The sequence below is a fragment of the Tenrec ecaudatus genome, chromosome 1 (genome assembly GCF_050624435.1).
Source record: "Tenrec ecaudatus isolate mTenEca1 chromosome 1, mTenEca1.hap1, whole genome shotgun sequence".
In the NCBI taxonomy this organism is placed as follows: Eukaryota; Metazoa; Chordata; class Mammalia; order Afrosoricida; family Tenrecidae; genus Tenrec; species Tenrec ecaudatus.
The window spans coordinates 24191161-24319510 of record NC_134530.1 but is presented as its reverse complement, the minus strand read 5'-3'; the positions used below and the strand labels follow the sequence as shown (position 1 = coordinate 24319510).

General features: G+C 56.1%; 6 protein-coding genes and 1 non-coding gene across 12 annotated transcripts; 4 read left to right on the top strand and 3 right to left on the bottom strand.

Annotated features, from left to right (window-relative positions):
* Positions 1-19486: 19486 nt before the first annotated feature.
* LOC142437768 (small nucleolar RNA SNORA9) lies at positions 19487-19621 on the bottom strand. Its single transcript, XR_012782289.1, has one exon. It is a non-coding gene; the product is annotated as a small nucleolar RNA SNORA9 (small nucleolar RNA).
* Positions 19622-45094: 25473 nt separating this feature from the next.
* Positions 45095-58846, top strand: HOMER3 (homer scaffold protein 3). 3 transcript variants are annotated; one of them, XM_075549132.1, is made up of 10 exons: positions 45095-45248; positions 47038-47103; positions 47187-47343; positions 47524-47655; positions 55622-55729; positions 56518-56642; positions 57129-57285; positions 57536-57643; positions 57727-57813; positions 58443-58846. In XM_075549132.1, the coding sequence occupies exons 2-10, from the start codon at positions 47090-47092 to the stop codon at positions 58632-58634; spliced, it is 1080 nt and encodes a 359-aa protein (XP_075405247.1). In that variant the 5' UTR covers positions 45095-45248; positions 47038-47089; the 3' UTR covers positions 58635-58846. The 3 variants fall into 3 exon arrangements, with proteins under 3 accessions (XP_075405247.1, XP_075405256.1, XP_075405266.1); XM_075549141.1 differs by having other exon boundaries at positions 45110-45253; XM_075549151.1 differs by lacking the exon at positions 45095-45248 and adding an exon at positions 45315-45778.
* A 544-nt stretch (positions 58847-59390) lies between these two features.
* On the bottom strand, positions 59391-65583 carry DDX49 (DEAD-box helicase 49). Its single transcript, XM_075549106.1, has 13 exons — positions 65431-65583; positions 64303-64426; positions 63453-63538; positions 63241-63362; positions 62884-63071; positions 62661-62801; positions 61489-61564; positions 61219-61295; positions 61015-61112; positions 60383-60457; positions 60155-60243; positions 59979-60050; positions 59391-59900 (listed from the first exon to the last, which is right to left on the bottom strand). The coding sequence occupies exons 1-13, from the start codon at positions 65543-65545 to the stop codon at positions 59718-59720; spliced, it is 1446 nt and encodes a 481-aa protein (XP_075405221.1). The 5' UTR covers positions 65546-65583; the 3' UTR covers positions 59391-59717.
* Positions 65584-65847: 264 nt separating this feature from the next.
* Positions 65848-73145, top strand: COPE (coat protein complex I subunit epsilon). Its single transcript, XM_075549119.1, has 10 exons — positions 65848-66027; positions 68743-68805; positions 69495-69595; positions 69820-69972; positions 70287-70340; positions 70755-70836; positions 70973-71128; positions 72302-72370; positions 72785-72859; positions 72953-73145. Exons 1-10 carry the CDS (start codon positions 65905-65907, stop codon positions 72998-73000), a joined length of 924 nt encoding a protein of 307 aa, XP_075405234.1. The 5' UTR covers positions 65848-65904; the 3' UTR covers positions 73001-73145.
* A 2082-nt stretch (positions 73146-75227) lies between these two features.
* Positions 75228-102571, top strand: CERS1 (ceramide synthase 1). Its single transcript, XM_075549092.1, has 7 exons — positions 75228-75467; positions 77642-77801; positions 87161-87341; positions 90281-90442; positions 90652-90799; positions 90902-91014; positions 102433-102571. The coding sequence occupies exons 1-7, from the start codon at positions 75228-75230 to the stop codon at positions 102473-102475; spliced, it is 1047 nt and encodes a 348-aa protein (XP_075405207.1). The 3' UTR covers positions 102476-102571.
* A 110-nt stretch (positions 102572-102681) lies between these two features.
* On the top strand, positions 102682-104222 carry GDF1 (growth differentiation factor 1). The gene is made up of 2 exons (XM_075549079.1): positions 102682-103014; positions 103381-104222. Exons 1-2 carry the CDS (start codon positions 102684-102686, stop codon positions 104169-104171), a joined length of 1122 nt encoding a protein of 373 aa, XP_075405194.1. The 5' UTR covers positions 102682-102683; the 3' UTR covers positions 104172-104222.
* Positions 104223-104474: 252 nt separating this feature from the next.
* Positions 104475-127204, bottom strand: UPF1 (UPF1 RNA helicase and ATPase). Of its 4 annotated transcripts, none has more exons than XM_075549055.1 (24): positions 126724-127204; positions 116735-116877; positions 115520-115609; positions 113965-114132; positions 113685-113865; positions 112893-113054; positions 112580-112697; positions 112300-112436; positions 111812-111927; positions 111560-111719; positions 111358-111476; positions 111034-111198; positions 110843-110957; positions 109802-109945; positions 109340-109553; positions 109138-109255; positions 108851-109007; positions 108452-108594; positions 107744-107918; positions 107585-107666; positions 106650-106811; positions 106349-106566; positions 106143-106265; positions 104475-105935 (listed from the first exon to the last, which is right to left on the bottom strand). In XM_075549055.1, exons 1-23 carry the CDS (start codon positions 126946-126948, stop codon positions 106146-106148), a joined length of 3432 nt encoding a protein of 1143 aa, XP_075405170.1. In that variant the 5' UTR covers positions 126949-127204; the 3' UTR covers positions 104475-105935; positions 106143-106145. The 4 variants fall into 4 exon arrangements, with proteins under 4 accessions (XP_075405170.1, XP_075405172.1, XP_075405171.1 ...); XM_075549057.1 differs by having other exon boundaries at positions 111812-111920; positions 112338-112436; positions 126724-127203; XM_075549056.1 differs by having other exon boundaries at positions 112613-112697; positions 126724-127203.
* Between the last annotated feature and the right edge of the window lie 1146 nt (positions 127205-128350).

The window sequence follows — 128350 nt, the reverse complement described above, 5'->3', positions numbered from 1 at the left end:
CCATGCCGCTCTTAAGGTGCTGCTACAGGGCCCTTGGCTTCCTCCTGGTCCAGTTCCTGATGCTGTCACCCTGGCTGGAGCCCATGTCGGGCTGGGATCCCCCACACGTTGTTTGCCACCTCACATGGTGGTGATGGTGGGCCGAGGGGCAGCAGCACCAACAGACATGCATACTCAGCCATGTTCCCCTTGCCTGTCCCAATCGGTAGCCCCTCCACCAGGGGTTTCACAGGTCTATCCACCCCTGCCTCTGGGGACCGGAAGCTTACCCAGAGGAGGGAGCCAAGGGTGCCCTGTGGCTAAGGAGAGCACAAGTGCCTCCTCAGAGGGCCCTCCCTGAATCTGCCCGAGGAAGGGTGGGAGGGGCCATGGGCACCAGTGACACCTGTGGTTTCTGCTGCATGTGTGTGGTCGCGTGACCGGCTTACATTCATATATATATAGAAGTACGAGTGTAAAAAAAAGTACAGGTGTGTCTATACGCACACATTTAAACATGCATGCCCATGTGTTCCTGTGTGTGCGTGCCTGTACATTCAAGTGACATAGAAGTACGTTTTCATTGTGGAGGGATCTAACAACTAAGACACGATGTATGCAGCACAGAGCACCACACTCCTCCTCCCTGCCCTGCCCCGTACATCTGAAAGCAGTGAAACAAGTCCCACGATTGGGGCTGGGGGTGGGCAAGAGGAGGTTCTTGCTCCATTACGTAGCAGTAGGTTTGATTTTAAATATTTGGGTGAGTAGTCGTAGCTAGGTCCCCTTGAGCCAGTCCTGACTCGTTGCCTCCTCGTGTACAACGAAAGCAAACACTGCCCGGTCCTGAGCGACCCTCAGTGCTGTGGATGTGTGAACGAGTGTTGCAGCCCCAGGGTCAGTTCGTATTGTTGACTCGTTTTCACCGACCCTCTACCAAACACGATGGTTTTCTCCAGGGACTGGTCCCTCCTGATAACAGGCCCCAACGCCCAGCTCCTTCTAAGGAGCATTCAATTCTGGCTGTACTTTCAAGACCGATTTGTGTCTTTCTCTGTCAGACCATGGTGATCTCAATCTTCGTAACACTATTCAGGTGCACCAATTCTTCAGTCTTCCCATCTCCTTGGTCAGCTTTCACATGTGTAGGAGACCAGTGAGAATACAGTGGCCTGCTTGAGCCCTCAAAGTGACATCTTTGCTCTGTAGCACTTCAAAGAGACCTGGCATTTGTGTTGCAGCTGAGTGAAAACCATGTGATTTGGGGGCTGTTGTTAGCTTGAGTGTTGCTTGTGTTCCCACTCATTGGCGCTGGACAAGAGAGTGAAGCCCGTGTGGTGTGAGCCTCCTGCTCAGCCACTGTGTCAGTCCCTGTCACCAGGGCCGTCTTGTTTTGCTGGCCCTCTGTCGAGCATGACGTCCTTGTCCGGGCACGGCTCCTTGACAACATGTTCACACCACCGACAGTCTCATCATCGCGTCTAAGGAGCACTCTGGCGCCTTCCAAGGCAGATGTGGTTGTTCGTTGGCAGTCTACGTTATTTTAAAGACTCTTCGCCAGCACCGTAGCTCAAACCTACTGGTTCTTCACGGTCCGACGCGCACATGCACAGGAGGCGGTAAAAGCCCAAGGGTCAGGGGCACCTTCGTCTTCAGAATGGCTTCCTTGGTCTTCAACACTTTAAAGCAGGGGTTCTCAACCTGTGGGTCGCGAACCCTTTGGAGATCAAACGACCCTGTCACAGGGGTCACCCAATTGATAGCAGCAAAATGACAGTGATGAAGGAGCAAAGAAAATCATGTTATGGCTGGGCGTCACCACGATATGAGGAAGGTTGGAAAGCGCTGCTTTACAGAGAAGAGGTCTGGTGAAGCTGCAGTGCAACTTGCTTGGCTTCTTTGTGCTGCCTCCGTGAGCATTGATGGTGGGTCCGTCCAAGCAACACGGAGGCCTTGACATGATGTCGGTCCAGTTAGGAGGATTTGGGTCTCTTTACAATGCATACTGGAGGCAGCAAATGCTTCAAGTACTTCCTCTCAGTGCACAGGTGTGCCATCTGCATCACGGGTTGTGAGTAAGCCTTCCTCCAACCCTGCTGCCATGTTCTTCAGCTAGTCCAGGTTCTTGCATTATTTGCTCAGCATGCAGATAAAGGATACAACCTGATTCCCCTTTCCTGATTTAAAACCGTACAGTGCCCCCCCCCCCCCGTTCTGTTTGATTGGACAATGACAGATTGCACACACTGTTCGGAGCCATCAGCTCGGTTCTGACTTAGAGCAGCCCTATGTCCAACAAAAGGAACCAGCGCCCGGTCCTGAGCCACCTCCCCTCAGGTGTTGAAGGAGTGTTCTCTTACAGACCCTTTGTCGGTCCACCTCGTTCACGGTCCTTTTCCAGGGACTGGTCTCTCGTGGTAACATGTCCAACGTACGTGAGACCAAGTCCCACCATCCTTCTAAGGACCATTGTGGCTGACCTTCTGAGACAGATACGTTTGTTCACTTGGCAGCCCGTGGGCCTTTGAATATTCTGCAGCAGCACCATAGTCAAATGCACTGATTCTTCTTTGGTCTTTGTATTCAACACCCCGCGTGAGTAGTCATCCCTCATACTCTGTTCACATCTGGGTTCTGATACCCACTGCGATGGCTGCACAAAACTCAGACAGTATCCTTGCTTAGAGGGTTTATTACGGAAGTTAGTAGGTGTGATCCAAGTGAGGAAGGCTCAGAATAGAGCTGTTCATCGGGACATGTCACAAAGGGTTTTTTGTAAATCATTTTATTGGGGGCTCTTACAACTCTACCACAATCCATGCATCCATCCATCCATTGTGTCACAGTTTTTTCAAGGCTGTTAATAGGCAAAGGGCTTACAACTCCACTGTAATCCTCAGTCCTTCAGACACTCAGCTGAAGCTCCATGGGTCAGCAAACCCAACTCCCTGAATTAAGTGCGCAGAGACACCCCATTCCACAAGCAGCCTCCTGTCCCAAAGCAGCTTGACTGGCTCTTGGAGCTGGGAAGCCTCCCAGTCAGTTCCGTACTCGGGCTCCTGGTTCAGACGCTGCTGCTCTGATCTTATAACTGTCTTCTGGATCCAGGAGATACACTGCACAGGGATCTCTGGTCCAGAGACCACGCTCCACTCCCGACCTGGCTGGTAGTGAGGAAACCTACCCTGCCATGCTTCTCAGAGGGCTCAGTCCCTCACAGGTGGATCCTTAGCAGACCCCTGCAGGAAGGGGTGGTTTGGCAGGAGTTCCAAGAATGGCTGGAAGATCCACATTACTTGATCCACTGCCCCCGCACCACTTCCATAGGCGTCTTCCAGCTTCGTAGCAACCCACAAACCACCACAGTACGGAAAACTGTGGGACTAAGTAATTTTTTAAAACCCAAACCCATGGCTGTCAAGTTGATTCTTCTGTCTCATAGCCCTGTAGAGCAGAGTGGCCTTTCCAAGGCTGCCCATCTTTCCGGAAGCAGATAGCCACATCTTCCTGGCAGCGGCTGGTGTGGGATAGCAGCTAAGCACTTTAACTGTTGTGCCATCAAGGCCCTGGGAAAAAATGATGAAAATCAAAAGGTACAGAGATTGTCCCAATCCCCAGGTCTCAGTCTCCTTCAAAGATGCTCCCCACATAGGTGACCAAGTGGGATATATTTAGCTCCAGCATTCACCTCAACTTCTGCGTGACCCCTAGGGGTCACTTAGTATTGCTACTAACGTTTCACAAGGTCGGCAGTTCGATGCCACCAGCTGCTCCCCGCGAGAAAGACGGAGGTTTCTGCTCCCATAAGCAGTCTCAGAAACCCACAGGAGGGCTCACTACGAGTCGGCATCGATTTGATGGCAGTGATTTGACTAAAGTTCCATTTCACATGTTCATGGCTTTATTCAGTGGATAGCTGCAGGCAAGTTCTCTCAGTATGACCTTGGTCTTGTCTCTTTAGGGTGCCTTTCACCAAAACCAACCCCCCTTGCTCCCCCAAACCAAACTCACTGCCTTTGAGTCAATTCTGACTCATAGCAGCCCTATAGGGCAGGGTAGAGCTGTTCCTGTGAGTTTCTGTGACTGTAGTCCTTTAAGGGAGTAGAAAGCCTCCTCTTTCTCCTTCTGAGCTGCTGGTGGTTTCAAACTGCTGACTTTGTGGACTAGCAGTCCAACGCGTAACCACTAAGCCACCAGGGCTCCTTTCCCCAAAAAGATCCAACCAAAGCAATGGCTTTCAAGGGGATCTATTGGGCCAGTGAAATTCAAGGCAGAGAGAACAGCTCAGAACCTTATGGTGTGTGTTTTTGAGTGTAAAGAGAACATTAAGTGTGAGCGGAGACAAAGACACAGCATCCGATGGGGGAGACCACTACCAGCTGGTTGAACTGCTATTCCATGGTGTCTGTTGTCCTGAGATTCCAATCTTGATGGACTTATCAAAGAAATTCACTCACAGGGCCTAATTAGAATTCAGTCTTAAGCCCATTGAAAACTGCACTGACGAGAAACAAGGTCAGGCGAGTTGCCTGAGGACTCCTTCACCACGACAGTGTTCCTGCTGACTCTTGGAGGATAGCAAGCGCTGTCCCAACAAGAGTTTTGCTGGGAACCCTAACCCCATCCTCCCTGCATCCCGGCCCTGTCCCTGCACACTTCTTTTCATCCCACAAGTTCAAGAACATTTCAAAGGAACATGAGTTGAATCTTTCAGGAAGACGGGAAAGACTGCTGTGAATCAGAGCGCGGAATTCCTCGGGAGGGTTGGGGAGATGGACACATCAGCCGCAGAAGTATACAGACCTAGACAGAGGTTACATTGAGAAATAATAGCTTCTCCTTTGATTGATCTTGTTCCATAAAGCTTTCTGTGTGTAGTTAGTTTACTGTGCCAACCTGACTGATAAACACATGTGGGGTTGATTGAAGGGCGGAGGGATAAATGGCTCAGTGAGCCTCGCCTTTCTAGTTCTCAGGCCTCTTGCTTTTTAATGGTTGGAACCGGGTGCAGCTGCCTTAGCCAGTTCCCTGCTTCAGCTGGCAAGGCTCACTTCCTGCGTGACATCCCTGAGGAGAAGCCACATGGACCTACCCTGATGCAGCCCTGGGTGCTGGAGCAGCCGTGTGGAGACCCCTGCCAGCGCTGAGATGCTTACATAGTCACTGACTCGGCTTTCCTCCTGCAGTCTGCATCATTGCGTCTGTTTTGTGAGATGGAGGAGGACTTTGTGGACTGGTGTTGGACACATGGGTTAATGTTGGACTTGTGGGCTTGGGTAGCACTGGGTTGGGATGTTTTCTTGATGCACACTTAAGCTATATATAAAACTCTCTCATACGTGAGTCTCTGTGGATTTGTTTCTCTAAAGTACCCAGACTAACACACTGTGATTTTTTTGGTAGTAAGACTTTATGATTTACCCTTATATATATCTTTTTGTAAGTTGGAGAAGTTCGATTCAAAAGACTACAAGCTAACTCTCTGAATCCAGGCTGTGGCAATAGAGAAAAAGGTGAGGTTGGGGCATCCTGGGAGGAGCTGAGGCTGTTCTGCATGACAATTATGGGTGTGGTTACACAGCTATATGCTAACAGGGTGGGTTTTATGATATTCAGTTTATGTATAGTTTATTAAGGTAAACGCTACCTTAACATCAAATTAAATATCTTAGATAGCCCCCCCACCCCATGCTGTGTCAGAAAGAGAGCCATCTGTTTTTGAGGATAAAATATTAAATACTTTTAATATTCTCTAACAATTTGCCTACATTTTTCTTCTAGATAAACTTCATCTTTTGGAGTAGTTTTCGATTTACCAGAAAAAACTCACACACTAGCACAGACAGTTACCGTGTACCCAAGGCTAGCCCCAGTTTCCTGCAATCGTAGTGTCTTATAGTAGCGTGGCTGGCAGGCATGGTGGTGATGGCGGTGCTGTCAGCAGTGGTGGCGGCGGTGGCGGTGTCAGTCACCATCAAGCCAATTTTAACTCAAAACAGCTTCGTGAAGGACAGAACAGAAGGTTGCCCAGTCCGGCACCATCTCACTATCATTCTCACGCAACTTGCTCAAGGCTGTAGGCTGTTGTTCCGCCTGCCTCACCAAGGGTCTCCCTCTCCTTTGCTGGCCCTCTCCTTCCCAAAACACAAGCCGGCCCCTCCCACAACGGATCCCTCCTGATAAAAATGAACGATGTACATGTGTAACCGGTACTCATGTGTCCCTGGAGGCTATACTTGGAGTGTGTCCCTAGTGTCCATTTCCTGTCCCAGGACCGGAGCATGGCCCTGTGACATTGAGTTTGAGCCGTCACCTCTCCTCGGGCTCCTCTGAACTCTCCTTGTTCCTGAGACTGTGATGGGTTGGAAGGGTGTTGATTAGATGTCTTTTAGGATAGTCCAATATTGACATTTTTCTCATGATTGGTCTGGGACGATTGGTTGTAGGGAGTAAAACCACAGAGGTGAAGGGCAACCCTCATCTCATATTCAAGGTATGTGCTTCCATCTCACCTACTGGTATTGACCTCGCTCACCTGGCCAGGTTGCTCCACTGTAGAGCTCTCTCTTTTTCCATCCCACCCTCTGGCGGATAGAGAGGAATCCTCCTTACCTCCAGGGGGCAGTGTCTGCACATGTCATTTGCCCTTCTTGGAGAGATCTCTTTTCCCTCAGTTTCTTCAGTTCTATCACCATCATTCATTTCTACCACTAGGAACTCACACGTATTTATACCCAATACTCAAACTGAACCGGCCTTGGCCCTCCAGAGCTCATGCGGGGAAGGGGGGGGGGGGTTTCCAAGACTATGAATATTCATGGCGGGTTTAAACCGCTGACCTTGTGATTAACACTCCAATGCATAACCTGTCGTGCCATCAGGGCTCCTTGTCACTATGGGTTATGTTTAAGACATAGCCTTGCTTTCTGACACTACAAGGGGCTCAATTCATCTCTCTGGTTCATGTTACTGAGAAAGCTGCTTATAGGCCAGCCTCTCTCTAGAAACAAACCAAAGAACCTTGTATGTGTACAGAAAGATATCTTTCTTCCCCCATTGAAGAAGTGAGTACATCCAGTCCACTTCAAGTCTGAGGGTCAGATGTTAGCGGAAGACTACTCCCGACTCCTGTAGGGGCGGATGAACAGGAAGAAGGGAAATGAAGCCGGAAGACCACAGGCTCGTGGCTGCTGAGGCAAATGAATGAAAGATGGGCTGAATGAACCCAAGGTCGGCAGTCTGCTGGTGGTTCCTGGGACAGGCGGGCTCTCCAACAGGAAGTGGACAAACGATGCAGGATCCAGACCCAGCAGTCGAAGTCTCATTCTGTACTGGGAAGGCCGCACCCTGATTGCAGCCAGACTAAGGGGTCTATTTGCCCCACACCACAGGTTCTCTGTCCGTTTGTCATACTGTAGTGGCTTGTGTGTTGCCGTCATGCTGGAAACGATATCACTGGTATTTCGCATACCAGCAGAATCACCCAAAGTGAACAGATGGCTTCAGCAGAGCTTCCAGATTAAGAACAGACCACGAAGAAGGGATTGTCTGCCCGCCGCAGAGGGATTGCACTGAAACATTGTCAAGTCCTGAAAACCAAATGAATGAAGGCCAAACACTGTCAGAGACAGTTACCAGAAGGCAAGCCCCTCTGGTCAGAAAACACTCAAAATAAGCCTGAGGAAGAGCTGCCTTCTCAAAGCCAAGTCGACCATAAAGACACAGATGGAGTCTAGCCTCTAGGACCTTCATTTGCTGATGAGAAATAACTCTGCCGCAGTCCAGCCGCAGCGGGTTCGGGTCCCCCGCTAGGTGGGTAAGGCTTCGACGAGTGGGAGACAGAAATCACACAACTCAAAGATTGCGGTGACTGTTCCAATTTTATTCATGCAAAGCTTCAGCTTATATATTCCTTTTCTTGGCTTAAAGCTTATGGCCTGAGATCATACATCAGGAAATTCTCAGGCCACAAGACCGTAACAAGTTACATCAATCACATCGTGATTCTTGGTTAAAAATAGTTCATCTTGAAACTAAAACTTTCTCATACAAAGGTGATAGACATAAACCTTCTAACAATAACTGAACACACTTCATCCAACTAGGGCGCATTGTTCTATGAAATCAATAAAGCATTAATACATTTCATTATAAAAAATTACTTGACAAGCTTTGGCTGTTCTTTCTGTTCCTTCTTGGGCTGTTCCTCTAGGGCTTTCACTTCTTGTTCTTTCTTTTCCACTAAGTTCCCGTAAATGAAATTCCCAAAAGTCTTTCTGTACCAAGGTATGAGTTGCCTCACAATAGGTAGTTTTGCTTCCGTGGACTTCAAACATCATGGAGGCCCTCTTCTTGCTAACCGTTCCATAAACCTTAAGCTACTAAAAGGAACTTGTACACCTTTCTTCATTAACTATTCTTATGCCATGTTCATTGTAAGCCCTCGTATAAGGTAAATCAGGGCCAGGAACTCTATTTCTCTTTGGGTTATTTCCTGGAGGGGGACGCCGTATTCTGCCCCCTATGCGCTAACCAAGATAAGGAAAGGGAAACACCGTGGGAGAGGATAAACTTTTTTAGAATCTTGCCCCAAAGAAGAAACAGCTGCATGCACCAATCGACATTGGAATTTGAAATGTATGACATACGAATCTAGGGAAATTGGAAGTTGTCAAATGAAATGCATAAAGATGAATGTTCTAGGCGTTAGCTGAAGTGGCCTGGAATTGGCCGTTTTGAATCAGGAAATCATATTGTTTGCTGAGAATGACAGATTCAAGAGGAATAGCATCGCATCCCTCATCAGAAGGGCAGGTCAAGGTTCATCTTGCAGTGCGGCGCTGTCGGGGATAGGATGATGTCTACCCACATACACGGGCACCCAAGTCAAGGCAACTGGGATCCAGGTGCGTGCGCCAATCACTAAAGCTCGGGAAGCAGGAGCTGAAGAATTCTGCCAACATTTTCCGTCTGAAATGGATCAACCATACACTCAAAGATGTATTGGTAATGATTGACAACTGGGATGTAAAAGGTGGGAACAGGGAGGAAGGAACAGTAGTCGCTGGAAGTAGGGTCTTGGTAATAGAAACGAAGCTGAAGAAGCAAAGCTGAAGGTCCCATGATAGAACTTTGCAAGACCAACGACTTCTTCATCACAAAGACCATTTCTTCAACAACACCAACAGTGACTGTACACGCGGACTTCTCCAGATGGAATGCACAGAGATCAGATTGACCACATCTGTGGGAAGAGAGGTTAGAGAAATTCAGTATCAGCAGTGAAAACCAGACCAACTGTGGAACAGATCCATCAATTGCTCATATGTAAGTTCAGGTTGAAGCGGAAGAAGAACAAGTCCACGAGAGCCAGAATATGACCTTGAGTCTAATCCAACCTGAAATTGGAGACCACCTCAAGAATCGATCCGACACATCAAAGGCAGAAGACCTGGAGCTGTAGAAGGACATCAAGAACACAAAGAAAGTCAAAGGACATTTAAAAAACAGGAAAGAAAAAAGATCAAAGTGGACCTCAGAAGAGACTCTGAAACTGGCTCTTAGTCATAGAGTAGCTAAGGCAACGGAAGAAAGGATGAGGTCAAAGAGCTGAACAAAATATTCCAAAGGGCAGCTGGAAAACACAAAGAAAACTGTTATAATGTGCAACAACCTACAGTTATAACGCCAAAAAGGAACACGCTAAGCATATCTTGTTGCTGTTTTTTCAATGAGCAACAATGGCGCCTTGGATAAATCTCACTGGCTATGATTAAGCACATCTTAAACTCAAAACTAAATTAAAAATTCAAGTCTTCACTGGCAATATTGAAAGATTCTATGAGCAAAATATTGAATGATGCAGGAAGTATCAAAAGATGATGCAAAGAAAACGCAGTCATTGAGACAAAAGCATTCATTGACATTCAACCATGTCCAGAGGTAGCAGAGGAGCCAGGACTGAAGGAAGTTCAACTGCTCTGAAAGCATTAGCCAAAAGCGAGGCTCCAGGAATTGATGGAAGACCAACTGAAATGCTTCAACAAGCCGATGAAGTACTAGAAGCACCCACTCGTCTATGCCAAGAAATTTGGAAGAAAGCTACTTGGCCAACTGACTGGAAGAGATCCATATGTGTACCCATTCCAAAGAAAAGTGACCCAAATTATAGAACAATATCATTGATAGTGTGTAAATAAAATTTCGCTGAAGACCAGCCAACGGTGGCTGCAGTCATGCATTGACAGGAATCTGCCTGAGGTTCAGGCCGGATGCAGAGAAGCCATGGAACAAGGGATGGCATTGCCGATTTCTGATTGGCTGAAAGCAGCAAAGGCCAGAAAGATGTTTCCTTGTGTTTCATTGAGCGTGCAAAGGCATCCGACGGTGTGATCATCACAAACTATGGCTAGTCTTGAGGAGACTGGGAATCCCAGAACACTTCATCGTGCTCTGGACCGCAGTAGAATCTGTGTGTTGTAATTACGATGCTAGACAAGAATACGGAAAGTGCCATGGGCTTCCAGAAGAACAAACCAACCGGTCTTGGAAGAAGTGCAGCCAGAATGCTCCTTAGAGGCAAGGGTGGTGAGACGTCATCTCAAGTATTTTGGGCGTGTTGTCAGGAGAGACCAGTCCCTGGAGAAGGACATCATGCTTGTTAAGAGGGAGGGGCAGCCTGGACAAAAGTGGATTGAGGAAAGAAGAAGGCCCTGGACAGATGGATGGACATGGAGACTGCGGCCATGGGCTCAGGCCTAGGAACCATTGTGAGGATGGTCCAGGGCCCAGCAGTGTTTCCTCCCCCAGCGGTGGGGCTCCTTCGCAGAAGAGCCCCTCACGGAGTTGACTGCACTCCCCTAGATGATGTCAAAGGAGTATCCTGGCCACCCAACTGACATACAACCTAACCATCACAGGGTCTTGGAAACCAAATCTGGGGCGGACACGTTTGAGGCAACTGAGTAGCGGTCTTTCTTACCCAAGTAACATCTCATCGCACCAGTGAGACCTAGCTTACTTAATACGGGGCCCGGACACTTTGCTGGCCTCCGGCTTCACCCGTGTAGACAGCGAAGGTTCTAGAATACACTTTGCGGATAAAGACCTAGAAATGGCATTTCTGAGGCCATCTGCCCCACCCTCCGCCCCTTCCACATCTCTAAGTGCTCCAGCTCTGGGACAGCCCTCTCATGGTGCCTGCCCTGCTCGTGTCCAGGCAGGTGCTTGTCTTGGGAGTGGGCTCTGCTACCAGCCATAAGCCCCCCACCCATCCACTGACCCCTGCAGACTGTCACCCTGTATTTTGCTCTGGGGATAGGCCCACCCCTCCAAGCCTCAACTTCTCCCTCTGCACCCACAAGGGCTCCTCAGGATTGGGGATGCACCCTTACAAGCTGCTTCCTCCCTTGTTGGGTTAAATATGGCGACAGGGCCACTCACCAGACAGAGGCCCCCAGGGCCCATCCTTGTCATCACTGACACTGTACTTGTCCCTTCGACAACCTGTCCCCCGGCCTCAGCTCCTCCACTGTGCCGCTGTCCTGGCTGCCCTCCCATACCCCTCTGAGCAGAGGCCTGACTGCATTTAGGGCATGGGGACCGCACCCAGGAATTGACCAAGCGCCACCCCCACCCCCACTCAGCTGATTGTGACTCTGCTGAGGATCCAGCCCATTTCTCAGACAGGGACACTGAGGCACACAAAGGGGAGAGTTCAGTACCTGGTTGTCCCTTTCAAAGACCTAGCCAAGCCTCCGTTTCCCCACCTGAGTACCCGCAACAGGTGGCTCAGGGTTCACTTGAGCCTTGCGGCAACAAGTATCCATTTCTATTCATGAGCGGGACGTGTTGGCAGGGCCTAGAGAGACCCAGCTTCCACCCGCAGGGTTGCTTTCAACCCCCCCACTACCCCACACCCTGCTGTACCTACAGACCTTTCCTCCATCCCCAGGGCTTCCCCAATCCCCCTTCTCCAGGCAGCACTTCCTGCTCTCCCCAGATACCGCCCCGCCCTGCCTCTGCTCCCTCAAGAGCACCCCTGCCCCACCTGTCCCCACCCTGGAGCTGGGATCCGGAGACTGGCCTGTCTCACCTGGCCGGGATCGTCACTCCAAACCTCTGGAATGAATTAAAAACACGTGGAGGGATGCACTTTGCATGAAGTCTGGAATCCTGGCAACTCGTCCTCTGGCCTTGCCGGGGCCGGACTCCGGGCAGACCCAGGCCGAGTCCCACTTTTGGGGGTGACGGTGGTGCAAGGCCCTCCCCTCTGGGGTGACCCTGGGCGAGGGGTGAGGAGAAGGTCCTGTTCATTGGAAAAGCTGGTTTTACCCAGGGAGTGGTGTGACCAAATAGAAACACAATGTGAAAAAACACGATCACAGACATTGCCGAGAATTCCACGGCCACCTAGTGTAAGGGTTCCCTTGGGTGGGTGGCTAAGGCGGCCTTCGCTGTCTGTGGGCTTTAGCCCGAGACACATCTGACCGTCACTGATTAGACTGAGCCTCTTGTCCCTGGAGTCCAGCCACCTTCCCACCGAGGAAACTAAGGCCCCGAGCAGGCTGACTCCAGAGCCCAGGCTCTAACCAGGATTTCTAGCTGGTTTTATCCGTTTCTAATCTCTTTCTACGGGGTCCCTAGTGGTGGAGCGATTACACACCGGGCTGCGATTCAGAAGTTCAGCAGTTCGAAACCACTGGTTGCTCCGACGGAGAAAGATGGGGCTTTCAACTTCTGTAAAAGCCTCTGAAACTCACAGTTCTGTCCTGTCCTATAAGGTCACTATGTGCCCATATTGACCCCATGGCAGTGAGTTTGTTTTTTAAATTTCTCCCGACACATGCTCACACGGGAACACACCATTTACACACTCCTTCAACGGGTGTACACACAGCTTCCCATGCACACTTATGCACACATCACCAATACACTCACATGCATCCAGACGTGCTCCCTAGCACACTCATGCCTGGTGTGTATACACGGGCACACCCACGTGCACACCCCGCGCAGGTGCAGTCTGCACACCCATGCAGACATGCGCACACGCCCAGTCTCACCTATACCTGCATGTTCCCACATGCGCACACGGACACACGCACTCGTGTGGAGCTGGACCCTTGGGACAGTTTCCCGGGGGCCCAAACTCTGTGGGTCATCGGGCTCCCGCCCCTTCCTCCGATCCCCAGGAGGGGCGCTCACGAGCTGAACTTTGCTGGGCTTTTTTTAACCCTTTCTCCAGCGAGATTCCTCAGGTTGGGTACGTGGGAATGCTGACTCCCGGGTCTTGGTGCTCCTGGTCCAGGCATCCCAGGCGAGCTTTCAGATGTGAGCTGTCTACTTCTATTCCTGAAGAGGCTGCTGGCATGGGGCTCGGCCCCAAACAAGAACTGCCTAGATTGGAGCCCTCATCCCTCACCTGTCCTCGCTTTGCTGTGACTAGACTGAGTGGTCTACCTTTCCGGAGCCGATGCTCCGTGGTCTCATTCGCAAAACAGGAAAATGATCATGCCTACCACCAGGGGCTTCGGATCAGCCCCCAGCATCCTCCCAAGGTGTGGGAGGTAGGGACCCTGCCAGAACTGGGCAACTGGGCATTTCGGTTCTTTCGCCAAGATGGGAAGAAGAAATGCATGATACATTTTTATGTAACAAGACGTTTTCCATTTCAGCCATTCGTTACGGTTATGAAAATGTGTGCACGCCCCGAGAGCTGAGCTGGTAGATACCCTCTGACGCAGACCCGCAGCCGCTCCTGGAGACCACCTTCCAGCCCCACGAAAGGGCTCCCAGCCCCTTGGGAACGCGTGCTCCTCAGAGCCTCCAATGAGATGGCACGCAGAGGGCAGCGCTGGCCCCAAAACGACGGCAGGAAGGGCAGGAAGGGGCCAGAAAACTGGGTGAAGGGAAAGTTGGGAGCCCAACATGGGGAGGGTGGTGACAGCGAGCCGGTGCCAGGCTGACAACGATATCACAGGATTAGACAGCCGCGTCTAAATCACTGGAGGAAGCATGTCCTCCACGTCCACCTGGAGCCCCATCTGAAAGGGGAACGTATCTTAAACACGGCACGTTCAGTGTGCGATGTGTGACACCGACGTCGTGAATCATGTTTCAAGCATTTGCAAGCGGCTCTGTGCGTTCAGTCCAGCGCCGTGCTTGCAGCCGCCACCTGGTGGATCCCAGTGTCCGTCCTTCACAGACGCCCAGTTCCCACGAAGCAGCGGCCTCTCCTTCGCCCTTCCAAACTAAAGCGCACCATTTAGCAGTTTGTATGACCGTCGCCGAGTCGGGAGACCACCAGCGCCGCTAGTTCTAGAATATTCCCATCACCCCCTCCCTAAAGTGAAACCTCCTGCCCACTAGCCATCATTCCCCATCTTCCCGACACCGAAGACTTGTTGTTAGGGGTCATCCAGGCAGTTCTGACTTAGGACCACCCCAAGGTGATGGGGTAGAATGCCCCCCCTTGGGTTTTCCAGGCTATAATCTTTGTGGTCAACAGTCAGCCATGCTCAAGAGGCTGAGTGTGAGCAAGAGGCAGCGGTCCTGAAGGAAGATGTCCGAGCTGCGCGGGGGCATAGCCAGGATCAAGGCTGCAGGAGTTGATGGAAAATCGATTGAAAAGGTTTCCATAGCTGATGAAGCGTTGGAAGCACCCACTCGTCTATGCCAAGAAATGTGTCTAAGCCAGGAAACTTGGAAGAGAGCTACTTGGCCAACTGATTGGCAAAGGTCCCTTTGGTTCCCACTCCAATGAGAGGTGACCCCACAGAACGCTCAAACTACAGAACAATATCACGGATAGCACATGCAAGCAAATTTTGCCGAAGTGCATACAAGGTACGTTGACAGGGAGCTGCCAGAAGTTCAGGCTGGATTCAGGAGAGGACGTGGAGTAAAAGATATCGTAGCTGAGGTCAGATGGATCTTGGCTGAAAGCAGAGACTACCAGGAAGCTCTTTCCTTGTGTTTTACTTTTGTGTGTGTGTGTGTGTTTTACTTTTTAAAGCAGTTTTATTGGCATACAAGTCACATATCATCCAATGCAATAGTTTAATCACATCAAGAAGACCAGAGGATGTACACTAGTACAGATGGGAACTGGAAACACAGGGAAGCCAGGGCGGATGATCCCTTCAGGACCAGTGGTGTGAGTGGCGATACTGGGAGGGTAGAGGAAGGGTGGGTTGGAAAGAGGGAACCTATTTCAAGGATCTGCATGTGATCTCCTCCCTGGGGGACATACAACAAAAAAGGGGGCGAAGGGAGACGTCGGACAGAGCAAGATATGACAAAATAATAATTTATAAATTATCCAGGGTTCATGAGGGAGGGGGGAGTGGGGAGGGAGGGGAAAAATGAGGACCTGATGCCAGGGGCTTGGGTGGAGAGCAAATGTTTTGAGAATGATGAGGACAAGGAATGTACAAATGTGCTTTACACAATTGATGTATGTATGGATTGTGATAGGAGTTGTATGAGCCCCTAATAAAATGATTTTTTTAAATGAGGAGCTGATACCAAGGGCTCAAGTAGAAAGCAAATGTTTTGAGAATGATGATGGCAACAACTGTACAAATGTGCTTGATACATGGATGTGTGTATAGAATGTGATAAGAGTTGTACGAGCCCCCAATTAAATGATTGGGGAAAAAAAAGAAGAGTTGTACAAGCCACAGGAGCAGTTCTACTCTGCTCTGTAAGGTCTGTATGAGTGGGCATCAACCAATGGTAGTGAGTTTGGTTTGGGGTTTATTTTAAACTAATATAGATGATTTAAAATCTTGTTGGGTTTTTTTTTTTTAGCATTTTATTTATTTATTTTAAAACATTTTGTTAGGGGCTCATACAACTCTTATCACAATCCATACATATACATACATCAATTGTGTAAAGCACATCCGCACATTCCCTGCCCCAATCACTCTCAAGGCATTTGCTCTCCACTTAAGCCCTTTGCATCAGGTCCTCTTTTTTTCCCCCTCCCTCCCCGCTCCCCCCTCCCTCATGTGCCCTTGGTAATTTATACATTGTTATTTTGTCATATCTTGCCCTATCCGGAGTCTCCCTTCCCCCCCTTCTCTGCTGTCTAAAATCTTGTTTTAAATAATAATCTATTTTACAATCACCAGGGCAAATGTTAGTACATTGTTACACTTTTGTTTAGTAATTTTCAGTAGAAAACTAAAATAAGACTTTTTTTAAAAAAAAGAGCTGTACAATCATCAAGACAATTCAATTTTAGAACATTTTCTTCGTTCTTATCCTCCTCGTTATCAGCTCCCCACTTTCCCTCAACCTCCCCTGCCATACCCCCAGAGAACTACTAACCCCGTTAGTGTCTCTACAGATTCACCTATCCCGAGTTTCACATACAGAAAAACATTAAAGGAGGGTGGAGGGAGGGTGAGGTGGAAAGGGGGAACCAATTACAAGGATCTACATATAACCTCCCCCTGGGGGATGGACAACAGAAAAGTGGGTGAAGGGAGATGTCGGACAGTGTAAGATATGACAAAATATAATAATTTATAAATTATCAAAGGTTCATGAGGGAGGGGGAATAGGGAGGGAGGGGAAAAATGAGCTGATGCCAGGGGCTTAGGTGGAGAGCAAATGTTTTGAGAATGATGAGGGCAATGAATGTACAAATGTGCTTTACACAATTGATGTGTGTATGGATTGTGATAAGAGTTGTATGAGCCCCTAATAAAATGATTTAAAAAACAACAGCAAAAACAAACAACAACAACAAAGTAAAAAAGATAAAAATTTCAATTCAGCTATATATAATTTGCCTATCCTATGCTTCATATACTGGAACACCTACAAGAAACACAAACAAAAGCAGTCAGCATCATAAATGATATAAGAATTACATTTTTAAAAAGAAAACAAACAGCCACAATAGTAACATAACCCAGAGGAAAAAACCTTGGACGAGAAAAACATAGGCAATATTAGGAACTAGAACAACTTTGAAATGGGTCAAAGGGAGATCAAATGATCAGGCATTACATTGTAACCTAATCCCGTCTGCCGTCATAGAGTTTACAGCAGTCGCTGTGTGACAGCAAGGTTGTTCACGTCTCCCCACTCTGGTGAGAAGGACTCACCAGAAGCTTCATCCGCGTAACGACCCTGCAAATGGAGTTTGGGCCTCCACTGTCAAATTGGGCGTTCACCATTTGAACTCTGATACCATTCCCTCCTCCGGATTTGGATTTTATTATTTTATCATTCTTGGATCACAAAGGCTAGTGGACTTCTACCCTGTGCACTTAGTGGACTCCTCACTTAGATGGCTACTTATTTGAAGACAAGCCTTTAAGACCCCAGATGCTATTCTTTCTGATAGCCGGGCACCATCTGCTTCCTTCCCCACACTTTGCTGTAGCGCCCATATCTCAGAGATCTCTTCACGAAGGCGAGCGTCGAGCAGGGTCCTTGAGCTTTATTGACAATGCGAAAGCATTAGACTATTTGGACCATAACAAACTTGAGAAGAATGGGAATTCCAGAACACTTCCTTGTGCTCACGAGGAACTGGTACATGGATCAAGAGGCAGGTGCGTGAACAGAGCAAGGGACTACTTCATGGTTTAAAATCCAGAAAGGTGTGTAACAGGGCTGCATCCTCTCACCATACTTGTTCAGTCTGTGTGCCGAGCAAATCATCTGAGAAGTGGGGTTCCTGGAAGAAGAATGTGGCATCAGGATGGCAGGAAGGCTCATTAACAACCTGCAGTATGCTGATGATATAACTGCTCGCTGAAAGTGAACGGGACTTGAAGCACTTGCTGCTAAAGGTCAAGGATTGCAGCCTTCAGCGTGGATTACGACTAAATGTTTAAAATAAAATCATGGAAGCAGCAGTCAAGAGATCAAAGGATGCATTGCACTGGGTAAATCTGCTGCACAAGACATCGTTAAAGTGTTGACAGGCAAGGGTGTTAGTTTGAGGACTAAGGTGCACCTGACCCAAGCCATGGTAGTGTCAGCACCTCATATGTATGTCAAAGTTGGATACTGAGTAGGAAGATCGAAGAAGAATCCGTTCATTTGAACGACGGTGCTGGAGAAGACCATCGAAAGCACCATGGACTGCCGAAAGAACACACATCTGTCTTGGAAGAAGTACAACCAGAATGCTCCTCAGAGGCAAGGATGGCGAGACTTCTTCCCAAGTGCCTTGGACATGTTCTCAGAAGAAACCTGGAGGACACCATGCTTGGTAAAGTAGAGAGGCAGCGAGATGGATTAACAGTGGCTGCAACAATGGGCTCAAACATCCGAACAATGGCACTGAATGCAGGAAGATCACAGGTCAGTGGGTGGAATGTCTTGTGGATCCAGTGGCGGTGGAAGCATTTCAGTGCTGGCGTGGCTCTCCACGTGGCTCCTCCAGCTCCAGGGCTCTGACCGCCATCAGCGTGGCTCCATGTGACTTGTCAACAGGAATGTCAGGCAGAGAGGCTGTGTCTATCTGACCTCCAGTGAGCTATTTTTCTCCTTCACACCTCCAAATGAGGTTGTCAAGTTGCGACCTGATTGGCAGGGTAGATTCCACCCCTTTGAAAGTTGATTCCCAGATTATGTAACTACCACAGCAGCCAAGCATTTAACCATTTTCCCACAAGGACTTCTGCCTCAAACCCCGGACAACCACGAATCTACTTTCTGATTCTTGGATTTCCCTGGTCTGGACACTCTATATCAATGGAATTCTATGCTACGTGTTCCAGATTCATCCACATTGCAGCCGTTATCAGAGCTCTATTCCTTTTAATTGTGGAATAATATTCCATTGGGTGGATGAATCACATTATGTTTACTCATTCATTTGGTTTTCCATTTGGGGGACTATTGTGAATAGTTCCGTTACGCACATCAATGTCCAAGTTCTTTGGATAGATATAACTAAGCATGGAATTATTCTGCACATGGCGATTCATGAGCAGCTTCAGCTTCTTTGGAAACTTAATGTAGGATGGTGTCTTTTGTTTGTTTTTTTCTTTTTCTTTTTCACTGTCTCTTTTAAATCCTTTCTTGTCACAAAAGTTAAATTGTTGGAAATACAAATTCCCCAAAATAGTTTTCTCTCTCCTCAAATGGAAATCCAGTGCTCTGTAATATGTAAAAGTGAATACAAGCAAGATTAAAACAGACTGTAGTTTGTCAAAAAAACAATTGACAGTAAATCATTTTATTTAGAGTCTTCTGATTTCCAAAGCACCTGGATTTCTTCAAAAAACTCAAACTCATTGCCATTATGTAGATACCAACTCACAGCGACCCTGTAGGACAGAGTAAAGCTGCCCCTATGGGTTTACAAGACGGTAACTGTTTATAAGAGTATAGAGCCTCATCTTTCTCTGCCAGAGCTGTTGGTGGTTTTGAACAGCTGACCTGGTGGTTATTAGCCCGATACATAACCAATACCCTTACCGGGGCTCTTTCTGGGATTTCTCCCCCCTTCCACCCCCCCGCCCCTTTTCCTGAATGTCTGAAATTTCTATAACCTTGCTCTGTAGATATTGTAGAGCAAGGCCTCAAACCACTTCAAAGCTGCTCTTGCAAGCACTGAAGGAATGCACAGGGTTACTCCAAACCCAGGCACGCTGGAGGCTTGCAACTTTTTCTTTTTAATCATTTTATTGGGGCTCTTACAGCTCTTATCACAATCCATACAAACATCGATGTGTCAAGTATATTTGTATATTTGTTGCCCTTATCATTTTCAAGACATTTTCTTTCTACTCGAGCCCATGGTATCAGCTCATTTTTTTCACCATGAATCCTTGATAATTTTTAAATTATTATTTTTTCATATCTTACACTGACTGATGTCTCCCTTCACCTACTTTTCTGTTGTCTGTCCTCCTGGGAGGGGGTTATATGTAGATCATTATATGTACATTATATGTAGATCATTGTGATCAGTTCCCCCCTTCTCCCCCCATCTTCCCCTTCCCCTCCTGGAATGGCTACTCTCATTATTGGTCCTGAGGGGTTCATCTGTCCTGGATTCCCTGTGTTTCCAGCTCTCGTCTGTACCCGTGTACATGCTCTGGTCTAGCCAGCTTTGGAAGGTAGAATTGGGGTCGTGATAGTGGGGGGGGGGTGTCTTAAAGTCTGTGTGCCCTCTGACCCGTGGGGCAAACCCACTGACAGCAGAGCCCTGGGAGACACAGCCTGGCTGTTCACAGGCGTGGCCAGCAACCGTGTCCCCAGCATAATCTTAGGGAGGAAGATAACGGGGGCATGGGGGTGGGGGTGGTGGGAAGGATGGAATGGGCTCAGGTGCCTTCAGCTGTGAGATATACAGAGCTTTGACAAACCAAGTCCCATGCTGGGAGCTAACAGCCAGCTTTATGGGACAGTATGCGACATTATTACTATTATTTCTTTGAAAGTTATGTAAAAAGTAGACAAAAGAAAGAAAGAGAAAAACCAACCACCTACAGCCATACATGAATTGGCTTCATGGGCTCAGCTTGAACACAAAGCAGCCTCATGTGGGAGGTGGGTGGGACCAGTGGGTTTTCCCAACCCCCAAGGCCACGTGCTCCACTGCACTCCAAGTCGCGCCCCCCCCCCCCCCTCCACCAGTCATCTAGTGCAGTCTGAAAGGAAAATCCACTGCAGCACTGTGGACGGAAGTGAAACCGTTCAGCAGTAATTGTCCCCTTTGTTCAGAGGCAGCTGTGAGCTTCGGAGAACTTTCAAAGCAGCCGCTTTGAATGGGAGCCTGCTTCTTCCTTTGTACCCAAAGAATGAGGCGTGCTGGCTTCTTCCGGGCTGTCCTCGCCAGCTGCCCTCTGACTTCTCCCTGGCAGTCTCTCTTCACCTTCACCCATCTGTCTATCAGTTCACTCCCTCCCTCATCACATATTTGAGGAGCATCTTAGCACTCCTGTCCCCCAAAACTTCCTGCTGTTTGCCATTGAATTGCATCCCACCCCCCAAATATGTGCTGGAATCCTGAGCCGGATACTTGCAGATAAGAGAGGGTGTAAATCTTTTCTGTAAAGCGTCAGTCTTGGAAAACCACAGGGGCAGTTCTAGTCTGTCCTGTCGGGACACACTGAGTCGGCATTGACTCCGGGCCGGTGAGTTGTGTGTGTCCTTTCTCCAGCCTTGTAGACGTGATCCTGGGAGGGAACAGGGTTTTCTCTGTGTTGCTCAGGTCGGATGAGGGCAAGAGTGTGTTTCACAATATAAGAAGAGCAGATTTGGGACACCAGAGGGCCCAGCACGTCACCTGGAGGTGGCCAAGGAGCCAAGGGGCCTAGGGATGACAGAAAGGGGAGACTGTCCTTCTGAGCCAACAGAGAGCTTTCCCCTAGAGCCAGTGCCCCAAATTCAACTTCTAACCCCCAGAACTGTAAGACAACAGTCTGTTCTTTCAAAACACCCCGGAGGGACGGGGAGCATTTCTGTTAAGGCAGCACTAGCAGACGGAGACTCCACCCAATGCCTCTAACATCAATGAAATGACAAGCTGCGGCCAGTGCTTTCAAAAAACATCCAAGGTATGAAAAGACTCCGCTGCTGGGAGGTGGACACGGTGAATGAGAACAGGTGCAAAGGCCCTGAGGTAGAAACAAGCTTGGATGTCAGAGAAGCAGAGAGGAGGCTGATGTAGCTGGAAATAAAATGACGAGGGAAGGGCACAGGGTGGGGGTGGGATCACAGACGTGGGAGGAGAGGGCTCCTGAGGTGGGCGAGGATGGTGGGTTTGACCTGAAGCAAAGGGAGCCATGGGAGGCTTCAGAGCACAGCAGAGACAGGACCTGACTTTTAAAAATAGATACGTAACATGAAAGTCACCGCTTAAAAGTGAATGGCCCCGTGGGCCTGAATACCTCCATCGGCTGGGCTGCAGCCACTTCCGCCTGGCTCCAGAACACTCGCATCACCTGAAACCAGACCACTCCCCAGTCAGCCACCAATCTCTGTCTCGATGGATTTGTCAGTTTAGGACGTTTCAGAGAACTGGAAGCCATCACACAATACATGGCCTTTGAATCAGGCTTCTCCAACGCATAGTCTTTACAGAACAGATTGGCCGGGCTGGCATGGAGGTCTGCACCGGGATGAGGCAGGGCTGCAGGATCAACCTTTGCCTGCATCCCACTGCAAGGCTAGCTGGGCCTGGAATCCATGCCCCTCCAGGACAGCCTGGACCATGGAGTACACAGGCTCCAACTCCTTCACCCCTCAAACTCCAGACTCACGGCCACTGAGTCCATTCCGACTTGCAGTGACCCTGGAGCACCGGGTAGAACTGCCCCCTCTGGGTTTCCCAGGCCCTAATTCCTTTCAGAAATAGAAAACCTCTTTCTCCCTTGGAGTGGCTGGTGGTTCCGAACTGCTGACCTGAAGGTTAGCAGCCTAACACATAACAAGCCTCCTTTCACCCCAGAAAAGGTGAGGTGTCTCTCATCTGCCTGAAGGCCAGAGCTGAGGTCAAACTCCCTGAGTTTTCTGGCCCACACCCTTGCCTGGTCTCCCCACTGTCCCCACTTATCCTTCCTGCTCGCCTCCTGACTTTCCTACCCAGGTATTCTGAGACCTATCTGCTCAGCTCTGGGTGAGAAAGACTGGGCTTTCTATACCCATAGAGAGTCAGCATCTCAGAAACTCACAGGGACAGTTCTACCCCATTCTGTAGGGTCACTGTGGGCTGGCATCAACTCAATGCCCATGAGGGAGTGTGAGAATTCTTCTAAATCAGCTGCTCACAGTCTCCGGAGCCTGCCGGAACAAAGAGCCAGCGGGCAGGGCCTTCAAGCACAGCAGTGTATTCTTTCGCTGTCTGAACCTGGGGCGTCCGTGGGATGGTGTTCCTGCCAAGGGCTATGGGGAAGAGCCACCCTCCTCTCATCCAGCTTCCTGCGGTCCCGTCCCTCCAGTGCCTGCTCGGTGTGGGGGTGTCCTCTCCTCTTCTGAAAAGGACACTTGACCTTGGATGTCGGGCCCACTCTAAGTCTGGGATGATTAGCTGACGACACTTAGCTAATTCTATCTGTAATGACCCTCTTCAAATGAGACGTCACAGCCAATCATAGAGACAGTCACTGCATCAATGGTTTCTTAGAAATATGGCAGGGCAGGCTGGGGGGAAGTGGGGCGCTAATCAGGATGAATACAAGAATAAAGAAAATGTTTTCAAAGTGATCGTGGTGATGATTGTACAACCTTTCTGAGGTGGTTAAGTCATTGAATCGTATGACACGTGAAGTATATGCCAATAAAACTGTTGGGGACCTCCCCCCAACTACCGTGATCCGAATTCTACCTTGCAGGCCTGGATAGGACAGAGGCTGTACACTGGTACATATGAGGGCTGGAGGTACAGGGAATCCAGGGTGGATGATACCTTCAGGACCAAGGGTGTGAGGGACGATGCTGGGAGAGTGGAGGGTGAGTGGATTGGAAAGGGGGAACTGATTACAAGGATCCACATGTGACCTCTTCCCTGGGAGAGGGACAGCAGAGAAGGGGGGAAGGGAGACTCCGGATAGGGCAAGATATGACAAAATAACGAGGTATAAATTACCAAGGGCACATGAGGGAGGGGGGAAAGGGGAGGGAGGGGAAAAAAAAAGAGGACCTGATGCAAGGGGCTTAAGTGGAGAGCAAATGCCTTAAGAATGATTGGGGCAGGGAATGTATGGATGTGCTTTATACAATTGATGTATGTATATGTATGGATGGTGATAAGAGTTGTATGAGTCCCTAATAAAATGTAAAAAAAGAAAAAAAACTGTTGGGGAAAAATTATTAAAAATGCTACAAATATATGTATGCACACACACACAACCCCCCCAAAAATGTTACAATTTAACTTAACTGTATCTACGTGAATTTCCTTTCTGATGCACTGAGGTCACGACTATTCAAATCCAAGGGAATTCAGTGAAGGTTTAATCCCTGTGGTGGAGAATCTGCCAGTGGCTTTGGGGCTGTCTCTGCCACCGCTACTGGCGCTTCTTGTTGATGGTCCTGAGATCCCCCTTTTATGCCCGGAGCTGGCGGCTCGGCTCATTTGAAGCACAGTGGGACAGACTCCGTGGGAGTCTCATAGCCTTATTTGCCTGCAGGAGCCCTGGTGGCACAGTGGTTCCACGTTGGGCTGCTAATTGCCAGGACAGCAGTTTGAAGCCACCGACCTCTCCACGCGAGAAAGGCAAGGCTTTCTACTCCCACCAGAGTTACAGTCCCAGAAGCCCGCAGGGCAGTTCTACTCTGCCCTATAGGGTTGCTCTGGGTCAGCGTCCACTGCCCAATGGCAGTGGGTTTTAGAGTTTTACGTGGCCTGGTCCCACCCCAAAGGTGCCACGTCCCACACTCACATTATTAGCAAGCTATCCAATCCCTTTGGTGGGCCACAAATGCACCACATAGTCCTACCCAGGCGTTCTGTGAGTCTACAAAGACTGCCTAGAAAAGCCATATCAAGCAGCTCGCCACACACTCGCACCGTCAGACGCTGATTCAGCACCGAGATGGTGCAAGGCAGTTGGCCCACAACCCCTCATTTCCTCTTTGACAATCACACCCTGGGTTACACATGAGGATCGGAGACCCACGGAGGTTCGTCTCTGACCCTCACTCATCAGGGCTGGATCACTGAGGCACACTCCGCTGGCTGCATCAGACCCCAAAGGGAATTAATCAGTCAATGGAACACAAAAGGAGGGCTTCAGGCTCAGCTGGATCAAGGGACTCCAACACACTTACCTGGGCAGCAGCTCCCTGCATTTCTTGGAGTCACCTTCAGTTCCCGTTCGGCAGGAGGCCGGCTGCCCAGGAGCTCTGGGGCTGACCTGTGTGAGCTTAAAATCCCCCAAACCAAACCCATTTCCTGTTGAGTGATCCCAGCTCACTGTGGCTTCATGTGAAGCCGACTAAAATGGAATTTTCTTGCCTGCAATCGTTACAGCGGCAGGTGGCCAGGCCTTTCTTCTGCTGCACTGCTGGATGAGCTGGACCTGTCCCCTCCATGTTAGTAGCTGAGCACGACCCAGGAGCCTTCTGTGAACTTAAGGAACATGAAAGAATGCTCTATTCCTGTCACCATGAGAATCACACTTTACTGATCAATCTCAGTGGCTGGGGGACCACGGGGCGGGGGCAGGGGCACACAATTCACTGAGCCGTGAGGCCTTGGTGAATTTTCTGGGAAGGTAGTAGATGCAGTGCTCGGCAGAAAAGGGAACATCCCAGGCCCAGTCCTGGTCCCAGTCACCTAGGTCGTGTTAGGAGCAGGTCACCTCACTAAAGGACCCAAAGCCATATCGGGTTGCAGAAAATGAGGCCCAAGTGAAGAGGCCCAGGAGGAGGTGAGGGTCAGGGTGCAGGTTGGGAGTGTTACAGATCCCTAGTCTAAGGGAGAGTGTAAAAAGTGTGCGCACAAGGGCAACTGGGGCACGAGGAGGCAGCGGCTGCCCAGCACTGCCAAGCCGCCTCTGAGGGTGACATTTATCTTCTTCAAAAGGCCTGTTCTAGTATCCTCTCAGCCCCTCCCGGTCCCCTCTCTGCTCCAGTTTCTTGTTTACCCACCCAGGGCCACGGTTTATTTTAGGATGCCAACGTCTGTCCTGCTCACTGTCTGTGGCCACCTGCCAGGGCCACGCGCCAGGAGAAGGGAGCCAGGGGAACCCAGCCCGCCACCCAGAAGGCGAGCTCCCGGGAGAGCTCTTGGTCTGGCTAGAGCTAGACCACCCGTCCTTCTCATTCCTCATCATAGATGAGGACAGTGGCCATCAGAGGTAGAATTCTCACCTCTCATCTGGGAGTCCAGAGTTCAATTCCTAGCCAGCGAACCTTGGGCACTGCCACCCTGTGTCTGTCTGGGGAGGCTGGTGTGTGGCTCTAATGCGGACCGGGTTTCAGCAGAGCTCCCAGACTAAGACAGACCAGGAAGAAAGGCCTGCAGCTGACTGCCAAAGAGCAGCCAGTAAAAAGCCTACGGATCCAGAGGGACAAAAATCAACAGACACATGGAAGCAATAAGCGCAATGGACGAGGGGGCCATGTAATCACAATTCTGAGATCAGAGGCACTAGCTGGTGCCCACCTACCACCACCAATGGCTCTGAAAAGGGTTCGCATTAGAAGGTCCTGGACAGAGCTGGGAGAAATGTGAACCCCAACTCAAAATCATAAAAGAGACCAGGTTTACGGGTCAGGCAGAGAGGGGTGGTAGTGTCTGCGTTCCCATACAGACAGTGGGAGGAACGGAAAACAGAGACCCAGAGAGGAAGTGGGATGAGCGAAGGGGCAGCTAGTCATGGAATCAGCATGGATTGAATTGCTGAATGGAAATCTATGATCGGCTTTATAAACCACCTAATTCACAGTGGAAAAAACCCGACCATGACAAACCCCTCTCCCCACCATGGATCACCGGGGCGGGGGCAATTCCAGTGGGAGCCCCTCATGGGGATGGTGCAGGACCTGGTAGTATTTCCATCCATTGTATGTGATGTCGTCACGGGGTGGGCACGCAGGGGGCTACTGGCAGGCAACACCCAACAAGGACGCTGAGCAGCAGGACTGCGTTCCCGTAATTGCACAACTGTCGGTCAATTTCCTGGTAGAGAGTCCCAGCCAACAGGAAAGGCAGCACATGAAAACCCACCACCCCATGTCCTTCACCCCCGTGCCAGCCAGGCCTTGTGGATTGCTCCGCTCACCCCAGACTCACAGCCACCGGTGCCAGAGCAGGGCTGCGCGCCACCTCTGCGCGTCCTGGTTGGTTGGCACCGTCTCGTCTCCTTGTGGAGAATGCCCACGCCCCTTGGGCCACTTCTGCTTGTGCCACGCAGGGACGTGCAGGGCACCCTCCTAGTGGTGCAGCCCGGCTCCGCCCCCTTCCCCGGGTTGCTCCTCCCCTTTTCACAGAAACGCACTGTCCCCTGAGGCCCGCCCGGGGTGTCCCAATCTGGGGGACACCGCTCCCTGGGAGGCGCTGGAATGATCAATGATCGGGGTGGGGGTGGGAGTGGAGGCTGCAAAAGCACATACCTACCTTTGATCCTGTAGGATGGTCTTCGTCTTCCGTAAAAAGCCTTTCACTGCGGGGGGGTGGGGGTGGCGGCGGCGGCTGTGAGGTGCCGTCGAACTGGCTGGTTCGGAACTGTAAGGACCCAATGCACAACCCAGGGAAACGGCACCCGGTCCTGCATCAGGCTGGCAGTTGTTCTGACGGGTCAGCCCACTGAGGCAGCCACTGTGTCCATCCACCTCGTTGAAGGCGTCCTCTTTTCCAGTGCCCCTCCACTTGACCAAGCACGATGTCCCTTTCCAGGGACATGTCCAACGTAGGTGACACAAAGTCTTGCCTCTAAGGAGCGTTCTGGCTGTACTTCGTCCCAGACAGGCTTGTTGATTGTGTTGATGAGACACTTGCCGGTCATCCTCTCTTGTGGTGGCGGCTTGTGTGTCTGTCGCTGTGATGCTGGGAGCAAGGACACTGCAGGGTCACCCACAGGGACAGCTTCAGCAGAGCCGCCACCTTACGAACAGAGTACGAAGAAGGATTGGGCTGTCTATTTCTGAGGAATTAGGCACTGAAAACCTGATGGACAAAATTGACACAATGAGCAACGATGAGACATACAATATTCCTCTGGTTCTTGAATGCTTCCTCCCCCTCTCGATCATGATCCCAATTCTACCTTACATATCCGGCTGGACCGGGAGATGTGCACTGGACCGGATGGGAACTGGAAATACGGGGAATCCAGGACAGATGAGCCCCTCAGGAGCAGTGGTGAGAGTGGCGATACTGGGAAGGCGGAGGGAGGGTGAGGGAGAAACGGGAAACAGATGACAAGGTCTACATGTAACCTCCTCCCTGGAGGACAGACAGCGGAGAACTGGGTGAGAGAGACGTCGGATAGTGTAAGATATGATAAAATAATAATTATTTATAAATTGTCTGGGGGAGGGGGGAGCATGGAGGGAAGGGAAAATGAGGAGCTGATGCCAGGGGCTCAGGTGGAGAGTGGGTGTTTTGAGAATGATGATGGCAACATATGTATAAATGTGCTGGACACAAATGATGTATGTACGGATTGTAAAAAGTTGTAAGAGCTGCTAATAAAATGATTTTTAAAAAATTGACACATTGACAGGGAGGTGCTCAGTAATTTATTTTTTCTGAAAAGGGGGTGGAAACCGGTCAAATAAATCTGGGGACCTATGCTTTCATCTCTGCAGTTGCTGCTGGCTGTTTGATCTCCAGGGAACACCCTTAAAAGAGCATGGATTCTTAGGACAGAGGTGTGTTCATTTTCCTCATTGGACTAACCTCTTATTTGGTGCTAAGAAGACTTTCAGGCGTACTTTGGGCTCGAAGTTTAAAGAGTAGCCTCGGATGATCGTTTCTGGGGTTCACTCGTCCTCCAGGGCTCCAGCAAGTCGAGAGTCCATGAGAATGTGAAATGCACTTCAGGATTTCCCCCCTCTAGTTGAGGATTTTTCTATGGAATCTTTGATCCGAATGTTCAGGAAGGGTAGCTGGGCACCACCCAGTCCTTTCGGCCTCATGGCTGTTCAGGGGGTGGTGAGCCACACTGCCTGTATTCTTTTATTCTGGCCTCTGCCTTTCTTACGCCAGGCAAATGGAGACTACTGGTTCTTCCCTGGGTGGCTGCTTGCAAGCTTTTAAGGCCCCCAAATCTCTCAGGACCATCAAATCCATTCCAAGTCATCGCAACCCTGTAGGACAGAGTAGAGCCACCCCTGTGGGTTTCCGACACCGTTCCTCCTTATGGGTGTAATGTGCCTCGTCCTTCTCCCGAGGAGGAGCTGGTGACGTTGAACTGCTGACTCTGTGGCTAGCAGCACACCCCGGAATCATTACACCACCAAGGCTCCTTTAAGACCCCTAATACTGCACAACTAACTGGGAGGACGAATCGAAGGACTGAGCCTATTAGGTCAGTTAGCTGGGATGTCCCCTGAAGCCATGACCTTTCCAGCCAACCTAGGAACCACATCCCAGGGAGTGTACCTTAGTTCCCTAGCGCTGCTGAAACAGAAATGGTTCTTCACTCACAGTTTCGGAGGCTGGAAGCCACGTTCTGGGCCTCCGCTCTAAGGGAAGGCTCTAGAGAGACTCTCTTTCCAACCTCTGTGGGCATTGATGGGCCTGACATGCCTTGATCTCCTCCATGTCCTTGGGGCACCAATCTTTCCCTGGGTCTATGAGGTTCTCAGCGAAGGGACCCCAGGTCCAAAGGATGAGCTCCCCTCTCAGCTCTTCTTTCTCGGTCCTGTGGACTCTGCTCCCTTGTTTAATCTCCTTTATATCTCGAACCCGGAATGTGCAGATGGCATGCCACCTCGTTAACATCACTGCCGGTTCAAATGCATCGCTAACTGCCAGTGCCAATGAATAGAGTGTTGGTGAAGAACACTGAAAGTACCATGGACTGCTAAAAGGACAGACAAATCTATCTTGGAAGAAGTATGGCCAGAGTGCTCCTGAGAGGCAAGGATGGAGAGACTGGGTCTTATGTACTTTGGACACGTTGTCAGGAGAGACCACTCCCTGGAGAAGAGCATTGTGGTCGTCACCTAATCTGGTGTCAACTTAAGGATTGAGAGTGTAGGGGTGGAAGTCTAAATTGTCAATCTGGAGATAGCCCATGAGACTTCTGTGTGGGCATGGCCTTCTCCTGGGAATTCTGGGAAATCTGGTACTTCCTCCTTGGAGATGGAAGACATCTCTCTCTCTCTCTGCCACTCCCTGGGAAACAGTACAGAAGACAAGCTGCATGAACACAACCAGAGCTTTGAAGGTGGAGAAGCCACAGAAAGACCCCTGCCAGCATTGAGATGTTTACAACGGCACTGGACCCAAAGACTTTCTACCCACTGGCTTGTGATCGTCCTGCATTCAGCTTCATTGCATGTGTTTTGTGATTCTGAAGAGGACTTTATAGATTGGTATCAGACATATGGGCTAATACCAGACTTATGGACCTGATCTGGACTGGGCTGGGATGTTTTCTCAATGTTCAATTCCTCTTGCACATAAACCTCCCCCTTATATGAATATGCGTGTTTATGAATTTGTTTCTCTAGTCTCTCCAGACTGATACATATTTGGTAAAGAGGAGAAGGGGCCAAAAAGAGGAGGGCCCAGCTGCAACCATGGGCTCAGGCAGAGGGGCGATTGTGAGGATGGAGTGGGACCGGGTGGTGTTTTGTTCTGTTGTGCCCCGGGTCGCTGTGGGTCGGAACGAACTCGATGGCACCTAACAATAACAACAACAACAACAATGTTGCCTTATTCATATCATAGCTGTTAGATTTCCAACACAGAAGATGATGACAACCGGCTCGCAGAGCACATACGATAAGTCCGTCACAAAGCATTGGGAAAGACACAGAGGAGGGCCCTGGATGAGATGAACGGACACAGTGGCTGCAACAATGGGCTCAAAGCTTAAGAACCATTGTGAGGGTGGCGCCGGGCTGAGCAGTGTCTTGTTCAGTTGTCCGTCTGGGTTGCTGGGAGTCAGAACCGAATGGATGGCACCTAATAACCACTGCGGTGAAATGCCCACGCCTGGCAAGTACATGATGGAGAATGACATTCTACGGAGAAGCCTGGCCCAGCCAAGGTGACACTTATTTGGCGAAGTCAGTCTAGAACATTTCAATCTTTGCTCTTGCCCTCACTCTGCATTCTTCCCACATGTGGAACACGTCCGTCCCTCATTCCGGGTGTTGATGGGTGCCATCGAGTCAGCGCCACTCCATGTACGCACCACCGCCCGGCAACCGTTGTGTCCAGCCATCTCGGTGATGTCCCGTGCCAGGACCGGTCCTTCCTGATAACATGTCCCCAAAAGGGGAGGCAAAAACCGGGTGTTTCCGCTAAGGAGCATCTGGCTGGACGTCTCCTGACACGGATTTGTTCCTCCGTGTAGTTCATTAATATTCTTCACCATCAGGCAGAGGCCTCCCGTCCCCTCAGCCTGTGCGTTCATTGTCCAGCTTTCACATGCACCCGAGGCGCCTGAGCCTGCCGTGGTCGGTGCCTCTTAGTCCTCCAAGGGAGTATCTCTTCTTCAGCCCTCGGCCTCGCCAGTCTGTTTCCCTCCGTTAAAAACGTCTCACTTGAGAATAATGATTGTGGCAGTTACGTCACCTCCTGTCCACTTGAGGAAGGGGTGGGGTCTAGTCTGTCAATCAGGTCATAGCCAATGAGGCCTCTGTGTGGGCATGGCCTTCTCCTGAGGATGCTGGGAACTCCTGTCTTCCTCCCTGGAGGCGGGACATACGCACTCTCTCTGCTACACATTCAGAAGGTCACCAGACTTGTTTTCCAAGGTACTGCTGGGTGGCCTTGAACTATCCACCTACAACTTGTAGTTGACTGTGTCACCCTGTGCTCCACTCAGGGACTCCGACTAATAATGTCAGTCATTGTCTGTTGACTGGCACGTGGCTGCCAGGGACCATGCGACCTGCGACCCGCTGGGGCCTGTGGGAAGGAACCCCACAACAGTTGCACAATGGGAGGAGATGGGGAGGGGCCGATCCAGAGAAAAGAACCAGTGTAAGAGGAGAGCAAATGTTTTGAGAATGATGAGGACAATCAATGTATGCCCTTTACACAATTGATGTATGTATGGATTGTGATAAGAGTTGTATGAGCCCCTAATAAAATAATTTTAAAAAAAAGAATCATCGTGAGAAAGTCCTTTGGCCAAGGTTGAATTTTGGGGTGTATGGTGTGAGGTAGGGATCAAAGCTCGGCTGGCCATTCCCCCATTCCCCACCCTCTCGCCCTGATATTCAATTGCTTCAGAATGAATTATTTAAAACCCTACTCTAGTGTCAGCTCGGGCAGCTAAGTAGAGACTGCGCGGGGGGGGGGGGGGGGGGGGGGGAGGGGGGATTACCACATAGGCCCCAGCGGGCTCTGACCCCGCCCACTGTAACCCCGCCCACTGTCGTCCCCTGGGACCCGCCCCAACGCCAGTGTGCACATTCAGCGCTGTCAGCGCCGCAGAGTATTTTTAAAGCCATGAGCCTTTGCCAAAGGAAGAGGGTGGGGAAGCCCAGGCCAGCTCCAACTCGCTTCCTTCCTGCGGGGATGAATAAATGTCCCTTCTGCCTCCTGCCCTCCCAACCTCCTTTTTCCTTTTCCTGCCTCCTTGGGGGCGGGGGGAGCTGGCCATCTGTGTGTGCGTGTGCGCGCGCGTGTTCCCTGTGCAGGAGGGTCAGCGCCTTCATCCATCCAGCCGCCATCGTCGCTGCTGAACCTCGGATGTCCAGTCCCCTGTCCCACTGCAGCCACAGAGAAGGTAAACCTGCACCAAGTCACTCCCCAGCTCTGCATGCTGGATGAAACCACCTCACTCCCAGCATTACTGTTGGATCCTCCTCCTCCTCCTCTTCCCATCACTCATTCCATTCTAGCCACACCCAATTCCTGGCCGGTCCTGAAACCTGCCAGTTCATTCCTGCCTCAGGGCCTTTGCTCCACCGTGCTTCGTCTGAAGTGGCCCCTCCTCTTCTCTGTAGGCCTGCCTCCAGGCGGCCCCCACCCCCACTCCGGACAGTAGCCCTCCCCCCTCCAGTTCCTTCCCCTGCTTCCTGTTGGCTTTCCTCCTCGTGATTATCTTTATAGAGCCTCCTTTTTTTCTTTTTTTTCACCAAGTGGCCTTCTCTGCTCATTGTCCCTCCAGCACCCAGCCCGGACTCAAGCTGTTAAGGCCCCAGCAGGGAGAAGGGACCAGAACACAGAGGCCCAGGCACGGGGTGGACGGCAGACATTGGCCCCAACCTCTCCATAGCTCCTGGAAGCGGCCAGGTCACAGATCCTAGCGGTCAGCCCGGTGATCTGGGGCAAGCCCACCCCTGCGCAGAGCCTCAGGTTCCTTCCCTGAAAGCACCCAACCTAATTGCGCCCTTCTGCATCTGGTGCGGCCAAGGCAGAGGCCACGGCACGGAGCCACCGTCATCTCCAGTCCTCAGGGAGCCAGAAGCCTGGTCCAATGAATGGTGACGGTGGGGTGGGGGCAGAGTCACACCCCACGGCCCTTCCTTCCCTCCCTCCTTCTTTCTGCCCAGCGCAGGGCCCATGGCGCCATAGCCTCAATTGCAGACCAGCAGGGCACCCACCAGCCCCCCACGCCTAGGTGCCTTTCAGCCTCCCCAGCTCTTCCTCCTCACGGGCATGCTCACTAGACAAGCCCCACCCACTTCCCCTCCCCTCCAGGTGAGTCCCGCCCACTGAATGGCTTCGCCTTGGATCTCCCATTACCTCTCCTGGGGAAACTCTCATCTCACCCTTTGAAAGAATCTCTCCACCCACAGGTCCCTGCCCCCTCCTCATGGGGGCCCCCTGGTCCCACCCCGTTCCCCCCAACAACCCTCCTGGCCTTGTACAAGTTTCTACACCCCCATCCTGTTCTAGACCCTCAGCTTCTTCCAGGGTAGATTGCGCATTGCCTGCGCCCTGGCCCCGCCCACAGCTCGGAGCTCCACCCCCGCCTTAAGGGGCAGGGGGTGTCGCTTCAATTCTCACCCTTGCCCCCTTAGTTCTCAGTCCAATGATTCTCCGTGAACACAAAGGGACCATCCTGCCTCCAACACCTATCTTAGGGCCCCAACACCTTCTTTGGGGCTGGCCCACCCTTGGCACTTGGTGGACAGATGGCTGCGCCTGGAGGTGGCTGGATAAACCTGGAAGTGAGGCATGTGGGGGCCCAGACTCAGTCAGAGGGGAGAGCTCTCCACCTTGTCTTGTGAAATCTCACCCCCACTCAAGGGGCTGTGTCCAGGGTCCGGTTGTGTTCCCTGGTAACCAAGGTCCACAGCAAGTGTGCATCTGCCTAAGTCACGCAGCCAGGGGTGTGCATGGGAAAGGTTGATTCTCAGCAGACACCCTGCACGCTTCACCCCACTCCCCAGCCCACCCTGTCCCTGCCTCCTCTCCATGCTCTGCCCGCAGTCCCTCTCAGGAGAGTCTTCATGGAAGAGGCACAGTTGCTCTCAGTCGGTCCCAGCCAAGTAGTTCCCGGACAGCCAGCCCCTCCCTGGGAACAATTCAGCCCCTTGACCTGAAAGACCCACCAAATCTGCCCTTCCCTCCTCACCCCACGACTAGTGTCAGATTACCCCATCAGCCAGGGCAGCCCTCTCATTGTCCCTGCTTCCCAGACCGTAGTGGACAGTCTCCCATGTTTTCATGGCACCAAAGATTCTGCTTCCAGGTCTGGCTGGCATTTGTCTCCCAGCCCCCAGCACCTCCCTAAGATCAAAGCCTCTGCAGTTACAGTTCCCTACAGGCACTGAGGACCCCCAAAAGCAAGGTAAACTCCGGCTTACTCATGTTGATTTACTAATCTATTCACCACAGAGTTTTAAATAAGCACTAGTGTGTTCATGCTTACCTTGGCTATTGGATGACGCACCCATGCCCACGGCCTCTACTCAGACACTGCCCCACCCTCCTCCCTGTGGCATCCAGCCCTGCTCCTCCTCTTCTGCTTGGAATAAAACCCACATTCCCTCCAGGGCCCTGTCCTGTCTTGCCCCACAGATGCCCGCACCCCCAGAGCAAGCTCAGACCTCTCTGCTTTCACCTGCTCACGCGAAAGTGTGCCTCGTTCCCACCTGGGAACCTCCGCACCCGCAGCACCCTCTGCTGGGAACACCTTTTCCGGTGCCCCACCCTCTTTTTCCTTAAAAAAAAAAAAAGTCGATTGTTGTTATTGAAAGTATACACAGCGACACATAGTAGGGGGCTTCACAAAGCTTGTGGGAATTAAAACAACAACAACAACAGAAAACAACACACGGTGGCGAGGCTGTGGAGAGATTGGCACCCTCAACCACTGCTGCTGGGACTCCGTGTGCACAACCCCCGTGGGAAAGCGGTATGACACCATCCTCAACAACTAGTAGTGTGGTAGACATTCCACAGGATGAGCCAGCAGCCCCTCGGCTGGGCACGCACCCTGAGAAGTAAGCGACATCATGCGAACCCACATATGCCCTCCCCTGTTCGTCACACCACTGCTCCCAAGAGCAAGCAGCTGGGGACAGGCCGGATGGCCACCAGTAGAGGGACGGATGAAGCAGCCCAGGTCCATGGGCACAATGGCGTACTCTGCGTCGCTCAAAACCAAGGATGCGACCACATGGAGGGCTGGGGAGAACGAGATGCTGAGTGAATCACTTCACAAGCATCCAGGACAGATGAAGACTTACATGCCCAAGAGAGCAGACTTCGGAGGCTCTTGAGAGAGGGGGGAGGGCGGGCCAGGTGGGGAGATGAAGCAACAGGTCAGAGGGTTGGCAGGTGTGGACTTAGGGGAGGAGGAGGGGGGAGGTGGGGGTGGGCACACAAGAGGGAGAAGAGAAGTCAGGGGAGGGGGTGGCATAGAATATGAGGAGGGGAATTGATGGGTCTGCAAGGTAACCCCTCCACCTCATTTGCAATAAAAAAAACTAAAGTATTAATGAAAACAAGTTTGTGGCAGGGGGTGGGGACAAGGAGAAGGAAAAGTTTCTGGGCGTTTTCCACGAACGTTTTGCAGCTCCCGCATACACCAGCTCAACCATTTCTGACGTTCGATTCGGTGATGCTGGTTACGTGCTTCAGGTTGAGTGGCCAGGCCCAACGCTCCTTTTCCGAGCCATCCACAGGCACGGCCACCGCCAAGTTCCTCCCTTCGCCTTGTGAGTGACTGCGGCCAGTTTCATCCCATGCGCAGGGCTTTGAAGAGACCGCATAGGGTAAGGTGAGGCAGTCGTTATGGATGAAGCTAAGCTATTGATCTGCAAGGACAGCCAGAGGGCTCCTCAGAGGCAAGGTTGGCGGGACTGCTTCTTACAAGCTCTGCGCATGGAGGGACCAGACCCTGGCGAATGGCATCATGCTTGGTAAAGGGGCAGCGACAAAGAGGAAGACCTTGGAGGAGCTCGACTGACACAGTGGCTGCAACAGTGGGCTCAGGCGCAGGACCGATGGTGAGGGGTGTGCAGGGCCGGGCCGAGCTCCCTCCTCATGTGCACAGGGTAGCTGTGGGTCGGAACCGACTTGATGGCCCCTAACAGCATTTCCTGTGCTGGGTCCACGAGGGGAAGTCTGTCCCCAGGCTCAGCCTAGGCCTGGTACACAGTAGGACACGGCGCTGCTTTCACTGTCCCTTTGCTCCGAAAATTTTTCTATAGTAGCGACTTCTGTGACACGCCCCCCCAGCACCCACCTCCCAGAACCTCAGCCCTAGTGTCCTGCCAATGTCCTCTCCCGGCACTGATGTTCCCACAGCATCCCTGGTCTTGAACCAGTTCCCCACCCCACTCCTGTGTGTCCCATCCACTCCCTCCTGGGGGGTCTCAGGTCCACCCCACACTCTGCCTCCGCAGTTTCCCTACTTCCCCACCGACCTCAACGACTTCTCCTACCCCAGATCTAAGATTCCAAACTTCTGGGGTCCCCAACACTTAGTAAGGGGGGGTGTCAGCAAAGGGTGCAACTCTAGATGTTGCCCTGACTGGCTCCTGGTGTTGTAGCGGTTTCCGATCGGGCTGTGATTCGAAAGGTCAGCAGTTTGAAACCACCAGCCAGCTCTGCTGGAGAAAGAGAGCTTTCTATTCTCATAAAGAGTTACCGTCATCTCAGAAACTCACAGGAGCAGTTCTGCCCTGTCCTGTAGGGTCGCTGGGAGTTGGCATGAACTCGATGGCAGTGAGTTGCTCCTGTTCATTCAGCATACCTGCCCTCCCTTTGAGCCTCAGTTTCCCCAGCTGTAAAAGGGGCAGCTGGGGCGCCCACAGAGCCCTGTCCTTGGTGTCAGTCTCTGCTGTTCCTGCCTTTAGGCTCCTAATTTCGTGTTATTTTTGGTAAAAACCAGCCCAGGGTCTAGACATCACGAGGGGCGGGATTCTTGCTCTGTGTAAACACCCTCCTTACTTCAAGTCTTTTCACTTCTGTTTATTTACACGCCTTCCCAAGGAGGCTTTTAAATCATGCTGGGCCCTTTGGTCCTCTCCCAGGGGTTTGGCCCAAAGTTTCTCTTCCCACTGGGCCCCACAGCCAGTGCTGCCTCAACACATCCGTCAAGGTCAGTCAGGATCGACCCAGTGCTGCATGCAGTGCACGTAGGCGGGGCCAAGACTGCCTCTGAAGATCCATCTCAGGCCCCAAGATGTGGCCCTGAGGCCTCCCAGCCCCAGCAAGACATCTGGACTTGAACCCAGGCCCTTGTCTATGGTGCATGTGTTGTGTTTCCTCTGTGTATGTAGCCGGTGCCCACTGGGTGACCCTTACCTTTCCCTGGGTGGCTTCCTCCTGGCCCTGGGATGGCGGGCTTCTCCGTGACCCCTCTCGGGCTGGGGGATCCACGCTCTTGGGGAAGCAGATGTTTCCGTCTTGATGGAAGTCTGGGATTTCGGTGATAAGATCCCGGGCCTGCATCCAGGACCTCTGGGAGAGAGATGAAGGAGAGACAGGGCCAGAGGGGGTTCCTGAGACGCCAGTTTCCTCCCTGTGGCCCCAGGAGGAATTCGAGCTCAGAGTCAGCGGCTGGCCTCAAAGAAATGATGATGGCAGGCAGAATAAAGAGGCACAGAGTCCCCTTGTTTATCAGGCACCATCCAGGGGACCCTCCTGTGTCTCAGTGACCAGTGTGAGACCCGCTTCCCTCCATTCAACGTTCGACGTGGGGCAGCTCAGGAAATCTCATCAAAAAGTGTAACATCAGATCGATTGTGTTCCTCCCCTGCTCAAAAGCCTCCCATAGCTCCCCAGTGCTCTGGTATAAAACCTACCTTCCTCCAGCCTGGGGGCCTGCCTGCCCACTCAGCCCCCTGCTGCTGTGTTTTGGCTGCCTCTGTTAGGTAGCTTAGCCTAGGGAATTGGGAAGTCCATTTACGCATGCCCAGGAGAGCCAGCAAAAGACAAAAGCTGGATTTTCCCGCCGGTGGGCTTTGATGGGCGTTACACCTGGAGCAGCCCACCTGGGCCGGGTGATTGCAATTCAGCCAATGGGATCGACCTGGGGTCGTTCACCACACCTCCCCCGGGAACCCTTAAAAGGCAGGGACCTGAAGGGAGAGGGTCTCTTGGTCTCTTGGTCTTGTCGTCTTGTCTTGTCTTGTCTTGTCTTGTCTTGTCTTGTCTTGTCTTGTCTTGTCTTGTCTTGTCTTGCTTGGGCGGTCTGGTGGTCTTCGTGGGAGGAGAGAGATCCTTGCGTGTCCCGGAGCACTCTCTGCCAGGCCGCATGGTCAAAGGAATCCTATGGGTGCCGCGTAAAACCTGATGCTTCTTTGAACCTTCATTAAATTCACTTGGATCACGAGCCCGGCTTCGGCGTGAAATCTTTCTCGCGTGGAGCCAAGGACCGAGGCTGAGATTTAGGCCAGAGAGAGAAACCTAACACCTCCACGTCAGCCCAATGCATGCAATGGCCCCATGCAATGGACCGAGCTGCTGCCCAGTCCAGCTTGATTCTTACCAGCAGGTCTCCGGGGACACGGGGTTTCGAGTGGCTGATTTTTAGAAGTCTGTCTTCAGCCCTTCTTCCTAGTCTGTCTCCGTCTGGAAGTTCCATGGACGCCTGCTCAGCGTCACAGCCACACAGCCTGCACCGACAGGGTGGTGGTGGTTGTCTGTGACAGGGACACGGCTCTCTCCCCTCTGAGCCTCAGTTTACCCAGCTTTAAAAGGGCAACTGTAAAGGGAGCCCTGTCCTCGGTATCAGTCTCTACTGCTCCTAATTTCGTGTTATTTTTGGTAAAAATTTGGTAGCTTATTCCACTCTGGCCACACGTTCCTCCTGGAAGAGCCCCTGCAGACCTAGCACCCCCCCCAAGTCTTTGCAAGCATTGTTTCCCCTCCAGAACACCTTCCCCTCAAACCACCCCTCAGAACAACCTAAACCTTTCCACTACCCCAAGCCCCACCAGACGCCTCTCACCCATCCGTTCCTATGTGCTCCATCTCGCCCAATGGGCCGGGTGCTCCATGATGCCTGGGATACTGCTGTCTCCCTGACACATAGTAGGTGCTCAACCATCACAAATGTAACAAACCAACAAGTCTCCTTTTGCAGAAGACGAGACAGAGGTTCAAAGAAGCCCCCTGTGCAGATGGACCCCCTCACCCCTCTTAGATTCCAAGTTCAGCTTGGATTAAATTTATCTCCAGGCAGATAAATGGCACTTCCTCCCCCAGGTCAGTCAGACTCCCAAGGCTGCAGGAAGCCAGGCCTGGCCTCTCAGATGCAGGTTCAAAGCCCTCAGCTGACTTTTACTTTGGGGAAGTGGCTTTCTCTCCTTAAGCCTCCATTTCCTCTTTTGGGGAAAAAAAAAAAAAGCCAGTTTGAAGGTCAAGGAGCTTGCTCATATGATCCTGCCTTGGGCTGCCCAGCAAACAGCTTCCTGTCCTCAATTCTATCCCTGTGACCACACACCCTGGATGACTATGGAGACCTCTTGGAGACCTGGGTCTGGTGGCTGAGGAGTCCCCAGTCTGCGGGTGGGGAGAGCAGAGCTGGATGAGACAGCCCAGCCCTGTGTGGTTGGAACAGGGGAGAGCTGGGAAGGCTTCCTGGAGGAAGAGAACTTGATGTTGGCATTCCAGGCCAGAGATCAGGCTGTGCGAGGCTCTGAGGTGGACTAAGCAGCTGGAATGGGTCCGATTCCCTCTGTTACTGGGGCAGGGAGCTTAAGACAGTTGGAGGAGATCTCTGGGGGCTGCTCTGGGGGTGGCCAAGAGGGGGCTGCCTGGCTCCAGCCTGTGGCTGGGGACCAGGAGCAGCCTCCCCCGGGGGCAGACTAGGGGAGGAGGCTGCAGCTGAGTCACCAACCTGGCTCCTGAGATAATAGTCATCGGCCTGCGTAGGCTGCCACCAAGCAGGAACACAGCCCCCAGAGAACCAGAGAACCCCTCTACTCCGCCTTCCCTGCGGCCTCTCCTTTCTGTTCCCCAGCTGTTCCCTCCAGGCCACAGAAGGAGAGGGGGAGAATTCGGGGTGGGGTGGGGTAAAGGAGGGCAGGCTGCTTGCCCAAAGGCCCAGAGCTTCCTAGAGGAAGGAGGCTTCCCTAGTCGGGGCCCATGTGTCCTCTGCCCCACAGGGAGAAACTGAGGCTCAGAAAAAGGTCTGAGGAGCTGAAACCCTACCCAGGGCCTACAGGGTAAATCTGATCATGTCCCTGTCTCTTTTCCTGCTCCAAAGACCTTCCTTGGCTTTCCAGCACCCTTGGAATGAAACCCACATACTTTCCCTTGGCACACAGGACCATGCCCAGCCTGTTACCCTCCTGTCCCCAGACTGTTCCCCAAAACCCTTATCTGGCAGCCCCCACCTTCCCACGGTTCCTCCAACACCTCCAGCTTGTTCCCACCCCAGGGTCTTTGCACAGGCTGTGCCTTCTGCCCAGAACACCTGTGTGAATTGTCATCCATATTCAGGGACACACAGTGAGTCCCTTGGAATCGAGATGTGAGCCCAGGGTCTGCCTGACTGCCCCCGGCTAATTGTGCATTATCTAAAATAAGTCCACCGGGAACTGGCTGATTCTTGATCCTCACCAAAGACACCCCCACCCCCAACCCCTAGCCTTGGGCCCATTTCCCTCACATCACTCAGGAGCTCCAAGACCAACCCAGGCCCACATCCCCCAGCATGGGCGAACTCTCCGCCCCACTTTCTGCCCTTCACTCAGGAGCCTCCCAGGACGAGGCAGCCAAAAATAATCTGCCCGACCTACCTCCCCAAAGTGGGGCAGCCCCGCCCCGCCACCTGGCGCCCCAAGGTAATTAGTGCAAGTGGCAAATGAGGGTAATTAGGTCTTCGAGAAAGCGAGCTGCAGGGTCTGGCTGGGTGCTCAGAGGGTCTGGCCCACTTCTCCCACCCCAGTGCTTGTCCAAGACCCCCTGGTCCTCAGGCAGGCCCTGCGCCCACTTCTCTGGGAAGCTTGAAGACACACCTCCTACCCACCAGGCCCTTCATGTCTTGGCCTGATCGGGCCTGGTGCCACTGTCTCCTGGGGCTGTTTGGTGACATCGAGTTAGATTTTCATTTAAGGTGGGGGTGCCCTAAGAGGTGAAAAATCACCAACCTTCCTGAGGCGTACAGTTCCCTTCCACCCTGACCCCCATGTAACCACCCTGTGCTGAAAGACGCCAAGTCCCACCCCAGCTCTGAGGTGCCCTCATGTTATCATCTCTCATAGATTCGGTGTTAACAGTTGGAGAAGTCAGGTGGGCCTGGGTTCAAATCTCGCCTCCCACTGGGCCTGAATAATAACTCACCAAAGAGTGAGAGCTGGACACAGGAACCCCACCCCCTTGCAACCCTGTGGGGTTAGGGTTGGGCCAGAAGGACAGAGGGATCCAGCAAGGGGCTAGAGGGAAAGGTGGGAGAAGAGGACATTGGAGGTTGGACTTTGAGTGGTGCATAGGAGTTTGCTAGAAAGATCAGGGACAGGGGACATGGGGAGAAGGAAACATGGAGGGATTTGAGGGGCCTACACAGGGGGTTAGGAGCTGAAATTTTAGAGAAAGGAGCCTTTGTGGTGCAGTAGGTCGAACATTGGGTTGCCAACTGCAAGGTTGGCAGTTCAAGCCCACCAGCTGCAGGAAGGGAGAAGGATGAAGCTGTCTGTTGCCATGAAAATTTACAGTCTCAGAAACCCTAAGACCCAGTCTTCCACTATAGGATCACGATGAGTCGGAACTGCCTTGATTGATGGTAGTGGGTTTGAGGATTTAGGCTAGGTCTCTGGATGTTACAAATAGTTTGCTCTTGTCTCCTAACCCAAAAGTCGGTGGTTCAAATCTTCCCTGCAGTCCTTCCGAAGAAAGGCCTGGTCATCTGCTTCTGTTAGGAAATCCGCCAAGACAACCCCAGGAAGTTCCATTCCACTCAGTGACGTGCGGAGGCGCCAGGAGTCGAAATTGACTGGATGGCAATAGGGTTGGTTGGGACCAACTTCCCATCCTCAAGAGCTTCCATCCGGCTGGGGCCCTTCAGTCTCTGAAAGAGGGAATTTTAAAGACTTAGCTCTCAATCAAAGCCTGCTTGCCCAGGCGGCTAAGAATACGTATGAGGATGCATCCAGCTTCGAGTATTCATTGTGCACCTGGGGCCATACCCTCATCACACACTATCAGTGGGTGCCACCCATCTGCCTCTTCTATGGACAGGGAAACTGAGGCACAGCAAGGAACAATGCCTCCTTCCTGGTTCCACTGCTGGTCAGAAGTGGGTGGCCATTTGCTCTCTGGCCCACTTGACTTTGGAGGCCACCAAAATCCAAGTCTAGGGCCAGGGACTCCCTTTCTGCAAGCAGTCATGAAAGCCCAGCCGTAGGTCAGGCTTGATCTAGGTCCTGGAACACAGAGCTATGGAAGAGGTAGACAGTAACCAGATCATGCCATGAATATATTTCATGTGCTCACTGTGACATGCATGAGGAGCTAAACACACAGTTTGGAGGGAGCATGCCCCCTTCTGTGACAGCCCCTACTCTGTCAGGACAGGGGTCACTCTGGGGAGAAGAGATTATTTCAATTCAGTTCAAAGATTGGGTTGGATTTAACTAGGCAGGGACAGGGGCCTGACCCATAGAAGCCACCCTGTAAATGCTAGCTTCCTCGGAGCCAAGCAAGTTAGTCTGGCCCCTGCTTGGATCCCCCTGTGATGAGAAACTTGCTCTCTCACTACCTCCCTCAGCCCCAAGGGGAAGAGTTGAGTCAGTTTCCCCGGGGGGGGTGGCCCACAAAGACCCTCGGTCTCTTGTAAAAGAGGCCCCAGCTCCACCTGGGGTTGGGGCAGCAGCTCAGACCAGCCCCCTGCCCGTCTCCTTCTTGAGCCATCCGAGCATCCGCCCATTTTCCGGGTAAGAAAACTGAGGGCTACACAGAGCAAAGGAGCCTTGATGCTGTTGTGGTTAAGAGTTGAACAGTTGGGCTGGTAACTGTAAGCTCAGTGGTTGGCAACCACCAGCCACTTCAAGGGAGAAAGCCGGAGCTTTCTACTCCCATCAAGAGTTACAGTCTCAAAACCCACAGGGGCGGTTCTACCCTGTCCTAGAGGATCGGGGTGAGTCGGCTTTGACCTGGTGGCAGCATGACACAGAGGAAGCCACTTCCCCTCTCTGGCCTCTGTCTAGAGAGCTTCAGGCTGGGGCTGCTCAAGGCATGCCAAGTCCCAGCCCCTCTTGGAAGCCAGAGAGGGGCCTAGGGAAACCATGCAACACACCACCCTCCTCTTGTCACACTGCTGCTTTCTGCAAGCACCCACGCAAGGAGCAAAGCCTGCCGGGCCCTTTGCCCAGCTGCCCCCGCTGAATGGACCACATGGTCTCAGTTCAGCAGTGGTCCAGTCGAAGGCAAACCCTGAGAGGCTTCCAGGAGCCTCGGTCTGGCTGGCACCTTCCCTGGTTCTTTATTTTCTTGACATGATTTTTTTTTTTTTGGTAAGAAGGAAAAAGTCACTCTGCACAGAACAGACGGTATTTTCTTTGTTCACCCTAGAGCTCCAGCCTTCCATGGCACCAGGCCTGAGAGCGGCGCCAAGTTCTTTGCTTGTTCAGATGCCTCGTGAAGTTAGAAGCAGCTGGGAAAGCCGAGTTTGTGCCTCAGTTTCCCCAGCTCGGCGAGCAGTGCTGGATGAGGTCGGGGGCTGCAGGGGGAAGGGCCTGGCTTTCACAGAGCACTCAAACGGGGCAGGGCCACCGCCGATGTAAACAGGTGACACCACTCAGCTCATAGAAAGGGCTGAGCCCATGAGAGGGAGGGAGAGCAAGGAAGTCCTTTCTGAGCCACAGATAATCCAATGGGCTTCCTGGAGGAGGGGGCATTAGAGGGGAGCTGGGAAGGCCCAGGCAGAATCATGCTGCTGGGAGGACCTCCTGGGTGGAGGGAACAGCTTGGACCAAGGCCTGGATGGAGGAGAATGGGAATGGCTCCAGCAACAAGTCCTGGAATTCGCCTTCGTGGTCTCTGAAGGCAGCTCAGAAGTGTGATCTTTGTTCGGAGAAGGCAGATGAAAGAACAGAGCACAGTGGGCCCTGGAGATGCAGATCCAGACACTCTGAGCTCCTTGGCTGGGAGCTTCAGGAAGTCCAGGTCTCTGCCCGGCGGCGGGGTCTGCACATCTCTTGGCAACAGGACAGACCAGAGGGCCCACTGGCGCGCTAGGGCCAGCCAAGGCTGCCTTGCGTTGATTTACAAATCTCTCGTGGACAATTTGCACATCTTCCACCACAGCACAGATTCTGCGGCTAGGCATCTGCCTCTCTCCCAGCCCCACAGCCCCTTCCTGCAGTATCCAAGCCGCTTTGCAAATCCACAGTTGCTGACAGGCCCACTTAGCAAGGTAAGCAGTGAGAAACCGTTCACTCCAGATGGGCAGATAAACACAAGCCAAGGCGTGCTGACTTTATGAGGGTAATCTGCCCCTGGGACCAGTTTAGGGAGCCCAGCGGACCTGCTCTGGGCAGCTGTGGGTTGGGTGGGCTCCCTGGGTCCAGAGGGAGCGGCTCTTTAGGGGCAGACCCTGCCCCCTCTAACAACAGCACAGATAACCCTGGTCCCAGTTTATGGGGGCTGCCCTTGGGGACAGCAGAGGCACACCTAGGCCGGACCAGTGGGATCAGGGATGCGGCAGGGCAGGTAAACATGATCCTGAACAGGTGTCTGAAGCCATGCTGTTTGCTGCCCCTTGTCCCCTGTCCCTCCCCACCACCCCCACCCTAAGGGTGTTTTCTGTGGATCCCCAAGCTGCCGACCTGCGTCTTTGGGACCTGACGCCATCACAAGCCTGAGGTCATGGCCCTGGGCCACGGGGGTCAGGGTGGGCCCCGGGCGGTGGCATCCGCCCTTCTGCCTCCTTGGGCGTCCCTGTGGGTCACCCAGCTCAGCCGTCTGCTCCGGGCGGTCTGGCCGTCCCGCCCCCGCCCAGCCCAGTCCTCTCTCTGCCCCGCGGCCCCTCCCCGAGCTCCCTGCCCCCGCCTCGGCCCGGAGCGCGCAGGAGGCCGGCGGGGACGCTGAGGGGCGCTCGCAGGCCGGGAGGCGGGGCGCGCGGCGGCCGCGTCGGGACCCGCCGCGATGGGACCGGAGGCGGCGCGGGCGGCGGCGGCGCGCAGACAAAGGCGCGGGCGGCGGGCGGGCCCGGAGCGAGGAGCGGCGCCCTGCCGGCCCTGCGCGAAGTTGGCCCGCGGGGCCGCACCCGACTCGCGCCCGGACGCTCGTGGCCGACCGGGTAGGGTGAGCCCCTCGCGACCGGCCGGGGTGGGGGAGCGGGACCCTGAAGTTCCGGGGTCAGGGTGTCCCCCTCTATCCGCGGTGGAGAGAGAGGCGGCCAAGAGACACCCCACCTTCTGAGATTGGCTGGGTGGCCCAGGGGGCTGTTCCGGGACCAGGGATCCAAGGGCGCAACGCTCTGATCCCCGAAGTTCCGGATTTAAAACCGGGGCGCAGCGCGGGGTCCCTGAAGTTCTGGACGCCCGGCCACCGACTGACGGAGGTCTCCGAAGTTCCAGACTCGGAATAGCGGGATTGTCGCGGGGATCCCCAAAGTCCCAGGCTGTGTGCTTTCCGAAGTTGGGGCACGCACGGGGTACCCCGCTACCAGCGCTAAGTGCTCCCGTCCGATTATCAGCCCCCCCCCAACTAGGGCGCACGGGCTGGGGCCTCACTCTTGCTGGGATTGGGGTCGCGGGCACCGCGCAGGGTCGGGCCCCTGGGGAAGCTCTGCGCAGGCCGGCGGCGTCCGAGGCGCATGACTCGGAGGTGAGTAACTTTCCCGGGACAAACGCCTCTAGTCCAGGCAAGAGCTGCCAGGCCGGAAGGACCTAGGTTCTGGGGACCTCCCGCGTCTCCCGCCCACCCACCCCCCATTTCACGGGGCCTGGATCCGCCCCCAGGCCTGGCCAGAGCAGCTGCCCCTCCCCCAGTCCAGGGGCTCGGATTTCAGACCTGTGACCGGGATAACAGCTGCCCAGAACGGGTGGGGTGGCACCCCCGCTCTGACCACAGAGGCTGCTGGGCCAGGCTCCCCTTCCCTCTTCCCCTCCCATCCGAGGGCCTCCCTGGGCGTCCCCGGACCCACTGGGCATAATTCGGATGTGCAGGGGAAGGCTAGGAGGGCTCCTTGGCTTCTGGTCCCGCTCTATAGGGTGGTGGCCAGAGAAGCCAACCAGGAGGCTGGGCAGTCAGGCCTCCCCTTACCAGGAGTCCACCCTGCCCCTCGTGGACCTGTATGCTACTTCTTGTCTTTCCAACCATTTCTCAGGGTGTGGTGTAATGTCTGTATTCTGATTCCTACGGGTGCCTCTGCCACAGGGCCAGAGCCAGGGGTCTCTCCTGGGTCCGGCAGGGGCTGGCTCCTCAGGTGGCCCCTGGGCATCACCCACTTTGACTGGGGTGCCCTGCTGTAAAGTCCCCTTAGTCTGGAATTGCAGGGGCTGCTCAGCGGATGTCTCCCATGACCAGGATGACCCTGGGGGAAGGGTGTGTGTGTCACACTTGGATACCAGGGATGCTGAGAGGAGACCTGCTCGGTTCCCTCCCCCCACCCCCTAAGCCCTTCAGGCCCCACTGCATCTAGCTTAGGAGCCTAGAGAGGGCCAGGGGGCTTGTTAAGGGATTTCCTGGTTGGGGGTTGGGGTTAGTTCCACTCATGGGGACCCCACGTCTGCAGGGAGCTGTGCTTTAAAGGGTTTTCAAGGCCATAACCAACCTTTGGAATTGATAACCTGAAAGCCTACTCCATCGACTTAGAGCAACCCTCTAGGACGAGGTAGAACTGCCCCTTTGCGTTTCCAAGATGGTAACTGTTCATGGGAGTAGAAAGCTCCGTCTCTCCTTTGGAGAGACTGGTGGTTTCCAACTGCTGATCTTGTGGGTCTCAGTCCAACTCATAAGCACTGGGCCACCAACCCTCCTCCTGACTGTCGATAGCCAGGTTTTACTTCTCAAGTGCCTCGGGGTAGGTTCATACTGTCTACTTTTGGGGTCCCAGTCCAGCATGTAACCCTTTGAACCAACAGATCCCGCCTCCCTCTGGCTGCCCCTTGGAGACTGCCCAGCCCAGCCTGACCAATGTCCACAGCCAGGTGAGCATGCCCACCCCCACCCTCAGACTGGACTGGCCTGGCTGCCCAGCAAGACCACCCTGCTGAGCACCCTCTCCCCCCAGGGAGCAGCCCATCTTCAGCACGCGCGCCCACGTGTTCCAGATCGACCCGGCCACCAAGCGGAACTGGATCCCAGCGGGCAAGCACGCCCTCACCGTCTCCTACTTCTACGATGCCACCCGCAACGTCTACCGCATCATCAGCCTCGGAGGTGCCAAGGTGCGGCGGGGCCTGAGGGCAGGAGGGGGGCGTGCCAGAGGTCCTTGCTCTGTGTGTGCCCCCTGCCCCTTCCTGGGCTGCAGTTTCCCCTTCCTGAAGTGGCAGCGCCAGGCTTCCGACAAGTCATGCTCAGCACGCTTTCTGTTCTCTCGCCTCAGTCCTTTGAACTTTGCCCCCTAGGCCATCATCAACAGCACCGTCACCCCCAACATGACCTTCACCAAAACCTCCCAGAAGTTTGGGCAGTGGGCCGACAGTCGTGCCAACACCGTCTACGGTCTGGGCTTTGCCTCTGAGCAGCATCTGACTCAGGTAGGCCTGCCGGGAGGCGTACAAAAGTCAGGGCTCGGCCTGGGACGTCTCCTGGGCGAACCTGGGACTTCAGACAGTTTCACCTGGGCACATGCAATTGGACCTGGTTGAAGGCCTTGCGGGTCCCTGGTGGCTCAGATGGTTTGTTCCTGACTAGCCCTAATGGCAGAGTAGTTGAGCGACTGGCTGCTAACCAAAGGGTCATCAGTTCTGTGGGAGCCAGCAGCTCTGTGGGAGAGAGAGAGACCTGGCTATCTGCTCCCTGGCTTTAGCATAGTGAGTTACCAGTGAGTTGCTAACTGCAAGGTCAGCAGTTCGAAACCACCAGCTGCTCAGAGGGAGAAAGAGGGGGCTCTCTACTGTAAAGCTTGGAAACTCGCGGGGGTCAGTTCTACTCTGCCCTAAAGGGTCACTCTGAGTTGGGAGCAACTCGATGGCAGTGAGAATTTTTATCTGCTTCCTTAAAGATTTATAGCTTAGGGAAAAAGCCCTCTGAGGCAGTTCTACTCTGTCCTGTAGGGTCGCTATGAGTCAGAACCAGGAGCTGGCACAAAGCAGCTCTAGCAGGAAGGCTTGACCCCAGAAGAAAGGGGTGGCAACTGCCTTCCCGCTCATCCCCCTCAGAGTGACCCTTTAGGACAGGGTCAGCTGCTCCCCAGGGTCTCCCAGGCCGCTCACATCTTCATGGGCTTGCACTGGCGTCCTTGTGGTTAGCAGCCCAGTGCTTGACCCGCGGTGCCCAGGACGCCTTTTTGAAGATGACAGCTGGGAGCATGAGCTAGAGTAATTCCCTCTGCCTCATGTGGGCCCCGCGTGAGTCTGCGTCACTGGACGGCAATAGGTTCGGGGGTTTTGAATGCCTGCCAGCTTGCCTGGTGGAATCTCAGTTTTGCTGCCCACTTCCTCTGAATTTGGACCCGCCGTGCCCCTCTTTGAACCCATCGATCAAATGAGCGCGTAGCAGGGTTGGGGGCTGTTTCCTCATGGCTGCACCCACCCGCGGCTGTTTCTGCAAGTCTGTCCTTGCCTCCCCTCTCCTTCATGGCCCGTCGCTCCCTGGAGGCCAGGACCAGTGTCTCTCTCGTTGTCTTCCAGGAGTGTAATTGTTTTCCAACTTACAACCCAGTGGCCAAAGGTTTCGCCTCCACTCACTGCGACCCCACGGGTGTCAGCCTAGAACTGTGTTCCACCAGGTTTCTAATGGTGATGGTGTGAGAAGAAAATCGCCGCGCCTTTCTTCCGAGGTGTCTCGTGGTGGATTCCAGCCACCAAGTTAGCAGCCGAGCACAGGGAAGTGGGTGATGCGTTGACATGCAAACTGCAAGGTCGGCAGTTCGAAGCCACCAGCTGCTCTGAGGGAGAAAGAGGGGGCTGTGTACTCTTGTCTCGAAGCCCACAGGGGCAGTTCGACTCTGTCCTACGGGGTCGCTACGTGTTGGCATGTGCTTGATGACAGTGACTTTGGCGTGGGGTTTACTCAGCATTTGGAGCACTCAGGTACGCCTTGCAGAGTTAAGCCCTTGGATGAATTGGGGGTTGAGGTTCGCGTGAGTTTGCGCTCAGGCTTGCTTTTCAAAAGACCATTTTCTCTGATGGGTGCTTTGGCATAAATCAGGTGGATGAGTGTGCGCCGCTGTTTTCTTGAAACTATTATAACCTACGGGAATGGGAATTTGTTATGAAACCTAATAAACCTTATTGACCTAAGAAATTTATTTAAACATATGACTAGTTATTAGATTGAGAGACAATCATTTGAACAAAATAAGGGCACACTGCATGTTTTAAGACCAGGGGACAGGTCTGTCTAAAAAAGATAGGCTGGATGAACAATCTGCAGGAGAAAACAACGGGACTGACAGTTCCATGGGGACATGGGAGAGTGGGAGGTGGGGGAAAGGAAGTGGTGTTAACAAACCCAGGGACAAGGGGAAAACAAGTGGTCCAAATTGGTGGTGAGGTGGATGTGGGAGGCCTGGTAGGGCATGATCAAGGATAATGTAACGAAGAGGTATTGCTGAAACCCAGGTGGGGACTGAGCATGATAGTGGGACACGAGGAAAGTCAAGGGAAATAGAGGAAAGAGCTGGGAGGCAAACGGCATTTATAGAGGTCTAGATAAAGACATGTACATATCCAAATATATTTATATATGACGATGGGGAAATAGATCTATGTGCCTATATTTATAGGTTTAATATTAAGGTAGCAGAAGGACATTGGGCCTCCACTCAAGTACTTCCTCAATGCAAGAATACTTTCTTCTACTAAATTGGCATTCTATGATGCTCACCTTCCCAACACAACCACTGAAGACAAAGCGGGTGAATAAGTAAATGTGGTGAAGAAAGCTGATGGTGCCCGGCTATCAAAAGATATAGCATGTGGGGTCTTAAAGGCCTGAAGGTAAACAAGCGGCCATCTAGCTCAGAAGCAACAAAACCCACATGGAAGAAGCCCAGCAGCCTGTGTGATCACGAGATGTTGAAGGCATCATCAGAACAAAAAACCTTACCATAGTGAATGAGGTGAGGATGTTCAGAGTGGAGACCCAAAGCCCATTTGTCGGCCACTGGAGAATCCCTTGTAGAGGAGTCTAGGGGAGGAGATGAGTCAGTCAGGGTGCGATGTAGCACCGATGAAAAATACAACTTTCCTCTAGTTCCTAAATGCTTCCTCCTCCCCCCCCCCCCCCCCCTATCATGATCCGAATCCTACCTTGCAAGTCTGGGTAGAGCAGAGGATGTACACTGGTGCAGATAGGAGCTGGAGGCACAGGGAATCCAGGGTGGATGATACCTTCAGGACCAGGGCTGTGAGTGGCGATACTGGGAGGGTAGAGGGAGAGTGGGTTGGAAAGAGGGAACCGATTACAAGGATCTACATGTGGCCTCCTCCCTGGGGGACGGACAACAGAAAAGTGAGTGAAGGGAGAAGTCGGACAGGGCAAGTATAACAAAATAATAATTTATAAATTATCCAGGGCTCATGAGGGAGCGGGAAGTGGAAAGGTAGGGGTAAAAAAGAGGACCTGATGCAAAGGGCTTAAGTGGAGAGCAAATGTTTTGAGAAAGATGAGGGCAATGAATGTACAGATGTGGTTGACACAATTGATGTATGTATGGATTGTGATACGAGTTGTATGAGCCCCTAACAAAACAATTAAAACAAACAAACAAACGAAAAGACCAGGGGAGGTATGTTTCAGGGTTTTATCTTTTGACTCTACTTAGTCAATCTGTATACTGAGTAACTAATCTGAGAAGCTGGGCTACAATGAAAAAAAAAATCGTGACATTAGGTCTGGAGGGAGAGTCATTAACAACCTGCATTATGCAGATGACACCACCTCATTTATTGGAAGTGAGGATGACTTGAGCCATTTACTGATGAAGATCACAGGCGACAGCCTCTACTCTGCATTATCCGTCAAAGTAAAGAAAACAACAGTCTTCACAACTGGACCAGTCGACAGGTCACGCTAAACATAGGAAGAACTGAAGCCAGGAATTTCATTGGAGCCACCGTCAATCCTCACGGGAGCAGCGGTTAGGGAATGGACCGATGTATTGAACCGGGCAAGTCTGCTGCACAGCAGGGCTGTCACTTTGAGGACCAGGTGCACCTGCCCCGGGCCGTGGTGCTTCCATCGTCTTCGGTGCAGGTGGAAGCCGGGCAGGGACTGCATTTGAAGGACGGTGCCGGTGAAGAGTGCTAGAAGGACCGTGATGGCCAGAAGAACAAACAAATCGGCCGTGGGGGCCAGTCCAGCCAGAATGTTCCTTAGAGGCAAAGATGGCAAGATTTCATCCTCCGGACTTTGGACGCGTTGTCAGGAGAGACCGGACCCTGGCGAAGGACATCGTGCTTAGTAAAGTAGAGGGTCAGTCGAAAAGAGGGATACCCCAAGGACGCCACTGGCCCGGTGGCTGCGAGAATGGGCACAAGCAGAAGAATGGGAGGTGGGCTCAGGCCCGGGGCGGGGGTGGGGGTGTCATCCTGTAGGACATGGAGTGGCTACGAGCCAGCAACAATTCATCTGCACCTAACATGCTGGTTTCCCAAGGCTGACTTAGCAAATGATCCCCAATGGGGTGACTTACAGTGTATGATCTCACAGTTCAGGAGGCTCGAAGTCTACATTTAAGGCATCTGTAGGATCATTCGACAAAAGTGACATGGATACCTCATTGCCATCGTTCTGATGCCTGGCAACCCTCTTGGGCAGACAGAACTGCCTCATCAGGTGACCGAGACTAGACATCTCCATGGGAGTAGACTCCTCCTTCTCCTGCAGAACAGCTGGTGGGTTTGAACCACCGACCGTGCAGTTAGCAGCCCAACGCAACCTGCACTACCAGGACTCCTCAGCAGGGCCGTGTTGTCTCTGAAAGCGCCAGGAGAGCAGCCTTCTTCGTCTGTGTTAGCTTCTGGTGGTTTCCTGGAGTCCCTGGAGTTCCTTAGCTGGTTGCGGCTTCACTCCAGCTCGGCCTCGAACCTGATGTGACCATCTTCCCTCTGTGTCTGCCTCGTGTGTCCTTTTCTGCAGGGAATCCGGACTCACCTGACACCACCAAAGTCTCCTGTTAGCATCTTTTTAAAAAAAATCCTTTTGTTGGGGACTCACACAACTCTTATCACAATCCTGTTAGCATCTTGAAAGACCCCCTCCCTAACCAAAACCGAATGCACAAGTTGCCAAGGTTAGCATGTTTCCATACCTTTTGGGGGGGTACTCTTCAGTCCATGAGCTGTTGCATAGGGTTGTAACCCAGGCTGAAACCTTTCCTGAAACCGATCCTCGGGTCTTTGAAGAAGGAAGGTAAAGATGGGAGGTGCGAATTTGCCCCCCCCCAAACTTTCCCTTTTTTTAAAAAATGAAACCCAAAATGGATCAGAGTTTAAACTCCTTTATTAAAATTAAAACGTTCCAGTCTTGTTATAAGATAGCACAACTTCTACACCTGTGCATAGAAGCGTTTTTTAAAAAAATCATTTTATTGGGGGCTCATACAACTCTTATCACAATCCACACATATATCAATTGTGTAAAGCACATTTGTACATTCATTGCCCTCATCATTCTCAAAACATTTGCTCTCCACGTAAGCCCCTGGCATCAGCCAATTTTCCTCCTTCCCTCCCTGCTCCCCCCTCCCTCATGAACCCTGGATAATTTATAAATTATTATTTTGTCATATCTTACGTTGTCCGACGTCTCCCTTCACCCACTTTTCTGTTATGAACCCCCCAGGGAGGAGGTTGGTTATATGTAGATCCCTGTAATCGGTTCCTCCTTTCTACCCCACCCTCCCTCTACCCTCCCGGCATCGCATCACCACTCTCGCCACTGGTCCTGAAGGGATCATCTGTCCTGGATTCCCTGTGTTTCCAGTTCCTATCTGTACCAGTGTACATCCTCTGGTCTAGCCGGCTTTGTGAGGTAGAATTGGGATCATGATAGTCAGGGTGGGGGCATGGGGAGGAGGAAGCGTTTAGAAACTAGAGGAAAGTTGTGTATTTCATCCTGACTGGCTTGTCTCCTCCCTGTGGCCCTTCCATAAGGGGATGTCCATTTGCCTACAGATGGGCTTTGAGTCCCCACGCCGCACTCCCCCTCATTCTCAATGATATGATTTTTTGTTCTTTGATGCCTGATACCTGATCCCTTCAACACCTCATGATCGCCCAGGCTGGTGTGCTTCTTCCACATGGGCTTTGTTGCTTCCAAGCTAGAGGGCCCAAACTTTCCCTTCTTATGATGGGTCCTGCTCCTGGGTGAGTAGCTGCCCTGTTTGCAACTCTGTTAATTGATATGCCCTAACTGGATCCCATCCACAGGGTCTCTATGGGTCAGAACCGACTCGATGGCCCCCGACAGCAGTAACTGGAGCCCAGGTGGCTGGGCCGCCTGAAACCGCCAGCCCCTCCTTGGCGGAAAGAGAAGGCTTTCTACTCCCATAAACTCATTTCCACCGAGGTCCATTTCGACTCATGGGAATCCTGTAAAAAGTTACTCCCAGAAAGATTTCTGATCTCAGAAACCCTCAGGGACCATTCTACTCGCTCCTGTAAGGTCGCCGTGAGTCAGAATTAACTTGATGACAGCGAGCTTGGACATTTTTCGGTCACTAGCCACTTGGAATTGCCGACCACACCTGTGTCGCAAACGTAGGCATGCGTACAAGGAAGACCAGGAAGGGTGCGTGACTTTGGAACATCGAGCCTGCCTCTCTGTTATCAACTGCTGGTGTCAGGTGCTGCCTCTTTGGTGCCAACTCAGAGGGTTCCTATGCAGAACGGAACCAAACACCGCCCGGTCCTGCGCCATCCTCACGATTGGTCCCAGGCTGGAGCCCATCCTTGCAGCTACTGTGTCAGTCCATCTCATTGAGGACTTTCTCTTCTGCTGACCCTCCCCTTGACCAAGCCCGATGTCCTTCTCCGGGACTGGCCTCTCCTAATGGCATGTCCACAGTACATGAGATGACCTCGAGCCATGCTCGCTATAAGGAGCATTCGAGCTGTACTTTTACCAAGACCAGCCTGTTCATCCTCTGGGCACCCCGTGGGACTCTCCATCTTCTTTGCCAACCTCATAGTTCAAAGGCGTCCAATCTCTGGTCTTCCTTAGTCAGTGTCCAACGTTCACAATTCACATAAGGCGACTGGGTCAGGAGTGTCTTAGCTATCAAAGTAACGTCCTTGCTTTTCAGCACTGTAAAGAGGTGCAGCAGATTTACCCAATGAAATGCGCCGCTTGATCTCTCGACCGCTGCTTCCACAAGCACCGATTGGGGGTCTGAGCAAGAGGAAATCCCTGACGATGTCAGTCTTTTCTCCATGTATCATGAGGTCCCCTTCCCATTAAGTCGTGCTCCATCGTGAAGGCTGCCATCTCTGGTGTCATCTGCATCTCGCAGGTTCTAATGAGTCTCCCCTCAATCTTGAGGCTGCCTCCTTCCCCATCTGGCCCAGCTTCTTGGGAGATTGGCTCGTTGTTATAAACTGGTGACCATCAGCTGTCTTCTGACTCATGCGACACCCTGTGTGTCGGAGCAGGCCTGTGCTCCACGGGGTTTCCAGTGGCTAATTTTTGAGACTTCAATCACCAGGTCTTTCTTCCAAGGTACCTCACCCTTGGGTTAGCAGCCAAGTGCTTTATTCACCTTTGAAGCCTCTCGGGGACCCCCTTTGAGTGATAAAGGGATAATCACAAGTGTCCCAAGCGTTCGGGTCACATTAGCAACCAACGGAGGCGCTCCTTCGTGAAATAAACCTGATCAGGAGGAATAGCAAACCCTCTTCTCGAGGTAGATGCCTCAGTGCATTTCACGCCACCTATGTGGGAACCCAAGGAGCCCCCGCGGCACAGCAGGTAACTCACTGAACTGGTAACCGCATGGGCAGCAATTTGAACGCGGCGCCAGCCACCTACTCCTCAGAGAAAGAGGAGCCTTCCTGTTGCTACAAAGTGGCAGCCTCGAGCCCACAGGGGCATCCTACTCTGTCCTATGGGCCTCCATGAATTTGAATGGACTTGATGGCAGTGGGCGGGATGCAAGAGCCCTGAAGGTGCGGGGAGGGGTGGGCAGTTGTTTGGCTGCTAACCACAAAATCAGCAGTTCAAACACACTAGCCACCCCTTGGGAGAAAGATGAGGCTGGCTGCTCAGGTACACATGTACAGTCTCGGAACCCCCAGGGAACAGTTCTACTCTGACCCACAGGGTCGCTGTGCACGGGCACGAACTGGAATGAGCACCCTGCCACGACCCCCACCCTGTCCTTGTGACGTCCATTTCCAAGTCTTCCCACTTCCAATTTTTTAGGTGGGGCACAGTTGGTCAGCTCGGCTCCAGGGTGATGGAGCTGACCCTGGGTGGGGGGGGGCCTGGCGGAGCAGTGGGTTGAGCCGCCGATTGACTGTCATTCCGCCTGTCCCCTCCCTCCTGCTCCCGCTTCAGTTTGCCGAGAAGTTCCAGGAGGTGAAGGAAGCAGCAAGACTTGCCCGAGAGAAGTCGCAGGATGGCGGGGAGCTCACCAGCCCAGCCCTGGGGCTTGCCTCCCACCAGGTCAGTACCCGCACCCTGCCCAGATGCCCCTGAACCATGGGCCTGAAGCCACATGGGGCGCTTCAATAGGTGGCAGACCCAACAGTGCTCAGGAGTCAGTACACACAGATGATACAAAACTAAAGGTGTGGCAGGGCCGGGGGTGGGGGTGGGGTGTGTGTGTGTGTGTGTGTGTGTGTGTGTGTAGTGGGGGCGGGGGGTGTCACAGGAGCAGCGGTCAAGGCGGGCATGCAGCAGGTATGAGTGACAGAAACTAACTCTGGGCCTGGGCGCTCAAGTTGTTCAACAGAATTGCCAGCTACCCATTGAAAAGGCTGAGGAGGGTACAGAGCAATGACCCGAGCCTGGGCATGTCTCCCCGTTCATTGATTAAACTGTAGGCCAGGGCTGGGCATGGGGGTGTGGCGGTGTCTGTGGGGGTGCAGGTCAAAATACAAGCTGGGCCTTGTCCTCCCTAGTCTGGGAGGGAGGTGCGCTGCTCAAGTGTGGATTCAGTCTGTGGGGGCTTCACGTGGGGTGCGGAGAACGGCATGCAGGTTGCAGATTGTGGACGAGACTCTCAGGGTTTCCCTCAGGGAGTTGGCAGACTAGTCAGGGGCCAGCAGAGCCCTGGATCTGGCCCAGCGCCCCTGGAAGCTGGAAAGCCTGGGGCGTGGCCCCAGGGGGAGGAGAGCCACTTCAATGTGAGCCTCCTGACATGTCAGTAAGGACCCCGCTAGCATAGCCCGATGCCCTTTAGTGCAGCCTTGATCAGCTTAAGTCACCACCCAGCCTGTTCCTTCCCGCAGGTGCCGCCGAGCCCCCTCGTTAGTGCCAATGGCCCCCCCAGCGACGAGAAACTGTTCCGCAGCCAGAGCGCGGACGCCCCTGGGCCCGCGGAGCGCGAGCGGCTCAAGAAGATGCTGTCGGAGGGGTCAGGGGCCTGTGGGCGGGACTTGGAGAAGGGGCGGGGCGGAGGCCGGGCAGGGCAGGGCCCGGGGGCGGGGCCGGGGGTGGGCGGGGCTAACGTAAACGGAGCCGTTCCGAGAGCGTGGCGGGACAAGGGGCGGGGCCTGGGCGGAGTGAAGGGGAGGAGTCTCAGGCTAGGGGCGTGGCCGGGGCGGTGCGAGGCGCTGACTCCGGGCTCTGTTTCCGCGTCCGACCGTCTCCAGGCCGGACGGCAGCCCTGTCCCGTCCACGCCCACGTGGGCTGAACGTCTCGGCACCTCGCTGCCCTGGGCGGTCTCCGCCAAAGCCCCGCCCCCACGCCGGCCCCGCCCCCGATCTCAGCGCTCCCCCTTCTGGGCCCCGCCCCTAGCCCCCTCTGGCTTCTGCCCGCCTCCCTCAGTGTAGCTAGGCAACGGGCGGTCCAGTTCCCCCAGGACCCCGCCTCCGCTGACCCCCTTCTGTGCCCCCCCAGCTCGGTGGGCGAGGTGCAGTGGGAGGCCGAGTTCTTCGCGCTGCAGGACAGCAACAACAAGTTGGCGGGCGCCCTGCGGGAGGCCAACGCGGCAGCCGCGCAGTGGAGGCAGCAGCTGGAGGCCCAGCGTGTGGAGGCCGAGCGATTGCGGCAGCGGGTGAGCGCGTCGACCCTCCCAGACACACTCTAACTGCGCGCCCGCTGGGCTGGGCTTGAGGGCGGGCCGGTCCTGTCCTCTGATCTCAGTCTCCATTAGATGGATTTGAGACCCCCCCACCCCACCCAGCGTTGGTCAGACCCCTGTCCGAGTGCATAGAGGTGTGGGCTGGGGTGGCCGCCACCAGGGGGGTGCTCTGGGTCAGGGAGTGGAGGAGTGGGCGATGGGAGCTCATCTCTGTCCTGCACAGGTGGCCGAGCTAGAGAGCCAGGCAACATCGGAGTCCCCTGAGGTTGGCGAGAAGGAACGGCGCCAGTCCCTGGAGCAGCTGGAGGCATTGGTACAAACCAGGGACCAGGTGCGTGCCCTCCTGCCCTGCCTCCCCTCAGCTCCTTCCCGGGAGCCAGAACCAGAGCCAAGCCTGCGACCTCTCCCCTCTAGGAGATCCAGACACTCAAGAGCCAGACAGGGGGATCCCGGGAGACCCCGGACATAGGCGAGCGTGAAGAGACCCAGCAGAAGGTGCAGGTGTGTGGGGCAAGGCAGGTGGAGGTGGGTAGGTGACCTCCTGAAATTTCATCTGCAGCCCGAGGTCATGGAACTGGCCTGAGGAGCCCACATGGCACAGTTTGTGCCTGAGTACCTACTCCAAGGTTGGAGGTTTGAATCTACCCCCAAAAGACCCGTTAGTCTACTTCCAGAAAGATCCCACAGCCATTGAGCTGATTTGAAAGCATGGGCCCATGTTTCTGAGACTCATGAATGGTTTGTGGGAGCAGCCAGCCTCCTCTCTCCTCTGTGGTGTGGCTGGTGGGTTTGAACCAGTCATTGGAAACCCTCGGGGAGTTGTCTTAAGCCGAGGGCAGACAACACCTGGCTGGCCTGGCTTTTGGTCAAACTCAAGAACCATTCAGGGGGTACATCTGTGAGCCTTGCATGTGGAGAGTCAAGGGCTGGGTGTTCAACGGATCCTGGGGAGAAGTTGAGGAAATCCTGTCACCTCTTGGGCAGAAATAACAGTATGTGCAAAAGCCCTGGGGTGGACTGTAGTTGCACAGTACAGGAACCAGCAGGCCATGGGGGCAGACTCCCGAGGAGCCAAGGGGAAGGGAAAGGGGGCTGGGGTAGAGGCCCTACTGTCTGCCCTCTCTTTGCAGGACCTGGAGAGCCGGAATTCCGAGCTAGAGCACCAGCTTCGAGTGTCGGAACACAGCCTGGAGGAGGCCAGGGCGGAGCGGGAGCGGGCCAGGGCTGAGGTGGTGCGGGCCACGCAGCTGCTGGATGTCAAGCTGTTTGAGCTGAGCGAGCTGCGGGAGGGCCTGGCCCGCCTGGCGGAGGGCACATCCTGAGCTGGCTGTGGGGGGCCAGCGGGGCTGGTTCTGAATGGAGAGCTGCTCAGGGTGTGGTCCAGCAGTCAGGGCCCCATTGCCTTGGCAGGAACTAGGGCGGGGTCCCAGTTTGGCCCTTGTTGCTCCCACCTCGGGTGTTACTGAGCTTCTGGTCGTGTAGTTTCTAGAATCCTGGGGTGCACAGCGGCACTCTGATTACATTTCCAAATGTGGGCACAAGTGTCTGTGTGGTGTGTGGGGACCTAACTGCTGTCGCCGCCCCTGTCCCCAGACCTAAGGTATACTTGTGGTGCTCAGCCAGCCCCCCTGTGGCAAGGAGGAAGCTTGGGGGCTTCCATGGCTGGGTATCCATCCTGTTGGGCTCAGGCCTTGGCTGTCAGACCATTTGGCCTTGACTGCTGTCCATGCAGGCTGAGGGGATGGCCTCCTTGCGAAGCTGCAGGCTTCTTGTTGGGAGATGTTGGTATGCATACGCCACAAGCCCAGCTGCATCAGGTGGGCAGGCACGGAAGTGAAGGACATGGCTGTGTCCAATGGGCACTGGCTGCTTCTCAGGGTGACATCACTGTCAGATCAGGACACCCAAGGGGTGGAGGAAAGGGGGGCGTCACTGGCTAGATCTGGCAGCAGGACAGTCTGTCTGCCGAGCTGGGGCAGGTAAACAGACAGAAAACAGTGATAGTGGGGACATTCTGGGATCTTGAGATGTGCAGGTGACCACTCTCTCCTCCCTGTGCTCAGACGCAGAGTCCAACCCAGGATGGCAAAAGGCACATTTATTGAGCACCTCCTCCATGTGACACATTACTCTGGAGGCTCACGGGCGCCCTCCCCATTGAAATGAGGTGACCTCCCCCATGACCCCCCAAGGAGATAGGGAGAATCCAAGACCAGAGGGGAGCCTGCTCCGATCTGAGAGCTGTGGCCTAGCCAGGGGCCGAAGGACAGAGGCATGGGCTGCCGGGCAGACTTGGGAGTAGCTGTGCCAGAGAAACAGGTCTGGCTGCCTCAATAAGCCCCTCAGAGCCTTGGCTCAAGGATAGAGTCCCAGTGGGCCCTGAGCGGGCAGGAGCCTCGGTGGCCTCAGGCCGGGCCCTGGGTATGCGGGGCAGTGTGTGGCCCTGGCTGGGCTCTGGGAGGGCGCCCCTTTGGCCCCCGGCCAGCCTTCTGCCGATGCAATGTCTGCTCCACCTTCTCCTTGAAGCGCCTGTTCTTCTGCTTGATCTTGGCCAGCTCAGCCTTACGCTTGGCCTCCAGGTCGGGGTCCTGCAAGTGGGGGCCAGAAATGGTGGTGAGTGGGGTACCTGCCCAGGAGCCCCGGCCCTGCCTTCCAGCCAGTCTCACCTTCCCCTCCAGGATCAGCTGTTTCCGCTTGTTGATTTCCTTTTTCTCATCAAAATTTGTCGCCTCCAATTTCTATGGGGGGGTGGGGGGGCAGGATGGTCACAGGGCCCACTTCCAGGAGGGCCCACTTCCAGGGAGCAGCTCCCCACCCCCACCCCAAGTCCACCCCAACTCACAATCTCACATTCCCGCCGCACCACGTTGACCTGCGTGAGGATCTGCAGCACCTCCGCCTCCTCCACCGAGAACTCGTCCAACTTCTTCTCTGGGGGGGGGGGGTGGGGAGGCAGTGGGAGTGAGCTCCCCAAGTGGTGAGGCCTCCGGGGGCCGTCAGGCGGAGGATGGGTGAGGAAGACCGGGGTCACAGAGGCCCAGCTACCGGCCCGCCGCCAACCGTAACTCACTGATCTGCTCCTCGATGGCGTGGACCAGATGGATGTCGTACTGGGTCACCAGTGTGATGGCCATGCCCTGCCGCCCTGTGGAGGCACCGCAGTCGGTCACCTGCTATGTGCCTGGACTGAAACGTGGGCAGCAGAGGGCCAGGGCCCAAGTCTAGAGTCAGGGGTCCCCGCCGGCTGGGCCTCTGGGTGGGGCTCTGCAGGCAGCCCAGTGACCACCCAATGTGCCTTCTTGGCCCCGGAGCCTCATCTGGACCCCCATGCTCAGAGTCTATACCCACTCAGTGGTGGTAGTCCCCTATCCCCCACCGTTGGTACTGACAGCTGAAGAGTGGTTTTATGGGGTTCAACTGCGTGACTCTTGAAATAGCCCCAGGGGCTCTGCCCTTCACCACCCCCAGACTCAGACCTGGTTGAGGCTTTGGGGTGAGGGGATCTCACCAGTGGACATCCTCCCCATGGGGCTGAATAGCAGACAGATGAACATGGGGTGGGGGACCTCAATGGCATTGTAGTGGCATTTGGGGACCTGTGTGGCAGTACCCTACGGGCTGGGGCACAGAAATCCACTCACAGCCATGATGGGTAATGGGTGGGGGTAAGGTGACGGGGGTAAGATGGGGCCGGGGTCTTACCTGCCCGGGCAGTGCGGCCCACTCGATGGATGTAGATCTTGGGCAACCCCGGGGTGTTGTGGTTGATGACCACCTGCACGGTGGGGATGTCCAGGCCCCTGCAGGGAAAGACAGGGCAGCTCAGTACTCAGTGGGGAGCTGGAGGCCAGGGCTTGGGCAGGGGGCTCCCTGGGGAGGGGCGGAGCCAGCCCACAGACCACTCACCGAGATGCCACGTCCGTTGCGATCAGGATCCGGTAGATACTGGACTTGAACTTGGCTAGAGCAGCAAAGCGTTCTTTCTGCAGAAGGGCAGGGAGAGCAAGTCAGGGAGCTCCTGAGTGACACGTGGGCAAATCTGGGTGAGGACCGAGCAGGGGCAGGATGGTCTGCCCACATGGGGATCACGAGAAGGCAGGCGCTAGGACCAAGGTGCAGCAGATGGCAGGAGACCCAGACTGGGAGGTGGAAGAGCGCCCCAGCCCGGCATCACACCTGTTTCATCATCGAGTGCAGCGCCACTGTGGGGAAGTTGAACTTGCGCAGCATCATGCACAGGATCTGGCAGGTCCTGGTGGAGAGGAAGGTTCCAGTCAGCCTTTCCTATCCATCCCCACAGACCTACCCACCGAGGAAGCATCTTTGCTGACCCTGCCCCCCAGATCTCAGATAGGTCGGAGCCATCCTGGGACCACTGCTGACTGGGATGTAAATTCTGCTGGGGTTATGGGTCAGGAAGGCAGGGCAGAGAGAGAATCTTCTATGGGAATGCCCTACAGGTTGCTGGATCTCGCCATGCCTGACAGCTGATTTATACCCAGACTTCTCAGTTCTGAGGAACTGATACTTCCACCTTGGAAGCAGCATCTTAAGAGGGCTACAGCCACGTGGAGAGTTACCCAGTATGACACGGCTCATCTGACCTCTGCCCTCCTGTTTGGCTCAGAAATAACCTTAAGATTCCTGACAATTTCCCCTACCCCCAGGTCAGCACCTAATTAAAGGTGTGATAGGAGGGTGCTCCTCCTATGACATGAGGACAGTATACCCCTGAGTGTGGGGCCAACGTCCACAAGGTCTCGGTCACACTGGAGACAGGCCTTGGGGGCTGAGCAAGGCAGCAGTAGTGGCCCAAGTGGTCCCCAACCGGCTGCAGGGTTTCCCAGATGGCTGATGGCCACAGGAGCCAGGGCAACAAACCAAAACGGAACAGCTGCTGCCAAGTCCACGTGACTTGGGCAAGGCCCGGAGTCAGACTGGAGCCAGGGCCCGCTGGGTTTCCAGTGTCTGACTTTTTAGAAGGAGCCTCAGTGGCAAAGGGATTTCAGGCAGGGCTGCTCACTGCGGGCTCAGCTGTTGGAGGCCCCCAGTGGCTCCTTGGGACAAAGACCAGGCTTTAGTCTCAGAGACCCATCAGGGCGGTGCTGCCTTGTCCTATCAAGACGCTTTGAGTCAGTGTCGACTCGCTGGGTTTTTGGATCTTTCAGAAGCAGATCAATAGGCTTTCAAGTCACCTTCAAGTGACCTCAGAACTCCCACCTCTTGGTCAGCAGCTGGGTGGATTCCTCGGGCAGTGACCTCAGCGAAGCCCCCAGAGCCTGCAGGGGCAGGCAATTGCTCCGGTGGGGCAAGCCACAGGGGTCATCCTGGAGGTCATGCACACTCACTTGCAGGTATTGGTGAAGATGATGATGGACCAATCCTCATGCTCATCCTGGAAGCCCTGGATCAGGTGCACCAGATAGGCATCCTTCACCTTCTCGGGGACCAGCAGGTAGCGCTGGTCCAGCTGTTCCACTGTGCGAACCCTGGGGATATGGGGGCACCAGCATTGGTCTCATGTCCTTTGAGGGGAACGGCCACGCCCCCACCCCACCAGCTGGCACTCACGGAGCCTGAGCCTCCCAAAAGAACGGCTGGTTGGTGGCCAGGCCCTGCAACTCGCGTAGCGTGTCAGTCAGTGTGGCGCTGAACAGCAGGGTCTGCCTGCGCGCCGGCACCGCCCCCAGGATGGCCTCCAGGTCTGCAGTGAAGTCCGTGCATCCTTGTTCCAGCAGCCGGTCTGCCTCATCCAGTACCTACGCAGAGGCTGGTGAGGCCTGGCCAGGCCTACCTGCCGCACTCACACTCATCTTCCCAGCCTCCCTTCCTGCCTGAGGTGCTGCCTCCCTAGCCCCCGCCTGGAGCTGCCCCATGTTCTACAGGGTCTTAGCTGCCCCCAGGTCCCAGGGGGTGGGGCTGACTCACCAGGAAGCGGATCTTCTTGATGCTGAAGGTGTTGGAACTGCGGAGGTGGTCGGCCAGGCGTCCTGGCGTGGCGATGACCACGTGTGGCTTCCGAGAGAGCTCCAGCGCCTGAGCCACCATGTCTGGTGGGGGGGGGGGGCGTTAGGTGTGAATCCGGGTGGAGGAGGAACTGCAGGGGCCTACACCCCAGAGTCTCCCCGGCCTCGTCATACCCATGCCGCCGACGATGATGCAGTCTTTCAAGCCCAGAGGCTTTCCCAGGACCCGGAACTGCTCGGCAATCTGGTAGGCCAGTTCCCTGTGGTTGGGAGAGGGTGGGCCACTTCAGGAGGGGTCTTATCTGCTACCACAGGGGCCCCCCCAGAGCCCCTGGTCTCCCACCTAGGTCTCCCTGTGACCTGAGCTGAATGTATGGAGTCCCTCCACATCCTATGGACCCTCCTGCCAGTCACAGCCATGTCCTTTTCTCAGCAATGGCCTTGCCACCTGGTCACCCAAACCAGAGATCTGAACAGGGCTGGTCAGTCCCCAGGCTCCCTCCTCTCTGTCTCCACAGCCCAGCAAGCCCATCCTGGGCCCCACTCTACCCAGGTTCCCATCCTTCCTTCTGCCCACATGCTGTCGGAACCAACTCTGTTCCTTCCTGCTTTCATGGCTGGCAGCTCCCTGCTCCAGGATGCCGCTCCCCATACTTGTCCTTTGGTCCGCTCTTGTCATCTATCAAGACACCCTTCTCTGAAGCCTTCCTTGTCTTCTCTCTCCAGTTAAACTTAAGACACCCCATGAGGTCAGGCCTATCACGGGACTTACCTCTCAGTTCACTGATGGTTATACTTGTCTGCCAAGGCCTTGGGCTCTCCCGGGGCTCTGAGACTGGGTCCAGCCCCGCCCGGCCGGCGCTCGCCCTGACCTAGGCCTCCACTGAGCACTCCCCACACACACCTGGTCAGTCCTTCTGCAGCATTCTGAACAGGCAGCCGTGGCGTCTGTCCCCATGTCACACATGGTACAGGTACAGTCCCAAAAAAGCATGCTGGTTAACTGAGACTCAGGGGGTCCTACCTGGTGGGTGTCAGGACCAGGCAAAAGATGCCGTAGGGGTCCTCAGACAGCTTCTGCAGGATGGGCAGGACGAATGCTGCTGTCTTGCCACTGCCGGTTTTGGCACAGCCCAGGCAGTCCCGACCTAGCGGAAGACAGACCAGCATCCACACCTCCAGGGGCTGACAAATGGACCCATCAGGTACAAATAGCTCGCACTGAATGGAAGTCCCTGGGTGACGCCGAAGATGAACATGTTCACCTGCTAACCAAAGGCACCCTGAGGCACCCCAGAAGACACCTGGCGATCTACATCTGAAAAAGCATCCACTGACCATCCCTGGAGCCCTGCTCTACTCTGATGCCCACGAGTCAGCCAATGCCACCGCCTGAACCTTAATGAGCAGCTCCTGGCCTGCGCATTTGCATAAAGGCCACACTGGTGAGAACATGGCAAGTGAGGGGCTGTTGTGTCCTCACTTAACAGAGTGAGACACCGAGTCTTGAGGCTTTCCCCAAGACGGGAGTGGAAGCCACATCCAGTGGAGACCACCACACTGCTAACCAACACCTGCGGACTCCCTTTCCCAACCCACATCCTGAATTTATTATCCTTTCTTTCTCCCCCGCCCCCTTTAATCCCTCAATTTGTCAGAGCAGGCCTTGGATCTATTTGGTCTCCACGATGTCCCCCAGATCAAACACCGGTCAGTAAGTACCCTTTAGCTGGTTACCAAATAAAAGCCAGCTCTGGAGGCGGGCGGGTGCTGACACCTCTTGACATTTCTAACGGCAAAATGGGGTTGAGTCAGAAAAGCGGCGAGAGGAGCAGACACAGGGTCACTGAGCACTGGATTTCTTACTAATTTTGACAGCTTTAAACTCCTCGTTTATAAAATGGAAAGCGAGAGTCATACCAGGTGATTTTCCACGATACCATCGTTTCTCCATGCATCGCCCCTCCCTTAAGTCATGTGTCTGCCAACTCACAGCTACTCAGCCACACAGCCAGCATCGCCCTGTCGGCCTCGGGACCTGCGCTCCCCTGGGGAGTCCAGGGCTGCCCGTCACCTCGCGGGAGCGGCACGGGCTAAGGCTGCGAGAAGGGGAAGCGGGACCGCCTCCTGGGAAAGCGGCCGGCACACTCACCCTCCAAGATGGCAGGAATGCAGCCGAGCTGGACGGGCGTAGGCTGCTTCAAACCCAGCTGCCGACATTGTTCCACGAGCCACGAAGACAGCCCGAGCTCCGCAAAACCAGCCATCGTCGCCGGCAGCCACAGGGCGTGTGGGAGCCGTGCTTCCGGCGCGGGCCGATGACGTTTCGGAACCTTTCCGTTCATTGGTCCTGCCTCCTGTGTGGTCCCACCTTCCCCGCGGCGTGAAGACGGCGCTATTTGGGCCTCCCTTTAATCCTATTGGCTAGCAGACTGGATTAAACTACGACTCCCAGGATGCACTGCGAGACACGCCCCCTTTCTGCCCCGCCCCTTGTCCCCGTAAGGGAGCTTTCCTTTCGGCCTTCTTCCGGTCACTCGGCAAGAATAAACTCCATTTCCCGGCGTGCCCCTGCTTCTGGCCTACGTGTCCCTCCGGAAAGAGCTGCCGGTGGGACGACAGCAACATGGCGCCTCCAGCCCCCGGCCCGGCCACTGGCTCCGGGGACGTGGACGAGCTGTTCGACGTGAAGAACGCCTTCTACATCGGCAGCTACCAGCAGTGCATCAACGAGGCTCAGCGAGTGAAGGTGCGGCCGCGCCGGCGCGGGGGGACCTTTGGAATGGAGGCGGCGGCCGCTTCCGGGTAGCGGCGCTCAATTTCTGAATGCCCCTTCTCTCGGCGAGTTCCCGCCAGACTCTTTAGCGCTGAATTAACAGATCTTATTTTTACACGAAAAGCTGAAACCGTGTCCCTGGAGCTCTTAGATCCGCACCCCCGAATGCATTCGCGTGAGAGATGCGTGTTCTACTTTAATAGTAATGGCCATAAGACGTCTGGTTTGTTCCGCACACTCGGCGAGGGCCTGGAGTTTTAACTGTATTTTGCAGATGCGCGCTCCGTCCTGAGTCGCTTCCCCCAATTATGTCTTGCCTACTAGCTTCGCCGTTCCTGCTAAAGCTCACGCGTTCCTTCGTTCATTCATTAAAGCAGTCATTGAAGGTCGGAAAGGGCCAGGGAATGTGTTCTTGTGGACTCGGAACGAAACTCCCAGCTCTCCTGGAGACCTCAGCCCAGCAGAAGAGACAGTTGGCAGATAAAGCGCCTCAGGAAGGGATGGGATGACGGATGAGCTTGGCTGTTTCTTATTGTTCGCTGCTGGGCGGTCGGCTCTGAATCTTGTAGCACAAGACAGCCCTGGGCTGCCTTCTCTGTCGGTGTTCAAATCCGTTGTTCCCTGCTGGTGTTTGGAATCCTGGGAACTAGGCATCCAGGACCGTGACAGCACCCAAGCCACCCAGACGGATACATTGCTTGGCCGTTCCAGTGTTAGGGTGTCTGGAGTGCAGGGTGGCAGGACTCAGCCAGCCAGCGAGGCAGGTGGCGAGAGGTGGGTCGCAGGGCCTTTTGGGCACGAGTGTGGACTTTGCTGTCGTTTCGAGGTTGAGCCTTTAAAGCAGAATGAACACGGCAGCGGCCTTGCCCTCCTCCACAGCATCTTGTCCAAAGCCCATAAACAAGAAGGCTTCCCGTGCGTAATGACAGCGTGTTCTGGGTGCCACCTGTGGTCCTGCGCCCTTCAGGAGAGGTCTTGCCCGCCCTGCCCTTTCTGACTGCGCCTTCCCAACCTAGCTTGACCCTGGAGAAAGTTCCAATCTTAGAAAGATCCGGGCAGCATTTGGGAACCCAGAGGGTGGGAAGTAGAAAGGTGCTGGGACTGGGGTGGGGTGAGCATGGGGGGCCGGGCTGCCGGTAGGGTGAGACAGGGGACGGTGAGAGTGTACAGGGTGTGCCACACAGGGGCCCAGAGCCTCCAGGTAGTGGTGTTGGGTGATGGGTGTCAACTGCCTCCTCTGTACATGAGTCTCACTAAGCTTCCACTTGCTGCATTATGCGATGACTCTGTGGAATGGGCTGTTTCCACAGCTGGGCATGCTGGGAAGCGTAGTGGGGCGTGGTCCTGTCCTCGTCAAGCCCTTCAGCTCCATGGTGGACGGTGGTCAGTGGGCTCTCCCGTGTCCCAACAGAGGACCCCATCAACAGTGCAGAGCAGGCTGTACCCAGAAGAGGGCGCCTAAAAGCACCTAAGCACTCGTTCAGAATGAGCCTGTTCCTGCTTCTGCAGGACCGGCCTCTCCCAAGTGCACACCAGCAGGCTCTGCCCTTCCTGACACACCTGTCCATCCATGGAGCCACAGTTGGGGGCGTTGATGCTGTGATCCACCCCTCTGTCTTCTTGGCATCTACCTCCAGTCTGGTCTTGACACGGAGAGCCCTAGACAGCCGTCCCCCACCCCCGAGGGCTATGTGCCATGTCACAGTTGCCGCCCCAGACCTGGCCTTCGGAGCCTAACATGGAGAAAGCTGCGGCTGGAACCAGTGACAAAGAGACGGCCGCGTGGTGGTCTGGGGTCTGGGTCGGAGCAGTCCTGGTTCAGTCCAGACAGGAGACCCTCTCTTCCCTGTGCACTGTCCTGTGGAGTCCATAGCTTCAGGGTGACAGCCTGGTGACCGTGGGGTATCCAGGCCCCTGCCCTGCATACAGCTGGGGTCCCAACTCTTCTGGCCCCACAGAGCTGTCTTCCACGGCATGGGCCCTTGCGATCACCACTCCCCAGCCCTGAGCTCTGGGCCGCGGCTGCACTGAGCTGTGTGGTCCCCAATTTGGCTAAGGAGGCCAAGCCGAACTGGCCTCTGCAGGACAGGGTGGCTCACAGACTTGGGGACATCTCAGCAGGCCGGTCTCCCTCTTGTTAGCATGACACTTCAAAAGGGACACTTGACAGATTCACCAGACAAGTTGGTTCCACCCACATCGGGTGCTCGTTAGAAAAAGGTTCCTCTTCTCCCCCCTACCCGGCCCCAGCCCACGAGAAGCCCCCACTTCCTCCACCCCTGTCCTCCACGAGCAATTTCTAGCTGCATCTTCCGCTTCTGCAGACCCTGGCGCACTGAGTCTTGTCTTTGGTGACTGCCTCAGGGTGGGCCGTGGGATCCCGTAGCTCCCATCTGCATCAACACACTTGAAACTCCGACCCATCTGCCTGAGCGGGGCTCTGCTCAGGGATGCAGACTCAGTGCGGGATGCAGGCTCAGCATTAGAGGAACCGTGTAGGGCTGCAGCCTGACTTTGGTGCTGCGAGCATGGAGCCCCTTGAGTCCTGTTCTCCACCTGTTGGGGTGGGGGCAGCCTTTTCCTGGGTCATGAGATTGGGTGGTGCGAGGTCATCCTACAGAGAGCTGGCACCAGGGCCCTGGTGGCTGGCATGAGGACAGTTTGCCTAACCTAGGTCTGTCCTCACAGCCATCCAGTCCGGAGAGGGATGTGGAGCGAGATGTCTTCCTGTACCGGGCATACCTTGCGCAGGTGAGCTTTTTGTCACTGGTGCCCAGTCAGGACTCCCAGAGCCTGTGCCTGGTGTCCTTGTGACCCATGTCTGCCAGCCCCCTTCCCTATCTCACTCACACCTTGGGGGTGCATGCCACACCATGCCACCTCACAGGGACTCGTGATTGGACCAGATGAGCCCTAACATGGTGGTGGCCCCCGTGGCTCTGTCGGGACCCACACTCTGACCTGGGGTGACCCCCTCAGACTGGGGGCCAGCCCCAGACTGATGACCTCCCCACCTTGAGGGTCCTGCCCTGGGCTGGGTATGTGGATCCCCCCCCTTTTAATTCCTCCGGCTTCTTAGGGACAGTGCCTGGGTGTTGGTCTGGGGGGTGGGTACACGTGTCTGTACACGTACTTCTAGGAAACCGTCTGTGTCTGTGGCCATAAAAACCTCAAGCCACTTAGAACGTAGCCTGTGGGAAATGGGCTTCCGGCTCCTGCCTCCCCCCCCCCCCTCAGAATGACAGGAACACCAGTCTGGGTGTCAGCAGAACCTTTTAAAGCATATTCACCTCATCCCTAGGGGACCGGGCCCTGCCACCCACGACAGGGGAGCCAAGACAGTGAGAGGGTCTTAGAGGAGGCATAGCCCTCCGCTGGGGACAGAGGACGTTCCCCTTGGGCTCCGTGGGGCGTGCGTGCTGAGTGCGTGTCCCCTGCAGAGGAAGTACGGCGTGGTGCTGGATGAGATCAAGCCCACATCAGCCCCGGAGCTGCAGGCTGTGCGCATGCTTGCGGAGTACCTCTCCAGCGAGGATCAGAGGTGAGACGCGTGGGCGGGGAAGGGAGGAAACCAGAGGGCTGGGCCCCCCATGCCCTCTCCGGCCTGGCTCCCAGGAGCAGGGCACCCACCCCCGACTGCTCAGCTTCACCTCCTGCCACCAGGGGCTTGGAATCTGAGAGGCTCTTGCCTGCATGGGGTTCCCGCTTGGGTCAGCCCTAGGACCCCTCGCCGCCCCCACCCCCGGGCTGAGCACTGCCTTGCAGGGACGTGGTAGTGGCACACCTGGACCGGGAGATGAGCCGCAACGTGGATGTGGCCAACACGACGTTCCTGCTGATGGCCGCCTCCGTGTACCTGCACGACGGGAACCCGGACGCCGCACTGCGGACGCTGCACCAGGGCGACAGCCTCGAGTGGTGCGCTCCCGTGGCCCCAAACCCCGTGGTAGTGCGCAGGGTGGGGCACCAGACGGGGCGATCCCTCCCTCTGGGCCCATGACGTGTTTTGTCCAGGGCCCCTTCCCCACAAGACAAGATGGCCTTAGCCCAGGACCCAGGACTGCGGGGCCTTGTGTCACACTGCTCCACAGTGTGGCCTCGGCCTGCCTTGCGGACCGAGGGCAAGGCCTCCGTCTGATGTAGCTGGTCCCCAGTCCCCAATGCTGCTGGACAGGGGGTGGAGCTTGTGATAGTGGGGTGAGGGCTGCTGACTGACTGCTGTGCACCCCCAGCTCGGCCATGGTGGTGCAGATCCTGTTGAAACTGGACCGCCTGGACCTCGCCCGGTAAGCCTTCCTGTCCCCATGGACGGTGGAGTGGGGTTTGGGGTCCTAGGCAGTGGCCAGGCCCAGAGCCCCCGTGGGCCCATTTCCTCTGGGTCAAGGTGAGGCCTCCCTGTCTGGCCTTCCTCTGGGCCTTGGCCTGAGACAAAGCTGGTATATGGTCCATGCCTCAGTTTCCCCCTGCCGGGCGGAGCTACAACCAGCCTCCAGACAGTACTGGCTGAGGGCTGTTTTCTAGATGAGACCCAAGGCCTGCTTCTGGGGCCATGGATGTGACCTGGGCCGGCAAGTGGGGTCTGTGCGTGGCAGCAGGCCCTGGCGGGTGTGGTGGAGCCTGGGGAGGTGTCCCAGTCAGGACAGGGTAGGCACGGTGGGGCACAGGACTAGAAAGAGGCCCTTGTCAAACCCGCTTCCCAGGAAGGAACTGAAGAAGATGCAGGACCAGGACGAGGATGCCACCCTCACCCAGCTGGCCACCGCCTGGGTCAACCTGGCCGTGGTGAGGCCCGGCATGGTCTGCCTCTCTGGGGGCCCCTCGGCATGGCTTTCTGAGGGGGCGGGTGAGAGCAGAGCTCCCCCCCCCACTCACATACTGTGCACGGGACAGGGACTGATGGGTGTCCCTGTGCCCGCAGGGTGGCGACAAGCTGCAGGACGCCTACTATGCCTTCCAGGAGCTGGCTGACAAATGCTCGTCCACCCTGCTGCTGCTGAACGGCCAGGCCGCCTGCCACATGGCCCAGGGCCGCTGGGGGGACGCCGAGGGGGCGCTGCAGGAGGCGCTGGACAAGGTGCCTGGTGCTGACTGTTAGCCATGGGGGCAGGCGTGCGGTGGCTGGGGCCTGACCACTGGGTGCAGGCACCTGTGCCTCAGTGGGGTTCTGCACTGGGCAGCCGGCTGCCTATGCGGAGGGCTCGCAGGGCTCTGTGGGGGCCCTGAGCTGCCTACAAAGCAGAGCCCCAGTTGCTTGGGCCTTGGAGACTTGAGCCCAGTGGGAAGATGCCTGGCCCTGACACCCCTTGTTCTGGCTGCACACTGGCCCCCTCCTTACTGCCCTGTAGCTGCTATAGAAAGGGCCTGCCTGTCAGGGGACCTGCAGCTGTCCCTTGTGGAGAGGGGAGTGAGGCAGGCCACCCCTCCTGTGACGAGCTGACACCATTCTCACCCTTTCGAGACACCCAGCTCACTCTGGGTCATGGGGCCGGGCCTTTACTCCCGCCACCTCCACACAGGCTGTGTCGTCTCCGGGAGGGCTTTGTCAAGTGGGACCTGCAGCTGTCCCAGGGTGGGTGCTGCAGCGACCTCATCCCCTGGGGCGTCCGTACCCCCTCTGGGGGTCCTGTGTCTCCACAGGCTCTGAGGCGGAGTCTGTGTCCACTTACACTTCTGTGACAGCTCCAGGTGACCTTGGGAAAACTTGCCAGTGACGTGCTCCTGGCGCTGCCTCACTGTCTCCTGGGTCACAGCCATGTCCGCACCCCTGTCATGGCTCTTCGGGAGCCTGCCCTGTCAAGGAGACACTCTATAGCTGCCCCGTGCGGCCTGTGCGCTGCCCTAGGCCCTACCCTTCTGGGGCCCCGTGGGTGCGGTCAGCCTGCAGCTGTTAGGTCATGTTTTGGCAGCTTCCTGCTGAGGCCCCTTGGGACTAGGTGGGGCGGGGTCTCGGTGCTGGGGCAGGGGACCAGAGACCAGTCTGGCTGACGAGTCCGCCCCTACCTCCTGGCTGCCAGACCCGTTTCCCGAATGACCTTTGAAGCAGGAGCCCTGGAGCTGTGCCCCCCGCCCTATCTGTGGACAGGAGGCCGGCTCAGTCGGGGCAGGACCAGCCAGAGGCTGGGGTCTACAGAGGGCTGTACTCTGGCTCTGGTCCCTGGCCCATCCACCACTGAGACTTCCATCCATACCCACCGTGGGTGGCGTGACATCGGCCCCCCCCTGACCCCTGCCCACCCTTGATCTGCAGGACAGCGGTCACCCAGAGACGCTGATCAACCTCATCGTTCTGTCCCAGCACCTGGGCAAGCCCCCTGAGGTACAGGGTCTCCCACACCCCCCCAAGACCCCCCGGGGCTGGGCACAGGATGGTGGACGGGTGGGAGCAGAAGCCGCCCCTCTCCTGTCTTCCCTCGTTTCCCAGCAGCCTCAGGGAGGCCTGGTCAGTGGAGGAATTATGATTGTCCTGTTCTGGGGGTCTGGGGTAGACAGCTGGACAAAGCTGGACAGTGGAGGGAAGCCAGAAGCCACGCTCTAATCCTGAGTCCCTTTCCTACCGTGTCCCCCTACCCAAAGCCCAGGCCTGGCTGATGCACTCATCCACCCCTCTGCTTGGTCCCTGCCCTGGGGGCACAGTGGGGGCCTGCCCATTCTGGGGTAGAGTGAGGAGCCCCCAGGACAAGGGGGGTAAGGTGATGGAGCTGTCAACCTGGCCTTCCCTCTGCCTTTGCAGGTGACAAACCGCTACCTGTCCCAGCTGAAGGACTCGCACAGATCCCATCCTTTCATCAGGGAGTACCAGGCCAAGGTGAGTGCTCAGCCCAAAGCCCGTCCCCTCCCGTCCCCAGGCCTGGCTGGCCCAGGTACTTCCTTAGCCCTCTCTCTGCATCTGCCTTTGAAGGAGAACGACTTTGACCGGCTAGTCCTGCAGTATGCCCCCAGTGCCTGAGGCTGGCCTGATGCCCCACCTGATGCCCCGAAGGCTGCGTCTGCACCAAGGGACTGAGGGGACCATTTGCCCTCCCCCATCTCCCTCTTCTGGAATGCCTGGTCCCAGCACCCGATCTCTCAATAAACTGAGCTTCCCCATTGGACCTTCTGGCCATTTTGATGGGGGTGTGTCTGAGGCAGAGCTCGGAAGGGGGTCCAGTGCTGCGCTATGGGAAGGGAGGTGGTGAGGGCAGTGCCAGCACCCCAACCCACCCACCCACCTTGCAAATGACCCCTGCTCCCAGTCATCACAAACCTCACTGCAGCTAATAGGGCAGAGAAACCGAGGCATGGAGCATTTGCACCTAGGGCCCGGGGCTCAAGCCCAGAGGATCCTTCAGCGGTCTAGGAGAGGCCGGGAACACTGGTTCGACAGCCCAGACCCCTGGCTGACACATGCCCTCTCGAAACCCCAGGTCTTCTGAATCAAATGCCTATACCCCCAGCCCCTCGTTGGGAGTTAGCACAATGGGGTTGGGGCAAATGGGGGCTTGGGAACTGGACAGCCCCCTGTGTCCAGAGGTGGGGGGCGGTATGATAGGGTTCACTCTTGAACAAGGTCTGCACCCACACAAACAGCCAGACTCAGGAGGGGGCATGAGAGTGCCCCAGGCACTAGACATACAGCTTGTGCAAAGGCCCTGGGGCTGTTTGCGCTCAGGTAGATGGGTGGGTTTTCACTGCTGGTGGGCTGCTGAATGGAGCAGGCCTGGTTATCCACCCAGAGAGGACATCAGGTGCATGGTTTCTCTGCCATCCTGCCCCCCCCCCCCGCCCCAATTCCCAGGCCAGAGCGGTATACTAGCCACCACCCGTCCACCTGGCTGCCTGTCGGTACCTTCCTGAGATGGCACCAAGAGTGCTTGAGTCCCCCCAGATGTGTGGCCCCCAGTTCGGGACAGGAAGGGGACACCATGCTGGGCCCTGGTGCCAACACCAGGGATACTTTGCATGTCTCTGCACCACTTGCCCACTGGGGAAACTGGAGGCCGGCAGGTGGGATACCCTCTCTCATTACCTGATGGGCACCATGGTGACCAGATTGTGTGGGGGAGGCCCCACAGGCCTGGGCAGAAGCATGGAGCGTGTCCAGGTGCTTGGGGACCGCAGGGCACTCCGCTCTCCCATCGGAGTGGCTAAAGCAGGAGTTCTCTTGGTGGCCACCAGCCACGCCTGTGCCCCTGTCCCAGGTGGCCCTGCCCTCACTAAGTGCTTGCTCCAGAAGGAGTCTTTGGTGGCCTTTTGGATGTGGACCAGGGGGGACAGTCCTTCCCTGACCCGAGCGCTGCTCTGTGGGAGAGTTCCCTGTTTGAGCCGGGCTCTGCTTACTTGCTCCCTAAAGTTCCCTGAGATGGAGTTCTAGTTGCTGAATGGGCCTCCAGGCAGGTGCCCCCCATAAATTTGCTTCCCCAACAAAAGGGGGGTACTGGGACTTTAGACTCAGCCTTGGTCTTGACTCAGAGCTGCAGCTTGGTCCCTGGTGGTCAGCTGTGCTCCTTGACCCCAGGAAGATGGGTCCCCAGTGGGGCTGGGAGTTCAGCGTGGAGGCGTGAGCGTGTCTTTCTGAAAACTCACCGCCATCTAACCCAGCGACCATACAGAACAGGGTAGAACTGCCCCTGCTGTCCCTGCTGCCCCTGCGGGTTTGCGAGCCGCCATCGTTAAACCAATGCGGAACCACCACCAATGCTGGGTGGACCGCACCTAGGTCCACCGGGGCGGGGGTCATGGAGGTTCCGGGGGCGTCGGGTCGGAGAGGTGGCTTGGAAGGCACTGCCTACACGGGACCTGGACGCCGCGGAGGCGCTGAAGGGCGAGAAGCCTGGTGGACACCAGTGCAAGGGGTGGGGTGGGAGGAGGCGGGTGCGCAGCAGGGAGCGTGTGCCTTAGTTTCCCCGCCGCAAAGTGGCCGCGAGCTCGAGCGCGGCCCCACCTGCCTTCGGAGCACAGCGCGATCACACCGAACCCCATTCGCCTAGCCCAGCCACCGCCGCGGCGCTCAGACTCCGGGATCCCGCACCGCGCCCCCCCTTCCACCGCGCCCCCGGGGGCGGAGCCTGTGTTGAGACCGCCCATTCGTCGCGTCCGACCGCGCGCCCCCGGCCCGGCTGCGGCGCGTGACGCGGGTCGCGGGGCTGGGCTGCACGGCGGGTGGAAGCGGCGCGCAGGACCCGGGCGCGGCCGGCATGGCGGGGACGGCGCCCGCAGCGGGGCCCGAGCCCATGCCGAGCTACGCGCAGCTGGTGCGGCGCGGCTGGGGCAGCGCGCTGGCGGCCGCGCGGGACTGCGGGGACTGCGGCTGGGGGCTGGCGCGCCGCGGCCTGGCCGAGCACGCGCACCTGGCGCCCCCGGAGCTGCTCCTGCTGGCGCTCTGCGCGCTCGGCTGGACCGCGCTGCGCGCACTGGTCACCTCACGCCTCTTTCGGGTGAGTGCGGGGTCCCGGGCACCCAGGATCATCGCGCGCTCTTTTGGGGGAGAGCTGCGGGGCGGGAGGCTGGGAGGAAAAGGGGGTTCCCTAGGCCACCACCTGCTGGCAGTGGCCTGGGGCTGGGGAGGCCCGAATGGGGGTCCTGAAACGAGGACCGCCGAATGCCCGTCCCTTTAGGCTGAGAGTTTGCGGGGCCCAAGGTGCAGGTGGTGTCCTCTTGGCTCAACGAGGGGCACTTGGGGACGTGGCTTAACCCAGGGCATGAAGTCCCGGGTGATGAGAGGCCTGGCCTGGCCACGCGCCTCTTCGGACAGGACCAAACGGAGAAGGGGAGTGGGCCGGCGGGAAGGCCCTGCGCGGGCGATGCGAGCGCCCTTGGAGCCGGGTTCGTGCGGCCGGCCGCGGGGCGCGGGGCGGGGCTGCCTGCAGCTCCACATCGGTGACGGGGAAGAGCCTGCGCTGCCGGTCACTGCCTGCGCTGCCGAGGGTCAGCGCCACCGTCCGACCACCGGCGGCAAAGGTTCCGGGAGGAGGGGTGGCGGGGCCTCCGGCGGCCCGGCAGCGATGCCCCCTAGTGCTGCATCGGCCCGCGGTGGGTGGCTGGGCTTCCAGGCTGGGGCCTGGAGGGGCCGCAACGGATCTGCCCAGCCTTGCAGCTGCCCTGTCCCCAGCTTGGGTGACCATGGGGGCGACGCTGGCTCCCAGCCTCCCTTCCCTGGGGAGGGCTTGCTGTTTCAGGAGCTGAGGAGAAAGGCAGCCTCAGACGGAGGTCACCCGCCCCAGTCTGGCAGTGGTGAGGGGACAGAGTGCCCGTTGCCAACAAAGGGGCCTTTCTCTCCGCTGGCTGGGAAAAACTGAGCCTTGTTAGGTTGGGGGCGGGCTGTTGTCTCTCTGCCACTGCTCCCACCTCCACCCGCTTGTCACCCACATCACCGAGAGCCTGAGCCCAGAGCTCTGCTCTGGGGAGGAGGACAGGAGGGCAGCCCTTGGCTGGCCCCATTTAGCTTCATCCTTTCCCCCACCCTTCCTGGGGAGGCTGCCAGGAGATGTGGTGGTCCCTGGGCTTTGAGAGCAGGGGGGGGGGGGCCTCCATTCATCCCGGAGAGCTCAGTGGAGGGCAGCCAGGCCACCCTCCTCACTCCCCCAGAGCCCTGAGGCAGACATCCACCCCGACCCTCCCCAGCCCTCAGGGTGGGGCATGTGACCCAATTCAGGGCCACACTTCCCAACAAATGGGCGCGGCAAAGGGCTGCCCCAGTCCCCAAAAACATCTTTTTGGCAGCAGCCCTGTTGCCAAGGGTTACCAGAGCTGACTGGCTGTCTCCATGGCAACAGCTCCTGGCTTCAGCCCCCTCAGCTGGAGCCCCCTGGGAGCCCCCTCAATGGGGGTCCCACTCTCCCAGTGGGGCTGGAGTCCTACCCCCACCAAGTTAGGGTCCCCCTGCCAAGGACCCAGGGACATCAGACGCCCTAAATGTGAGTCCCTCCTTAAATTCCTACATGCCTGACCTTACTTCCTCCTGATGTCATCTCTGCTCATGTGTCCGCGCACAGCCTGCTCAGCTGTGACGTCTCCCCCCTCGGGAACCTCTGCTCTTTCTCCCTCCAGCCCCATTCCATGTCTCCCCCAATCCATGCACCCCCCCCAATCCATTCACCCCCACCCTCCTCCCCCTATTTCCCATAGGCCCTCCTGTTTCTCTCTGACCCCACCCCAAAATTACTGTTCAAGGTACCTCCTTCTCCTCAAGCTTCCTCATTCACCCCCCATGTGAACACCCCTTGGGTTTTCCACCCCCATGCTGTCTCAGCACCCCATATTCCATCACAAAGCTTCTTTCCATGGTCACTTTGAACATTGCATTCTCCTACCCTCCCCTCCCCACCTATATCCCCCAGCCTGCCACCTTCCCCCTGCCATCCCCATTGGCTTCCCTTGTACGAGGTCCCTGCAGCCCCATATCCTCCTCCTCAGCACCACAGTGCCCAGACAGCTGAGCACTAACTTTAGTCCTTGGCATCCGTGCACCAGCTCCAGTTACACTCGGGCAGCTGTGGTCACAGGGGCCCTGTCTGCTCTTTCAGATTCAGCCCAGTTTCAGGAGGACCCAGCGTCGGTGTCCCTGCCCCTGGCACCTAGCATCCATGACCGCCCACCCTCTCACCCATAGCCCCTGGCCAAACGGTGCCGCCTGCACCCCAGAGATGCCGCCAAGATGCCTGAGAGCGCCTGGAAGTTTGTCTTCTACCTGGGCGCCTGGAGCTACAGCGCCTACCTGCTCCTGGGCACCGACTACCCCTTCTTCCATGACCCGCCCTCAGTCTTCTACGGTAGGGGGCCTGCTGGGCGAGGCTGGCCTGGAGGAGGTCCCACTTTTGTCGTCCCAGGTTGGGGGTGGGAGCAGCACATTGATTCGAGGGGGTGAGAAGAGAGGTGGTCAAGGTCATTTTAATTGTGGGGAGATTAAACGAGGGCAGGGTACTAGGAGGGAGGGGGGCTGAGGCTGCATCTCCATGTCTGTGACAGGGGCTTACAGGCTTCTTATTCTTCCAAGAAAGCCCGACTGTGGGTCAGGAGTGCCCAGGGCTGGTATTTCAAGGTGGCACAGCCCTGCCGTGTGTTTGAATGGCCTTGAGGCCCAGATGGCTCTTTGGATTGGGGTGGGTAGAGACCCTGCCCCGTGGGGTGGTTCCAGGCCGGCTCAATTCTGTGTGATACTGCATGCATCCCAGGCCTCTGCAGGGGTGGCGTGCAGTTGTCCCTCAGTTTCCCTTTGTATGGATAAACCACAGCAAAGCCCTCCTAGTCCCTGGTACAGAGCTGCCTCGGGCTTCTTGTGAACTGGGCTTTTGGGCCACTTGCTTCTTATAACCTGCCAGGTGCCTGGAGGAGTCTCTGGGTGGTACACATATGGAACAGGCTCAGCTGCTCACCAAAAGGTTGGCAGTTCCAGTCTGCTCAGAGGCACCTTGGAAGAAAACCCTGCTGGTCTACCTCGGAACAATTCACCATTGAAAACCCCATGACACAGTGACCCAAACTGGGACCTGACCTAAATGCCCACCGGCAGATGAATAAATAGACACAGGGGTGTACAAGCGTGTGAGGGGCAAATGCTATTGTCTTTCCCTTCCCTTTTCTCCAGAACTTTCTGCAACGCTCTCCCAGAAGGACATTCAGCCAGTGGGAGAAAGGAAGTCTCAATACCATGCTAGCGTAGGGAAGGAGTCTGAAGATATGTGCCGAGCAAAATAAGTCGACCCTAAAAGGAGAAACACTGTATAGCCTCGCATAAACAAAAAGACAAGAAAAAGCAAATGTAGAGACCACGGTGTATCAGGGTGACCACACGTGGGGAATAGAAGGGTTCACGGTCATGGGAAAACGGAATTATAGATAAGGTTGCACAACGAATCACTGTAATGACAGTCAATAAGTTGTATGTCTGTTACGGTTGAATGAGCCAAGGTTATGGGGTGGGTCTACCAAAGAGGAGTAACTGCTGAGGCTGCTGATCCACAAGCCCAGATCTCACAGGACCTGGCTCCTTGGTTTGGAGAGTAGGGTCACGGTTTTAGGGGCTATCCAGTCCCTTGGCCTCACCATGGGTTGCCGCGTGCTTCTTTTCTGCCTTCTAGTTTGTTGCATTGTCCCTCAGGTCTCCAAACGTTGTACTGCGTCATTCAGGGCACAACAGTTGGTCTCTCGTCACCCAAAATAGCGGGAGAGTCAGGATAGGAAGAGGATGTGAAATGGATGGGTAATCCCCTCCGTGAACAACTGCCTCCCTTGGCTCGAGACTGGAGACCCGGGGGATGCACAGCTACCATTACGGGGCATTTTGATCACAGATGAATCCTGATCAAAAGGCGGGGGGGCTGTAGAGCAGATTTTCAAATACTCATTAAAAACCAAAACCTCACGGCCAATTAGTCTAGTCTGACTCACGACAACCCTATAAGGAAGGGTAGAAACACCCCTGTGGACTTCTGAGCCTGCAACTTTTATGGGAGTAGAAAGCCCTCTCTTTCTCCCTAAGAGTGACTGGGGTTTCAAACTGCTGACTCCATGGGTAGCAGATCAGCATGTAATCACTACACCACCAGGACTCATGGAGGATGGATAAACCTTAGAAATGATTGCTGGGAAATAATTCTTAAACCACAAATCAGAAATGTCCCCTAAAGTCATCTTAAAGCCAAACAGTAGTTTAACATAAAAATGTGCCAAGACTTGGCGTTTAAAAACAAAAGGGAACATTGATAAAGGGAAGGACATGCTTGGTGTTTCTCAAGCGGAAAGAACCGAAGTAAAAGCTCAAGCCTCCAGTTGCAATATTGAAGGATTCTAAGGACAGGCCATTGAAAGACTGCAGAAGCATCAAAATAATATGAATGGAATACACGGAGTCATGGTACCCAAGGGATTAGCAGAAATCCATCCATTTCAGGAAACAGTGTAGTGTATGATCATGAGCCAATGGTACTGAAGGAGGAAGTCTGAAGGCATCAATAAAAAACTAGGCTCTGATGGAACGCCAATAGAGATGTTTCAACAAACTGCTGCAACACTGGAAGCACTCACTCATCTAAGCGAAGAAATTTGGAAGACAGGTATTTGGCCAACCGATTGGAATAAATCTGTTTTTGTGAACATTCCAGATAAAAATGATGCAACAGAATATGGAGATTATTTTATATACATATATATTTTAAAATCATTTTATTGGGGCTCTTATAGCCCTTATCACAATCCATACAAACATCAATTGTGTCAACCACATTTGTACATGTGTTGCCATCATAATTTTCAAAACATTTTCTTTTTATGTGAGCCCTTGGTATCAGCTCTTTTTTCCACTCTTCCCTACCCTCCCTCATAAACCCTTGATAATTTATAAATGTTCATTTTTTTTCATGTATTACACAGATGCTGTGTCCCTTCACTCCCTTTTCTGTTTTTCACCCCGCTGGGGCGGTGAGTTAATATGTTGATCATTGTGATTGGTTCCTCCATTATCCCCCCCACCTTTCCCCTACCCTTCTGGTATCGCTACTCTCATTATTGGTCCTGAAGGGTTTATCTATCTTGGAGTCTCTGTGTTTTGAGCTCTTATCTGTACCAGTGTACATGCTCTGATCTAGCCGGATTTGTAAGGTAGAATAGGGGCCATGATAGTGGGGGGGGCATTAAAGAACTAGAGGAAAGTTGTATATATGTTCCATCAGTGCTGTACTGCACCCTGACTGGCTTGTCTCTTTCTTATGATGCTTCTGTGAGGGGAAGTCCAATTGTCTACAGATGGGCTTTGGGTCTCCACTCTGCCCGCCCCCTCATTCATATCGATATAATTTTTTGTCCTGGGTCTTTGATGCCTGACACCTGATCCCATCGACACCTCATGGTCACATAGGCTGGTGTGCATATTTTTATTGACATATCTTAATCATTCCAATATATCCTTTCCCTTCCCAGAACATGGAGATGATTGAACAGTATCATGAAAATTACCCAACCTAACCAAACTCACTGCCCTCGAGTCAGTACAGACTCATCGTGACCCTATAGAACAGGGGAGAACGGCCTCTGTTTGTGGGCTTCTGAGATGAACTCTTCTCAGGAGTAGAAAGCCTAGGCCTTCTCCCTCGGAGCGGCTGGTGGTTTCAAACTGCTGACCTTGTGGTTAGCAGCCCACCAGGGCTCCTCGTTAACATCACCAACAAACCAGGACTGCTGAAGATCATTTTAAGCAATGGTTGCAGCTGCATATCGAATGGGAATTTGTGGAGTGGGAATGTGCGCGCGTGGAACCTGAACATGGACCGAGAGGCAGTTGTGTGAACAGAACAAGGGATTAAACCGTGCCTGCAGGGTTTAAAATCCGGAAGGGTGCGCATCCTCTCACCACACTGGTTCAGTGTGGATGCCGAGCAAACCATCCGAGAAACTGGATGATATGAAGAAGAGGGCGGCATCAGGATCGGAGGGAGGCTTATCAACAACCTGCAGTGTGCCGATGACACCCCCTTGCTGGCTGAAAGCGAGGAGGACTTGAAGCACTTGCTGATGAAGATCAAGGATGGCCGCCTTCAGGATGGATGACAACTGAACCAATAAGCAACATCGTCATAAATGGAGAAGATATTAAAGTTGACAAGGCTTTCATTGTACCCGGATCCACCGTCAATCAGCTGATGGAAGCGGCAGTCAGGAAACCCCACGATGCATTGCCCAAGACCCCCGCACAGTCACACCGAGACCCACCTGCTCCACGCGGTGGGATTTCACAGCCCAGTGTAAACGTAGCTTTTGCGTGCAGCGGGAAATGAAATCATTCATGGCCTCGCTTTATTGCCATTCTTGCTTGAAGGTGCAGGCCCTGGTGGCAGCATGGGCCCCGAGTCGGGCTGCCCCGAAAGGTCCGCAGTTCAAAGTCACCAGCTCCGTGGGAGACAGAGAAGGCTTTCTCCTCCTGTGAAAAGTGACAGTCTCAGAAACCCACAGGGTCGGTTCTCCTCTGTCTGGAGCAGCGGTTCTCCGCCTTACTCAGGCCGCGACCCTTCCATACAGTTCCTCATGTGGTGGGGACCCCCAACCATACAATGATTTTCCTTGCTACTTCGTCACTGTCATGTTGTTACTGTGATGAATCGTCATGTGAATATCTGACAGGCAGGATATAGTTTCATTGTTACAAATTGAACATCATTAAAGCATAGCAATTAATCACAAAAACAATCGGTAATTCTATATGGTGAAGTATTTATTTCTAATGACAAATCAATGAAAGTTCGTCTTGAAGCATGGTGTAGCACGTGTAACAGTCTTAATATAAAGGCAGTAAACTACATGGCTACATTTTGCGACAGTGTGCATAAAAAGCCAGCGTCAGTGGGAAGGTTGAGACGGCTTCTTTCTCACAAGCTCAGCGTGTCCGCAGGTGGGCAGACCTGCCTGGAGACAGAGAGGAGCTGTGTCTCAGTTCCTGAGACCATCAGAAATAGGTGTTTCCCATGGTCTTAGGTGACCCCGAGAAAAGGTCGTTCGAGAACCGCTGGTCTAGAGGGTCGGCGTGAGTCAGAATCGACGCGTTGGCCCTTTGTGGCCCTTTTGTGGCCGAAGCTGCCACCTCTCCGATTCCGCTGCCCGCTTTGCGGTGTCCGTCCTCACAGACACAACAGTGCATCTGAAGAGGACTGTGGAGCAGGGCCTACTCTCACCCACGTGGTGTGGTCCTGAGCTGGGGCTCGCCCGCAGCACTGCATTTAGTGTTGGGCTTATGGGGCGCCCTGCCCGGGCTGGGGACCCTGCACCCTGGAGGCTGCCTACCGAGCAGGATCATTGAATGAGATTAGGATTACTTCAGAAAGCCACGCACACAGGGAGGCCAGGGTGTGGGGCCCTGAGGGTGGCTTTTGAGTGAAGGCTTCGGGGTGTCTGGGAGGCCCAGGCAGGCCAGCTGGAGTCACATGGGACAGTTGCTGGCATCGGCGCGGAGGGTGGGTGGGCAGAAGGACCTAGTGTGGCCAGACCTGGCGAGGGCGCTGTCTGTCTACAGTCCTTGGAGGCTGTGGCGAGCACTCAATTTTACCAGGAGGATCCCGAGCTGAGGTGGGAACTTCTGCTGACTGGCTGGCTGGCGCCTGAGATGTAGCTGGGGGCTCTGGCAGGGGTCAGGGCCGGGGAAGGTGGCTGGACATGAGAAGCAGTCTGAAGGTGGAACCTGTAGAGTTTGCTGTCAACCCAAGGAGTGTGGAAGAGAAAAAGGGGTCGGATAACACTGGGGGTGGGAGGTGGGGAGCGCGAGGAAACAGGAGTTGAGCTGGACCATCTGTGGATCCATAGGTGGAGCTGACACCAGAGTGGAGAGGGCCAGGAGGGGCAGCATTTCAGCTGAGGTCCCCCAGGCCGTGCGTGCGTGTGCACAGACACAGGCTGCTGGTGGGTGCACTGGGAGCAGGTACAGCAAGGGTGGGGACCAGCTGCTTCTGGTGGCTGGTGGGCAAAAGCCAGGGGGGGAGGGGCGCAAGGGACGGGCAGAGGGCTCAGAGAGTTAGGGGTGGGAAAACTGGGATGCATCCCCGCTATCCGGGTGAAATGTGGGAGGTGTAGGGGCAGCCCAGCCAGCCAGACTCCCGATGATCTCGGGGTGACAGTGTGTTGCCACTCTCAGTGGCTGAGTTTCCAGGAGTTCTCCAGGCCTTTCTCCCGAGATCCTTTTGGGCTGGCAAGACCCGAGCCTTTCCGTCAGCAGCCGAGCAGTCTAGGGGGCCAGTCCCTGAGGAGCTGGAAGGAGGGCCGGCTGGTGGACTGGCATGCGTGGGTGAGAAGGATTGTGACTAGGTGAAGTGACCCTAATCCTGGAGGCTGGGACAACCTGGGTCACCCCATGATGGCGATGAGAGTCACTCTCGGAAGAGCCCAGCTTGGACAGGTCATGAGGCCGAAGGGATGGCTCATCCGCAGTCCAGGTCTAGGGCCAGCAGGGAGCTCTGGGTGTGGGGGCAGAGAGACAGGAGGATGTCAGCCTGGCTGGAGCAAAGTACCACTGTCTTGGGCTTTAGTTGGTCATCCTCCCAGGGTTCTGCAAGGAGGTACTCCGACCCAGTAGCCAGTCCTTGGAAGGGGCCCTCCATCTAATGGGTTTTAAGTTTTTGGCTGCTAACCACAGGGTCGGTGGTTCAAACCCATCAGCTGGTCCCCGGGAGAAAAATGAGGCTGCCTGCTCCCATCAAGAAGTACACTTGCAGACATTCAGAGCAGCCCTGCTCTGCCCTGTAAGGCCCCTGGGAGCCGGGCTGGGCTCAATGACAGCCTTGCCAGTCCTTGGCCCTCATATGGTGTCTGTCTTTGCCCTGCGTGATCAATCCCACTGCCCTGCTGGTCCTCCCCTTTCATGGGCACCCACCCCGATGACCATTCCAACTGATGGCAAAAGAGAAGCCCTGTTTGCTAGCCAGGGCGCTGGCCCAGGCTTAGGGGGAGGCCTGAAACGTACCTTTTGGGAGAACATAGGTAGCTCCATTCCTAACGAGAACCAAAGGGACTTGTACCAGCCATCCTTCCGCGGCCTGCCATGCCATGCCAGCCCCAGGCGGCCCAGCCCTGCAGATGCACCCCGAGTCGTGTCTTTGGCCTCCCTGAAATGGAGACACCTGGTCAGGTGGATGTTGGGGCAGGTGTTACATTTCCACACAGAACTTGGCACGCAGGGTTGTGGTGTCCTACCCCTTTGGCCTCCTGCCCCCTCTCCCCCACGCCCCTCCCCCTGGGCTTGGATGGTGCCCCCTGTGGCCACAACCACTCCCCAGGGCTGGAAGCTGCAGGCCATCGTTCCCCACTGAGTGCTTGTTTGTGGTTGAGTCGATTTTGGCTCCCATCGCCCCCTGGGGGTGCGGAAGAGAACTGTCCCGGAGGGTGTCTTGGCTGTCATCTTTACAGAGGCAGGTGTCAGACCTTTCTGCTGAGGCCCTGCTGGGTGGGTGGGAAACACCAGCCCCAGGGCCAGTGGCTGAGACCTTAGTCACTGGTTCCATCCAAGAACACCACTTGGAAAGTGAACCGCTCGCTGGCATGTCGTCCATTCCCCTAGCTGTGCCAGCACCTCCGTATCACCCCAAGAGGAAAGCCCAGACCCCTAAGCCGCCCCCGCATTCCCCTCCCCTCGCCCAACCAGCCTCGCCTCTTTTCTGCCTCTGCGGAGTCACCTGTTCGGGACGCTTCCTATCAGACACCAGGCTTGCGGGCTTGGCTGGGTTCACTGAGCAGCACCTTTCAAAGTCTGCCCACGTGGTGGCAGGTGGCAGAGCAAGCGCCTGCGCACAGTGGAGCAAGCGCGATTCCCCGCCATCCGAAAGTAGCGCCGTAAGGTGAAGAGGCCAAGACCATTCGCTCATTTACCCAGTGGGAAGAAAAAGGTGCCCCCAGGCCCCCCTAAAACAACGTACCAAAGCATGCTCTGTATGACCCAGAAAACCCAAGGCACTCCCAGGGTCCTCAGGCCGGGTGGTCCCGCTGGGGGCACCCCCTGGGAAGGGGCGTGGTGACGCCCCAACTCCCGCTTCGGGTGAGCCAGCAAACTCAACGCTGGCTTCTCTTTCGTGTTTTTTTGTTTTGTTTTTTGGTAAAAGCAAAAGCCCCCTTCGGATTTCTTTCCTTTGAAAACAGACGTGGAGGGATGTAGGTCTCTCATTACAACCAAATTGGCACCAAGTGGATTTTGGAAAAGCAAGGGACGCCACATAGTATCCCTCATTGACAGACACTGGGGTTGCGTCCACCCTCGGCGTGCTCTGACTTGTGCCACAGTGGGCGCTGGTTTACCATGGAGTCAGCTTTCTAGTCATCTGGGCACTCGCCTCTGAGCGGAATTGCTGGGTGGCCAGCCGGGTACTCTGGGGGCATGGCTATCAGGAAGGGTGATGGAGACCAAGGAGGGGCTAGGGAAGTACTGGGTGGGAGACCGCTGGGCCTGGATCCGTGTAGGGGTGACAGGGACAGGAAGCAGGCAGCAGTATGGACAAGGGTGAGTCCTGTATGGGGTCTGGGAGGGTCTCAGCTGGACAGATGAAGAGATGTTGCCAGGGCAGGAATGGGGGACATCAGTGAGCAGCTGAGCTCTGGGTACACCTAGGCGACACGCTGCTGGTCAGTGAGCTGCTATGAGAGGGCCCTGGATGTAGCTGGAGGGTCAGCTAGGGAAGGTGGGCAAGAGGGGGACCGCTGGGAGGCCGCAGCTGGAGGTGGTGTGGAGAGGGCTGTGGCAGGAAGTCCAGTGTGTGTGCTGGGGATCGGTGCCACTGCAGGAGGAAGAGAGGGCAGGACAGCGACACCCCCCACCCCGCCACCGCTGCAGGACACTGTGGGTACTCTGTGAATTCCTCCTCTGCTGTAAGTTGGGGATTTGCAAGGAGCTGGGGGCCAGGAGGAGCCGTGGGTTATATGTTGGACTGCCAACCATGAGTTAGCAGTTCAAAACCACTAAATTGCTCAATGGGAGAAAGTTGAGGCATTTTACTCCCATAGTGTTTGAGTCTGGGAAACCCACAGGGACAGTTCTACCTTGTCCTATTGGGATGCCATGAGTCAGAACTGATTTGATGGCAGCGAGAGAGCCAGGAGGCTGATAAGATGGGGTACCCGGCCGGCCAGAGGAGACTGTGGGAAATGGGGGCCTCTGAATCTATAAAAAGTATGGAGGCTCCAGAATCCGCTCCTCAATGTGCACCAGTCCACACACGGCAGGCGTGCTCGGCCCAGGGTGATGGGAACAGTGAAGCACTTGACCCCTCACAGACCATGGGTGCGAGTCCTCCCAGGGGTGCCTCAGAAGAAAGGCCTGGCTGTCGGCTTCTGAGAAACTAGCCATTGAAAACCCCTGGTGCACAGTGTGACAAGGGCACACAGACATGAGTGGGGATGAACTCAGCAGCTAGTTTTTTTGGTAACAGTTGGAGACAGTGTGAGAGTGTGTGTGTGTGTGTGTGTGTGTGTGTGCACCCAGGCACGGGGCACCAGCAGGGAGGTCTCTGTTGTCTGCATAATTCTGCCACCAGCACAAAACGGTTCTAAAAGACAAAGTCAGTGGACAGAAAAGTAACAGGTAGAAAATTAGGGGCAAGGCCAGGGGAGTGGGGGGGCGGGACTGGGGGCATCTGTGGCCCTGACCTCTGGGCGTGGTTTTCTGCAGACTGGAAACCGGGCATGGCGGTGCCCTGGGACATCTCGGCAGTTTACCTTCTGCAGGGCAGCTTCTACGGCCACTCCATCTACGCCACAATCTACATGGACGCCTGGCGCAAGGACTCGGTGGTCATGCTCGTCCACCACGTGGTCACTCTGGCCCTCATTGTCTCCTCGTATGCGTTCCGGTGAGCACAGTGCTGGGCTGATGCTGGGGAGCCTGTAGGAGAGAGAGTTGTAGTCTTGGGCGTAGTCAAGGGAGAGGCTGGAGGAGGAGGCCTGAGGTGGGTAGGTCTCCCAGCCCCAAGCCGGCATCTGTCCCTTCTCAGATCCCCACTTGGAGCTAGGCGTGTAATAGAGACCATTTAGATAGGCCCAAGGGTCCCTGAGCTTACAGCGGCCCCTATGGCTCACACACAGCCTGAGCAAGGGAGCCAGACCTTGCCGGGCACAGTGGGAACTGAGTCACCTGTTACCCATTCTGTTATTAAAATTAATCTCCCCTGTTGTCTCAGTCTCTCAGTTGCAGCTCCAATAACAAGGCTGCTCGGGCAGTCTTCCAGGACAGAAACGTCTTATTCACTGTCAGGGGCTGGAAGGCCAGGTCCAGGGGCTGGGCACTCTGGGAAAGCCCTTGTTGGTTGCCGCTTCTCTGTCCCCGGCCACCCTGATTCCCTGGAGACCTCCAAGCAACACTTGTCTTTCCTCTCTGTGTACTGGCTTGTCCCTGTGACTAAGCAGCCTCTTCTGTGTTTGTTTTTATAAATAAATCATTTTATTGGGGGCTCTTACAGCAATTATCACAATCCATCCATTGCGTCAAGCACATTTATACATTTGTTGCCATCATCATTCTCAAAACATTTGCTTTCTACTTGAGCCCTTGGTATCAGCTCCTCATTTCCCCTCCCTCCTGAACCCTTGATAATTAATACATTATTATTATTGCGTCAAGTCTTACACTGTCTGATGGAAAGACAGCTTTCTACCTCCAGAAAGAGTGACAGTCTCGGAAACGTGCCGGGGCAGTTCTGCCCTGTCCTTTAGGGTCCATCGGAGTCGGCTGTGACTCGATGGCACTGAGTTCCTCTGATTGCTCCAAAGTGAGTAGGTTTAAGACACGCCCTCCATGGATAGGGCCTCATTAGCATACCAAGAAAGCCCTCTGACCAGGTGGGATTGTATCCACAGGTAGAGGGCAGTCCACCACTTCCTTTCTGCTGAGGACAAAATCCAACCCATATCACCTGCTTCCTTTTCCTTTTTAAATTTTTTTTAATGTGGCTACTCCCTACATCTCACTGCAGTTACGTCTATTCCAACTCACAAGCAACCCTGTAATACAGAGTAGAAAAGCCCCTGTGGGTTTCCAAAGCTAACTCTTAAGGTAGGGGTTCTCAACCATCCTCATCCCGAGGCCCTTTCAGACAGTTCATGTGGTGGTGACACCCCCTCCCAACCATAACATTATTTTCATTGCTACTTCATCACTGTCATTTTGCTACTGTGATAAATCTGGTGACTCAAATGAAAGGCTCGTTCAGCCCCCAAAGGGGTCACGACCCACAGATTGAGAACCACTGTCTTCAGGGGAAGAAGCCTCTTTCTTCCACAGAGCAGCTGGTGGTTTCATACCACCGACCTTGTCGTTAGCAGCCCCACATAACCCACTACACCACCAGGGCTCCGGTCAATGTGGCTACTCAAAAACCAAGCCAACCCCAACCCAGACTCGCTGACATCAAGTTCGTTCTGACTTGTGGCGAACCTGTGCGACAGGGTAGCACTGCGCCTGTGAGCTTCCCAGGCTGTATTTTTTTTAGCTATTTGGGATTTAAGACATATAACATATCATTCCACATGTCAGTCATGCCAAGTAGACGTGTACAATTGCTACCACAATCAGTACAAGAGACCGTAACACCTTACAGGAATAGAAAGCCTTATCTTTGTCCGACAGAGCTGGCTGGTGGTTTCGAATCCCTGAGGTTGCAGCAGCAGCGCAACACATGACCACCAGGCCCTCACCACGCTCTGAGAAACGTGTCATAGAAACTTAAAAGGATGGCCGCAGCTCAGTGCTGCTGGTTGCCTGGCCGCAGGGGCTGGTCGAACTTCTGTACTCTTACATGTAAATCCAAACGTCTCCGTCCACAGTCTCAGCAGCCACTCAGGGCTGGGGACTCCAGGATTGGACAGTGTCAGTACCGAACATTTCCCTCACTCTAGAACGTTCTATGGGGCAGGATTCTACTAGAGCAGCGCTTCTCAACCTGTGGGTCTCCATCCCTTTTGGGGGTCGAACGACCCTTTCACAAGGGTCGCCCAATTCATCACAGTGGCAAAATGACAGTGATGAAGTAGCAACAAAAATAATGTTATGGTTGAGGGGTCCCCACCACATGAGGGACTGTCTGAAAGGGTCGCGGCCTGAGGAAGGTTGAGAACCCCTGCCCTAGAGGGTGGAGACAGGAGATAAAACCAGAAGAAAATGGGGAAGGAAAAAGAACATCATCTTATTTGAAGGTGCTAAGAACTGTGGGAAAGGGGCAGGAGCTCTTTAGAAGTGTTGGTGGGGACATGGGGTCACAGAGGTGACCCCTGCTAGGCAAGTAGCTGAGATCTTGAGGCTGCACCTAGGGGTGGCCCTTGGAGCTGTTCCTAATGGCAGTGAGCTTCGGAGAGCTCTGGAGGGCGGCTGGCCTCGGGAGACAAGGACACATCAGAGAAGGACCCACGGGACCCTGGGCAGTGCGGGCAGTGAGGTGGGGGGCGAGGTCTGGCTGCTGCCGGCCTGGCTGGCGTGGCCTGACCCTACACTGGGCCTGGAGCGGTGGCCGGCAGGGGAGGCGTGGCCGGCAGGGAGGCGTGGCCTGGCTGGTGTGGCGGTGGCCGGCAGGGGAGGCGTGGCCGGCAGGGAGGCGTGGCCGGCAGGGGAGGCGGGGCCGGCAGGGAGGCGTGGCCTGGCTGGTGTGGCGGTGGCCGGCAGGGGAGGCGTGGCCGGCAGGGAGGCGTGGCCGGCAGGGAGGCGGGGCCGGTAGGGAGGCGTGGCCTGGCTGGTGTGGCGGTGGCCGGCAGGGAGGCGTGGCCAGGGCCCTTGGCGTGACCTGCCCCGCCCCGCCCCCAGGTACCACAACGTGGGGGTGCTGGTGCTGTTCCTGCATGACATCAGCGACGTGCTGCTGGAGTTCACCAAGCTCAATGTCTACTTCAAGTCCCGGGGCGGCGCGCGCCGCCGGCTTCACGAGCTCGCGGCGGACCTGGGCTGCGCCTGCTTCTGCGTCAGCTGGTGAGCCTGGGGGCTGGGCGGGCGCGGGGGGCCGGCAGGGAGAGCCGCGTTGGGCAGAAAGGGTTGAGGGGGGCACTGACCGGGGCTGGGGGACAGGCAGGTCAAGAAAAGGACAGGGGGAAAAAGAAAAGGAGAGGACAGAGGGGGCGTGGCCAGGGGCAGGGTGGGGACAGAGGCAGATGGACCCCCCCCTCCCGCCCCTGCCCCAGGTTCTGGTTCCGGCTCTACTGGTTCCCGCTCAAGGTCCTGTACGCCACGTGGCACTGCAGCCTGCGCTCCGTGCCGGACATCCCCTTCTACTTCTTCTTCAACGCGCTGCTGCTGGCGCTCACCCTCATGAACCTCTACTGGTTTCTGGTGAGCCCTCCCCCCTGCCCCCCCCCCCCCGCGGTTCACCTCCACCCACCCACCCAGCCCCGCCTCTCCCCGCGGCCTCACCCGCCTTCCCCTCCCCCGCAGTACATCCTGGCCTTCGCTGCCAAGGTGCTCACCGGCCAGATGCGGGAGCTGAGCGATGTGCGCGATTACGACTCCGCGGCAGACACCTCCAGCCCCGAGCCCTGCAAAGACGAGTGAGTGTGTGCCCCGCCAGCCCGGGGTGGCCCCGCACAGCGCCGTCCACGGTCAGTCCCCCGAGCTGGCCCGTGACGCGGATCAGGCAGACTGACGGACGTGGCCACAGGTCACGGGCACGCAGGAGCCTACAGTAAAGATGTGGAGCGACGGGCTCAGACAAGAAGTGGTGCAGGGGACAGAAAAGGGAAGAGGGGCTGGGGCTGGCAGAGCAGCAGGGCAGAATCCGGTGTGCCCTGTGGGGCCCGGGCACCAGGGCACAGAGACATCCTGGGTCCTGAGGCGGGGGAACTAGTTAGGGAGCCTTCTAGAAGGATGGGGTTGCCCAGCTTGACTCTGGCAGGGGTCCTTGGTGACCTGGGGCAGCTGGTTTCCGGGAACTGTGAGGATCTGAACTCAATGAGGGGGTCGGGAACAGCAAGCAGAGAGACTTCTGGGGTCATGGGACCCCAGACACCCTGCTCCATGGTGGCAAGCCCTTTGCACTCCTGAGCCTGGGCGGATGAGCGCAGGGTGGGCAGAGGCTCAAAAAGCCCCGGGTGCTGGTGTGGGGCTGGGCAGGGAGTGCACACCAGATGACCGCGATGCCAGGCATGGACCACCGTAGCTGAGCCATGGCGGCAGTTAGGCCAGGACCTCGACTGGAGGTGGACCCAGTCCAGCTTTAGATGTAGATAAAACAGCTCAACGGCGCAGAGGCTGCTGCCACCATGGTGGGTACTGGGCAGGGCCGAGTATGGTGGTGGGGCAGGAGGAGTCGGGAATCACAACTGCATTTAACAGAGAAGCCCATGAAGGTGGTCCGGAAGTCCATGTGATGGGTCTCACTGCAGCTCCCAGGATAGATAAGGGTTGGGACTGGGGCTCTCCTACAGGACACCTGGTCAAGGTCATACATGAACCACAAAGGAAAGACTATGAAATGTCACAGACCCAAAGGAACAGGAGATGATGTGGGATCCTGGACAGATAAGGGTCATTTATGCCCAAATAGATAAAATCCAAATAAAGCCGGGTGCTTAGCTGGTAGCATGGAAGCGATGTTGATTTTTCTGTTGTGGGACGCGGACTGTGGCCACTTACACGGTTCACAATGGGGACAGTGGGATGGGGCGGGGCTCGGGTAGGGGTGGGGAGGTAGTAGACCAGAACTCCGCATGCTACCTTCAGAATATTCTTTGCAAGTCTGAAACCCTTATCATTCTGGAGCGGAGACTCAGGCATTACAAATAACCCAAAGACTAGATACAGCTGAAGAGAACATTGCTCGATTGGAAGCACTGAAGATATGGCTCAGAATTTGGCATAAACATGTGGAAGTTATGGCAACAAGAAGGGGAAAGAGTACCTCGCCTTTGTAGGAGGTGGCGTGGGGGACCATCTGAGAAGACATGATGCTGAGAACGTTCCAGAAGTCATGATCTATAAATCCCGAAGCAGGATAGCCAAAAGGGAGACTCCTGCCGAGAGCATGTCAACAGCGGGGGGCAGAAAGAGGCTTCCTAGCCCGAGAAATGGAGGAGAGCTAAGACCGTGGAGCGCTGTCCTCCCCAGGTCCATCAGCCAGGGGCTTGCTTTGTAGACCACTCAAAACAGAACAGTGATTGGGGAGAAAGCGTGTGCAGGATCGGACACCATGACAAACCAGAATGAAGAAAGTTTCCCGGTAGCCAAGCCCGCTTCTCGAAAGGGCTATTTCAGAAAGCTGGAAGGCTGTTTGGATAGATCGCTTGGCAAAGAAACGGGCCCAGATCTGAAAAAAGGTGACGTGTGATTTGAGAGATTAAAGAGAGAGAACTGGAGTGTTAAGGATGGTTAACTGGCGGAGAAGGAGCCTTGGTGGCCCCCAGGTTAAGCGCTCAGCAGCAAACTGAAAGGCTCCACTCTCCCCGGGGCTCCACTGGAGAGCTGAGTTGGCGGGAAGATGACCACCCGGGCAGGCCCGCTCCCTCAGACGAGGTCTCCAGGAGCCACAGTGGACGTAGTGGCACCCAGCAACACAAGATGGATGTTTCTGGTTTTGGTTTTCCATGGGGTTGAGCAGTGGTTCTCAACCTGTGGGTCGAGACTCCTTTGGGGGTCAAGCAACCCTTTCACAGGGTTGCCTAAGACCATTGGAAAACACCTACCGTATATACTCGTGTATAAGCCGAGTTTTTCAGCACATTTTTTGGGCTGAAAATGTGCGTAACATCTGTTCCTCCGCTGTTCATTCAAAGCCCCGCTGACACTGCAGGGCTTTGAATGTTTGTTTACTCACATCTAACCAATCAGAGCCGTCCTATGACGCGCAGAAGCACCCGTAGTGATTCACTTATGCTGGCAGCTGAACTGGTAAGGATGTATCTGTGGCTGTGTTCCGTCTCTCACCTCTGGTCTCTGTGTTAATTCACATCCTACATTTCCCACCCTAGGCTTCTACTCGAGTCAATCAGTTTTTCTGGTTTCCCAGGTAATAAATAATTAGGTACCTCAGCTTATTCTCAGGGCGGCTTATATTTGAGTATATATGGTATTTCTGAAGGTCTCCTGGCGGGTCCACCCACATGCTGTTACCCATGCTACACCGTGCTTCCAGACAAAATTTCATTGATTTGTCATTAGAAATAAATATTTCAAAAAAAAAAAAGAAAAGAAAAAGCAGTTACTTAAAAAGAAAAAAAAGAAAGAAATATTTCACAATATAGAATTACATCTTGCTTTTGTGATTCATCACGATGCTTCAGTGATGTTCAATTTGTAACAATGAAAATACATCCTGCCTATCAACTATTGACATGACGATTCATAACAGTAACATGACAGTGACAAAGGAGGAACAAAAACCATTTTGCGGTTGGGGGTCCCACCGCATGAGGAGCTGTGTGACAGGGTCGCGGCCTGAGGAAGTACAGAGTCTGTTGAGGATGTGTGTTAACAGACAAGAGGGCAGAATGGAATGAGAAGCAATGAAAACAATATCAAAGGGAGGGAAAGAAAGTGAGAACAAAGACAATAGTGTCCCCCAAAGGGCGTCAATGGAACCTAAAACATTAGCAATGGCTATCAACCTCAGTAGAATGGCCGTGATGAGAAATGGGAGTTTAAAAACCCAGCTCTGCTGCTGACGAAGGCCTCCCCTCCAGTGGATAGCCTGCACAAACAGATTTTTATATCCTCACCCTTTAGGAGGCTAGAAGTTCAAGTTCAAAGTGCTGGCTCCAGGGTAAGGGCTTTTTTCTTGGTCAGTTCCGGAAGGGCCTTGTCTCTTGAATTTCTGCTTCCTGGTTCTCTGGCGAGCTCTGTGTGTGTTGGCTTCTATCTTACCTCCTCCAACACCACGCCACCCCATCCCTTGCTGGATCTTTGTATACAGTATCTCAAAAAATATTGATTTAAAATATACTCTATTGAGCTTATGTTTATTAATCTCCAGTCATCTCATTTACACAGCACAGACAGCCCATGCCCCAATGAGATTATAGCCACAGCCTTGTGGTGAGGATTTCCAACCCATTTTAGGGGGGAGGGAGGGCAGCATTCCATACGTAACATTCACCCCTTCCCAGAACCAAACTCACTGCCTTCCAGTTGATTCCCACTCATTACAGCCCTTTAAGACAGTAGAACTGCCCCTGTGAGCTGCCGAGGCTGTAATTCCTTATGGAAGCAGTCAGCCTCATCTTTCTCCCAGGGAGCATCTGATGGATTTGAACCACCAATCTTGTGGTTAGCAACCCAACATGCAATCGACCATGCCACCGGAGCTCCTTTCCACCCGTCCTTTGTTGTTGTTGATAGGTAACATCGAGTCAATTCTAACTCATAGCAACAACAGAAGGAAATGCCGCTGGGTCCCGTATCATCCTCGTAATTGTTCTCTTTGAGCTCTGTGTTGCAGCCACTGTGTCCGTCCATCTTGTCCAGGGCCTTCCTCTTTTCATTGCCCCTCCACTTTAGCAAGCGTGAAGTTCTTTTCCGGCTTCATGAGATGAAGTCTCACCATCCTTGTCTCTAAGGAGCATTCTGGCTGAACTGGTTCCAGGCGGATCTGTTTGTTCTTTGGGCAGTCCATAGTCCTTTCAGTCTCTTTCTCTAACACCAGTTTAAATTCATCGATTTTTCTGTGGTCTTCCTTAGTCAATGTTCAACTTTCACATACACATGAGGCAGTTGAAAACACCATGGCTTGGGTCAGCTCATGTTAGTCCTCAAAGTAACATCCTTGCCCTTCAACACGTTAAAAAGGTTTGTGCAGCAGATTTACCCAATGCACCTTCGGTCTCTTGACTGCTGCTTCCATGAGCGTTGATTGTGGATCCAAGCAAGACGGAATCCTTGATTGAAAATCCTTCCATCTTTTCTCCGTTTATCATGATGTTACCTACTGGCCCCGTGGTGAGGATGTGGGTCTTCTTCCATTGAGCTGTCACCCGTACTGAGGGCTGCAATCCTTGATCTGCATCAGCAAGCATGTCAAGTCCTCACTTTCAGCAAGCAAGGTGGTGTCATGTACACATTGCAGGCTGTTAACAAGCTTTCCTCCAAGTCCGATGCCCAATTCTTCTTCATATCTTCTCTTATGACGTGCTCAGCATACACATGGAACAAGTATGGTGAGAGGATGCATCCATTACGCACACCTTTCCTGGCTTCAAACCACGCAGTAGTCAGTCCCTTGTTCTGTTTGCACAACTGCCTCTGGATCCGTGTACAGGTTCCACGTGAGCACAAGGAAGTGTTCTGGAATCCCCATCTTTCTCAAGGCTGTCCCTAGTTCGTTACGATCCACACAGTCAAATGCCTTTGCGTAGTCAATGCAACACAAGGAAACATCTTTCTGGAATTTTCTGCTGTCAGCCAGGATAAAATTAAAAAAAAAAAATTCCCTGGTCACAAGCAAAGAACATTTGCCCCATCACATCCTCTCCCAAATCTTAAATCAACTCCAAGTCTAAAATCTTATCTTCTGAATCACCTAAATCAAATATGGGTGAGATTTTAGGTGTATTCCATCCGGGGGCAAAATTCCCCATCTCCTGTGAACTGTGAAATTGAGACCACAAGTTGTTTCCAAAGCACAGTGCTAGAACAGGCACCAGGTAGACACTTCCAGTACAAGGAGGGATGCCTGTGCCGAAGAAGGGACATGTGGCAGTCTGCTCCCCTGAGAGGCGGATGGATGCCCTGGAACCTAAGGAGCCGCTCTGCTTCTTCCTATGGGGCAGCTATGGCGCTAAGACAACAGCCCAGAAAACAAAAGAGCTATCTACCAAAGGGCTTCACAAATTCTGTGGAGACACTCCATTCTCTTTCCATTCCCTTTCCCGCGAACATCTTGAAGCCCCCTCCTTGTACTGCCATCTGGGCCTAGAGTGACTTGAGCAAGGCCACGCCATTGCATGCTAACGCCAATCACGTCTGAGAAATAAAGAGCAGCTCCCACCCAGAAAAAAGCGAGGCCCAAAAAGGACAGCCACCCAGGACCAGGCACAGACCTGGAAGGAGGGTCTTTCCCAGAGCGCCCAGAGAGCGCCCTCCCCCATGCCACTGAGGGCCGGCCCACTGGGGACCACACAGCTTCTCTGAGAGTCAGGCTCCCATCCCGCCCCCTCCTGGGCACCTCTCCTGAACATTCATTCACCCTTCATGCTGGAAGACAACTCAGAACAGATGCCCTGGGAAGTTCTGGAGAGCCCCACTCGACCTCTGGGGCGCACCTACCTGCGGCCGGGTCTCTCACTGGCCTCCACGCTCACACCTGACTCTCCTCCTGAACTTCATACCGCAGCCACCTCCCCTGCGCCAGCTTCCCTCCCCAAACCCAAACCAGAACTCACAGCAGACTTTGGGGGGGGGAGAGGGGAGGAGCCTTCTCAAGTTTGGGCTGAAAAGAAGCTGCTCCTCACAACCAAAGCAAACGGGGTGCACGTGGGGGCGGAGTCTTGTAGAAAATGGAATGAAGCGGCAGTGGAATGTCCAGCCTCTGTTCAACAACACTCATAAAACTTTGGGGATAAAAAAACCCCACTACACAACTCCTTGGAGATGCTGCTGCTGCGGTGGGCAGACGCTGCCCTGGACCAGCCCTACCAGCAGCGGAGCCTTAGGCCTTTGCTGTCAGTCGGGTGTTCAGGGAAGTTGGTTGCCAGGCCTTGCTTCCTCGTCTCAGTATGGAAGCGTCGCTGAGACCTGCTTAGCATCACGTTGTCAGGTGCAGTCGAGGGGGTTCCAATCCACAGCCACCCTCCCTCTCGGCACCACACTGCCCGGCCCTCCACCCGCCTCACCGTTCCTGCTGTGGGGCCACCCACGGGGCCACCCACGATGACAAACCAGGGCCTCGAGGGTCTTCCTTCATTGCCCCTCTGCTGGACCAGGCGCGATGTCCCTCTCCAGGGACTGGTCCCTTCTGCCAGCAGGTCCCAAGGAGGCGAGGTAGGGTTAACTTTGGCCATGCTTGCTTCCAAGGAGCATCCTGATTCGCTTTCCTTCCAGAGAGCTTCCGCACCCTTCCGGCGGTCTACGGCGTATTCCATATTCTTAGCCGACACCATCCTTCAGATGTGCCTTCTAACGGCCTTTTGCATGACGTGACGTGCGTCAGGCTCGCCTTCATCCTCAAAGTGGCCTCTTGGCTGCACCACCCTGTCACAGGTCTTGTGAAAAGATTTCCCCAACGCAGTGTGCATCATTCCATCTCTTGACGGCTGCTCCCCATGGGTGATTGTGGAGCCCAGGAAAATAAAGACTACTCGCTTCTCGGCCTTTGGCTAAGATCAAGTGTAGGAAAATAAAGACCGTTCAGTGAGCGGGCAAGGGGAAGGAAGGATATTTAATGACTGGGAATGCTGCCTCCTGCTCCCCTGGAGGAAAGACTTCATGTGGATCTTCATCTCCTGTCAGAAGCCCAGACTCACTCTCTTCCCATCAAAGAAAAAAAACGGCACAACATTTGCCACCGAGAGGACACCGACTTGTGACCACTTCAGGTGTGTCGGAGCAGACGGTGCTCCGTAAGGCTTTCCACGGCTGGTTCTTCACAAGTCGATTGCCAGTCTTCGGAGGCTTCTGGGAGTGGGCTCAAACCTTCAACCTTTGGGTTAGCAGCTGAACGCGTGAACTTTTGTGCCATCCAGGAACTCCTTATCAAAGATACAAATGGGGGAATTGTTGTTGTCAGGTGCCGTCTGGTAGGGTCAGACCCAGAGTGACTGCACAACAGAACCAACCCCGCCTGGTCCTGTGCCAGCCTCATAGTGGCTCCTGAGCCCAGGATGCAGCCACTGTGTCGTCCATCTCGCCCAGGGCCTTCCTCTCTTTTGCTGCCCCTCCGCTTTACCAAGCACGATGCCCTTCTCCAGGGACTGGCCTCTCCTGGCCCAGGCCCAAAGTCCACAAGATGAAGTCTTGCCACCTCAATTCCAAGGAGCTTGCTGGCTGCACTTCTTCCAAGACAGATTTGTTTCTTCTTCTGGCAGGCCCTGGGACGTTCAGTGTTCCTTGCTGACGCCCCAGTGCAAGTTCAGCAAGTCCACCAAGCCTTCGGCCACCGGCCGTCACCGCTGACCGCTTACCCATGCGTAGGAGCTGATTGGATATGCCACCCCTCCTCTCCACCACTAACCCCCCAACTGCTGCTTCCATGAGCATGGATTATGGATCCAAGCAAATCGAAGTCCTTGACGATTTCAGTCTTTCCTTTATGTGACGTTGTCTGTCGGTCCAGTTGTGAGGATTTGGGAGGGTTTTCTTGCCATTGGAGCTCAGGGCTGGAGCAATAATACAGCGGGCAGTGGGCCAGAAGCAAAGGGGGAAGGAGTTCTCAGAGGGGCACTGGGAGGGGAGCGGCACACTGCTACTAAGCACTCAGCTAGAAGCTGAGAGGCCGGTGATTCACTCTCCTCAGGCGGTCCCTGGGCAGGCAGGCCTCCCCATCTGCTTCTGGAAGGTCTCAGTTGTCTGCATGAGAGGGGTGGCCTGCCAGGAGCTGGAGTGACCGACAACAGGAACAGGGTGGCCTGTTTCCCTCGGAGACCCCAGCAGTCACAAAAGTTAATTAGTTTGGCCACACACACACCCCCCTCTCAGCATGAAGGACCACATGCCGAGCTAGGAGACAGTAACAGATGGGAAGTGTCACCTCCGGCCTTATCTCCATGCAGATAAGGTCAGACAAAGACCAGCAAACCCCGAGAAGTGGGCACCGATAGGCCGGGCAGACTCACATGACCTTAACACACCACCTGCGCGCTGTTGTCCCAGGAGTTCACCATCCGTGTCCCCAGGCCCCCTCCGGTGTTCCGACCCGGTTTCCTGGTCTGTGAGCTTTACAGAAGCTCTGGTGGATGCGTGCCAATGGCCCACCTTCCGCGAGGAGCCAAATGCAAACAGTATGTCCCACCCGGGATCCTGTTTCAGCCGAGAAACAATGCCAATGAGCCGATGCTGACTCCCGGCAACCCTGTAGGGCAAGATAGAACTGTCCCGGTGAGTTTCCGAGAGCCCGTCCTTCTCCCTGGGAGCGGCCGGCGGTTTTGAACTGCTGACCTGGCAGTTAGCAGCCTGACTCCCCACCAGGGCTCCTGTTTCAGCCAAGGAAATTTTCCGCAGGAAAATCTTCTCCCACTTCTGGGAAGAGGTGGTTCTGCAGGGCTGGCCATCAGTGCAAGTGAGGAGGGAATGGGGGGCGAGTCAGACACGTGGGTACTGGCGCAGGTGTGGCGGTCAGCTGCCGCCACGCAGGTGCCACCCCACAGATGGGAGCCGCGCCCGCTCAAGCCCACGGTCCGGCTCACGTGTTTCCGGAGGGGGCTGATCTAGCGCGATGCGGGGCAGTGCTCTGGTCACCCCCAGGGATTTCTGTGGGTAATTCTCACTAGATCACTAGGCCTTTCTTCTTCCTTTGGAAGCAACGACCTCGGGTGACCAGCTCTGCTGCGACTTTTAATGACATGCTGGTGGTCCACCTTCCAGGGTCCCAGCAACACACCGGCCACCACAGTACAGAACAGAGGGACAAACCAGCAGACGTGTGCGCGCGTGTGGCTTGTCTGTGGGCAAGGGGGCACAAAAGCGGGGCACTTTGGAGGAGCAGCGCGTGAGCTGTGGGCGCTCCCCGCTGCTCGCTTAGCCAGTCACTGCTCACTCCCATGGGCATCGGGTAGGACTGGCCTCGTAGGGTTTTCAGAGCTGATGTCTCCAGGCCTTTTCCTTCAGAGGTGCCTCTGGGTGGAACTGAACCCCCAGCCTTTGGTTCAGCAGCAAGGTGTGTTATTTCCAGGAGACTTGTACAATCATTACCATTTCAATTTTAGAACATCACCCACCTACCCCACCCCCACGCCCCATGGTTAAATCGCCTTTAAAATGAGTTGTGAAATCAGTCGGTTCCAGCGCTCCCTCCCCCCTCCCGTCTTCATTTCTCACTCCTGGAACCCCCCTCCCCTTCCGATCACCCACTCCCCAGGGTAGAACTGCTCTGGGGAGTTTCTGAGACTGTCACTCGACAGGAGTGGAGAGTCCTGTCGTTCATGCTGAACCACTACACCAGACAGGGGCTTGGGGGCTTAGGCCAGGACACTGTATAACGGACTAAAAGCCCTCCTCGGTATTCCAGTTCATAAACTAGATGACGAGAAAACGACTTCTCCCAACGGACGGAAAATGCCCAAAGGCATGTTAAGCCAGCAGTTCCTAGAGAGAATGGCCAGGGACCGGTGATTGCCTTGACTGTTGGTTTGGGATGGTGGACAGAGTCAGCAGGCTGGTCAGTTGGTTAAAAACTGCTATGGGACAGAGAAGCAGGGTGCCCACGGCCACCCTGACTCGAAAAGCACCCCCTGGTCCCTGGTCCTAACAGGTAAAGTGCTCTGGGCGACTCCCAGCAGGCAGGTGCCCTCTCAGTCCATACCTATTGCCCTGTCCCAACTCAGACAGGGATCATGGAAATTACCTGTGGGGGGCGGGTGGGGGTAGGGAAAGAGGTGTCCCAGGGCAAACAAAAACAAAGACTATTAGTAGCCGGTGGAGTGTAAACTCCTGGTGACCCGTGTGAGCGGAGGAGACTGGTTCTGGAGGCCGTTTCTCTGCGGTACAGTTGAGTGGGTTTGAACTGCTAACCTTTAGGTGAACAGTCGAGTGTGAGCATTTGGTACCCAAGGCATGGATGTCAAGTAGCCTTGTTGCCAGGTGCCACGGAGTCTGTTCCAGCTCATCCGCACCCTCTGTACAACAGAACTAAACGCCGCCCGGGCCTAGGTTTGAGCCCGATGGTGCAGCCACTGGGTCAGTACACCTGGGGGCGGGCCTTCCTCCTGCTCGCCGCCCCTCCACGTTACCAAGCACGACGTCCTGCTCCAGGGACTCCTCTCCTCTGACAGCTCCGTTCTGTGAAATGTGGGAGGTGCGGCCGGTGACAGCTTTCTTTCTGGATTTCTCTTAGGCTGGGGAGAGTAAAGGTCCTCCCCTGGGACCGCAAGCTGGGGCTGCGTGGACACATAGGGTGTTGCTTTAGATACAAAATGTGTGGGGTCTGCTTGGCATGAACTGAGAGTTACAGGACAACACCCACCCGTCTAACATGTATAACCCTGTGGCAATGACTGACCTGTGCAGCCAGCACCTGTTTGTGGACCACCCTGTGCCCATGAGCCGTGAGGGGTGTTTCCCCCACACCCCCAGCCACTATGGATTGCTGCCCTGGGCGTTTGTATAAAGAGAACCACATGCCCCGTGGGCGTCTGTGTCTGCCTTCTATCACCGGAGCCATGTGTTCAAGGTTCACCCGCAGTGTAGCGCTCCCGGGGGCTTCTCCCCCTTTCCTGGCTGAGCGAGCAGTCCTCTGAGGCAGGGTGGGCCAGGGGCTCCACCTTTAGGGTGCTCTCGAAAGTGCAATTCTCTGGGGTCCTTGGGAAGAGTGGGGCTTCCGGCTCAATGTGGTAACTCAATGCTTGACTTTTGAAGGAGTGGATTGGAGTTTAAACACATTGTCTAATTCGCTTTATGAAGTGTAGGGTGTAGGGAAGGGGAGGGAGGGCTGGAGGCTTGGCCAGGTAGAGGGGAGCTTTGAGGGGCTGGCATGGCAGGTTGGGTGGTGGGGGGCGGGTGGGAGCTCTGGCTAAGGCTACTTTCAGGTGCGGGTGGGAGGAAGGTCAGCGGCTTGCTGGGGCCAAGGTTTCAAGTCCGCCATCGCTGGAGGGTGGCTGGCTGTGCGGGCTGAGGGGTTACCCTGGGGGTGGGGGTGCGAGTAGAGGGGGGCGCACGAATGGACAGACGGAGGGAAGCACCCTTGGTGCGCACGCAGCCGAGCGTCCAGATGGTCAGGCCTGAAGGGAAACAAAGGCGAGATGGTTGACCTGTCGAAGAACCTGGAGAGTGGAGGGGAGCAGAGGGGCTGCGGGCTTCCCTAACCCACCCGACCCCCTTCTGACCCTCAGGAAGCCGCTGAGGAACGGCCTGGTGAAGTACAAGCGCTGCTGAGCTGTGACGCCCCGCCCCGCCCGGAGCCCCGCCCACTCGTCACCGCCAGCCACGCCCCTCAGCTCATTTCCAGCCCCGCCCAGTCCTCGTACCCACGTCTCAGCTAGCCACGCCCCCACCTGGATCCCAGCGGCCCCGCCCCCCGCTCCGTAGGTCCCGGGGGTCCCGGGCCCCAGTCCCACTCGTCCGGCCGCCGTCTGGGAGGAGGATGCCTTTGTCACACTGCCGCCCTGGATGCCGCCGCCTCCTCCTCTTCCTCCTGGCGCTGCTGCTGCTGCCCTCGCCGCCCCTGGCCCGCGCCCAGGCACCCCCGGGTCCCGCTGCCACTCTGCTCCAGGCCCTCGGGCTGCGCGATGTGCCCCGGGGCGACTCCACACCTCGGCCCGTGCCCCCCGTCATGTGGCGCCTGTTCCGACTCCGAGACCCCCAGGAGACCAGGGCAGGCTCGCGGCGGATGTCCCTGGGGGCCACCCCGCGACCATGCCACATGGAGGAGCTGGGGGTCGCCGGAAACATTGTGCGCCACGTTCAGGACCGCGGTGAGCAGAGCTGGGGAGAGGCGGAGTGCCCTCGGGGCGCCCGGGCCGCTGTGAACCTCCAGCGAGACGGGAGAGGCCCCTTGTGTCCCCTCCTGCCCTGGGCCCGCCGTGGGCACCCGTCGAGGGTGTTCCTGGCCTGGGAGGCCCCCCTTTCTTGCAGCCGAGGCCCTGCCCCCACCTCTGGTACTTCACACCATTTGATGCCTCCCAGTAGATGAGCCCGACCCCCGCCAGCATCCTTCCGCCCCCTGCTCACAGCCCAGCCCTGCCCCCACTCCGACCGACTTATATCCCACGGGCGCCCCCACTTCCTAGCCATCCCTCACACGGCACCAGAGCTCATTGCATACACCCCTACTTTCCCAGGTGTTGCCGCGCGGCCCCCGGAGCCGGCCTCGGCTGCGGACTTGTGCCCCGGGTGGACCGCCGTCTTCGACCTGTCGGCCGTGGAACCCGGCGAGCGTCTGAGCAGCGCGCGACTGGAGCTGCGCTTCGCGGAGGCGGCGGAGGGGGCCGCGGGCCCGACGGACGGCTGGGAGCTGAGCGTGGGGCTCGCGTCGGGGCCGGGTTCCAAGTCCGCCCTCGGGATGCCGCTGCGTCTGGTGGTGCCCTCGCTGCGCACGCCGGTGCGCGCGGAGCTGCTGGACGCCCCCTGGGCCCGCAATGTCTCGGCGCCGAGTACTCTGCGCCTGGCGCTAGCACTGCACCCCCGGGGCCCTGGAGCCTGCGCGCGCCTGACCGAGGCTGCGCTGCTGCTGGTGACCCTGGATCCGCGCTTCTGTTACCCTCTAATTCGGCCGCGGCGGGAGGTGGCCCCGGTGGCTGGTGGCGGTCCTTGCCGCGCGCGGCGGCTCTACGTGAGCTTCCGCGAGGTGGGCTGGCATCACTGGATCATCGCTCCTCGAGGGTTCATGGCCAACTACTGCCAGGGACCGTGCGCTCTGCCCTCCGCCCTGGGCGCCACGGGGCAGCCGGCCTTCAACCACGCGGCGCTGCGCGCGCTCATGTACTCAGTGGCGCCCGGCGCCCAGAGCGGTCTGCCCTGTTGCGTGCCCGCACGCCTCTCGCCCATCTCCGTTCTCTTCTTCGACAACAGCGACAACGTGGTGCTGCGGCACTACGAGGACATGGTCGTGGATGAATGCGGCTGCCGCTGAGCAGGGGAGCAGTGTGGGGGTGGGGGTAGGGTATTGGGTCGGACAATAAAACTCTGAGGTACAGCGGCCGGTTTCCTCACGGGTTGCACTTCCTCTGGGGTGGGGAGCTGGGGTGCTTACTGGGTGTGATGACACTGGCTCAAAGTCTTGAGCCCTCAGTTCAGTCCCCAGCCTGGCTAGAGCTGTCAGCGCTGCTCCTGGGCTGGCTCTAGCGGGGCCTGTCCCCAGAGCCCCCACCTCCCTGCACATCGGAGTTGCCCATTCCCACAGCCCCATTCCCCAGAACCAACACCAGAGCTGCTTATTAATATTTTATTGGTGACAAAACAGCTTAAAACAAATTGACCAAAAATCAAGAGTTACATGGCCTTGGAGAGCACTCCAGGATCTCCCACGCGGGTGAGCGTCGCTCCCAAGGCACAGAACAAAGTGAAAGCGCGAGCCGAGGCAAAGCATTCGACCAAGGGGCAGAGGGTAGGGGCAGGGCTGGGCCAGTGACAGCCACAGGGCTCTGGGTCACCAAGTAAGTGGGTGCCAGGGAGACCAAGCCCCAACTTCAGTTTGCCAGGAGCAACCAGAACCGCTCACAGCCTCACTCAGGCTGCGTGCCCTGCCCTGGCAACGGGCTGACCCTGCTATGCCCGCCACACAGGCTCCTCTGAATGTGCTTCTCCCAAAACACCAGGCCCAACCCCATTGTGGCCGAGCGCCTCGCGGATGAAGGGGGTCCAGTTGTGGTGGCCCATCTCTTGGGAAAGGCCCAGGGACCTCGTAGGCGCCCTTCTGATAAGTTCTCCAGATGGGTCCTGGGCCAGGGGAACAGCCTCCAGCAGGGTGGTTGCGTTCCCACCCTCTGGTCTCTCTGCCTGCCAGGCCCTTGTCCCCATGAGAGGCTCTTCCTGGCTGGGCCTGGAGCACTGGCTCAGGGCGGCGGGCCTGCCCGCCTGCCAAGGGGCGGCTTTGCTGCTCAGAGTCCAGCAGAGCTCGGCTCATGGCCCCGTTCGCCTTAACGCAGGCTGACGCCGAAGCTAGACCCCAAAATGCTCCTCCCGCTCGCTCGCTCTGGTCCATATGGGTGCCGTCCCAATTTTGAGTTTTGTTGGCTTGTTTAAACTTCGCTTCTGGAAGCTTCTTCTATCTCCCAGGTCCACCGCTAAGATTTTAGAGAGAAACTTAGGAAAAGTGTAGCTTTCAGTACTCCTTTAAAACAATCTTTAAAAAACATAATAAAACAAACAAACAAAACAAAAATCCCAAACACCATTATTTTCGTCAAATGAAACCCTTTCAGAACATGGGCGGCGGCAGCAGATGGCAGGGCTCACCACACCCCCCAAGGAGCCCGATCTGCACGAAGTGTGGAGTTTCTCCTGCTAAAACGTAGTCCCCTTTCGACAGAAGAAAATAAAAGCAAGAACAGAGGAAAGGGCTACTCTGAGCTGAGGGTCTTCTGCCCGCCCGCCCGCTCGCAGACCCGGGTGGACGCATGTGGACGCAGGAGCCCGGCCTCAGGCTGGGCCGCCGGGGGCGGGCGGGCACGTCGGCACTCTCTGTCTCCTCGCCGTGGGCCGGCAGTGGCGCGTGGCCTCGCTGCTCCTCCTCCTCCTCCTCCTCTCCCTCGCTGCTCCTCTCCCCTCTCCTGTTGCTCACAGTGGTGCTTCAGTTTTAGCAGTGGAAAACAGGTATCCATTTATTTTTATTTTTTATTACCCAGAATAAGATGCTGATGCACTAAGCCACGTCGCTTAGCTCTTCCGCCGCTGCCTGCAGGTGAGGGGAGGAGCATCAGGGTGACCGAGGTAGACCCAGGGTCCCCAGGGACAGCAGCCAGCAGACCCACACTACCACAATGCCCGAGGACCACCTGCCCAGGCCCCCGCCCCACCCCTGCCCGCCCCTCCCTGTGTCGACCACCAGGCCCGGGGACTTTGGGCCTGTGCAGCCTCCCCCTCTCCCTCCCCCCAGGCTTGCCTTCTAATACTGGGACAGCCCAGGGACCCCGCCATGCTGGTAGGCCCGCTCTCCCTGGTACGTGGAATCCTGTGACAGCGCCACGTCAATCTGGGACTTGAACTCATCCCCGAGGTAGCTGTCCTGGAAGACAAAGTGGGGGGGTGAGCCCCGAGGAAAGCAGGGTCAGGAAACACAGACAACACGGGCCTGGTGGCTGAACACACCTGGGACAGCTCCGGCTGGGAGAGGCCTGGCTGGCTCATCTGTGAGGGCTGGCTCATGGAGACGTAGCCCTGTGTCAGCGCGCCCTGCGAGAAGGGCTGTGAGACCACGTCCTGGCTGGCCTGGCTGCTGGGGAGCGTGGTCTGGCTGGGTCCCGGGAGACCAAAGCGGTTTTTCTGACGTCCTCCGCGGCCTGTTTTGCCTTTTGGGGTGCCCCGGCCTGGAAGAGAACAGGGTGATGGGCAGCAAGGTGGCAGCATCCCTGTCAGCAGGCGGGTGGACAGGGGCAGGGACAGGGATTACCTGCGGCCGGGCCATTCGCCTGCCCAAAGTAGCCGGGCGGCGGCATGGGTGGCATGACCAGGTTGAAGGGGATGGGGATGTTCATGGCCGCCACGTGGCTGGGGCCTGCACTGATCATGCCGATTTGGTCATGGGTCTGGAAGTACATGCTTGAGGGACGACCTGGGGGTGCAAGGGAGAAGGATAAGGCCCAAGCCCCGCCCTCCAAGGTGTCAACAGAGGAGCCCACCTTCGACTCCATCCTGCAGCTGGGGGTGGCGTGCTGCTTGGGCCCACCCTTTGCCTCATCTGCACAAGGGAGACTGAAGGGCAACCCCCGCGCTCCATCCTAGCTGAGCCTGGGCCTTGCCCAGGTGACTGACGAGCACCCAGAGGTGGGAGGCCTGCTGGCCTGAGTGCCAAGTGCAGGAGCAGCTAAAAGTGGCAAGGCAGGATCAAGTCCTTGCCATGGCAGGCTCTCCCTGGGCTCTGCACCGCCCCGGCTGACAGTGAGCAGGCAGAGCTCCCTGGCAGGGAGGAGTTGCTGGAAGCTCACAGGACACTTCTCCTCACCCACCCACAAGAAACAAGGCCCACCACTGGGTTCAGTGAAAAGGAAGGAGGCCGCGAGGAGGGGCTGAGCGGCATGGGGAAGCTCCTGGGAGTACCAGGCACCGAGGCAGGAGCCCACAGGGGCTGAAGACCATGCTAGCCCAGAGCCTGCAGTGTGGTGCTGGGGAAACTCCTGCTGAGAGCGTGGGAAGCTGGACAGGGAGGGCACAGTGAGGCCGTCAGCCTCAGTCCAGACCCCACCTCGAGCCCCAAACATGCCAGGCCATCAAGAGGACTGAGGGCTGGGAACTGGGGGTGGAGGGCGGACACGCACCACTGAAGGAGGGACTCAGTGGAGGGGCAGCCAACCCAGGTATGTGTGTGTGTTCTCCTTGCCGACTTGCCTTGGCTGCTGCGGTCGTAGACGGACCCTGGGATGATGGCCTCACGGGCGTCATACATGGCGGTGGTCATGAAGCGGGCTCCCTGCAGAGAGGCACACCGGTGAGGAATTTGCCACCCCTGGATGAGCCTAGTGGGGGCCCGGGGCCCTGCCCGCTCACCGGGTTGATGGTGTTGACCAGCTTGCGCGGCTTGCTGAACTGCATCAGGCTCTCGCGCAGGTTGTTGAGAGGCCCCTCCACCAGCACCTTCTGCTCCTTGTAGTAGTTCAGCAGGTGGTTCCACAAGGGCTGCTTCGACAGGGCCTTCGGGTTACCAACAATGATGACCCCGTACCTGTGTGTGGTCACCAGAGGGCCCTGGTCAGAGCCAGTGTGTCCTCTGGCACGAGGGCTGCTGCTCAGAAAAGGAAGGGCCGGGACGTTGCAGGTGACCTGGATGGGAGGACTGCCAGGGAGAGGACTCGGAGAAGGGTGTCTCCAGCCCTTCCCTCAGCCCCCAGCCCCAGACCTGGCAGACATGCCGCTGTTGTGACCTGGGAGGGCAGGGGCCACCACTGTGGGACTGGCCCAGCTCCAGGTGTCTGGACAGTTGATGTCCTGTCAGGTCATGAGCGGAGGCCTCAGGGACACACTGCTCTGGTTCTCAGGGCACAGATGGGACCAGAGCTGGACCTTTCCCCGGCAGGGCAGGATCCCTTCTCTGGGCCTCCTCCAGTGAAAAGTCACCGCAGACCAACTGACCAAGGCCCGTGAGTTGCGAGACCAGCCCCTTGGGCAGGCTCCTTGCCTGCTGTGAAGCCCTCTGGGGGCCCTACCCCCTGGTGGAGGGCCTGTGAGCAGGCTGAGCACTAAAGGGTGTCCATGTACCTTGCCCTGGTCAGGGCCACATTGAGGCGCCGGGGGTCGTTGAGGAAGCCAATGCCCTGGTGCTCGTTGGCGCGTACGCACGAGAGGATGATGAAGTCCTTCTCGCGGCCCTGGAAGGCGTCCACGCTGGCGATCTCCACTTCCTGAAAGGGGTGCCGCTCTCAGCAACAGGTGGCCTTGCCCCACCCCCCGGCTGTCTGACTTCCCCATCTGGGCCCCCCCATAGGGCAGACCCTGAGGACTCCAATGGCCCTGGCCGTGTGACTGTTTCACAGCTGCTGCCCGACTTGGTCTTTCCCGAGCTTCTCTGCGAATCGCTAGTTTCCCCGTGGGTAAAAGGGGCAGGCAGAAGAGGGTCCTCCTGGTGCTCTGGGGGTGGAGGGGGCATGGTGGCAATACCTGGTAGAGCTTGGTGTGCAGGGAGCCGCTGAACTGCATGTACTGCACCAGGTAAGAGCGCTGGCCCTCGTAGGGAGTGATGATGCCAATCTGGTCTGGCTTGGCACCCGCCTTCAACAGCTTTGTAGTGATTTTCTCCACATTGGCAGCTTCCGTCCTAGGGAAGCACATGCCCATGGGATCAGTGTTGGGCCCAGGGCAGAGGCCCAGGCTGTGGCATCGAACCAGGAGACTCCTTGTGGGAGTGAGGCTCTGTGTATGTGGTGGGGGTGGTTAATCGTGCTCACCGGTTCAGGTAGGAAGTACCGGAGCTGGCGATTTCCTCCTGGCCCTGAGTTACGTAGAAAAACATGGGCTTGTCGGGCTGGGGCCACTGGAAATCAAAGCCCTTCTTCACACGATCCGCTGCCAGGGAAACAGAGCCGGTGTCAGAGCCACTGTGGGCCGGGAGGAGAGCAAGGGGGGGACGGAGAGGAGGGCAGCTGTTACCTGCAGTCACACCGTTCTGCAGGGATCCCTCGTAGAAGATGTTGGAGGGAAAGGCGCTGAGCGCAGGATGCATCCGGTACTGCACCTGTAGGCGGATGGGCCGGATGCCCAGCACCACGAGTCGCTCGAATAGCGACTGTGACAGGCCGGCCTTAGCCGCCTTTTTGCACATCACCACAGGGCCCAGCTGGCAGTGGTCGCCCACGAGGATCAGCTGCAGGGGGAGGAGAAGCGAGGGGCTTGAGCAGACATGTCTCACAGGGCTGATGCCCACAGAGGCAGGCGGAACACCAGTTCCCCATGTGCCCCGGGCACTTGCCCTCTATGGGCAGAGTGGCTACCATAATTCTCCTGGGCCCATGCCTCACCTGCCCTGCCGGACAGGAAGCCCACATGTTCCAGAGTCAATCTTGCACAGCAAAAAGGGTTCTTGACATCCTGCCAAGGCACACGGTCTCTTACCTGCTTGGCCCCAAGGACCACGGGCACCATGCACTCAGGCTCGGTGGCCTGCGTGCTCTCGTCAATGAGGATGGAGCGGAACTGCATCTTGGCCAGCCGAGGGTCGCCTGCGCCCACACACGTGCAACAGATGACGTCCGCGTTCTGTGGGAGAACAGGGCCTTCTTACCTGCAGTGTCCTTGGGGCCTGAGCCACAGGCGGCATCAGGTAGACCCTGGCCCCAAGAATCCAGGGGACACTGCACCTCAAGGAGCCTCCCCTTGTGGTGTGGCTTCACTCTGCGGTAGTTACATCACTTGGCGTCAATTTGAGAGGATTACGAGTGAAGGGGTGGAGTCTAGTCTGTCAAATCTTTGTATAGCCAATGAGGCCTGTGTGGTCATGGTCTTCCCCCCGAGAATTCTGGGAATTCCTGGATTTCCTTGTTGGAGGCGGGAGAGTGTGTCTGTCTGTCTGTCTCTCTCTGAGACGCTCTACTGACAAGACACATGGCACTACGCTGATAGACCTCGGTGCTCTGGGAACTGGAGAAGCCATGTGGAAAGCCCTGCCAGCGCTGAGATGGTTACAATACCACTGGATCCAAGACTTTACCCACTGGCCTGTGATCGTCTTGCATTCAGCGTCATTGCACGCATTTCTTGAATTCGAAAAGGACTTTACTGATTGGTACCAGACAGATGGGCTGAAGTCGGGCTTACGGACTTGATCTGGACTGGGCTGGTATGTTTTCTCCATGTTCAATTGCTCTTGTATAGAAACCTCTTTCTTACATACATATGTGTGTCCATAAATTTGTTTCTCTAGTCCACTCAGAGTAACACAAACTCTTTGAGAGAAAGTTCTAGATCCGCTTCCCAGGCTCCCAGCCAAGCAGGCTGCTTTGAAAAGCTCGTGATTCAGACAAGCCGACACCCCAAACTAGATAGACAGAGACACCGAGCAAAAGGGAGTGTCTGTCTTTTCCCCCAGCTGACCCGCAGGTGCCACCATGTGCTGAGCAGGGCACTCCCTCCCGCCCAGCAGCGAGCTGCACGCACCATGAGCAGTTCCCTCTCAGCAGTGCGCTTCAGGGCCCGGTATCGCTTCTCGTCGGCCGACGACAGCTCCCCGGTCTCATCCTTCAGCTGCTGCAGCTTCTGCAGCTCTGGCATGCTGGAAGCCACAGACCGTGAGAGGGAGGGGCGGGGCCACACCTCCCTCCCCCTCCATGCACACAAGCCTCCACTACCTATCCATGTTCCGGATCTGGTTGTGCAGCGCCAGGAAGGACACGGGGGAGTCGATGGCCTCCCGGCTCTTGGCGCAGAGCCTCACCACCTTCAGCCCTGTCTGGTGGATCTTCTCCGTCAGCTGATCCACCGCAATGTTGCTGGGGGCGCACACCAGCACGGGCCTGCAGCACACCCGGGACGGCCTGGTCTTAGTGCCCAACAGAAGCAGCACCACTACCTCATGCCACGCCACGAAACCCTCCTCAACCACTGATAGGCAGACACGCAGGGCAGCCTGTGTGACCGTGGCCCATGCTCCCCCCACCCCACTCCCTGCTTACCCATTGCCTTGCCGTGCCAGGTGGTAGACAATGGTGGCTGAGGTCACGGTCTTGCCAGTGCCCGGCGGCCCCTGGATCAGGCTCAGAGGCCTCTGCAGCACCGTCTTCACGGCATACACCTTCAAACACACGAGCGGTCAGACGAGCACACTCCCCGCCGCCGCCCACTAAGACAGGGTCGGGCTCCGGGGCTGGTGCGGACCTGGGAGTGGTTGAGGTCGGGGAGGCCCTGGGCTGTGAAGCGCTTGGGCAGCTGGCACTTGATGATGACATCCTCCACCTCATGGCCCAGCAGCTTGTGGTAGATATAGCCAGAAACGGAGGTCTCGTCCACCGCAAACGTCTTCAGCGCACTCTGCATCCTGGGAGGAGAGCCTGTGGTGAGCGAGAGGCCCAGGCCCGGGGCTGCCGCAACCCAGGGTGTGGGCCACGTGGGGGGAGCACACCCACCCACCTGTCAAACGAAGTCGACTTCCACACGAAGTCCACCTGGAAGTTGTGGGTCACCTCCACCGGGGCGCCCACGCTACTCCGCAGCTCAATCGCAATCTCGTCGCCGTAGTCTGTGTGCTGAGTTAAGGGGGTGTCCTCGGAAAGTGGACTCTCCGGCCGGAGTCCTGCCCACCAGGCGTCCACAGCCCCTCCTCACAGCGCGACTGTGCTCTCGTGCATGGCCCCAGGCCCCCGCCCCCGGCCACAGCCCCACCCTCCAGGCTCAGGGACCTGCACTCAGGACCTCGTGCTCGTGAGGAGCTTGTCTGAGAGACAAGCGAGGCCAGCAGGTCAGGCTGGGTGCACCCCGACTGCCACGGGCTCCCCAAGCCACAGAGACAAGCACAAACACACGCCCTCTGCCGCGGGGGAAGGGGAGGGGGTGAGGGGTAATTCCCACTGGTAAAGAGACTCTGGCCATGGCTGTGCGGCCCTCCTGGCCCTCCCCACCTGTCTGCTCGCCCCAGCGCTCCGGGCGTGGAGGATACTGTCAGGGACCTTGATGACGTGGCCGATCCCTTTCCACAGGGGCGCCAGGTCCCCCTTGTAGCGTAGGCAGATCTCGTCCCCCTGCATCAGCCGCATGTCTTCCGGAAGAAAGATGGGACACGGTTAGTGCCTCCACCCTTGCCGCGGCCCCATCCAAAGGGAAGGTGAAATTGAGGGGGGCTTTACAGGGATGGGCACTTATGCTATTATGGTCCAAATATTTTAAAACTTAAACAATCACCTCTTAACCAAATTATGACTAAATCCTCATTACCAGAGTCAGTCTTGGGCAAAGTGAAGTAGGCGATTCTCTTCTTGTTAAGGCCCAGGTCCCACCTGACCGTGATGTTATCTTGAGTCTGAGCACACGGAAGACAAGAGGCGAGTCAGTCCCCACAGCCTTACCTGCCCACTGGCCCTCAGTGGGAATGTGCTGCCCAGACTCACAGGCAGACGGAGTCTTCTGGGGAGCTGAGAAGGGGCAGCGGCAGGCAGCCAGGGCACGCTGGCCCCCGTGAGGCCGAAGGCGATGTGCTCCAGTGGAGCCACCTCACCTGGGACTCCTTGAGCTTCTTGTCGTAGTCGGCCTCCAGCTTGACCAGCGGCCCGAAGATGTTCTGGTACTGGTAGGCGTCCTCATAGCGCAGCAGCACGTGCTGCGGCTCCTCGTCCACGCCTGGCTTCTCCAGGTCCTCCAGCGTGGCTGACGGGTTCTCCTGTGGCCAGCACAGCGCACGTCCCCCCCTGTTCTCCTTGGGCTGGACCACCTCCCCAGCCCACCTGGGAGGCACCTGATGGCTTTCGAGGTGGTGAGAGGAGCCTGGGTGCTCTGGTCTCCCCTTTCCCTGCCCTAGGAGCACATGGCCTCCCCCAGGAGAAAGACTTGGGTGGGCAGCATCCTGTCAGACAGTCCTTGGGGGCACCTGCCTGGGACTCACATCCCAGGTGCAAATCCATCTGTGTTTGTACTTTCTCCTTAGGGTGTCATCGAATGAGACCTCTCCCCCTCAGGACTCCTGTGTCCAGCATCAAGCAGGGCTTCTATGGGGGGCATGGCCTGTGGCACCCTCCTAGAGTCCTTCCACACTGACCTGTCTGGGGGCCACAGCCTCGGGGCCACTTGCAATAGGCTCGATGGCGCTGTCTTGTCCCCTTGCCCTTTCTCCTGCCCACTGCACACCCTTACCCAGCCCAAGGCCTACCTAGCTCTCTGTTACCAAAAGACAAGGATCAGCCCTCTAGCGACACGACTATCGAGTGCTACCTGTGCCCAAGACCCCACCCCTTTGGCATGCTCCCCGCAGTCTACCTCTGGTTCAGTCTGCACCCTGCCCCTGGCGGCCTACCTTCCAGAGCTCCTCCAGCTTGTTGATCTGCTGCGCGGTGATCTGCCGTGCCCGCAGCTGCTCCTGCTCCGAGGGGATCTTCACCAGCCACGACAGGAAGCAACGGTCCTGGATCAGTGGCTGCCACTGCGAGCTGTCCCAGTTGATGTCCTTCAGGCTGCTTTGGCTGGCGCATGGTTGCCTGCAAGGGCCCCGGACACAGGTTGGCTGGGTGGGGACAGCGCCGTGGGCCTCCTGTGCCCACCAAGAGCTCCGCGGCTCGGCCCGGCCCAGCCCGTACCTGCACAGCAGCACCACGACCGAGTCGGCCTTGGCAGGGATGAAGCCGAGCAGGAAGACGTTGCGGCAGCCGCAGTTGTAGCACTCCAGCACCGTTTCGCCCAGTGGCCCGTCCTTGTGCAACGTCACCTCCTTGCACTTGGCCCTCACGAGGTGGTTGACGATGTGGCTGCAGCCAGGTGACACAATGGTCACATCCTCCAGCCCGACACACACACAACCACCACTCCCGCCCTGCTCCCTGGCTTCCCACTGCATTCTCTCTCTCCCGCTTTCTCTGAGGCCAACTCCCCTGACCTGGCTCCTAAGTCAAGCCTGCCAGGCCGGAGCCAGTCACGGCCATGGCTGCCTCGTGAAGGCCTCCTCACTCTCCTGGCCCTGCCGTGGCTCCCTGCAGCCCCATGCCTGCCTCCACCTTGCCCCGAAGAACACAGGACAGCCCAGGAAGGAACTTGTGGGGTGGCACACTCCTCCTTGAGCGGAAGATCTCTTCCTCCTTTTGTCCTTTCTCTTCAACCCACAGCCTACCCCTGACTCCAGCCAGCCATCTCGGGCCCTTTTACCCAACGGGTTGACGTGGGCTCCAGGCCTCAAGACCGGAGGAGCCCATGGGCCTCTCCCTTCACTTCTGCACACCCCACTGCCAGCTCTAGCTCAGGCACCAAGAGGCCCTTCCAGAGCCCCCGTCCCTAGGCCTTCCTCATCCACTTCTCTGGCCACCGCAGTCCCAACGGCCCCCGGCTCAAATCACTGGGCTAAGCTGGCTGGACACTGCCTACTGGAGTTGGCAGGGGAGCCTGTCTGTACAGGGCCCTGCTCACTGGCCTGGACTTAACAGGAAGTAGGTTTTATTAAACAGCTTTTCCTGCAGAGGTATATGCCAAGAAAGCAACACCTCAATCACCAGAGCATGCTGAGGGAGGGGCTTGAGTGTATGTGTCTTGTCCTTCCTCCCCAAGGACCTCCAGCAGACCACCGCACCCTGGGTGAGCACCCTGGGCAACACAGGACATGACCTCAGGCCGTTTTCCTATCCGTGCCTGTCATTCTCCTTCTCCCCGAGCAAGCCTTGGAGCCGCAACACGGTTGCTCCTCCCAGCTGCCTGCTGCTCAGTGCCCAACCAACACCAGTCCCCTCAACACAGGCACCAGGCCGGCTCGTGACCAGCCGATAGGAAGGCCAGAACTGATCCAACCCTCTGGGGCGCCTCATTCAGCCCCGAGAGGGCATCCCAGGCACGTGTTCCCAGGCAGGCAGCTCGGCGGGCCTCACTGTAATGAAGATGAGCAGGCGTGCCAGGGGCTCATCATGCCGAAAAATATAAATATAAACGGGACTTTGAATGAAGCCAACCCTCCTTGCATAATAAAAAGAACCACAGAGAATAAATCAAGTTTGCTAACTGCATCAAGGCGAGCACACACCACCATCTGGTTCACGTTAAGTCTGTCACTGAGGAGGAGGAAGGCCGGGCTTGCTGGAGGGGCTTGAGACTGCTCCCACTGATGGCTCTACCACGCACACCGAGACCCCGGCTGGCAGGGGGGTAACCAACCTGCCGGAGGTGTTCCCACGCCCGTTGCAGAACCACTTCTTGCTGGTGTTGCAGTAGACCACGCAGGCGGGGTCATGAATCCCACAGTAACTGAGGAGGCAAGAGCGGCAATCAGAGGCAGGCACCTTCTGGTTTTAATTTGGCTGGATGTAAAATTCTTTCCTTTTACAACATTTCTAAGTTTTTCATTAAACACAAATATTCAAACCCAACCACCCCAATAACAAAATCAAATGCACAGTGCCCACATGCTGCTCAACCCCAGAAACACAGGGACAGCAGGGCTGCCTCAGGGCCACCACCCAGCAGCCAAGTGGCCCTCTGGCGGGACGCAGGCTGGACATGCTGAGGCCACTTCTCATTCAGTTTCAGAAGTGACCTTGCAGAGACAGACAGTTGCTGCCCTAAGACAAAACACGGTTCAGCTGCTATCGCGAGCCTTGCCAATAGAGGGCACTGTTCTCCCAGGAGAGCAGCCCGACCAGCCAAGGAGCGGGGGGGCCGGGATTGTGCTTCAGAAAACCAACCCTGCCTGCAGTCTGCGCCAAGGAGCTGGAGGCTCCCAGCCAGCCAGGTTCCCAGCTCAAACTTGGGGGCTGGAACCCTCCTCCTGCCCGTCTGCTAGGGGGATCCTGGGAGAGGGCCAGGCTGGGCTGCACCACCTGCAACCGCACCAAGGAGGCGCCCGCAGGCGCTCTGCGGCCAGCACAGGCTGGAGAGAGAAGCCGCTTGGAGTGACTGTGTCTAAGAGGCCAGACCAGAGCCAACAGAGCCTCCTGGTTGCCTACTAGAGGTGTCTGCAGCTGAGTCCTGTCCACTTCCTCGTCAGGACCCGAAGAAGGGATCTGTTCTGGAAACAGTCTCCAAATTTGGTCCAGAGGACAGGTCTAGTCAGTGACCACTAGCTTTTCTAGAATCTTGGCCACTTCAGGGTGCACTTTGTAGAAGGACCATCCCTGGCCTCCAGACCCAGACTCCCAAATGGAAGAAGGGTCTTTTCTGGAGAGCAAGGGAACCCTGGAAAGTGGGGGCCACACCACCAGCTGGGTGACTGGGAGCCCGAGGGCATGAACACACTTCCTATATCAGGAACCTGGGTGCACCACGGACTTGGGTCCCTCGGCTTGCACAGCGAACAGAGCCGCATAGCTTAGCCCCAGTGGAGCAGCCTGCCCCGTTGGCAGAGCCCAATGCTGCCCACGACGGCCGACTTACCTGCACGCATGGACAGGGAGGTCCTTGGTGTAGTAGGTGTCCTCCTCGTCCTCCTCAAAGTTGAGCTCTGCCAGTAACTGGCTGGTCTTAGCCACGCTGTCGTCCACGGCCCCATTCTGTAGGATGCCCTCGGGCCCACCAACCTAGGGCATAAGGTGGTGGCACCAGCTCAGGAGACCTCCTGCCTTGAACCCTCAGTAGTTTCCCCACCGCCCTCCCTGCATCCTGCTGGTTTGACGTCCTGTCACCAACCGCCCCCCCCACCCCCTCTCCAGGCCGACCCTGGTGGCATGGGGCACAACCCTGATAGGGATCTAGAAACACTTTGCTCTCACACACACCCACACAGCCATGGGGATATGTGGTACTTGTCAGCCACACACTGGGTGACCTACCTGCAGGAGACCCCTGCCTGTCTGCATTTGCGGACATAAGCACAGTTTGTGCAGCACGGCAAGCAGGCGAGCTGCAAGACGATGGCCAGCTGGGCCTCACTATGCCCGCAGCTGTGCTCCACTCAGCAAGTGGGGGGAGCGGGGACGGCAGCCGCCCATAGGCCCTCCGGAGAAGGCTGTGCCACACCCACCCACACGCTCGCCCGAGGCAGGCTGGTTAGCCCTGCACAAGAGGAGGACCTGCCTGAGCTCCCGCACAGACGAGAACCCTGGTGCCACGGGCACCGCCACACTCCCAAAACATCAGACCAAAGAGGGGTGACACAGATGCACGCGCCTCCGTCCCCCTTCACCCAACTGGGCTCACCATGAAGAGACAGAAAGCCACGCCCACACTGACAGCTCCGGGGCAGCAGGTCAACTGAAGTATGAGGGCTGGCAGGCCTGCTTCCCACTGCCAAGGCTGGGGTTCAGGGGTACAAGGCCGCTCGCGCATGCACGCTAACTGGGTAGTAATTCGTACCCTCTGAGCGCTTTAACACAAACAGTAATTTAGAAATCCATCCGACCTTCGGAACTAGATGAATGAGCCACTGGCCAGAGAGGGCCCACCGTGTGTCAGCGACAAGGCAGGCAGAGAGAGGGAGCACGCTTACATACTCATCTGCCTGCCTCCCTCTCCCCACAGAGGAAGGTCCTACCAGTACCATCCCCACCTGCACCTAGGAGCTTTCTGGAAGCACCAGCTCTGCTTCCCACCTCCACCTCCGAGCTAAGGCTCCTGCTGGGAGGCCCTTGGGTGCGCCCACACAAGGCAGCACCTACAGCAACGGTAGCATCCCACCCTCCCGTGTCAGCTCCTCGCCCGACCTGACACTTCAGACCAGACGCATCAGAACCGTGCAAGCACCAACCAGGTGCTATTAAGCCCCTGGCACCCGGATGCCCTCTGCAGGCACGTCCCGTCCTCAGTCTCCTCACCCTGCCTGGGGCTCCCTAGGGCCAGCCCAGCACCTCTTCCCACCTCCCCTCAACACAAATGCAGAGTTGGGACGGACTCCCTGTCAGTTCTTTACCCCAAGGTTTATTAGATGTCATTAAACCTTAAATCAAAATTATTGCCTGAAGTTACCTTAAAACCAAACCCACTGATAGGGAGTCCCTGCTGACTAAATGACCCTGAGGTCGGGTCTGAGGCAAAATCTGCAGGGAGCAGGCAGCCTCATCCTCCTCCTTCAGAACATCCGGCGAGTTTAAGCGGCCAGCCCTGTGGTTAGCATGTCGGCCTTGGGGGCTGCTGAGTCAGGACAGCCCTCTGCACAGCACGGGGAGACGGGCCACTCTCAGACTGCTAAGTTAGAGCCCATCCGTGGCAGGCACAGGCCGATTAGCTACAGAGGCCCAAACGGACCAGAGCACCTAGAGAGACGAGACAGGATGGGGTTACGTTTACGAAAAGAACAATTCAGAAAAGGTCTCGGTGTGTGACACAGGAGACCCTGCCGGACCTGGGCCACCCTCACAGTTTGTCCGAGCCCATCTTGTCCCTGTCCCTCTCTACCCGACCAGGCACGGTGTCCTCCAGGGACTGCTCTCCCTGGACGGACAAGCTGGCCAAAGCACGGAAGACACTGACTATCTTGCCTCGTGGCTTCTAAGGAGCATTCTAGCTAAGCACCTCCCAGTGCTGAGCTGCACGTGCAGCACCTGTGGAAGCACGTCAATAACAAAATACCATCCTCCATTCCACACAAGGAAAATGGGGAGAGGAGCGAGGCCTCCCGCAGCTGAGCACCCAGCCACCACGGCAAGCACATACACCTGCATGCACCCTCATGCTCTCCTCCTCCTAAAGCACATGTGTGCAGACCCCTCGGCGAGGCCCCTCACAGGCCCGCTCCGCCAGCAGAGCACCAAGGGCGGTGACAGTGTTCTCACCCAGAGCCTAGCACAGGGCGGGCCACACAGGGCCTTTCATCTCCTGCAGCCACCAGTCTGACCACGCAAACGTGGGCTCTGACCACGGCGGGGCACGCGCGTAGACTGCAGCCACCACAGCGGGCCCTGCCAAGGCTGCGGGCTCCAGCGAAAGCCCTGTCAGGGTCTGTTGGAGGCAGTGAGTGGTGGCAACGGGTGATGGTGGCAGGCCCGTCACGAACACTCACTGTCTCCACACTGTGCCACTGTGAAGAGCCCTCTCTGCCTTTTGCACCTGTCTGCCCCACCACACAGCTGTGTCCAGTACAAAGCCCACGGCCCTCAAAGCGGCCCTATCTAGCCCTGTGATTGGCCATCACCGACGTGGGCTCAGGTCTGGAGAAGAACCCCTCAGAGGATGACAGGCAAGGAGGGGACAGTGACGCCATGCTGCTGGACCCCGCAGGGGTTGACAGTTTCCATACAAGCCCCGTGTCAGGTGACCCCTAAACCCCACGCAGGCTCTTCTCTGACATCAAAAGGCTGTGCTTGCCCCTGCGTGCAGCCTCCTGTAGGGGTCTGGGCGCCTTCTCTACACGGGTAGAAAGCACTGAGGGGTCTGAAGCAAGGACCCCGGTGGTCTCCTGGTTTTGGGCTGTCCCCTGAATTCCCACACAGGAGACGCGGTTCTCATCCTTGCTCATGTCGTGACCCTTTCACACAGTTCCTCATGTGGGGACCCCCAACCATAACATTTTTATTGCTGCTTCATCACTGTCATGTTGTTACTGTTATGAATCGGGCAACCCCTGTGAAAGGGTTCGACCCCCCCAAAGGGGTCATGACCCACAGGTTGAGAACCGCTGTCCTATGCCTTACAGAAGACAAGCAGGACTGCATGGACAGCCCTTCCACCCATGTAGCCTGGTGCCCAAAGCCAACAAGTGACTAGACACTGCAGACCTATGGACCCAGTCAGCAGGAGCCCACAGGGCTGTGCCTCACAGGCCACCAGCTCCCACCCCAACAACGCCTGAGACTGCCGGTGCCCCAGCACTGCCGTCAGAGGGAGGGCTACTACCTGGCCCTTCGTAGTCCCAGCTGCCCAGCTCCCCATCGTTCTGAGCTGAGCAAAGGCATGGAGGCCCAGGAGGGTGAGCCCGTGTGCTGACTGACACAGCAGGCTCCACAGCATAAGCCCCCAGCCCAGGACTGACAAGGCCTCCCCCTGCCCTGCTCTATCTGCAAGACTGGGAGTCTGCTCACCCCGGCTCCCCACTGAGTGGGGGGAAGAGGCTCAAGTCCAATGAGCACTACAGCAGGAACCGCTGGTACGCATGCCACTGGGCACCCCTACCTTGCTGTGCACCTCTCTCTGCTGTCCTGTCCCTGAGGCCACCCCGCACCTAGCAGCCTACATGCCCCCAAAAGAGCACCACGCCACCTTGCGCCTGGGCCCTCTCTGGCCTGTCGAGCCCTGTGGAGCAGCCACCAAGAGCACCTCCTGAACACGGGAGGTCACGCTGGATCGGCGTCTAGTGGTCCCTTCCCATCTGCCTCTCTCCACAGCGGTGTTTCTCAAGCTGTGGGTCGTGACCCCTTTGGGGAGGGGTCTGACAACCCTTTCACAGGGATCGCCCGATTCATAACTATCAAAATGACAGTGATGAAGTAGCAATAAAAATCATGTTATGGTTGGAGGTCACGACCACATGAGGAACTGTGTGAAAGGGTGGAGGCATCAGGAAGACTGAGAACCACTGCTCCACAGTCACCGGTCCTTCTGGGGTCCTTGTGATGCCCAGGCATGGCAGCCGGCCAGGGGCTCACTTTCTCAAGGCGATCAAGATGTTCTCCCCAGCACTGGTGGTGAGGAAGCCAATGAGACAGATGTGAGGCCAGGCTGGCTGTGCCGGCCACCTCACACGAAGCCCCACGTGGACAGCTCTCAGCTCCCGGCACAGGGAGGAGGGGCCACCAGTTGTGCGAAGAAGCCAATCTACAGAGGAGGTCTGGTGTTCTAACCACTCCTGCCGGCGACACCCCTGGCCAGGAAACAATCCCAGCGTGCTGTGTGAGCACTGTGAAGTCAGGGGCGGAGTGACTTACCCCGTCAGTGCAGTACACGTCACCACAGAGCGCCACTATCAAGACATGACAGCTCATCTCCCAGGGATTACACCAGACGGACACGCCTTCCTCTGGGGGGCCACTGGGATAAATGGTCTGTGAAGGAAGCCGATCTTGCTAATATTTTGGTTAACTTTCCTTCACATGCCGAATCTGGTTTCAGAGCCCTTTCGTTCACCTCCCTGGAGTGTCCCCACCCCCACTGGCCACCTCAGGGAACCTGTCCCCCCCTTCTGCTCATTGTGGTGTCCTGGCAGTTTGGAAATGACCCCAGCAAACACCTTCCAAGAGAGACTGCTGGGTCACCTCACACTGATTGCCTCAAGGCACAGTGTACAGAGAGCTCGGTGAGACATCGCTGTGGGAAACATCACTGGGCTCCCGCCCGCTGGCAGCACGGGCTGTCCGGGCCCACTCTCGGCAGAGTGGTAGGCACTCTGCTCGCTCTGCACGCAGAACAGTCCAGCCTTGCCCACACCGAGGGGGGCGGAGAAGGACCTTGGAGACTGGCGGCTGGCCTGCTGTACACCGGGCTAGAGACTCTTCTTACAAGCAGGGGGCAGGCGGCCACAGAGACCAGACGCTGGGGCAAGGGGGCAAGGTCCAGCCCAGGCCTGCTCCAGGAGACAGAACAAACCAGGAAGGACACACAGCGTCCAGTCACCGGTACAGACAGTTGGGTTCCTATTAAAGGTACGTCCCTGCCCACAAGCCTCTCGCCACAGGCACTTCATCTTTTGTCCACTCGGGTGTTCCAGGTGGCTGCTCACCACAAGTAACCATTAGCAACGGGCTCCAGTTCTCCACGTGACATGTGCTCCCGTGTCATTCGGGCCGACACCCAGGCAGGCAGGTACGTGTCTTCCCAAGAAGCTTCTCGCCTCTCACCAGTGACCACGCACCCTCCACTCAAGCCTAAGGGAGACCGCGAAACCGAGCAAGCGTCCCGGGCACTTTTATAAAGCAGACACAATGTGTGGCAACGCTACACAACAGAGCACCCTATTCTCGCCTGGAATCGCTAAGAGCTCTTCTTCAGTCCAGTGGGACCTCTGCCCGCTGCAGACTGTATCAAAGGCGGGCGCCTTTTCCCGGCTGACGACTCGTGAGTCCTCTGAAGACAAGGGAACCCTAGCAGCAGAGTGAGCGTGTCCGCAGTCTGAAGCCACGCATCGCTGAGGGACAGGGCGGGACACATGGGGCTTTCTGCTCCTGCAAAGACTTAAGTCTAAGACGCCCACAGGGGCACTTCTACCCCGTCCTGTAGGATCACTGTAGTCGGTCGGCATGGGCTCCGTGGCAGTGAGAGACTGAAGGCTGGGGCAGGGAACACGCCCACAGCAACAACCAGGGGCCGTGTCTACCTCGGAGGGCCAGGGGCTCTGTCCACCAGCAGCGATTCTTCAAAGAAGGGGTGGAAGGAGCAGGACACTTGGAGGGCAGGGTCTGGGCGCTTACCCCAGGACTTCAGGGGCTTTGCCAACACTGGCCTCATCTGATAAACAAAGCGCCTGCTATTTGAACCACCCAGCAGTCACGCTGGCCCCTAGCTGGCACACGATCTCCTGGAAGAGGGTGATGCTGAAATCCGCTGCACAGGACACTGGCACAGTCTAGGTCAATGGCTAAAGCGAAGGACATTAAAGAGGACAAACCAGGTAACTGGGACCTAAAGACCAGACACTTAGGTGCACCAAAAGATTTCACCAGCAAAGGTAGGCGATTTCCACCGAGAAAACAAAACGGAGGGGCGCCGTGTGGGGGGTGGGCTAGGACATCAATGGTAGAAAATACTTTCTTACACACGCACGCACATGCGCACACACACACACACACCCCTGCATCCCACACTAGCTGATCTGTAACGGGAGAGTGGGAGCACACCTGGGACCATGGATAGGTCCCACAGGAGGTCTCTGTCCACGCGTATGTAACTTTGCTTACACCCGAGTGTGAGGCAGACAGGGTACAGTTATTCAACTTCCCGGACAATTTAAGGCAATGAGGTGCTGGCCCAGGGATCTCAGGGCACCAAGGTTGGCTGGCATAACATAATTCAAAAGCAATGTTCTACATTCCACTTTGGTAAGCAGTAAATGGGGTCATAAACACTCCAGAGCAGTTGCCTAAGGAGTAGCTAAGGGTCTCTCCTGCCTGGAGGACGAGAATGGCGAGAACCAAAAGCCAAAGGGAAACAATTTGCCCAATGGAAACAGTGGTCCCCCGGTCCGAGACCTGACAGACTTGATGGTGCCCAGCTACCATGACCAACTGCTCTGAGAGGGGTCAAAAGGTCCTGGATAGTGGAGGGGAAAATGTCGAACAACTCAAAATCCCAAGAGACCAGGGCTTACTGGTCTTGGTGGAATCTCCAAGACCACAGTCCTTTGTCACCCTTCAGGTCTAAAGCCGAACTCAACCGTTAAAAAAAAAAAAAGGTGACTGACAGACATTGGAAAAGATGGGTACTTCCCCAACAGTTACACATGGAGCCTCCCTGTGCCCCTGCACTTCTGCTCCCAAGAATCTACCCACCGGAAAGGAGTGCACATGTCCACACGAAGAGGCATGTCCCCAGCAGCACTCTCCACAGGAGCTCCAAAGTGGCAATACCCCGAGCATCACCAGTGGATGACAGGTAACACCAGGAGGCCCGCCCTTACAGACCAGAGTATTATTCCCCCACAGGAACGAAGGGAGCTCTGATACCTGGAACAGCCCTGAGAGCACATAGGCCTGCTTTCACTCACGGGGTCCATCTGGAGCAGGCACATTCAGAGACACAGAAAGCGAACTGCGGGGCGATCAGGGGTTGCAGGAGAGAGCGAGGAAGGGCACAGGCGTTCTTTTGGAAAGAGTCTAAAATTGATTACAGTTGCACAACTGATTAAAAAACACTCTGCCCCCATGAGTTTCCAGACTGTAACTCTTCACAGGAGTAGAAAGCGCCCACACTTCTCCCAAGGAGCAGCTGACCTGGTGCATCCCAGCCCAACGCAGCACCGCTATGCCCCAGGGCTCCCTGCACAACTGACAATGGTTGTAAAACCCATGAGCGAACCAAATGCCACTCAACTGTACAAGGGCGCTGTGGATTCACGTAGCCCCAAGTGCTCTCCACAGAAGCTAGCTCCACAGCCAACTCCTGAGGGCAAGCAGGGAAACCTTTCCCAAACAATCCAGCCAACTCACGCCCCCAACTGGCACAGGAGCCAATCAACCGGCGGCCACTTTCCAATGCCTCTCACACACTTTCCCAGTGCCCAGTACAGACCCTCCAGCAGCCCCCACAGAATCCACCCTCCTCCCCCAGGAGGTAGGCCAACAGGTGGGTGGGGACACCTTTGCCCGGAAATAAAAACCCTTATGCCACTGGGGTTAACTGTCACTGAGGCCCAAAAACCTCTGTCAACAGAACTCCAGAGAGCCTGGCCACGTTTACCTCCTCGGAGCAACATAAAGCGCTCATTTTGTACATCTCAAAGCTCAGGTGTACGAACATAAATCGATTGGAGAGCACGCCCAGCAATTAATCACAAACAGAACTCAGCGCAGTGAGGGCCTGAGGCCACCCCAGACGCCCCAGCCTGCTGTCTCGTCTCACAGCTCCAGTTAAAAAGGGATTCGCAATATCGCAACAGCCTTTCACAAGCAGCCTGCTCCACAGAAGATGCCCCCTGAGCACCGGCACCGGGCGGAAACCACCGGCAGCACCACCTTGTCCGTTCACACACTAGCTTTTTGATTCCCTGCACCCTGACTCTCACTGCCATGGAGTTGATTCCGACTCACAGAGACCCTACAGGGCAGGCTGAACTGCCCCTGTGGGTTTCTGAGATTCTTAACTCTGCAGGAGTAGAAAGTCTCATCTTTCTTCTGAGAAGGAGTTGGTGGTTTTGAACCGCTGACCTTGCAGTCCAACTCCAAACCCACTATGCCACCGGGGCTCCTCTGTGACCTACAGAGTTAGAACAATATACTGCTGTCCCTGTCTGACAGCTGCCGAAACTGAGGCTATGGCCCACTCACCGAGCGCACCCTCCTCACTCCCACCCAGTACGCCCAAATGCAAACAAGGTTGCAACCCTCCCCACTCCCATCTCCACACACCTGTTCTCCCCGGTGCCCTGCCCTTCTATTCTGAGGAATCTGGGGTTAGAATGAGTCAAGTATGTTCCGCTGCTCCTAGAAGCTAAAAGAAAGCCCAAGTGGGTGGTCTACCCACGGGAGTGACTCACCGACTAGAATAGAAGCCCCCCCCCCTTGGGTTGAGGATGCGGGTGGCTCCCCACTGCCCAGGCTGTCGATCTTCTCCCAGGAATGCACCTGAGACAGGTGAGCCTTGAAACCCTCCCTGGTAGTGAGACTCCCGGAAGGGACGTGGAAGGGCAGGCTCCGGGCAGAGAAGGCTTGCTGGTAAAGGATGAAGATGGGTCTGAAGAAGGGAGCTGAGCAGCCAGCATTTCTGAGCCTGGGGCCTGCACAGCTCCCAGTCTGGCAAGGGCTCAGGTCCAGGAAGTACCTGCAGCTGTGCTGCCCATAGCCCAAACCCAAACTCAAAGGCCTGCTGTGGTCCTTCTGACCAGTCAGTCATATCATTAAAAAGGAACAAAGCTTCTGACGGGCCAGGCCCACTTTAATAATACCCACAGACACCACCCCACTGGAGAACAAAACTCTTGAACCCAACTTTTCCAAGGCCGGCCTCCCGAGTGAGTTATGTAACAGGTCGGTTTCAACAACAAGCCATGCAAGAAAGAAAAACAAAATGTAACCTGTCTCTTGAACAATCTTAATAACCAGCTGGTGTGAGAGTCGGAAACCAGAGGTGATAGGCCCTTCTGCTCTGGAAGCCAGGACCCTCTGCTTGCCAGGTGCCCAGGCTGGGAACATGTGAACATGTGCCTAAATGGGGGTGCCCAGCTGGTGGAGGCCACAGGTGGGGGAGGGCAGCCAATAGGCCAGAGGGAAACGAGCAGGTCACCCCATATCTGTTCAGAATGGGGAACCAGGACTGGTCAGAGGGGCCCTGGAACAGGCTGGAGGAAACAGACACGTACAGGGGAGCCCAGGGCAGGGCCTGGACCTAGGAACGGGTCACCTCACATGGCTGGAACAGCAGGTAACCCTGGACTCATTTGGGAGAGAGGAGATAAGGAGGCACACCAGAGAGGAAACCCAGAACAGAAGAGACGGGATGGGTGGGGGCTTGAACCCTGGGCAGGGCACCCCAGATCCGTTCAGAACGGGGTGAGAGGCAGGCTGGGGGGGAGCCCTGGACATGTCCAAGGGGATCCCCGGCAGAGCGGGAAGTCGGGCCGCAAACCTCCAAATCCCTTCGGAGGGCGGGGGGGCGGGTTCGAAGGGCAGGTTCACGGGGCAGGTGTTGGAACCTATCGAAGGGGGGCCGGGGCAGGCCAGAAGAAACCCGAGGGCGGCCACCGAGGGCCGGCTGGGCTGGAGCCCGCGCCGGGTCGGCCGGGAGTGGGAGATGGCAGCTGGCAGGCGCGGAGACCCGCCGCTTCCGGCTCGCCATGCGCCGCTTACCTGCGCGTCGAGCTGTCCGGCCGCAGCGCCCGCGCCGCCCGGGCCTCCAGCGCCGCCGGCCCCGGGTCCTCCAGGACCGCCCGGGGGCGTCTGAGTCTGGCTGGGAAGGGTGAAGTCGGTGAACTCAAACTCGGAGCCCTGTGTGTCGGCGCCCAGAAGCTCGGCCTCCTCCGTGTCCAGAAAGGTGAGAGTCTGCGAGCTGGGCCCGTATGCCTCCACGCTCATGGCGCTGCCGGGACCGCGGGCCTGGCCGCTCCGCCTGTACTCGAGTCCGCCGCCGCGCGGAAACCTAGGCCGCAGGCCGCAGGCACCACTAACGCCGCGCCTTGGGCCGGACTGAACCTCCCGCCGCCGAGATCTGGACCGAGAGCCGCCGCCACACCGTCTCACCGCCGCCGCCGCCTTGCCCCACGCCGGCTGCCCGGAGCCGTACCGTCGCCGCTCGAGCCGGGCAGGAACCGCCGCTGCCGCCGCCGCCGCCGCCGCCGAGTGCGCGTGCGCGAGCCCGACGTCGGCGCAGGTGCGCGTGCGCGAGCCCGACGCCGGCGCAGGCGCGCGCGCCCCTCGCAGACGCCGCCAACCGCGCCCGACGCCTGGAGCCGAGCGGGACGACGGGACGCGTACCGCGCACGCGCGAGGGGCGGGGCTTCCAACTGCCGTCGCGTTGGCCGCGCGAGAACGTCCTGTCCCAACTGCTGCCCCGTGAGGTCCTGGAAGGAGCCCAGTGCGGACTTGGAGCCTCGCTCGGGAGGCCGCGGCGGGGCCGGGCGGCCGGGCACCGGACCGAACGCCCTGGGCAGGTGGGCTCGGCACGCCCGGCGGGAACCGGACGCCCGCGACTCTGATAAGTTACCGGGCCTCCGTGTTTCTCATCCGTAAAATGGGACCTTCGCTGCCTCGCGACACGTGTAGGTGCTCAGTGCACGCCGACGTTAGTACTGACCTGTCCGCTGAAGCTGCAGTGCACGCCACCACTTTTTATTCCCACTACTGCTACTGCTGAAATCGCTGCCCAACAACCACGGCCCTGAGTGGCTTCTACTACCACTGTTGGAGTGTTTGCTGCCGCAACGGACCCCATTGACTTTAGTCATCACTGCAAGAGCCTTGAGTGCTGTCAGCAGCATTGTTACCACTACTAATACTGCTCCTGAGTAGTGTCAGGACGAAGCAAACGGTCAGGAGGGTTGACAACACAGAGGCACCCTGGAAGAAAGGCCTGGCAACCTGCTTCTGAAAGGTCACAGCTCTCAAACCCCCAGGAGCCACTGGGAGGGGCACAAGAATGAAAACCTTCCAAGGCACATTCAATCACAGACAAAATTCTGTAATGACAATACTCTATGAGCTGATACACAGGCTGGCAAGCTCATGGTGTGGAAAGGCAAACGAAACTGTCTCATCTACCTACCCAGCTGCCTCTTTGGAAGAAGGACTGCCAGAGTGCTCCTTAGAGGTCAGGAGGGCGAGACTCGGTCTCATGTACTTTGGACATGTTGTCAGGAGAGACCAGTCCCTGGAGAAGGGCAGTTAAAAAGAGGAAAGACAAGATGCATTGACACAGTGGCTTCAACCATGGGCTCAGGCATGGGAGCAATTGTGAGGATGGCGCAGGACTGGGCAGTGT

Excerpts from the sequence above, each read along its gene's own strand:
- HOMER3 (XM_075549132.1), top strand. Across the intron at positions 57,286-57,535 it reads CCGAGCGATTGCGGCAGCGG|GTGGCCGAGCTAGAGAGCCA; the intron begins GTGAGCGCGTCG and ends TGTCCTGCACAG. Across the intron at positions 57,814-58,442 it reads AGACCCAGCAGAAGGTGCAG|GACCTGGAGAGCCGGAATTC; the intron begins GTGTGTGGGGCA and ends CTCTCTTTGCAG.
- DDX49 (XM_075549106.1), bottom strand. The coding sequence starts at position 65,545 with ATGGCTGGTTTTGCGGAGCTCGGGCTGTCTTCGTGGCTCGTGGAACAA. Across the intron at positions 62,802-62,883 it reads TTTTGGGAGGCTCAGGCTCC|GGTTCGCACAGTGGAACAGC; the intron begins GTGAGTGCCAGC and ends CCATATCCCCAG. Across the intron at positions 60,244-60,382 it reads CGCCATCGAGGAGCAGATCA|AGAAGAAGTTGGACGAGTTC; the intron begins GTGAGTTACGGT and ends CCCCCCCCCCAG.
- COPE (XM_075549119.1), top strand. The coding sequence starts at position 65,905 with ATGGCGCCTCCAGCCCCCGGCCCGGCCACTGGCTCCGGGGACGTGGAC. Across the intron at positions 68,806-69,494 it reads ACCGGGCATACCTTGCGCAG|AGGAAGTACGGCGTGGTGCT; the intron begins GTGAGCTTTTTG and ends TGTCCCCTGCAG. Across the intron at positions 71,129-72,301 it reads TGCAGGAGGCGCTGGACAAG|GACAGCGGTCACCCAGAGAC; the intron begins GTGCCTGGTGCT and ends CTTGATCTGCAG.
- CERS1 (XM_075549092.1), top strand. The coding sequence starts at position 75,228 with ATGGCGGGGACGGCGCCCGCAGCGGGGCCCGAGCCCATGCCGAGCTAC. Across the intron at positions 75,468-77,641 it reads TCACCTCACGCCTCTTTCGG|CCCCTGGCCAAACGGTGCCG; the intron begins GTGAGTGCGGGG and ends TCTCACCCATAG. Across the intron at positions 91,015-102,432 it reads CCCGAGCCCTGCAAAGACGA|GAAGCCGCTGAGGAACGGCC; the intron begins GTGAGTGTGTGC and ends TCTGACCCTCAG.
- GDF1 (XM_075549079.1), top strand. The coding sequence starts at position 102,684 with ATGCCTTTGTCACACTGCCGCCCTGGATGCCGCCGCCTCCTCCTCTTC. Across the intron at positions 103,015-103,380 it reads GCGCCACGTTCAGGACCGCG|GTGTTGCCGCGCGGCCCCCG; the intron begins GTGAGCAGAGCT and ends CTACTTTCCCAG.
- UPF1 (XM_075549055.1), bottom strand. The coding sequence starts at position 126,948 with ATGAGCGTGGAGGCATACGGGCCCAGCTCGCAGACTCTCACCTTTCTG. Across the intron at positions 113,055-113,684 it reads AGCTGGAGGAGCTCTGGAAG|GAGAACCCGTCAGCCACGCT; the intron begins GTAGGCCGCCAG and ends TGCTGGCCACAG. Across the intron at positions 111,928-112,299 it reads GCGCTGGGGCGAGCAGACAG|CACACAGACTACGGCGACGA; the intron begins GTGGGGAGGGCC and ends CCCTTAACTCAG.